Here is a 140,862-nt window from a genome sequence, read left to right as displayed (position 1 = left end):
GGCGATCCGCGCCGCGTCCGGCGGGACTCGGCTCCGGGACGCGGCGGCCGGGGCGGCGGAGCCGGGCGGGCCTGAGGGGCCGTCGTCTCCTCAGAGCGGCGGGTCCGCTCGGGGCAGGGCGCGCGCGCGACCCCAACGTACGCGCCCCTCACGCGCGCGGCCGCCTCGAGCGCTAACGGGACGCGCGCACCGCGCGGCCGGGGGCACCGGACACACCGCGAGCGGCGGCACCGGCACCAGCCCGGCCAGACCCGCCGCCCGCCCCGTCAGCGAGGAACCCCGCGGCCCACCGATGGCGCCGGCTGCGCCCACGCGCGACCAGCCGCAGGCGCCAAGCCTGTAACCCCATGTTTCCCGGGACCCTCCCCGTGTCGGGCCGGGAGCGGCGGCTCTGGGATGCGCGGAGCCGCCGGAGTCGCGCGGAGCTCCTGGAGCCGGTGGCCGCGGTCCTGGCTGGACCCCCCGCGCCCCCGTCCGTCCGTCCGTCCGTCCGTCCCGGTCGGTCGGTCCGTCCCGCCCGCCACGTGGGCCGCCGCGGCGCCCGGCCCTACCTGCGCGTGCCGCCGCCGGCCGAGTGCCGCCGCCCCCGCCCCCGCCGCTATAAGGGCGGAGGGACCGCGCCGGGGAGGGCGGAGAAGGGGGTTGGGCCGCCGCCGAGCACCGCCCCCCCCGCCGCGCCACGTGCGCGCCGGCCCGCGCCGCCACCCCGCTCCGTGGGCACCCCCCCCCATCCCACCCCATCCCACCCCGCTCCGTGGGCACCCCCCCATCCCACCCCATCCCACCCCGCTCCGTGGGCACCCCCCCATCCCACCCCATCCCACCCCGCTCCGTGGACACCCCCCCCATCCCACCCCATCCCACCCCGCTCCGTGGGCACCCCCCCATCCCACCCCGCTCCGCCGCCCCGGCCCCCGAGCCGTGCGCCCCGGCACGTACGGCCCCGCCGGGCCGCCCAGGGGGAAAACGCGGCGGCGAGCGGGAGCGCAGCCCGGCCCGGCGGCCACCGCTGCCCCCGGCCGCTCCGTCCCGCAAATCGCGGGTCCCGGTCCCCTCGGCGGCGGCGCGGAGCGGGGTTTGCGGCTCGTTCTGCGGGCGGAAGGCCGGGCCGGATGCGGCCGGGGCTCGGCACCGCACAGCATCATCTCGGGGACTTCTCCTAACTTGTCCCGCGAGAGTGAGTCCGCACGCGTGTCTCACCCGTGGGGGCCGTGGGGCAGGACGGGGGTGTCTCCCTGGCGTCCAGCCCTCAGCTGGGCCGGGGTCACCCCCTCACGCCCCCAGACCAAACGCACTCCCGCTCTTATGGGGTCCTCGTCCTGCCCGGGAGGACTCACTTGTGGTGGAGGATCAATATTAAAACCCATCAGCTCTTCTGTTGCCTGACTATGGTGTTCACATCTTCACCACCAAATTTCTGACTGTTGCTAGCCTGAGCTGGCAGCCTGCTTTTCCACCAAGGCGGTGACGTGCGCTGCCTGTGGGGGATGTTTCTGGTGTATCTGCGATTATTTCAGGCAGAGCAAGCCCCGAGCGGCCTCTGCTAGAGACGGCCACTGCTTGGTGCCCCAAGCAGCCAAGGGCTGGGGATGAGCTGGATGCCCTTGGCGTTCCCCTCACCATTTTTTTTTGGCTGGGCTCAGTGTGCCCAAAGCGTCAGCATGCGGAGGGGCCCGTGCTGGAAGCTTGTCCGCATCCCAAGCAGAGCTCGTCACCCTCTAGGTGCAAAACAGCCTGTGGCACCGATGCATCGGGTTCTCTTCATTCCCCACACGTACCAAACACTGCACAAAAGGACGGCTACATTCGGTTACCTGCGAATGTTTTTCTTGAGCAGCCATCTCCCGCAGCCTAACGACACTAATTGTCTTCTAGGTCGCATGTCTAATGCTCTAATTTGTTTTAGAGCTGAAAGAAGCGCGGTGTAGTTCAGCTCAGAGCCAAGAGAGGGGAAAAGCAGTGACACTGCGCAGATGGAACCGGCAGCAGCTGCAGAGGAGGTGCGAGCCCTTTCATATCAAAGGAAACCACCGCTCCTCGCAGTCCCAGCGAGCGTGTTTACGGGTGTGCTCTGTGCATGTCAAGGCACTTAATGGGCCAGGTGCACTCGATAAAAGAGCAGGGACTACAACAAACTCATTCACCCACTTCTGAGGCAAGGCAGCGTAAACCAAAGAGCGAGTGGGTGGGAGGTTTTCTTGATACGTCTACTTCTGTGTGACTTAGAAAGGAGAGGTCTGCTCTCTGTTTTGCTTTGGCAACAAGATGAATAATCATTTAAAAGGGCAATTTTGGATCAAACTCAAAGTGCCACTTAGCTTTGCCATGCTTTGACACTCTAACTAGGATCAAGTGCTCCGCACTGCTTGGGCTCAAGCTTCCAGTGTCCTTTGAGGAGCCCCAGCGCTGCTGGGATGAATGGAGCCATACAGCAGCCGGAGAGTGTGTCCTTTCCCTGGCTCTGCTGCACGATGCCATGAGCATGGCCATGTTTTAGAAAAATGCAGAAAACAAGAGGCCAGGGATGGCAAAAAACAAGTGAGCAAAGAGTTACCAGAGCAGCAATGGACTGGGATGGCCGCGAGAAGCCGTAGGACAGCACTGCTGCTGCTGCTCCTGCTTCTCCATCTTGTAGGAGGTGGAAAGGAGCTCTTCCTGTTCTGTGCTGCTGCATTTGTTTCCTTTAAAAGTCGGATTTAATATTAATCCCATTAGGAATTTTTTTCTTGTGATGAAAACAGGATATTGTTTCAGGATATTGGGCAACAAAGCTGTCCTTGAGCAGCAACTCTAAGCAGCCTTGCACTCTTGCTACTGACTGCATTTCTTGTGAACACTAATAGAGTTTAAAGTCTTCCAGAGTGCGAGAGAGGCCACGGCAGAGCAATTCGAGTTCAGGCTTTCTGTGTCCCGTTGTAAACACCAACAACCTGTAGTAATCTTAATATATAATCACGAGCTCTTCCTTCTATTGGAACTAATGTCTTTAGCAGGTGTAAAAGTCTAGCCCTCTCATCTGCGATGAATACGCGTGTCCTGCTTGATAAGAAAGGTAACAACGTGAGTCCAAATCCAGGAATTATTGGAAATCTCTTGGGAAAGTCTGTTCTTTCTGAGATATTCATTCTAGTTTCCTGACTAGGCTTTGGGAAAAGGTTTTCTGAACTTTTGGATTCACATTTCACTTCAACTGAGCTTCCAGGCTTTGAGTTTACCCATCATAGCAACGCCGTGACAATGGATGGGGAAGAGAAGGCGTTGGAGTGTTGTCCTCCGGGAACACTCAGGTTCTGCCTCCATGCGCTGATAAAGGCACTGACATTCTTCAGGGGTGTGTTGGTGTAACACCCTCTGTCATTGTTTAGAAAATAATCTGGTTTAGGAAGAAAGCGTCTGCTGATAAGGTCTTCAAAATGGCCACTAATACACCACAGAATACCTTTGCAGTTGTGGTTATCTTTAGGCTCATTTAGCTCCACACTTCTCACTCATTTGGGCTCTTTTCACTGCTCTGTGTTCCGCCTGCCCTCGGGCTCATACACATGTCCCCCTGGAGACACAGACCATCCCTTAGCAAGGTTGTGTCCCCACAAAGAGGTCCCAAGTCCTCTGGGTCCAGACACTAGTGACCATGTCAGAGAAACCCACATCCGCTCACATAAAGAGGAGCTGAGGTTTTTCTTACACTCTCTCAGCGCAGTAATTGCACCCAACACATGTTACCCAGTGGTAGGAGAGGTAATTTCTTATCAAAATCAGTTGTAGGGGCACGGTGTGTAACTTTGCCTGCTTTATTTGCTTGGGCTCAGCTTTTCTGCGTCCCGCCTAGGAAAGACCAGGCTGCACCGTGCTGCCTGCCTGGCTCCTGCCTGCATCCCCGCAGCTGTCGCTCCTGATCTTCGCTGCCAGGAGAAGGATCCTCTCCTTGGCGAGCCTGCCTAGAAATAAGGAACCCTTGACCACGTGGAGACCACATAGCAGATGTTGAGAGACACCACATGTACGCTGTGGTCCTCCCTTGGCCCTTGCACTGTGCCTCTTCTCCATCGTCTGGGATGAGCGGTCTCCGGCTCCTTTCCATGGGCCCCTCATGCTGCAGTGTACACCAGCCTGTCGCCTTTTGCCAAGGAGCTTATCTGGCACAAGAAACAGTATCTCTGTTCCTCATCCCTTGCTGTCCCTGGAGCCAGAGGAAAGTGATGCTGTTCAATGTTCTTTCCAATGCTAATGTGAGCACTCCGGAGGGTCTCTGCTCGCTTTTCAGGGAGCGTGGGGGCTGCCGTCCTTCCCCGCAGATTGCCATCCCATATGTTCCCAGCACACTGACTCGTTCCTTCCACACTCCCTTTCCTCGTTTCTCAAGTGCTGGCTGCCTGACAAACACATCTTGGCAGCACTGGTCCCCCGCTCAAGTAAGCAGCCCATCCTAGAGGATCTATAGCAGGTGCTGTCAGGAGGGGTTCAGTCCTCTGGATGGAGGCGAATCTCACGCCAGGGAGTGACTGCGCCATCGCAAGCGTGCAGACTGCCAGGATGGGACATCGCCATGTGCTGTAGGTGACGCGGAGGCCCCGTCCTCAGGACGATGCTGGTGGATGAACACCCAGCTGCACTCTTCGAGCTGGGGTCACCCAAACCAGTCTGACCAGCACGAGATCCTGTTCTGCTACATACACCAAATGCTGGGATCATCTTCTTCAAAAAGCTTTCTGGCAGACCTGGGGACCCCTGAGGAAGAGGCAGGGGGACAGGGTCAGGCCGTGGGGGTGGGCGTATTTCCCACTGCCTCCAGCCCTCCCGTGGGATCCCCGCTGTCCCAGAACATGCCGTTTTAATGACTCTATTCCTGTTCTTGGGGTGGGAAGGAAAAGGTGGGGGCTCTGCAAAAAATTTAACCATATCCTGCACCAAATAACTTCATGTGTCAATAACACTGCCTCACCTGCATCTTACCCTCCCTTGTATCCCTGCCCAGAGAACCTGTTTCCACCTTGGTTTGTAGCCTGCTCTGTGCGATACCCGGCTGTCAGAGGCTGGTGGCATCCATGGCCAAGTCTCTTGACCTTCCGACAGGCTGCAGCACCCCTCCCTCTCCACATGACGCATCTTTAGGATCAGTTTCCACTGCTGGTGGGTTTGGTGACTGGGCTGCTTCTGGGAGGATGGCACCTTCAGTGATCTCAGGGTAGCATCACCACGGGGATAAGCTGGAGCTCCAAGCTGCTCTCCAGCTCTGGTCCTGCTTTGCAGCGCTGGGAGGTCACTGGGGAGGCCCAGAGCACTCGGTGCTTTGGCACATGGGTGTTGTGGAGGCCGGCGAGCCGTGGGGCAGGGCAGCGGGGCCAGCAGAACCCCAGACTCTGCCATGCACGGCTTACAGAGGAGGAGGCTGGAGCACAGGGTGAGCTCTGGCCAGGGCAAGCGCCATGGACCTGGGCAAGTGCCATGGACCTGGGCATGAACCGCTGCACTCCCAAACCTCGTGGACCCCTCAGCTGCCATCAGGCCACTCCTGGCTGATAAGCAGGGCTGAGCACTCCCATAGCGATGTCTTGCCTGGCACGGTCCCCTCCCGAACCGCGACGTGGCCGAGGACTGACGCCAAGACGTCACGGCTGCGCGAGTCCCCGGGGAGGCAGCAAGTGCTGAGCCAAGCGCCTGCCGAGAACAGACAAAACACAACCCCCAGTATTTGTTCTGAAACCTGCCCAGAATTACTTTGGCCTCGGTGAGACTGGAGGATTATTTTCCTTAAGTATTTTTAAACCTGGAGCCTGGCAAGTGCCAGAGGGCTGGGATTTCCTGGCTTGAGCGCACGGGTCGCGGACGGCAAGGAGAACAAGGAGCCCGCTCCTGCCGCTCCACCTGGGAAGCCCTGAGAGCCAGCGCGGAGCGGAACCGGGATAATGGAGCTGGCAGGAGCTTGGGGAGGAACCCACGGGCAGAGCAGACCCTCTGCCAGACCAGCACCAGAGCAGAGCCCGAGCCACAGGCACTGCCCAGCCTGGGCTGCTCCGTGTCTGGGTCACCATCAGGAAGGAGGGGCAGAAGCCCCTTGTGCTCGGTGCTGGTGAGGCCGCATCTCAAATCCTGTGTTTAGTTTTGGGCGCCTCACGCCAACAAAGCCCTTGAGGTGCTGGAGCGAGTTGAGAGAAGGGAACGGAGCTGGTGAGGGGCTGGAGCACAAGGGTGATGGGAGCGGCTGAGGGAGCTGGGGGTTCAGCTGGAGAACAGGAGCTGAGGGGAGACCTTCTGATCTCTGACCTGCCTGAAAGGAGCTTGGAGCCAGGGGGGGTCGGGCTCTGCTCCCCAGGAACAAGCGCCAGGAGCAGAGGAAACGGCCTCAAGTTGCACCAAGGGAGGCTGAGGTTGGATATTAGGAAAAATTTCTTCCTGGAAAGGGTGGCGAAAAGGAAGAGAAAAGCAGCAACTGCAGCAAGAAGTGCCAGCACCACCCCAGCCAGAGCTGCTGCCTGTCCCCCTCTCTGCAGCACTGTCCCCTTCTCTGCAGCACTGTCCCCTTCTCTGCAGCGCTGTCCCCCTCTCTGCAGCGCTGTCCCCCTCTCTGCAGCACTGTCCCCTTCTCTGCAGCACTGTCCCCTTCTCTGCAGCGCTGTCCCCCTCTCTGCAGCGCTGTCCCCCTCTCTGCAGCACTGTCCCCTTCTCTGCAGCGCTGTCCCCCTCTCTGCAGCGCTGTCCCCCTCTCTGCAGCACCGTCCCCCTCTTTGCAGGCACTGCTTCCCTGGCAGTGAGCCCCAGGGCACGCTGGTGCTGAGTGCTGCTGTGATCCGTGTCCCCAAGTTTATCGGGCACAGAGGACAGTAAAGCACAGCTCACAGTAGCAGTGAGGCTGCTGAAATGCAGGTGCATTTTTTAAACACGCTGCCGTTTGTGCACAGCCCTGCAGGCTGCATGGAGGTGAGCACGGGTGAAAGGAAAGTGAACAGTGCTCTGCACGCCGGCAGTTTGTTCGTGGCTGAGTTTGTTGGTGCCGCTGTCTCAGTCTCTGTTCCTGGCAGGATCCAGCAGCAGGACAGCCACAGTTTGCTCCCATGCAGCACTGGTGAGCACACAACCTATTGTGTCCACACGTAGATACACATTTGTGCCGCTTGTTCCAAAACCCTACTTGTTCCGTCCCCAGCACTGACAATGTCAGGAAAGCCTCCATCTCCCCCCGGCTTTGTTCAACTGTGCTTCTTTGGAGGAAAGATCCCCAGCAAAGCATCCGTCAAAACCAGCTCTCACTGGCGAATTCAGTTCTGCTTTCTTCATGTGCTTTTTGTGTTTGCCTCACACAAACTCTGGTGGCTGAGCTGTACAGGCAGGACAAGTTGCTTAAAGCAATTTAATGAGTCTTATGTACAAGCCAGAACTGCTTCCTCATCCAGGCAGGTGCCCTGTGAATTGTCTTTTGCCCTACCTACCCACCACGGCGGCACAACAGCCCGTGGCGTAAATGCCGGCACAGGGTGCGTGCATGTTCTGTCTCCAAAGAGCCTCAGAAAAAACCCCTTATAACAACCACAGTTACCATCTAAACAAATCCCAGGTCTTCCATAAACAGAGAACGGGGTTAAATGTGCCTAATAAGCTCCTCATTCTAAATTATCATCTCTGCTCTAATAATAGCTGATAAGTTAGTCTTTTGTGGGACAATAAACATTTCTGTTATTCCCCAAGCCCAGCTTTGGGATAAATAAGGCCAGCCCTTGTTTTTAAGCAGGAGGTCGTGCACCATCTTAGGATAAAGTCACTGCTACCCTTTCCCTGCTTTGCAGACTTAAAAGAGCAAAATGTATAAAGCCAGAGAAAATTAGAGTGGGAGCAGCTAAAGACAAGTCAAACATGCTGGCATTAAGCTCCCTTCACATGTGTGTTTAGCAGATAATTCGTTATCATCCCAGTCCAAAGTTAACCTGCTGGAAAGCCGCCGTGGGAGAGTTGGCTGCATCTGCAATGTTTCAGATTTCACCACTTCAGCTGGGCACAAACAAACCCCAAAAACACTATAAAAGCTTGTTTTTGATTAAACTTGTTGCTGCCAGGTACAAATACTGATTTTCTGGGTGGAAGTCCGTTGGGGCACAAGCACCAAAGATCACTAATCCCTGGTAAAACACAGACTTTGTGCCCAGTGCCACGGCTCAGCTGGCAGCAGCTTTTGTGGGGCTGGGCAGCACTGCCTCCAGTTTCCACTTCCCCATCCCAAACCGGAGGGAGGAAGGAGGAGGAGGAGGATGCCGAGGTTTCCTACCGCCCTCCGGCAGCCCCGGGCTGGGGGATCCGGGCACTGGCCGCGGTGGGACGGGGTCTCTCACTCCCAGGAGCGCTGCCGAGCACCCGCGTGGCTCTGGGCACCCGTCTCCATCATCTCCATCACCTCCATCTCCTTGTGGCTGTGAGACCGTGGCAGGAAGCTGCGGTCACAGCTGTTTTTCTGCCCTGGCTCGTCTGCTATTCTTACACACTTTGTGGGGGTGAGCCGTATTTACTCTGTCTCAGAGACAGGAGTTGCCTCCGTTACGCCTCAGAAAAGCACCTGACTGCGTTGCAGGGAGCAGAGGGGGACGCATGTGGTCTGGTCTCACGGGGGACATTCGTTATGGGGTCAGCAGCAGCTGCAGACCCCCCTTCCGGGTCCCATGCAGCATCCCAGTCCCCAGCACCCCTTGTCTCTGTGGGACACCCTGGTTGTGCTCCCCTGGGAAACCTGGGGCTCAGGTCTCCAAGGACAGGCACTCCTGGGTCTGGGCTCTGCTAAAACCCCCATCCCTGGGGCGAGACCCCACTCCCAGTGCCACCGGGGCAGGAATGGCCACACTGCCAAGGCCACTCGCAGCCCTGGAGTCTGCGCCCTGCCGCAAAGCTCCCCAAAAGGTCCCAGCCCCTTGTGTACCCCAGACAGCCCCAAGTCCCAAACGGCACCAACTGCCCTTGGGTAACCAACCCCCCACCTGCCATCTGTTCTCAGACCAAGCCTCAGCAAAGGGACGTCCCAGGCAGGTCCTCGTGTGTCACCAGCCATGGGCACGCTGGGGCTGTGCGCGCACGTGGCTGCGTAATGCCGTAACGAGATTACCCTGTGACATGATGGCTGTGAAATAATCCACGGTATCATTCAGTAAATCCCGGGATCCAATTACCCTACCACATGACACCCCTTCCCGGGCGTGGGGAGGCCGGGGGGCTGCAGCCGCATGTCCTGCCCCTCCGCCAGCCGCGCGCTCGGCTCCTCCACTCCCCTGTACCTCTTTGCCTCTGTGTCATTTAAGATTAGCAAAGTTTGCGTTACCCTGCGGGAGCCCCGACCCTCTGCCAGGCTCTGTTGTGTTTTCTCGCCTGGCTGCGTGCTCGCCAGCACCGCGCTGACCTCCCTGCCCCGCCGGCCTCGCGCTACCTCACCGTCCCCACAGCACCGGACCCCGTTGGGCTGGTGTTCAGGTGGCATTGACAACATCCCTGGGACGGGGACAGAGCCAACCTGGCCACCCGGAATGTCCGCGGGACACAGGAGAACCGTGTGATGCCGCCCTGTTAACCCGGCTGCGCAGAGAGCCCGGCGCGCACCCTGCCTCCCGCAGCAGCACAGTTGTTTGCAAACAGTTTTCCAAGGCATTTTCCTTGTCCCAGCAGCTGCTCCCTGCAGCCAGCATATCCCCTTCTGTGAGAATAAAGCCCGGGGCACGGGTACACCAGCAGTCCCCGGCCCCGGCAGCGGTGCCAGGGCACGCACGATGCCCCGCGGCCGGCTCGGCGCGCTCCGCTGCCGGCACCGCAGTCGCTCCCAGCCCTGGCAGGTGTTCAGACACCAGCGCTGCTGCCAAACCAGCCAGGGAGCGTGGCCAGCTGCAAATTTCGGCTTCATTTTTGGAGCCTTTGAATCGCTGGCCGGCTGCCAGGTTTGTTATTTGTTAGTCTAAGTTGGGGGTTTTTTTTCTTTTTTTTTTTTTTTTTTTTCCCAAGCGAATTTCAAACTGTCGAGAGGAGCTGGGCAGAGGGAACTTGGCAGGGGGCCCTCAGCATCCTCAGCGCGGGGGGAGCGGGGCCGAGGGCAGGACGCTGCGGCATGGTCTGCCCTGCCCAGGAGACACCAGGCAGCAGAACAGAGCCCTCACGTCAGGAAACTTTGAGTTTCACCTCAGCTGCAGATGGAATACAGCCAAAACTTCCACGCACGGAGCAGAGTTCATGGACCTGCGTCTCTGGAGCAGAGCTCTGCAGAGCCCCGATGCTGTGCAGGAGTCCGCTCTGCAGCTTTGTGCTGGCCCAGTTTGCACTCGCCGAGCCCAGGGCAGCTCCCCTGGAAAGGCATCTGGCTCCTGCACCCAGCTGTGCGGCCACGGACCCGCGGGCAGAGCCCCCAGGGGACTCACCGGCCACCAGGTCCCCAGCCTGTGCCAGCAGAGTCAGTGGGGATCAGGAAACAGGGCAATTTGCAAGGGAAGAAATTACTTTTCCACCTTGGAAACCTGAGCCTCAGATCCATTTGCCTCCAGAGAAGGGAAACAAAAGCTTTGGGAGGGGAGGACAGGGTCTAGGATGGAGGATGGCAGGGAGCCGTGGGGCAGGGAGCCGTGGGACCAGGGATGGAGCCGGAGCCGGGAGACAAGCGCCAGCAGGAGGGAGGCTGCTGGGGGCTGGCAGGAGCAGGGCGCAGGCGACCGGAGCGTGTCCTGTTGTTGTCCCCACGCTTCCCAGCTCCCCACCGCTTTCCCTGCCATTGTTCAGCAGCTCCGGGGGCGAGGCGCAGCATGGAGACCGGCTGCCCTTCCTCCCTGCCTCCCGCCTGCCCTTCCGCCCCGGCTCCCTCCCCACCACCCGTGCCCAGCTGCTGTGGCATGTGCCACTGGCTACCCAGAGCCACGGGGCTGGGGCACCATCCCCTCCTGCCTGCCCTGACCCCAAGCCGCGGTGGGGAACGGCAACCGGCTCATCCCCAGCCGGCGCGGAGCAACCAGCATCTCCCCAGGAGCCAGTCTGGGGCTGGGAACGGGGCTGGGGTCTAGCCCTGCACAGACAGGGACGGTGACAGCAGTCGGAGGCAAAGGGCTCTGGCCACCTCCTGCTGCCCCATCGCCTCCCTGCTTAGATGGATAAAGCCTCCCTGGTCCCATCTGCAGGCAAAGCCATTTCTGTCACATCGCTTCATTCCCCTGCCATTAATGTGGTGGGTTTTGTAAGGAGACCTTCCCACCGAGTCCTCTGAGCTTTTTTCCCGTGGCTCAGCAGCTGCTGCTCACCGGCCACCGCAGCCACGTCAGTGTGTCTCTCAAAAAAGCCAATCAAGCCCATCTGATGGCTGCGCCTCGCAGGCTGTGAGGTTGCTCCTGCCGATGGAGCAGGAAAGATGTCGGTATCCCAATGCATGGCGCAGCTCTCTGCTGGGGGACAGTCCAGATCACTGGAGGTGACTCCCTGTGCGGGGACCCCACCAGCACCCCCAGTGCAGAGCTCACGGGGTGGACAGTGACACACAGCACAGGTACCAGGCAGAGGGGTACGCGGGAGCCCCCAGTGCCACGGCTCCAAGTCCCAGAGGAGCCTGAAAGATTAATGGCCTTTTTTTCAGTGTTTGCTGTAGGCAGAGCCATTACTGCAAAGCAGAGGGCTCGTGCTCCAGGGCTTCATTCAGATAACAGCCTTGGTATGAGAATGAGCTCCCCTGGTGAGGTGCAATTTGGAGAACTTGAATGGGAGCTCCAAAACAGGTTGCAAAGAAAGAGATTAAGATCACTATTTGTCCTTTTTTTTTTTTCCTTTTTCCTTCCTACTAGAGCAAAAATACTGCTGTTTATTGCTATAAACCCCTGGGGGCTGTATGGTAAACTCCCAGTGGGAATTACTGTCTCAGGAGATCAGAGATCTCGAGAACATCCCCTTGCCAAATTTACAGTTACTGGTGGCTCTAATCAGCCTTGTTTATCTCTCCCTGTGGTGATATTTGGGAAACCAGCACAGGTCAAACACGGGCCAGTTCTCTCATTGTTACCCGATACCCGAAATCTCCCTTCAGGCCGCACCGTCCTGACGTGGACACCTTCCCGCGCCTTGTCCCGCAGCCCGGCGCTCACGGGGAGCAAATCTGCTGCTCCAGGGATGCTGCCGGGAAAGGACCAGGTGACAAGAGCCCCTGGCACAGCCTGCTGTGCTCAGACCCATCGTCCCACCCACGGCACAGCTCCCGCAGCCCCCAGCTGCCCATTGCCTGCCCACTCCCGAGCGGGGACGGCTGCGACGCCTGCGCGCTCCCACCCTCCCTACCGTATATCCTTCCGAAAAAAAGAAAGCATCACTGTCCTATTAATTATGTGAGTTATGGAGCAATATTTTTCCCAGAGTCACCTACTGGTTCACATATTCGTTTTCCAGGCAGCTTAGCCAGTAGCCTGGCAACAGAGTGACCTTATGCTCTGCTCAGCTTTGAGCGTTTTATTAGCCACACTGGAGTCTCTCCACCGCTCCATATTGCTGAGCCCCTCATTAGTACAATTAATAAGCCGCTTCTGTCAATTCAATCAAATGCCAGGCTCGACAGCAGGAGAAAGCTTTGGCAGATCAAGTAGAGGAGATTCTGGGTAGCACTGGGAAATTGCAGGAAACCTTTCATCTCCCTCAAGGAGCCGAACAAGAATGGAATTGTGGGATTGGGATTCTCTCAGGTCATGTTTATTTATCGCCAGCTCATTAGTATAATAAATCAGGCCCCCTGTCAGTTTGAATGAAGTCACAGGTTTACTGGAAAGAACTTGGCAGAACACCTTGATATTATTAATGATGGCGTGGACAAAGCCCCATGAAAGGCGATGCCCTGGCCGGGGTGTGCAGCACCCTCACACGCACCCGCTCGTCCCTGCGCCCGCCGGCAGAAGGCCACCACGACGAGAAGGCCACCATGAGCAGAAGGCCACCAGCCCAGGCTGGTGTGGTGACCCCAGGGCAGTGCCTGGGGACTGGGATGGTCTGGGGACGCACTGTCCGGTGCAGCTGCAGCACAGCCCATCCAAGGTACCTGGCAGCCGCGGGAAGGGATGCTTATCCCTGCTCCGGGTGACACGCACAGTGGGACACATCCCTGTCCTGGCCTTGCTCTCGTCCTGCTGCCTGTGCCGGGATGCAGCTGGGGCAGAGCAGAGCGCCAGGCAGGCAGCGCGGGCGCTGGTGCCCCACCGGCCGTCACGTGTATTGGGCACATGTGACGGCGCTTTGCCTTTCACATCTCTCTGCGTCCTGCCAGACTTTGCCCCGGCTCTGATGTCAGCCTGCTCTTTGGATCCCGTGCTGGCTGCGGGAGCTCCCGTGGCCGTGGTGCCAGTGGCGCTGGGCAGGACACGGCTGCATGACGACCGGTGAAGTGTCGGTGCTCGCACGGCTGCACAACTGCGGCTCCTGAGCGGGATCGGTCCCTGCATCCTCTGAGCAGGACCTGCCAGCAGCATGGGGTCTGGAGCATCTTTGTGCCGAGGAAAGGCTGAGAGAGCTGGGGCTGTTCAGCTGGAGAAGAGAAGCCAAGAGGGATCTGATCAATGGGATCAATATCTCAGGGTGGGTGTCAGAGGATGGAGCAGACTCTCTCAAGTGGTGCCCAACGCCAGGGTGAGGGGCAACGGGCACAGACTGAAACGCAGGAGGCTCCATCTGAACACGAGGAGGAACTTCTTTGCTGGGAGGTGCTGGAGCCTGGCCCAGGCTGCCCAGAGCGGGTGTGGAGTCTCCTGCTCTGAGACATTCAAACCCGCCTGGACCGACCTGTGTGATCTGCTCTGGGGACCCTGTGTGAGCTGGGCTGGGCTGGGGGATCTACAGAGGTCTCTGCAATCCCAACCAGGCTGTGATTCTGTGGAGGGACCAGGAGGTGGCTTTGCAGAGCCGTGACACCTCCCCCTGAACCGGGCACCCCTGCCGGGGTGAGTGGGATGTGGTGGTCAGCCGGAGATGCTGGAATGTCGTCAGTCTCCTTTCCTGGATCCGGCACTTTACAACCCCAGACAGCAGATCGCGGGTTGATTCCTATTCTGTCACTGGAAATAATGCTGGGTGGCAACAAGGAAAAGCTGTGGCTGGTCTGTTGTAGTCTGAGTGCCCCAAATACAGCAACATCACAGGTGTACGTCCCAAAAAGGTTCCTAAAATAAACTTCCCCAGGAAACCTTTTGATCTAGTCTGACGATGAAAAGGTAAATCTGAGTAAAATCAGACTTTTAAAAAGATTAATTTCCATTTAGTTTAAATATAGCTTAAAGGTTGTAAAATAACAGCTTTATTTTATTGTAGAGTTTATCACAGTATTTGGTCTCCACACTGTCCTACATAAATCACTGCCTGACCACCCCATGGATCCCCAGTCACTGTCTGATGCCTGTGTGACAGCATGGCAGGCTGGCTGGGGACACAACACCCTCCTGTCCTGTGCTACAGGGGACCCTGCTGCATCCGCCACCCCTGGAAAGCCAGTAAATGCCCTCTCCCTCCTTATTTTCCCTTTAGCAGTGGGTGTCTTGGCATGTCTCTAGCCCCCATTTCCTCTCCCAACTGTTGTTACCCTGGCCACCCACCCACCTTCCCGGCCACAGCCGGGGCACCCAGGGACCCGGGGCACCCAGGGACCTGTGGCACAGCCGACGAGGTGGCAGCACCGGGGTGAAGCCGCGGCAGCCTGACCGCAGCCGGGAGCCGCAGCCTGGGCAGCGCGGTGCCGCCCCGTCCCAGCAGCGCAGCGCCGCCCCGTCCCAGCAGCGCAGCATCGGGCATCCCGCAGCGCGGGGCCGCCCTGCATGGCCTGGGTGCTGCTGGGAGCCATCCCGGTGAGGGGAGGGATGCAGAGGTACCTCTGTGCTGGTGAGGAGCCCCTGGAGCCAGAGGAATGGGGCTGGGCAGAGGACAAGGGCAGATGTGGGAGAAAGGGCTGGTCAGGGAGTCAAGGGAGAGAGAGGTTTTTATTGTCAGTTATCGGCCAGACCGACACCCTCTGCCTTCCGCCGCAGTCGTTGGCAAGAAGGATAATATTAAATAAAGAGCTCGTTTCAGCCTGTGCTTGCCAAGGCCAGCAGGTGTAAAGACCTCTCTGATTTTCCAGCCTGCGAGGAATAAGTGAGGTGAGCTTGCTCTTATTTGGACGGAGTGCTGAGCGGGAAGAGCCCTGTGTGCTCCCGAGGAGCGGCGGGCACCCAGCCAGAGGTGCAGCAGTGGTACCCAGCCAAGGGCAAAGTCCCGCTCCGACCGAGCACCGATGCTCCCAAGGCTGCGAGGAGGGAGCGAAGCTACAGGGCTGGGAGCCCAGCACCTCCTGGGACACCGTGGCACCTCTTGGGACGCCCTGGCATCCCCCAGCACCTCCCAGGACCCCCCAGCATCCTCCAGCACCTGCTGCAAAGCCCCGGCACCGCCCAGCACCTCCCGGGATGCCCCGGCATCCCCTGGCACCTCGTGGGACCCCCCGACAACTCCTAATATCTCCCAGCACCTCCTGGCACTTCCCGACACCCCCCGGCATCTTCCAGTACCTCCCAATACCTCCCAGCACCCCCCGGCATCCCCAGCATCCCCCAGCACCTCCCAACACCTCCCAGCACCCCCCAGCATCCCCAGCATCCCTCAGCACCGCCCAGCACCCCCCGGCATCCTCCAGCACCTCCCAACACCTCCCACCACCCCCCAGCATCCCCCAGCACCTCCCAACACCTCCCAGCATCCCCCAGCACCGCCCAGCACCCCCCGGCATCCTCCAGCACCTCCGAACACCACCCAGCACCCCCCAGCATCCCCCAGCATCCCTCAGCACCGCTCAGCACCTCCCAGCACCCCCCAGCATCCCCAGCATCCCCCAGCACCTCCCAGCACCCCCCAGCATCCCCCAGCACCTCCCAGCACCCCCCAGCATCCCCCAGCATCCCTCAGCACCCCCCAGCATCCCCCAGCACCGCCCAGCACCCCCCAGCATCCCTCAGCACCGCCCAGGACCCCCCGGCATCCCCCAGCACCCCCCAGCATCCCCCAGCACCTCCCAACACCTCCCAGCACCCCCCAGCACCCCCCAGCATCCCCCAGCACCTCCCAGCACCCCCCAGCATCCCCCAGCACCTCCCAACACCTCCCAACACCTCCCAACACCTCCCAGCACCCCCCAGCATCCCCCAGCACCTCCCAGCACCCCCCAGCATCCCCCAGCATCCCTCAGCACCGCCCAGGACCCCCCGGCATCCCCCAGCACCCCCCAGCATCCCCCAGCACCTCCCAACACCTCCCAGCACCCCCCAGCATCCCCCAGCACCCCCCAGCATCCCCCAGCACCTCCCAACACCTCCCAGCACTCCCCAGCATCCCCCAGCATCCCCCAGCACCTCCCAACACCTCCCAGCACCCCCCAGCATCCCCCAGCACCCCCCAGCATCCCCCAGCACCTCCCAACACCTCCCAGCACTCCCCAGCATCCCCCAGCACCTCGCATCACCTCCCGGAATCCCCCAGCACCTCCCCGGGGCAGCCGGGGTTTGCGCAGCACCCCGGGACCACCCGGGCTCCTCCGCCGGGGTTCGTGTGCCATCCAGTGGCGAAGGCCCGGCCGCAGCTCAGCGCCGGGAGGGAGGGAGCCAGGTGCGCTGGAGCCTGCGGAGCATCTCCCCGGGGAGATGCCTTTGCAGAGGCTGCGGGACAAGGGGACGCGCTGAGCCCCCAGCACCGCCCGGGCTGCACCTGGCAGAGCTGGGGGCTCCGGCAGATGCTGCTCCAGGAGCCCAGGTCTCCCCCCGGGGCGCTCAGTGGAGTCTCCTGCCCTTGCCAGGAGGGTCCAGGAGCAACCTGTGCGGAGGAGGCGGGAGACTCCACACCTCAGGAACGGACAGCCATGCAAGTCTTTCCCTGGTGAGCCCCTGGACCGTTTTGGTTGGTACCAGCCGTGCCACTTCTGCCCATTCTGCAAGGGCTTGTACCCACTTCAGCACAGTCAGCGGAGGCTGGGCTTTGGGGTGCCCAGAGGGAAACGCAGGTGATCCTGGGCATGCAGGAGGTGTGTACAGCATCAGCCATGCATATGCAGATGGGTCCCAGCAGGCAGGACAGGAGCCCGGGCTTTGACTCCTAAACTGATGCTGTGGGCAACTGCAGATCTCATGGGAGCCATGCGGGACTGGGGCTGGCAGAGCGAGGAGCAGGGAGAGCTTTGAGGAACTTGGCTGGGAAGGCAGGGCCCCTGGCAGCGGCAGTTGCAGCTTGGTAAAACACAGCAGGCTCCTTTCTGCTCCGAGACATTAGGAGCAGCTCAACAATTAGGACTGGCTTCTATTAATATGCAAATTTCTGCTACCATGGCAATATTCTTATACATGCAAATTACAGTGGGAACCATTGTTGAAGAGACCTGTGCTGGGCCCTGGACTTTGTCTGAGCAGATGCTCCTAACTGACCTCCCCTGGAGCTTTCAGCCCTGGGTAGCCAGGGCCAGCATTGCCGGAGGCCACCATCACACGGGCAGCAGCTTCCCCAAGTGCCAGCACCACTGCGCTGCCCCTGGCCCTGCACGGAGCTCGGGCCTGTTTGCACAGATGCCAACGTGACGTGCCAGAAGCAACAGGCAGGGCGGTCCAGCCTCGCTCTTCCGTGGGAACCTCCTTCCACCTGCCACTGGTATCTGATTCCAGTTTCTGCAGCTGAAGCCGTGCCCTGAGCTGCTCCCTTGGCCGGGGGGCTGGGGAGAGCGCGTCTTCCCCAGGCAGCCAGACTCGCCTGCAGCAGGACCTGGCTGCTGCCCAGCCTCGCTGCGGGCCACCCAGAGAAGCTGGGGCTGGCCCAGGACCGCAGGCACTGCAAGCGCCAGCACTGGCTTGTCCTGCTCACAGGCACTGCTGAGCCGCAGATCCCGACTCGAGGGGAGGGAGTATGTTTTCTCCTGAGCCAGCTTGGAACGGCGCTTTCAGCAGCTCCATAACAACAGGGCAGGCTGGGTTTGCCACCAGCTACCAGCCCGCTGTCCGCTGTAGCACCAGAGGCTGCAGTGGGAGCGTGGTGCCCATGCCTGGCTCACCCAAAACCTGCTGCAAGTGGGCAGCAGGACCCTCGGAGAGCAAGGCCACCCTGCACACGTGTCCCTTCTCGGCCGGGGCCAGGACCACGAGGTGGCAGCGTGTGAACAGCATCAACCCGGGCACAGGGACCCCCTCAGACCTCCTGGGAGTAGTCACATGGCTTCCCACCAGATCTCGGGGTGCACCCACTTAATGCCTGAGGTTCTGCTCCCTGGAGCCCTCGGCCATCCTCAGGGGGATGGCATGGAACCGTGGCCATGGCACTGAGCTGCCATCTTCAGCAGTGGGGCTCGGGGTAGCCCAAGCTCCTCAGTGGGATGTGAAAAGGACAGACGGATTGCAGAGGGGACGCAGCGTCAGGCTGCAGGTACCTGGCGGTTTGGCTGCTGCAGGTTCCCAGCAGGTGTTGGTACGCGGTGCTGGGCACTGGTGTTGGCTGCACACCAGCAACCACTGGTACCGTGGGGGCTGCTGCTGCCGGGGAGACCTTCTGATCTCTGCAACTGCCTGAAAGGAGCTTGGAGCCAGGGGGGGTCGGGCTCTGCTCCCCAGGAACAAGCGCCAGGACCAGAGGAAACGGCCTCAAGTTGCACCAGGGGAGGCTGAGGTTGGATCTGGGGAACAATTTCTTCCCCAAAGGGCTGTGGGGCATTGGAACAGGCTGCCCAGGGCAGTGCTGGAGTCACCATCCCTGGAGGGGTTGGACAGACAGAGATGAGGTTCTCAGGGACATGGGTCAGTGCCAGGGGTGGGGGAATGGTTGGACTCGATGATCTTGAGGGTCTCTTCCAACCAAAATGATCCTATGATTCTATGACAACACTTGGCTCGCAGGGCACCGCAAGCCCCAGGGCTCCCAGAGAAGCCAACGGTTGCTGGCGCTGCCTGGGAGCTGGGTGACGGCACCGCCTGGAGCACAGAGCAGACCCAGGGCGGGGCTGGGGGCCGGCGGGACACGCAACGACCCAGCAGCGACGAAACCGCAACCGGCGACACCGCAGCGGCTCTGCGGCGGCCAGGGGGCGGGGCTCCCGTATGCCCCGCCCCCGCGCGACCACGCCCTTCACAGCCACGCCTCTCAAGCGGCCGCGCCCTTCATAGCCCCGCCCCTCGCCGCCTGCGCGCTGACGTAGCGGGGCGGGGCGGGGCGCGGCGGCCGGGCCGGGCGGGCGGCGCGGGGCCGGGCAGGGCCGCGCTGGGCCGGGGGATGCGGGGAGCGGGGCCGGGCGTGCGGGCCGCCCGCGGAGCGCTGCCGCGGACCCTGCTGCTGCTGGCGGCGGCGGCGCTGTGGGCGCGGGCGGCCGCCGAGCCCTGCGGCGCGCCCTGCTCCTGCCGCCGCGGCCTGCTGGACTGCAGCCGGCACCGCCTGCCCGGCGGGCCGGGCCCGCGGAGGATCCCGCCGCTGCCCGCCGGCACCACGGGCCTGTGAGTGAGCGCGGCGGGCGGGGAGGCCGCGGGGCCTAACGGGCGGCGGGCTGTGCGGAGGCCGCGGCCTAACGGGCGGCGGCGGGGGGTGTGTGGGGCCGGGGCCTGGACGGGCTCTGGGGCGGGCGCTGCTCGGTGGGCCGCGGGTTCTCAGGGCCCGGGGCGCTCGGCCGGGTGCGGCACAGCCCGGGGAGGTGCGGGGGGAACGGCCGCCGGTTCGGAGCCCGGCTCCCGGGAGCGGGGGGGCTGGCAGCGCTGCACACGCAGCCGCCCGGAGGAGGCTCCGTCTTTGGGTCACAAAAATGAGAAAACGTTTGAAATGAGTGCGAAGCAGCAGCGGGTTGTGGCTACAGTAAGATTTTGATGATGCCACTCAAGCCAGGACTTAATGTTTTTTGCAGGTTAGGCTGTAGGACACAGTCCCTTATGTTTGTGCTTGGAAATACCCTTTCCAGCCCCTGACTCCAGCTGTGTGGTGTGGCAGTTTCTCCGGCTGCTGATTCCCCTGCATCCCTTTGCTGCCCAGTGACTCCTTTTCCCTCAGGAAAACCATCGTGGGCTCCTCTTGACATTTGCTGCCATTGTTTTTTCCAGAAACACCCCACAACACAATTAAGAGCCACCCTCAGTCTCTGCTCCCAAGAGTTCAATTAGACAGTGTGCTGAATAGCATTCACACGGGGTTGAGCCCTGTTTGCCTTTATCCTTCCTTGGTCGTTACTGTCACAGTCACCATTGCGTGTGTCACCTTTGGCTGCAGGGGACTGGGCTGGAAGAGATGCTGAAATACGAAGGACATCAAACCCCACCCTTGCGTACAGAGGAGTTCTTAGGATCTCTTGGAGTGATCATGTTTCTTGGTTGATAGAAACAACAGTATTCCAGATCAAGAAAATAAAGCCTGTTTGGGAGACAGTATAAACATACAAACCGATGTCCAGTTAAGGCCAGGAATTCTTCTAGAAGGGCTCGAGCCTGATCTATATTAAAAACTGGGCACATGTAAGGAAGCTTGTCACCTTCTTGCCCCTTTGTGGTTCTGTAGTTCTCTTCCTATTGGAAACGATTCAGAGAAAACGTGTATTTCAGCACAGAAATACAACTAACCAGTCTGTGAAACCTTTCCCGTTTAGAAAGCTATGAGGGTATCTTAACATTGGCACTTGTCAGGAAGGGTGTCAGTGTCTGGAAAAGTGAGTTGGAGGTTCATCAGGTGGCTAACAAGCAGAATGATACTCATGCTGTTTGGGGAGCAAGTTTTCAAGCTTCAACAAACACTCATGTCTGTCCCCAAGCTGACACAGGGTGCGTTTTCAACTGCTTGGCACAAACTGCGATGGGAAGGAGCGGTGCTGGCGCTGCGTTGCGCAATCGGACATATGCTGCAAACAACAATTAAGTGTATTTTCTCTGTTGTGGCTTTCAGGATTTTGGCACACAAAGCGTGTGTGTGGGGGGGTGACATTTTTTCTTCCCTAGGACTACTCTAGCTGTTCTGAATCTAAATGAGCTGTAATGTACGCAAGCTGTTTAAAATTAATCAAAGCTTAATATTTCTCACATGAAAAAGTCCTTGATGTGCTTTTTCCTCTCAGTTCACCTGATTTTGAGGAGTAAACATTCTTGTTTTCCCTAATTCTTTCAAACTACTTGCAGGTGATGCTGCCAGTGCGTGTGTGGGCTTGGGTGGGTTTTTTGTGGGTGGTTTTTGTGTTTGTTTTGTGTTTGGTTTGGGTTTTTGTTGTTGTTGGGTTTATTTCTTGGGGTTTTTTTGGTGGTTGTTGGTTTTTTGCTGTTTTTAATAAGGCCAGGAGAGCACCTTCTGAACTCTTTCATGACGGAAGTATTCAGGCAACTGTAACTTCATGTTTCCTGCTAAACTACATATGTTTTGTGGATTACTTGGCAGGTGATGAAAAGGGTAGGGAAGTCAAAGAGATGGTTTTTGATAAGTCTGCATCTTAACATCGCGTTCTTCAGGACAAGGAACACAAACCCTGCTCGTAGCGCGAGGGGGAAAAGGTAGCACGATGCTGGTGGTCGCTGCCTTCCAGTCCTGAAAGTGTTTGTATTTCCTGGTAACTAGGGACATGATGAGTAAAAGGAGATTAGGTCAGTTAATTAGTTCAGCTAGTTCCATTCACAACAGGTGTTTTGGGTGAGCTGGTGTATTTGCAGCTGGAATGGCTGTTGCTGCATCACCAGCTGTACCGGCAGAGCCCCGGGGAGGCAGCGGGTGTGCTCACTTGGGCTGGATTACAATAATTTTCCAGGAATAAGTGTATGGTAATCAATTTGGTGTGTGCATTCTGTTTTATTTCCTCGAGGGATGAATACCACTTCAGCTCAACATGAGTGTTTATATGATTTTATACACAATACCAGATGAATCTCTAAAATACAAATTTTGCGTGTTTGCGCTGTATCTTGCATAATATGGGCCTCACAGTAAAAATGTGTTTCTGAAACGATGGGTTCTTTGGTTTTGGCTTTTCCAGAGCAATGGAATGATATCTGGTTCTGCGTGAGGGCAGAAATCTTTGCTGTGTGATTGAATGATCTCAGTGTTGGAAACGGAGCGAGAAGCGCGATGTCTCGCTGCCGGGCAGGCACAACCAGCTAGCAGAGACAGACTTTCTGATTTCATGGGCAGTTTTCGGTTATATATGCACCTATAGATATGTTTGATTTCACAGGCAGCGTTCAGTGCTATCTGCCCCTGTTTCTGGCTGTGCTGAGGGTATCAGTCGCGTTTCAGCAGCTCGGTCGCGGTGTCAGGCTTGTCAAACACACAGCGGCTCAGGCTGTCGGCGCGAAGTTCGGGGATTTGTTTCTGTTCTGGACTCGTGCCAGAAAGGCGTCAAAAAGATGAGGTGGTTTCCCAGTTTGGAGCGATGTCTGTCTGTCCTCGGTATGGGTAGAACCAGGTTTCCGTCACAAACTTGATTTTTCTTGGTCATGCTTTGGCTCGTGTCACAAAACAGAGATAGTCTGTGCCCAAAGAGCTCTCAGAAGTGGACCCATTTGGTGTGGGTTTGGGTTTTTTTTCCATGTAACATTTTATACACCAAGTCTTAAGCAAAAGTGAAGCGCTGCTTGAAGGTTAAAGCAATAGAAATAGCATCAACATCCAGTACGGGCATTAAAAAAATTGAACAACTCTCTTGCCCATTGAAACAATCCAACTCCTGTGGTTGTTCCCTATAAGCAAAACCAGCCGGCACTGAAGCACTCACCTTCTATAAGCTTTTTTTCTCTTTGTTTTCTAGGGATTTAAGTCATAATCATTTATTGTCGTCCAACTGGAGCATTGATTTGTCTGTTCATACACTACAAGAAGTGTAAGTTGCTTTTTTGTGAGGATAAACTAAAGTTTTTCTAAATAATTCTAATTACTGCATTTCATTGCATGTCCAGATATCTGATCCAATTTGTAGAAGTATTCAGTGCCAGTTAATTAAAAATAGATGCTCTGTGTTGGCAGCACATTTTATGTATAAAACTGATGCTTTGTGAGCAAAAAACATTTTAATAAAAGATTAGAAAACAAATATTTTAAAAAAGAAACGAGACATGCTTGTGTTGACTATAGTTGATTATAAGTTAAAGAGAAGTAGCAGTATCCATGAAAATGGTAATAACGGGTGTGCTTCACTATTAAATTGTTCAAATTATTAGTATTTAAGCTTCGGGGGATTTTTTTTGTCAACTACAATTATTAACATAATTGTTAAATGCGTTCTATGATATGAATTATTTCTGCTGTGTACAGAAGGGTATTTTTTCTCTTTGAAGTGCCAGTAATCTTGTTGTTTTGTTTTGTTTTGAAGGAAAATGAATTACAATGAACTAAGTGAGATTCCATATTTTGGAGAAACAACTTCTAACATAACTCTTCTCTCCTTGTAAGTAATAGCTTGTCTGCCTTTTTCTCCTTTAACAAATGGGAGAATTGTGTTAGAGTTCTGCTATCAAGTTGTAGGAAAACAGCTTCTTTTGTCTTGAAATACTGCTCCTCTAAAGTGCTTTAGGGAATATGTAAGCACTCTTTAAAGAAATACAAATCAGTTAGACAATCAAGTCACCCTAAATTACCAATAAAATGCAGTCAACCAAGGCAGGCAGCTCTGAAGGGGAGGGATTCAGGCCAGGAATGACGGTTCCCACAAGGAACAGCCCAACTACAGGCCCCGGAGTTGGAATCTTTTCATATGTCAGGGGGGCAAATAGCTCTTGGATTTTCAATATTGCTTTAGGAATTCACACTCTGAAGTGTGTGCTACATGTTCCATTTGAGAGGTGTGCTAATAACGGTGTACAGAATCCTGTAGCTGTTTCAGCTGTGCAACTTGAAAGGATGGCGTGTTTCACCAATCATATTTGTTGCCGGTATTTTTCAGGGTACACAATACCATCCCAGAAATAAATGCTGAGCAACTCCAAGTTTACCTTTCATTGGAAAATCTAGATCTCAGTTCTAATCTTATCTCGGAAATTAAAGCTTCTTCTTTTCCACGGATGCAGCTCAAGTACCTGTAAGTATGAGTGACCTGTTCTGTCTGGGATCCCATATTTTTCATACCAGTCTGTATTGCATTTTCTCAAATGGTATGGAAAACAGGAACTGCTGTTGTCAGAGTGCAGGTGCTTCAGCCAGCAGGGACGTGGAATGATTTCTGCCCGTTTTGAATAGCTCGCTGTTGACATTGTCTTGACCATGTCTAACTGAAGCATGGGCATGCAGTAAAAATCAGCTCCTAGCACTGATTCCTTTGGGAAAAGTGATTGAGTTTGGTAGACCAGAATTCAGATTTCTGATGTGATTTCACAAGGAATTTGAGTTCTAATAATAAGTGGTCGCTCTGAAGTGCTTGTGCGGTTTTGTTCGTAAAACTCTTCATGATCTGAAAGGCTTCTTTTTTCTTTCCCTAGGAATCTGAGTAACAACAGAATAACTACTCTAGAAGCAGGCTGTCTTGATAACTTATCTAGCTCACTAATGGTGGTAAAGCTGAACAGAAATAGGATTAGTGTGATTCCACCAAAGATCTTCAAATTGCCTCACGTGCAGTTTCTGTAAGTAGCAGCCTTGAAAGCTTAAAAACATGATGTCATCTCAGTATGAGTTCTTGACTTTCACAAAGTGGTGCTTATCGAAAGGTGTCTTAATATTTGAATGTCATCTTTATAAAAGGGAACTGAAAAGGAACCGGATTAAAATAGTGGAAAGTCTTACATTCCAAGGACTGGAATCCTTAAAATCCTTGAAAATGCAGCGCAATGGGATTAGCAGACTGATGGACGGAGCATTCTTTGGCCTGGGTAATATAGAAGAATTGTGAGTATGCCTAGTTGTGGAATTTATTTTAAGGACTCTAGCTGTGGGGGGTTGTGTCCTTTGTGGTTTCCCTTACATCGAGGCTGTGCTGAGATATTGATGAGCATCACAGGGAATTAGTTTCCAGATCTGTATTTTCCTGTTGTTTTGATATTGTGTTTGGTTACTTCGGAGGTGGAAAGATATTGGCTCTCTCCCCAACTTCTTCTCTTGTGCTGATCAAGAATGCTCTGACTCTGTAGGTTGCTTTTTGCTGGTTTTCATTTGCACTCTCCCTAACATGGGACAGTTCTTTGTGGTGTGACTGTTTTGACACAGATAGCGCAGGGGTGTGCCATGCAGTGTTAGCAAAAGATTTTTTTAAAAAAGAAATAGTCTTTGAGAACAGAGATTAGAGTTTTGCTTCTGCCACTGCATCACTACAGCTGTTTTGTTACTCAGTTCTTCATGTACTTCAGCTGGCTCTTTTGGTTTCAGTGGGATGAATATAACTGTACATTTCAGGCTGCCTAAGGTTTAATGTTCATAAATAATTTTGAGATCCACAAGGTGAAATTTTGTAAATATGTTTTGTTGATTATCTATTTGGCAAATGCTTTTTTCCTTCTAATTCCTTAGAGAACTGGAACATAATAACTTAACAGAAGTAAACAAGGGCTGGCTGTATGGTCTGCGGACATTGCAACAACTCTATGTTAGCCAGAATGCCATTAACAGGATCAGTCCAGATGCGTGGGAGTTCTGCCAAAGACTTTCTGAGCTGTAAGTCGTGGGCTGCTCTTCACTGGGGATTTTGGAGTGTTGCAGTAACAGATCGGATCACACATACGTAGCAAGAGTGAATTACCAAAGCAAGCTCTCAGTTGCGTTGTTAGGCCAATGGTAATGCTGTGTATTTAACTAATTTTTATAAGTGTTCTGTTAGAGAAATCAAACAAAGTGCAATAGTTAATCAAGTTCGATATTATCTTCATAATTAATCCCCCTACTTGCCTTTTAAAGTGCATGTTCAATGTTTCTAGAGACTTGTCGTACAACCAGCTAACTCGCCTCAAGGAGTCTGCCTTTGTGGGACTCGGTTTATTGGAGAAACTCAACCTGGGTGACAATCGCATTAGTCACATTGCTGATGGTGTGTTCAGGGGCCTGACAAACCTTCGAACCTTGTAAGTACAGAAACCTTCTAGTTGAAATCTCAGTTTAACGCAGCGAAGCTTTTGGGGGAGTAAAGACGATGAATATTGCACCGTGCAAGCCTGAGATCAGTGTTTTGTTGTTGTCGTGTGCTGTCCTGCCTGCAGTTGTGATGGGGCTGATAATCTTTTTGATCTGCAGAGATAACAGGATTCTGGCCCAGCTAACCCAAACCAACCACTTAATTTTAGTGATGACAAGAAACAGTGACTTGGTGACCTTGGACGCCCAGTTGCCCATCACAGCGGTTCTGGGAAGGGCTGGGTAGTCAGCTTGTGTAGATGCGCTTTGTGGAGGGAATGGTCGGCCTGGACCTCTCTTTATTCCAGTGTTCCAGGTGCTTTAGTTGGGGTTGGAACCTCAGAAACCGAGCAGCGAGCCCTTTTGGTTGCGGCAGGTCGGGTTTAGCCCACCCTGCTCTGTGCTGAGGTCGGAGTGTGTGGGATCAGTTCTTGCTGTCGTTCTGCTCTTGCCAGGACCTTTCCTAGGAGCTGCAGCTGTTGGATATTCCTGACAAGAAAAGACTCAATCCTGGCTCTTTAAACAACAACAAAAAAAAAGGGGTCCCAAGCAGATCTGAACAGTTGTAATCATCCTAAACAATGGCAGTTGAGAAAGGAGTGAAAGTTTATAACCCCTCTGTCAGTTCATTAAATAAATGCTTAAATAAGCAAACTCACCAGAGAGATTTATGTAAGCAGTCATATTCTGTTAACCTTAATGCAACCTTTTAATGAAATAATTAAAACTAATTTCTTAGATTTAGAGTAGCATGAAAAAGAACAAGAGCAGATTAATTAGTCGGTTTTCCTGGGCTCCTCAGAGGCAGGGACGGCGCAAAGACTGGACGTTCGCTCGGGGTTGGAATGTGCGACCGAGGGCCAGGGTGATTAACAGGCTCCAAGCATTCGAGCGCAGGCAAGCGTGAGGAGCCAACTCCTCAGCTCACACAATGAGGGACTTTTCTTTTGGGCTGCTCACTCATTTTGCTAAGTGGTCTGAGTAGTGGAGTGGAAAAATACTTCAAACAACAGGAGACACCGTGTTGCTGTCGGATTAGTTCCATTGTTGCTTGTGTACTGGTTGTTTCGGTGTGAAGGCTGACATAAATATGTCTCTGTACGTTCAGCTCCTGCCGCTATTCTGCAATGTAGCTTTAATTAACGAGGATAAACTACAGAAACTGTATATTAACTGCAAGGTAGGATTAAAGGTGTGTCTAAGAATAGCAGTGAAGTTTTGAAGTTTTACATCTGATTGCATTATTTACTTCATAAATACTGTGAGTAGCTTGGCGTTGGTACCGCTCCAGCATTTGCAGTCTAAAATTCTGCAGCAGATGTGGAGATGATTCTGGAAACAAGTCTCAAATTGCAAGAATTAGCAATTTGGGAAAAAAATGGCATATTATTCATCTAGTCATTCTTCTCATTAGATCACATCCATGTCCAGTACCTTAATTTTCAAAGAGGAAAATACTTATTATGACCAAGTGTCAAGGCCATATTTGTTAAGACCTTGTGATGCATGAATCATGGAATTCTTTTCTCCTCTTTGTCCTAAACTTTAAAGTGTATACATATTAATTGTGGAAATGACTGCTGCATGGTGTTAAGAGCAAGACTTCCATATTTTAAAGTAAGAAAAATAAGAAAACATGTCGTCTGCTTCCTGTGTCAGTTGACTTATTTGGAAGCTTCATCAAGCTAATGCATATAATATCTGGTAAAATGCAGCAGAAACTATTTTTCATTGTTGTATCTTCCTTTAAACACACTCTGGTCTGCAGGGACTTCTGTGCAACGTGGTATCAAAACAGACAAAAACTGTGGTTTTGACAGGAACTCCTGGCTCAGTCCATTCCATTCAGGCTAAAAACACAACTGAATTTATTTCACCTTTTTGCTAAAAAGCATTTAATGCTCGCCAAACCATATTGCTGTGTTGCTTTTGCTGTTGAGTCTGCTCTTCTACGTGAGGGGCCGAAGTGCTGTGCAGAGGTCAAACAGAAATCCCATTAGCTGGTAACAAGATCTGTGAGCAGAATATCAACTTCATTCTGAAAATCTACTGCTTTGTACCTGGCAGCCTTACACTATAACCTGTGTGTAATCTCTTAATATGCTAATGCTGTTATAAGCCTGTTACTCAGGAAGATTAATGCTGCTAGTCTATTGTTTAATTCACTGACATGAACCAACTTGCTTCGGGAGCGTCTCCCAGCTTCTGGTAAATAATCCATCACATGAGAAGTGCTCGTCAGACTGGGTCTTCCCTTCCATACCACATCAAGAAGTTGCACTGCAGAATTTGTTTGTGGTTCTCTCTGCAGCACTGATCTTGAACAAGTCGTATTTTCCCTGAAAAATTAATCTTCTGACAAGCTTAGTGGTATAAAAGATTTGAGCCTTTCCGGGTGATGCTGTGCCAGACACCCCAGCAGGTCCCACAGTCAGGTCTCCTCCCCAGCTCACCGCTAGCAGGGGTCGTGATGATGTTATATGTCTTCTTTATAAGAAATCTCCTCTCCTGCAGGGATTTGCGGAACAACGAGATCTCCTGGGCCATAGAAGACGCAAATGAAGCGTTTGTGGGACTCAGCAGGCTGGATAAACTGTACGTATTACAAACCATTGCAATGACGGTACTTCCCAGGCACGCAGAGTAGAGTGCAAAATATTAAGTAATTATAAATCAATGACATGAGGCAGAAAGCCTTTCCAGCTGGCAGCTGTATTCATTTTATCTGCGCTTGTGCTGCAACCTCTTGGTATAGGCTTGGGTTCCATGTTCGGGAGTGTTTGGGTCTGTGTAACACTGGATCACCTTGCAGCACCAGTTTGAAGAAATTAAGCATAAGTATTTGGTGGCATTTATTATTGAATAGCCCAGTCCCGCTGTGTGATGATTGTAACATTTTGTGCTACTTTAGTGTGGGTAGAAGTTGTTGCTTATCAAAAGCAACCAACTAACAAACCACAAAGTATTTTGAAGCAAACATGAAACACTATTGAATTATCAGCTTTTCAGTACTTAGACTATGCACTTTTCATCCAGTGCCATGTGCTTTGTAGGAAGCTCCATCCTGTGGAGCTACAGACTTTACTTTTAACGAATAGCTTGGCGTGAGGATGCAATCTGAGGAGCTAGTGTGTTTGCAGCAGCTTGGTATTAGGAAGTTATTGCTCTGCTCCCAAGTTGTACTTATCCCTGTTTCATCCTACTGACTTAAATTATCTGCTGACACATCTCTAACCTAAATCTATGAGTCAGAATGGAAAAGAAAGTCTTCTTGGGAAAATGAGTTGAGTTTTTAAGCTCTAAAAACAGTATTCGATCTTCTAGCTCAGCTACAATTAGAAAAAGCCTTATTTAAACATCATAGGGAATTTCTTTTGGGTCTTATTTTTGAACTCATATTGACATTCAAGCTGGTTTCTGGGTTTGGGGGGTTTTGTCTTTCAGAATCTTGCAAGGAAACCAGATTAAGTCAATTACCAAAAAAGCATTCTCTGGTCTTGAAGGACTTGAACACCTGTAAGTACTTTGTCTTGTAGAGCTTTTAGTTATTTGCCAACTTCAGTCTCATATTCTCTCTCAAATTCTCAAGAATTTAGCTGAAGGTAGCATATGAAATCACACTTACCCATTATTGTTTTCTTTGCTTAACTTACAGAGATTTAAGCAACAATGCAGTAATGTCCATCCAAGAAAATGCTTTTTTTGCCCAGGCTCACCTGAAGGAGCTGTAAGTACATGACAGTTATTTTACAGTTTCTCTACGAGTCCTACCGTGTAAAGAATCCTTTGGCCACCATAGGATTGGCTGAAGTTGACCGAAGTGTGTCTGCTTTCATTATGAAATATTTAAAGCAATACTGTTAAGTTGTCGACTCAAAGTCGGTAGTATTAAGGTTTGATAAAATCTGCACCTCTATTTCATTAGTCACAACTCCTTGAAAGTATTTTTTCTTGCAGTGCTGAGCCATTAAATTTTTCACATCTTATGGTTTTGTAGCAAACTCAGCACATGCTGGCATGTGGACAGTGAACAAGAGATATCATTCATCAGGAATCTGTCAGGGGGCTTAGCAAATGCTACATTTTGTCTTCCTTTTTTTGGAGCTAGGGAAAGACTTCAAAATTCACAGCTAGATGAGAATTTTTACTTGCTCAGCAGATGCTTAAGCTGCTGGAGCCTCTTGTGATCTTCAGACATTTAAAGTATAACGTGAAGTGACCTTCTCACCCAAGACTAATCCTACTGTAAGTCAGTCATCTCCAAGTTAAAGTCTCTGAATATTGTGTAATCTGTTTTAAAACTGTTATTCAATTAGTTAATCTTGGCCAGATGGACTGTTAGTCCACAAGATCTGCCAGTTTGAGGAGACACATTTTAGGTGTTAAAGACTTTTGTCGCCTTGTCTAATGTATATTCAAAGTGAGGAGTTGTTGGTATGTACAGCAAACAGCGTGCCGGAATTCTGGTTTCCTTGTGTGTCTCTTTGGCTGCTGGGTTTATCTGGTGGCAGATCACTTCTTGCTAAAATGCTGGATTTTCTCCAGTCAGTCATACTCATACATAATATTTAGGAAACTCTGAAAGCAGATGGTGGGGGAAAAGTGACCCATTGTTGTTTCCTGTTCACAGTTTTTCTGTGGAGCAGAGAAAACAATCTGCAACAGATACCTGTATGAAACAAATTGCTTTCATTCTCAAATATTTATTAGGTGGCATGAAAATGAATATTGAGGCTTACACTAATTTCATAATGGCAAGCGTGTTTAGTTTGAGACATAGAGCTGCTCTACAGTGTTATGTTCCTTTTAATTACTTTAAAGAGGGATGGGATAATTGTAAATACAAGCTCAATTTTTTTTTTTTTTAAAGAAGTCAAGAGTCCAAGGTTATTTTCTTCAGAAATAAAAAAAATTTAAGGTTTTAATGCTGACATAGAGGGAAGGTTTTTCTGGGTTGTTTATAGCATACATAGCTAACACTTTATAATAAATACCTATAGGCATAAAAGAATACTGTAAATCTTGGACATTTCTGAACATATGCACTTCAAGTTGTTGCGTGAAATCACCTGTGGGAATGTGAAATACGAAACTTTGATTTTCGCCTTGTGTCTGCAGCATTTTGAACACCAGCAGCTTGCTCTGTGACTGCCAGCTGAAGTGGCTGCCGCAGTGGCTCAGCGACAGCCGCCTGCAGACCCTCAACGTCAGCTGTGCCCACCCCGAGTGGCTGGCAGGACACAGCCTGCTCAGCGTGGACCCCGATGACTTTGTCTGTGGTTGGTATTGTTAAGGACTTTTGCTCTAAAAACCCGGTGACACAAACCTGCGCAGGCACCTCTCTGAAATGGGGCTGCAGCACTGCTGGTGGTCTTGGCCGTGATGCGCGTGTGGGCCTGTCTACATCACCGGGTCTGCTTTGGAGCTTGGGATTTAATTCTATTTCTTTTTGCTCACTGAAGCTAACCTGAGGGAATAATTCTGTGAGAGTACATTGTTTTTCATTTAGGTTATTGTTAAAAACTGATGATGCTTCCATTGTCCCTTTAGCTTTGCAAGGGCTGTTTGACACATCCTTATTGGTTCTTGTCCATACCAGCAAGATCAGAGTAGTTAATACTCTGCTGCATTTTCTGATGCTCCATAATGTTTATCTGGTTCTGCCACCACAGTTGCAGACTTAAGCCTGTTTATTTTTGTAACTGTGAGATGGAAAGCTGAGAGACTCTGCCCAGAGTCACGTGCGAAGTCTGTGGCAGGCTTGGAAATAGCCTGTTGTTTCATTTTGTGGGTGAGCAGTCTGATAAGTGTTACTCGTGTGTACACAATTCTTTCATTTGGTGGTAAAGGCTACAATAATCATCATGTGGGTGCAAGCACCTGCTTCTCCATTCTAATATCACCACCGTGGTGCCTGACACTGAACGCTGTGTGCGTCTCTGAGAATGTCTCTGCTGAAATAATAGGTATTGAAATAACTCTCATCAAGTGGAATGAGAGAGAGTGAACTGCCAGCTTGCTATGCTTTGTATTCGTAGAACTTAAAGGCTCTTGAAGATATTTGAACTATTTGAGAACAAGTCTCAGTCCTTTGTAAAATAGCCTAGCTCTTCAGCTGAGCACGACTTTTGTGTGTGGTCTAAATATAGCAAGTTCCAGACAGTTGTACAAAATACAGGGCACTGCTCAGGACCACACTTCTACGCTGGCTGTTCTCAGTGCTTACTGTGTGCCTACGGGCAGTTTTAATCCTCTTTCACAGCTTTCTTTCCAACTGGAAACAGCTGAATATGTGCACCTCAAGAAGGACATGTGTTCCCAAAGCTCTCTGCTTTTGTCTTTTGAGTGAGTACTAATTGCAAGTCGAAGAGGAAAATAACTAATCTCGACGCTTTTATTTTCAGATAATTTCCCTAAACCGCAGATCAGAGTGCATCCTGAGACCACAGTTGCCCTGCGAGGCATGAACGTGACTCTGACGTGCAGCGCTGTGAGCAGCAGCGATTCGCCCATGTCCACTGCCTGGCGTAAGGACAGCGAAGTGTTGTACGACGCCGAGGTCGAGAATTTTGCCAGATACCAGCAGCAAAGTGGTGAGGTGGTCGAGTATACCACTGTCCTGCACCTTTTCAATGTGAACTTCACCGATGAAGGAAAGTATCAGTGCATTGTCACCAATCACTTCGGCTCCAATTATTCCAACAAAGCCAAGCTGACTGTCAATGGTAAGCAATCGTGGTAGCAAAGGAGAAACACTTTTACCCTAAAGCTGTATTTAAATAGCTACAAGTCTGTTTTTCAGTAGAGCTGGACCAAAATAGTCTTTCAAAACTGTCTCAGTGGTATTTAGAAGTATCCAACATCTTTTTATACAGGAGGAAATAAGTGATTTTTTTTTTCTGTGGGTGAGAAGCCTTCTGTTCACTTTTCAAAAGGGCAGATATGTCCCATGCCTTCATTATAACACAATTAGTTGTTCATATAGTTAAGTGGAGGTAGAATCTTTTAAACTAAAAGCTCCCTCTGCTGTCTCTTCAGAACTAAGCACCTTTCCCATGCATTTGTAAAGCTGGAGAAGATTCAGCTAAAAACAACTGGTGGGACTCAAAACAGACTCTGAAAAATCAATTGGTTTTAGCCATAGTGATTCTATTTATTTTGACTGGAGGGAAGAGAGGTAAGAAGACGTTGTTCACATCAGTCAGTGGAGCACTGATCCCCATTGCGTCCGAGAGCAGAGGTGCCCGTGTTGCTTTGCTTGTCTGGGACAGGTAATGCAGACTTGAACGAATGAGATGGAAATTCACCTTCACCATAACCAGGGAAGAAAAAGTGATGAAGGGCTTATGAAGAAAGCTAAACCTTTTTTTCTGCCTCTTCTCCATGAGAAATGTCCTTCAGTTCATCTTAAATGAACATTGTAGATAGCGTATTTAAATTTGGAGGACAGGCTTATTAGAAGTGACTGCTGAAGACTTGTGCAGTTCTTCAGCAGAATCTGCCCCTCTCTCTCAGGGAGAGCTACAGGTGTCTTTCAGATTTGTTTGTTTTCAGACATTCTCTGTGCTGTGGAGCTTCTGTTGCTTTTTTCCCCGGTACTGAAAATACTGAAACTACGTCTCCTTTGATCCAGAATTACCTTCTTTCCTGAAAACCCCCATGGATCTCACCATCCGCACCGGGGCCATGGCCCGGCTGGAGTGCGCTGCAGAGGGTCACCCCCCGCCACAGATCTCCTGGCAGAAAGACGGCGGTACAGACTTCCCTGCGGCCAGAGAGAGGAGGATGCATGTCATGCCCGAGGACGATGTCTTCTTCATTGCAAATGTGAAAATCGAAGACATGGGAATCTATAGCTGCATGGCACAAAACATTGCGGGTGGTTTGTCAGCGAACGCCACACTGACAGTGTTGGGTAAGCGGTGGGTTAATCTGTGCTTGCGTGTGGGTCACTTCACTTCTTCAGCGGTGGTGTAGCTTATCTGTGAGTAAAGTGCTAAAGAATGAAGTTAAAATACAAAGAATATAATTTTCCTTTTCCTCTATCTGCAGACAGTATTCTGCAATAAGGAACAAGAGAGGAGTTTATTTTCCCCATGGTTGCCCCACCTCTTCTCCTCCAAACTTTACATTTAAGGATGCTGCTTCTGGAGCAGCATCTCTAACTGCTTTGTGTGGTTTTGGGGCATTTGAATGCAGACGTTATTTCTAAACAGTGAAGCTTTAAAAGCCAAGCTACAGTGCTGACTGGTGAAGTTAGTCTTTGCAGAAGAGAACTGAGAGGTGTATCAATCCAGCAGTATAAACTAGATAGATAATTCGTATTGTCTTAGAACAAATTTAGTTGCAGGTAACGTAAGTAATAATGGAAGGGCAGTTCCCTCTAGAGTGCATTATTTATTGAAGACACTGACTCTTAATATTCTGATCGTATGCCAGTTTAGAATTGGAATACACAAAGCAGCAGGCTGTGGCCGCTGGGGATGTTTGCTATACCTGCATTAGCTGCAGTGATCCGTGGAAGAGCTGAACTCATAGGATTTCCTGAATCCTGTGTTTCATTGCTCAGCTTTACATTCAGATTGTAAGATCAGATTTTTAAATATCTGGGGGTATTATATAAATATCATGTGGTAAACATGGGTGTTGCACAATAAAGTTATCTTATTATTTTTATGGTTTTTTTCCCTCTGCTGTCGCAGAAACTCCTTCCTTCGTTCGGCCCCTGGAAGACAGAACGGTAACGCGTGGTGAAACCGCCGTCCTGCAGTGCATCGCGGGTGGCAGCCCTGCCCCTCGCCTCAACTGGACCAAAGACGATGGCCCTTTGACTGTCACAGAACGGCATTTTTTTGCTGCCGCAAATCAACTCCTTATCATTGTAGACGCCGGCCTAGAAGATGCTGGGAAGTACACGTGCATCATGTCCAACACGCTGGGCACTGAGCGTGGCCATATTTACCTAAACGTCCTGGCTTCCCCAAATTGTGATTCTTCCCAGAGCGGCATTGTCCACGAGGAGGACGGCTGGACGACAGTGGGAATTGTGATTATTGTCGTGGTGTGCTGCGTTGTGGGAACCTCCCTGGTGTGGGTTATCGTCATCTACCACATGCGAAGGAAGAATGAAGATTACAGCATCACTAACACAGGTAAAGCGCAAAAGCAGCCATCTTCAGCACTGGTTTTGATCCAAAACAGTTGTTGAGCAGCGGTGAAATTTCTGGATTTGTTACAGATGGATAGGATTGAAGAACTGAAGATTTCTTTCTAAAATATCCTCAGGGATTTGCTCAAATTCCTTCATTCTGGAGGTTCCTTTAAGTATCAAAAGTGTGTTCATTTTATTCCTTATACACTAAATTTGTTCTGCACTGAGGAAAAACAGTAAAGTTTGGAAACAAATATTTGAAAAAACTTACAAATGTTGTCAGGACCTGGAATAACGTGGGTAAATTCCCCTCCTGGCCCTGTTAGTTTGGAACTAGCTGTACGGATTTATAATCACTGAGGCAGAAAAAAATCTAACTATATGTGAGTTGAAATTCTGGATGACATTGTCAATGTAATAGTGTTGGTACTACCTTGAAATCTTCACGCTTAGCTGTTAATTTTGCCTTGCAGAGGAGATGAACCTACCTGCGGACATTCCCAGCTACCTCTCGTCCCAAGGAACGCTGTCGGAGCCCCAGGAAGGCTACAGTAACTCGGAGGCCGGGAGCCACCAGCAGCTCATGCCTCCAGCCGGCAGCTATGTGCATAAAGGTGCAGATGGTAAGCAAAGCCCTCACCTGTGTTCCTGGCATTTCAGCAGACGCCGATGCACTGTTTAGTCCTCACAGCTGGCAGCAATATTGTGCAACGCAGGGTAGTTCTGCACAGTAACATCAAAAGTGGCTTTTTCTAGAGGAAAAAATTGAGGCTGGTCATAAAATTTCCATCGATCGTTCTTCATTTGAGGCATCTCCTCCTCTCCGGCTTTTCTTCTAGTGGGTTTATATTCTACTATCAAGGCTTCTGCGTTCTGTGTGCGTCGTTTAATCCTTGGTCCAGCAAACGTCTGGGCTCACATCTGCTACAAGTGCCTTTGCACGGGGATGTCGTGACTGCTGTCCTTCAGGTGCCAGAGCAGCACAGTTCCCTCCAGAGGCTCTTGGCTTCAGGGTTTGTGCTCTGTTCAGCATGGCAGGGATGTCTTTAGAGAATTCCTGGGTTAAATGTCAAGGTAGATTTTTATGCAGGGTCTTTTCTTTGGCATCTCAAGAGCCCAGGCACTAGAGGTGGAAATAAAGTTAGCTTGGAAGACGGCTTGCTGTACCTTTTGTCCTTAGCGTAAAATTACTGCCTCTGTCGGACGTATAGTCTGCTTCCTACAGTCATAACTAAAGCTTTTCAGGATATTTGTGTCGTTGAGTCTGTAGAGGTGCTATTTTTACCATCCAAATGCTGAGAAGCCATCCAGTCCTTATTTAGGCTGGCTTTCAGAAGCGATCCTTCAGTTCTTCCCATCTCTCCCATTCTCCATTCCCTCTCATCTGTAGTCCCGCTGCACTAGAGTCTGAATTAGGATCCCCTTTGACGATATTTTATTTTCCCGCTGTGTTTGTCAGGTGCCGCAGCGCCGTTGGTGATCTGCTCAGACTGTTATGACAATGCAAACATCTACTCCAGGACACGAGAATACTGTCCCTACGCCTACATCACGGAAGAGGACCCTCTGGATCCAACACTCCCTAATTTCATGGTGCAGATGCCCAAGGAAACATATCCAGCACGCACCCAGCATGAAACCAGTGCTCTTGATAATCTCCTAGCAGACAGAGACATGTCTGTCTTCCTTACAAACCATGACAAAATAAGCGAAAAGAAAATCTCCACCCAGCAGATTAATGGTGAGTGTCGCCTTTTCCCTTTTGTTGATTTGTATTCCCTGTTTCTTCTGGCCTTCCGTGTGCTGCCCTTGGCTATTGGGATGGCTAATTCTTGGAGTCACCACGGTTTGTGGAGTAACTCGTCTGCTTTTAACCACCTGTCCTCAGAACTAGCCCTCAGTTTGCATCCAGTACCCAAGAGTTGAAGAGGGTGATGTTAAAAAGATGGTATTTCTTAATCCGCAGTTCATCGCTTAAAGCTTGTGGAATGTGATCCTTTGCATGTATTCAAGGACATTTATTAGCCAAGAGTTGAAGCTTCACAGAGGGAATTCAAGTAGCCATTCTGTTTGAGCTGGCCTGAGTTTCAAAGCACTCAAGGATTATTTTTCTGTAAATTGATGGGTTTTACGTTGACTTTCTTCCAGGTAGCCTTTTTAAAAACTCACACTGAAACGGTGGGTGTTTTTTCTGGTTACTGTAGCAAATTGCTGAAACAGGAATCCAGTAAAATATGCTCTCAAAAACAGAGAAAATGACCTCATAAAAACTGCTATTACTGAGTTGCACAACTCAGATCTGTCTAGTGTGTTTATCGTGGAGTCACTCCGATTCATTTTCTAATTTTTCTTCCGCAGAACCGTTTCAGCTTCCTTTATGGGGAGTCAGCAAAGACCTCGCGTGCTCTCACTCCCACTTTGTGCATCAGCAGCCAGCCCGTGAGACCCCGCGGGCTCTGCGCAACGAGGGCGTTATCGACAGCGACCGCGAACAAGCCGCTTCACCCCGGCCTTGCCACAGGTTACGTGACCATAACTTTGATTTTAATAGGACACGGAACATTCATGACTATAGCGAAACCACGTAAGATGCTAAAACGAAGCCTTGAAAGCAAATCTGTATCAAGTGACTTTTTGTATTTACTACCTCAGGACTAACCCCAAGGCCAAAGATGCTTGTGTACGTGTGTCTGTAATCCCAGGCTGACCAAACAGGGTCAAACTCCCTAGGAGGAGGCGCCACGTGCCCTTTTTCCTTGGATTTCTGTGTATTGGAACATGGGAATGTGCAACAGAACACATGGATGACATATCCACAAGAATAGCATTAAAAGGTGGATTTTTCTGATGTTGGAAGGAGCCTTTGTGTTGGTGCATGCTTTGAAAATCTCTCCAGAATGCATAGCTGTTTCACACCGCGTTGTCTGCTCGCAGACAAATGTTCAGGGCCTCCTCGTGGAATTCCCCAGTAACTGTAAGCATAAAACTCTTGGCCAGCTTTTTGTTCTTAGAGTGTTTGCAGACGTCTGTTAGCAGTCTAACTCTGGGGCTTGTTTTCTCCTATGAATAATGGACTCTAGTTGTAAATACATTTGCATTTATAAATATTTTGTATACACTAAGCGTATAAATGTGTTGGCTGTAATGTAAATATATTTTTTATCATGCCAAAGTATGTATCATACTGTTAGCCTTGACAGCTGCGTATCAAGCCATATGTTTTTGTTGATTGTTTGGGTTTTTTTGGTGGGACTGAAAGCTTGTTTCTGAGGGGATAGAGCTGTCTTTTGGTTTGGAAAGAAGTGAATTTACTCTCGGTATGTGGTGAAACTGTGATATTGATGAATTTTGTTGTTCCGTACAACTCTGTGTGTGTTAAGCCCGGCTGACCTGACTGCAAGCTGATCCATTCCATGGTGTGAGCAGAATTCCCAGTTTGACCCATGTTGAGAGAGTCCTTCAATCTCTGTATTTAATTCCCATTTTGTCCAGAGGAGCATAGGCCCAACAAACCTGCGTTAACCCGTATTCCAGGCTGGGGTATCCAGCTTCCCAGAGGTTCTCGTAAATAGCAAACAAAAGGAACAGCACACAGAATGTTTCCTTCTGCTCATCTGGTAAAATAGCTGCAAGATGGGAGTTCTGAGTGCTTTGTTTCAGAAGGTTATCTGAGCTTTCGTCTTTAAAAAAAGCCTCTATATTGTGTGTGTTGCAAGGAGGTGTCCGTGTATTTCTCCTAGCTGAGAGTTAAGTGAACTTTCAAAAAGAATGTTGTGATGAGGAAGTGTCAGATAAATTGGGAGATCATTTGATAAATGCTCTGTGAATTTTGTTTCCTCTGCACAGCCTATGTAGTTTAAAACACTTGTGTTCTTTTCTATCGTAAAATATCAGGCAAAATTGTTACCCTGTCGAACTCTAATAGTTCCCTAAACCTCAGCATGGCGAAAATGTTTAAATATTTGACAGGTGAGAAATGAAACAATAAGCAGGGAGCCACTCAATAGTGAAAATCCAGCATTTGCTGAGACAGAGGAAGCGCAAACTTCACTAGTTAGTGGAATGTGCCTGACAGAATTGAAAGAAAGAACATGATAAGACTTCCTGAAAAGATCTTTCTTCTGGGAAGACACACCTTTGTGTAGAAGGGCTTAAAGACTCAGCGATGGGTTTTTAGCCACTAGTTGTGCTCAGCGCTGGAGTGTTCTGACATTATGCTGAATGCTCACGCCAAAGAGCAAGGGGCTTTCTTACTAGTCATTGTTGCATTTTTTCCAAGCTGTAGGATGTGGACTAAAACAAAAACAGCTGCGTGGTATATTTTTATAAAGACAGGAAGACCTTTTTGGACCAACCCAAGGGAGGTATGTGAGAGTTCCCGTTGAGCCGTTCCTGGACAGAAGGGTGTGTGTCTGAAGTATCAGATGCAGTTGTGCGGAATCACAGCTGAAACTTTGGAGGCTGTGGATTGAGTAAATGAGTGAGGAAGTGGTGGGAATAATGATGATTTTCCCACAGCTCTTTGGGCATGAACAATAGGCATATCTATGCAAATGAGCAAATATTATCAAGGGCTCTTCCCATGCTCTCGAAGCGACTGTGATTGCTTTGGTAGCCAGAAGCTTTAGTAGGGAGAGGATCCAGTTGTCCCTGGATAAAGCAGAGAGAGACACAGGTGTGTTAAACTCTCTTTGGGCTCTGACATCTGAAATGTTTTAATAACAGACATGCCAAAAGAAGAATCTCAAGTTCATTCCTTTCTTTTTTTTATTTCCTCCAGGCTTAGATGGCATTTAAGACATGGTGCTTATTTTCAATCCAAAGTTCTCTCTGTTGCAGGAACCCAGTCTTGTCAGTTTAAATCCAGATGAGAAAGGTCAAGACATGAAACTACAGCAGCAAAGTCTCATCCTTGTTTCCCAATATTCACCCAGGCTGCTGTGGCTGAGTGTTGCTTGGCATGTGCAGGGCAGGAAGATGCTGCTGCTCCACCTCCTGTCTCCATTTTGGCAAGTGCTGGTGACTTTTTCCTTCATCTCTCTTCTGTGGAGTTGAGCTCACACAGCTCTGTCCCGGTACAGCTTTGATGTCCAGACCTCAGGTGTACTCTGGGCACAACTCCCTGATGAGATTCAATTCCCCGTAGGTAGGTGAGATGTACCAGAACCAAGGCTTTAAAAGTAACGCTGTCTGCACCAGAACAAACTGAAGCACTTGCTCTTGAAGCCATTGGAGAGCTAAAGATGCGTTTGTTTCTGGCAGATATTGGCCTGTAAAGCTGCCATTATGAATTAGGACACTTGCATCCTTCCATGAGCAGTGGTATTTTTCAAGGCCTTAAACTGGTGGTAAATAGCTGGAGCCTGTGAGCAGGTGAACACCTTGCCGTGCAAAAAAATTCCGCGGCGGACTGGCAGAAAAAATGGGGTGTCTCTGCTTCCCCCTTCCCTCCAGGAGGGGCAGGTAGGACGGAGGGGCTGTTCTGTTCTCAGTAACACAAACAGTTTCTTCAATCAATGCCAAAGTACTCACAGTACAGGAACTCCGTGGGTTCATAACCAAAGCTGCTCATGTTCCCCGTTGCTATTTCCTAGTGTCTATTTATATTTTTTTCACATACGAATGTATATTTTGTATAGCATGTGTAATATATTTGTCTATTGTAATATACCTTCATTCAATAAAATGCTATATACATTGAGCATCCTGTGTAATTTTGTTAGTTTCCAGATTAAATAATTCATTTTTTTGTTCTATTATATTTAATTTTCATAGGGGAAAAAATACAGTAAACTTTCCCGTCTGGACACGTTCCTGGGCAACTGGCTCCAGGTGCCCCTGCCTGAGCAGAGGCTTGGACGAGGTGGCCTCCAGAGGTGCCTCCCAGCCTCACCCCTTCTCTGATTTTGTGATTCTTATTTCAGTTTTCCAGTAGGAAACGCCCTTTTCTGGAAATGTGGGGGTACATCTCCCTCGGTGCCGGTGACTCAGGGCCAGAAGACTCGCACAGCGCTGTACTCCCAGCGCTCTCCTCCTGCTACTCGCATCCTCTGAAGTACCAAAGGCACTTTTTTCTTTCTGGCAACAGTCTCAGCACAGGTGAGTTGGTGAGAGCGTGTGCCTGCGTCCCTGCTGAGGGAGGGAGAGCCCTGGACCTCCCACCCGCCAGCTGCCGTTGTTCCTAAAAGCGTGTTTTATTCCTTTGAATAACTTCCTCCGTTTTTATCACTGTACTCTCGTGCTGGTTCGTGTTCTGATAATTAATCACCTTTGCTCTCCTGTGCTCCGTTTTGTTCACCTCACCGTTTTACCTGTTCACAGCTCTCAGCGCCGTGCAGCTTTTCTCAAGTTAACCCGAGCTCCTGTAGCTGCCTCGTCCTCTGTTCTTGCTGACGGGGACGTTTGCATGTGGTTCCTGAGCGCTGGGGGAACGCGCAGCCTGAGCGGTGAGGCTGGGCAGCCGCTGGCAGCCTCACCGTGGGTCCCTGCCCGGATTTCTGCAGCAAGAGGCGACGTGTTTGGCAGCGCTGCCCGATTCCTCGTGGCCCGTGTCGCCTCCGTGTCCATAGGACCTTTGCTGAAACATCCAAAAAGCAGAAGGCGGGCTGTAAGCAGATGGTGTTGCTTCTGTTTTCCCCCCTCGTAGCAAGAGCGAAAGGGCTGCCCTTTCTCTGCGTGCAAGCTCCTGGTCTCTGTATTTATCAGCTCATGTGCCTGATAACCAGAGATTCTTCCAGTGCTGGTACCAGGCTGTACCTGGCTGGACAGAGCCACCTCCAGCCAGCTCGGGAGGCTCCTCGTACCTACAGACTGGTGGGTTTTCCCAGGGAGCTTGAGCTGAAGCACTTGGAGTGTCCACAGCATCCCCAAATCCCAGCTTTTTTGTGTGTGTTCTTACATATTCTTAAGCCACCGCAATTGCAGGGGGTTGGCCTCGATGAGACGAGCCTGCCCCACAAGCCTTGGTTTACCCAGGAGCACGAGGGTTGTGAAACCCCACCCCGTCCTGGGATCGTTTCAACAAGACGCGCAGGAAAAACCAGCTCTCGCCTTCCCTGGTAAGGTCAGCTCTCCCTGGTTCATGATGTACATCTCAACCCTGGCACGGTGTCAGAGAACCAGCAGCTATTGAAGATAAGATCATGAATAGTTAATGTTCTCAGTTACCCAAGCATATTTAAAAATTAACACTGAAGCCTGGTGCTGATGAGATTAAAAAACTGGGTCATCAAAGGGAGGAAAAAACAGAAAACAATTGCATCTACCCTCGGGCTTCACTAATGACTGAGTTTTCACAGAAGTTCCTATCCCTTCCTTGCTTTAATCCTTCGGTGGTTTGAGATACTGGATACTTCATTAAACCACCTTCCCTCCTGCCAAATCGAGCCTGGCGTTTCGAGTCCTTCAGGGTATGTGCTTAGCGAGGGAATAAGCAAACAGCTGAGATGGAAGGAGACGACGGTCACTGGGTCTGCGGGAGCCGCAGCCTTGGTGGGGCTTCGGCTCCGGTGCCCAGGCAGCCGCGCTGAGCCCTCCCCGAGCTCCGTAGGAAACTGGAAGAGACACGAGACCCTTTTTCAGAATGAAACTAGCCATTTGTGGGCAGGCATGATAGGGACCAAATAAACTCTAAATCCTAATTTGTATGGGTTTTGCGCTGAAGTAGCCAATGGAAAAGCAGCGGAGGGTGCTGGGTCACCTCACCCACGGCCAGATGTCGGTGACGAGGGATCGCCAGGTCCCGAGGGCAGGGACGGGCAGCGCTGAGCACGTGAACATGCTGTGATTCTTGTCTGTGGGTCGCCAGGTGAGCAGAGGTGGTGTTCGGGTCCTGTTGTGTGTCCTCCTGCATGATGGAGATGTGGAGGGGCAGCTGGTACCCGCTGGGTACCGGAGGAGGAGGAGAACAGCCCCTGAGAGACGGGCCCTGGGCTCCCACCACCCGTTCTCACTGCACCAAGCCGGTCTGGATGGGAAACGGGATGAAACAGAAAAATGGCAGAGAAGGGACAACCTGGGAGCATGTCCTTAACCAAGGGCCTTTTCTCCCTGTGCCTGGGCGGCCGGCCTGCGTTGGGGTTCCTATTTGCAGGGAAATGGAGCGCTATTAAGGCTGCTGTTTATCTCATTTTCTCCCAATGAGGTGCAATCGATTTGCTCTCCAGAGGGACATACGCTGATTAAACTGCGAGTGTTTATTGACAGGCCCCGGCAGCTGCTGCGCTCGGCCGTGTGCTGGGGGACCCGCCGCTGCTGCAGCGTCCATCGCGCTCCGCGTCCGCTTTGTGCTGGTCATGTTTCAATCAGGGTTTATCTTGTGAGCTGACAGCTGCTTCATCCTGCAGAGGGGAATCGTAGAATCACAGGATGGTTTGGGTCGAAGGGACCTTCCCAGCTCCCCCAGTGCCCCCCTGCCATGAGCAGGGGCATCTGCACCAGCTCAGGTTGCTCAGAGCCCCGTCCAGCCTGGCCTGGGATGTCTCCAGGGATGGTTCAGCCACCACCTCTCTGGCCAACCTGGGCCAGGCTCTCACCACCCTCAGGGCCAACGATTTCTTCTTTGTGTCTACCCCGAATCTCCCTCCTTTAATTTAAAACCATCACCCGTTGTCCTATCGCAACAGCCCCTGCTCAAAAGTCTGTCCCCATCTTTCTTCTCAGCCTCTTTTAAGTACAGAAAGGCCGCACTAAGGTCTCCCTGGAGCTGAACGCCCCAACTCTCTCACCCTGCAAACAGGGTGGAAGAGCCTTCCTGTCCCCGAGCGGGATCCTGGATCCTGGTGCTGCGCCGGGCCAGGGGCTGCTCCTGTTTGGTGCACGTGGGCAGCGCCGCGGCCACCGGGCTGGCGCTGTCCCCCCATTCCCACCTCCCGCATGTCCCACCGTTCACATCTCCCAGATGTGGTTCAGCACCAGCAGCATTTTGGGTCCCGCTCCGTGGCCAGGGTCCGCGTGCGGTGGGCGGCAGCGGCACAAGGCAGAGCTGGACCAAGGGAAGGGTTAAAGCTCCGTCCCCGGAGCGCTGACGCACAGATCGCTGCTCTCGATTGCAGCTCATCTCTCTTGGCAAAGGCAGATTTTCTCTAAATGAGATCCTCTTGCGCGTAACTTGCGTGTAACACCGGGGATAACTGCTCCGCTCATCACTTTGAAGGTTCAATTTCACATTAGGTTTAGTGTCTCTTCTGAAGACTTATATATGTAATTCACCCCGGCGTTTAGAAAAATCTCCCACGTCCTTGCTCAGATTTATTGTTGATACCTTTTTGCCTGATGCTGGATGTTGCAGGCGCATCTATCAAACGGTGGGGCTGTGATTTGTGACTCGCCAAAGGGGATTTCGGGATGCAGAAATAAATGTGCCCTACTCGATTAATAGCTAATAGCCTGCTGAGAGCGTCCCTGGCTTAGGAAAGGGCTGGCTGAGCAGAGAGGAGCTGTTCTGCAGAGCAGGACGGATCCTTTTCCAAAAAAATTTTAATTAACTTAAAACAAATGCCCAGGAAAGGGCCAGCCATTAGCTGCCTTTCCTTCCTGAGTCTCATCCCTGCTAATTAAGCAGTGTGTCAGTGCAAGTGACCTGCAGATAACACAGCACCCAATTTGCATTTAAATTAAAAAACATATTTTCAAAATAAAGGTTTCATTAAGCCCTGTTTGTTTGTCTTTCCAGGCATACACATGATCAAACCCTTCGGTGATTTTTACTGACCGGCTTTTGGGTGGGGGGCAGGTCCAGGCCCTCGGATGCTCTGACACCGCTGGATCTGGAGCAGCTTTTGGCAGAGCCCGTCGGGGCTGCTCATCCTCGGGACGCTGCTCCTGACGGTGAGAGGCTCTCTGTGTCCCGAGTGGGGACGTTGCTTTTCCACTTGGTGTTTTTCCTCCCCGCGTTATCATTACCTGCGGGAGCAGCACCAGCCGCAGAGGTCTGCGGTTCCCTCGCCGTGTTCAGGCTGTGGCCCTGATTTTATGAGGCAGTTTTCAACCCTCCGCTGCTCCCAAAATGCAGCACCTGCCTGGCCAGTCTGGCTGCCCAACGCCCGACCTTGCTGGCTGCTGCAATATTAATGAGCAGGTTGTGTAACGAGTGTCGTGACCCTGCGGTGACTTATGCTAAACTGCAGCTGGAGGAAGCAGGAGCATCCAGCCTGCGAGAGAGGAGCGTCCGTCTGTCCCGCAGAGCAGAGTCACCTCTGCAGGGACCTGGCTCCAGCGGGGACAGGGGTTTTGCAGGTTTTTTTGCACAGAGAACAAGAGTTGAGAGGAGACCTCCTGGTCTCTGACCTGCCTGAAAGGAGCTTGGAGCCAGGGGGGGTTGGGCTCTGCTCCCCAGGAACAAGCGCCAGGACCAGAGGAAACGGCCTCAAGTTGCGCCAGGGGAGGTTGAGGTTGGATGTGGGGAACAATTTCTTCCCCAAAGGGCTGTGGGGCATTGGAACAGGCTGCCCAGGGCAGTGCTGGAGTCACCATCCCTGGAGGGGTTGGACAGAGGGACATGAGGTTCTCAGGGACAGGGGGCAGTGCCAGGGGTGGGGAACGGTTGGACTCAATGATCTCGAGGGTCTTTTCCAACCAAAGTGATGCTGTGATTTGTACCACAGAAGCTGGTTGCTGGGAATCTTTCACTTGGCAGAGGCCAACAGCGCATGAAAAGTGCAGCCCATATTCAAAAGGGGACCTGGTCTTCACTGGGGCATCTCTCTCACGATTGTTTTTTTTTTGTCATACGTACTGAGGCACGACAGACTCTCAATGAGCTCTCGCCTGCCCTGAGCTGCATCAGCATCCCCCTGGCCGGCAGCGATGCCGCTCGGCTCCTGCGGTGAGGAGCTGGGAGCTCTGGCTCTGCTGGGCAGGTTCCTCCCCAGCAGCGGCACCGACGGGATTTGAACTTTTGTGAGCAAAATTGAATTACTGAGCACAGGCTCAAATTACGCATGGGGGACGTGTGAGCGTCTGTAAATCCATTGACCTCGTTAAAGGGAAGATCGTGCTGCCAGCCTCACCTGGGCAGGTGAAACTGGCTTGAGCTGCGCTCGGATGTTATTAACAGTGATGTATCTGCCATGGCCGGGGGGAGAGGGGGCTCTGGAATCGCTGCTGTGTCCCATTTGGCTCTTGCGGCCTCGCCAAGGTCCAGGTGCTGCTGCTGGGACATGTCCCTTCTTCCCCCGGTGTCAGCAGTGCCGTCCCTATGGGGTCAGCGGTGCCCCCAGGACCGCTGCCCTGTGCCCAAATCCTTGTGCGAGCTCCTGGCCCCAGACCTCCGGAGCCCAGCTCCTCTGGATCCCTTTCATCAGATGCCCTCTGGCTCATCTGCATGGAGGCTGACGCAAAAGCAGCTGGCCCATCTCCATCCCGCTCCACAGCCAGCCTGGGCCATGGGGTTGCGGTCGCGGCCGCCCCGTGCGCGGTGCAGCCCGGGGGGGACGCGGCACCGCATCCTGCTGCCCCCGCACCTGCTGCTCGTGGTGCTTCTCCTCCCCGGGAGCTGGCGCGTTGCTGACCCCGCTGTGGCGACGCTGGGGTCTCCGCTGGGCTGGTGCCGCGGTGGTTCCCGTGTCCTCCCCGGCGCAAAGCTGAGCTCCCGCGGTACCTGGCTGCCCATCACGGCCCTGCCCTCCCTTCCCGCTGCCCTTCCCTCCTCTGCCGGGACCTGACAGCTTTGATTTCTTTCTCCTGGTTAGAGAACATGAGGTTTTTGACAGCTGCCTTTGCCATTATTCTTCCCTTAATGCTGTTGTTGTTTTGTGTTACTGTCAAACCGCGTCTTATTAAAGTTCTTCCCATCCTGTCAGCGGCAGATGAGGAGCGCGAAGGGCTGTGTAATCTCCCGGCTCTGTCTGGGGAAATTGCCTTTTATTATTGATAAGGCAGCGCTGCCTTTGGAGGACGTGACTCTGCTGCGTGCGGAGCAGGAGAGCAGCACCCTTGGTCCTGCCGGTGCTGCGGTGCCGGTGGGTGCTCCCGGGGTTGGACAGACGGACGTGAGGTTCTCAGGGACAGGGGGCAGTGCCGGGGGTGGGGGAACGGTTGGACTCGATGATCTTGAGGGTCTCTCCCAACCAAAATGATTCTGTGATTCTATGGCTCCTGGGGAGCTGCCTGAGAGGGGAGCCCTGAGAGGACGGGGCATCAGGCAGGGGAAATGTGCCGTCCTGGCTTATTTGGGTTGGGGGCTGCTCTGAGCACTGGGGGGGTCACAGACGTCCGTGGCCGCGCTCCTGCCCCGCTCAGTCCCTTTGGGCCCAGTGGGGCGTCTGGGGGAAAGAAATCTGGGTCATCACAAACTCTCTCTTTCTGAACATTAAATATTTATCTTTGTTTACAGCCCGCTCCTGCTCCGGCTGCAGAGGAGGGGCAGCGGTGCCAGGAGCAGCGTGTGCGGGGCCACGTGTCCGGGACGGCAGCGGGACCCTCGGCTCTTTTCTCAGCCAGGCGCAGGCGTCCTCCAGCCGCGTGCCCGTGGCTCTGCCGCCGCGTTCGGAAGGTCCCGGCCACGCTGAGGCTTGTGCTTGGGGTTGCAGGACCTCTGCAGATCCCCAGCCCAGCCCTGCTCACACAGGGTCCCCAGAGCAGATCACACAGGTCGGTCCAGGCGGGTTTGAATGTCTCAGAGCAGGAGACTCCACACCCGCTCTGGGCAGCCTGGCCCAGGCTCTGGCACCTCCCAGCAAAGAAGTTTCTCCTCGTGTTCCGATGGACCCTCCTGTGTTTCAGTCTGTGCCCGTTGCCCCTCACCCTGGCGTTGGGCACCACTGAACAGAGTCTGCTCCATCCTCTGACACCCACCCTGCAGACACGCTGATTAACAGCCCGACGGGTCCCAGGAATGGGATGGGGGACACCGGCCAGGAAGGGAACGCGTTGGGAGCGGACGCTGGTCCTCCGAGAGCCGATATCCCGTTTCCAGGGTGGGCATTGATCTGCTGATGAGCTCCGGTCACGCTTGGCTCTGAGAACAGTTGCGCCTTTGCGAAGCGACTGACACTTCCCACGGCTCGGCTAAAGTTCCCCTGGCGCCCGTGTGGCTCCTCGGGCATTGTTTGCCTGGAGGGAGCTGTTCGTACCCACAAAGCGCCGTGCGAAGGACGGGCCGCCGTGGGGCTGGCAGGCAGAGCAGTGGGGCAGCCCCAGCTCCCGGCTGTGGGGAGCAGCAGCTTGGAGATCCGGGAGGTCGGGGTGCAGGGCAGGGGGGTGCAGCAGGCAGGGGCTACTGCTGGGGTGCGGGATTTGTGCCCGTGTCGTCCCGTAACACCCTCCCGTGCCAGGTAGCAGTATGGCGAACGCTCAGCGCTTTCCTTGGCTTCTCCTCGAGGCGGCCACGCAGCGCCCACCCCGCGCTGCCCCCCGAATTCCCCGCGGGAGCCCCAGGACCTGCGATGCTGCAGCTCCGGTGCGTGACGAGCTGCTCCCCTGCTTTGGAGCAGGACGGGCTGATGTTCCCTTGGGCTCATCCTCCCTCCGCCCCAGGAGGGTTTGATTGTGCGATCCAGGCTCTTTGCTGGCTCGGAACTTGCTGTGATGCTGGGAAGGTCATTCCCTTGGCGTGGGCCTCCTTGTTCGGCTGTTGGAATCGTGAGTCCGACATGGGCCGTGTCCCGGTGGCACGGTGAGCGGAGCCCCCCGGGCTGGAAGGGGCCGAGAAGCGCCGAGCCCGGGGGGCTGTGGGGCCAGGGCCGCCCTTGGCTGATGGATGGCGCAGGGATCTGCGGACTCAGCACGAGCCCAGCAAAGCACTTCACTGCGCTCGTTGGAAGCCGCCATAGCAAGTGCTACTTTTTTTTTGCTGATAAATCTTGTTTTTAAATTAGCTGCATGTCAAGCTGGTAAATAATGCATCTTGTAAATGGAAAGAGTGTTCAAATCCGGGCTGGAACAACCAGCCTGTGCTGCAGGTACAGCGAGTCCTGCGCAGCAGGGAGAACATGCGGCAGCGGTACCTGGAAGCCTCCTGGACTGCTTTTCAAATTGCCTTTTAAAATCTTTATTTCCCACAACATATTCCATGAGATTTTCCCATAAGCATAAACCTGGGAGTAGCTTTGATGGGAGCATAAAGGTTTTATATCTATGAACTGGAGCAGGAGGTGTCAGCCGGCCCCCTCGCTGCTCTTGGGAGCGTTTGCAGCCGTGTCAGAGCCGTCCCGGTGGGTGCCTCGGTCCAGAGCCCGGCAGTCGGCTTCCCCGAGTCCTCACCACCGAAATTTGAGCAGAACAAACTGTTAATTACTATTAAAAGTCCCAGGAGCTACATGCTCCCACGTGCTGCCTGCCTGCATGAAACAGATGGGGTTGAAGCTCCTTGAGGTCTCGGATGCAGGTGGTTTTGCGATGGACGAAACCCCCCATGACCCCCAGCTTTTTCTTGGGGAGACCCAGTCCTGAATGGGATGAACTGGGGAGGTGTGGGCTGAGCACTGGAGCCCCGGCAGCGCTGGGTGCAGGCGGGAGCCCCGCTGCTGCGATCCGAAGGGCATGAGCATCGCCTCACCTTGGCCGCTCAGCCCTGAAAGCCACATCGAGCACCTGCGCAGAGGGCTGGCACCGGGCTGTTTGCGGCACATCGCTGCTGCGCGTGTCGCTCACACGAAGCCCTGCGGCCGTCCTGTTTGGGTTCCAGCCCTCGGTTGCTTTGGGCACACGCAGCCGCAGAGCAAACCTCAGGGTTTAAAGTCAGAAAGTGGCTCGGACTCGAGCGGCTGGCACGCTGCCCTGCGGACAGAATTCCTCGTGGCTGCAGGAGAGTGAAGCTGGGGCAGAGCCCGGTTTGCTGTGTGAGTGCTGTCACCACCATGTGCGCGGGGGACCCGGGGCCCTTTGCACAGCAGGAGCACCCAATGGCACAGGGCAGCACCTTGGCAAACCTCCCGGGCACGGGGATGGGGCTTTTGGGAGTTTGGCGCGATGCTCTGGAGGAACTGCAGCTTTGCAGGAAGGCAAATAACGGGGGGGTTGGCCCATGCGCAGAGCTGCTGCCCATCTCAGAGCAGGCTGCGAGAAGCAGAGTTTGTCGGTGATGAATTATTCGCTGTTATCGGAAGCAATTACCGATCAGCAAAGTGCCGCGGGGCAGCACGGAGGAGCCCGCGGGATGGATGTGGAAATAGCACGATAGATTTCTTGAATACTGCTAAATGGGAAGGGCTAATTAAAAACCTGGATGGTTTCCAGGGATAAACATAATGGGATAGCCAAGGTTCTTGTGAGCTGGTGTTAAAAGACAAGTTCTTCGCCGTGGGGGTTGAGCTGACGCAGCAGCAGCTGCAGAGCTTCGTCCATCCTTGTGCCAGGGCAGCGCCAGCGGGTGCTCATGGTCCAGCCGGTGGCCGCAGGGTGACATGGTGGGATGCAGACCCCAGCCAATGGACGTAGGGTGGCGTGGTGGGATGCAGACCCAGCCGATGGACGTAGGGTGACAAGGGTGGGATGCAGACCCAGCCGATGGACGTAGGGTGACAAGGGTGGGATGCAGACCCAGCCGATGGACGTAGGGTGACAAGGGTGGGATGCAGACCCAGCCGATGGACGTAGGGTGACAAGGGTGGGATGCAGACCCAGCCAATGGACATAGGGTGACACAGTGGGATGCAGACCCAGCCGATGGACATAGGGTGGCGTGGTGGGATGCAGACCCAGCCAATGGATGTAGGGTGACGTGGTGGGATGCAGACCCCAGCCAATGGACGTAGGGTGACGTGGTGGGATGAAGACCCCAGCCAATGGACGTAGGGTGACGCGGTGGGATGCACACCCAGCTGATGGACATAAGGTGATGTGGTGGGATGCAGACCCAGCCGATGGACATAGGGTGACAAGGGTGGGATGCACACCCAGCTGATGGACATAGGGTGACAAGGGTGGGATGCAGACCCGGCCCATGGCCGCAGGGTGACGTGGTGGGATGCAGACCCTGCTGTGGTACCTGGGGTCCTGCCCGGCTGGCACGGGGGCTCATGGCACGGCTGGAACCAGGGAGGAGGAGGAGAAGTGGCGCTGAACCTCATGGTGCCCATCCAGCCACTGCCGCTGGTTCCATCTAAACTCTGAAGCTGTTTTCCCACAAAGGTAATTTTCTGCTTCTCTGACTCAATTCTATTCATCTTTTAAAGGGTAATTAGCATCACTTCAGTGTTCTTTTATGCCCAACTAATTGCACCTTGTTTCAGGAGCGAAAGTTAATGCCTCTCCATTTAGGTTAGAGCAGAAATTTATGATTAGGGATGAGGCCAGGCAGAAACATGTACCAGGAGTACCGCTGCCTGCCTGCCTGCCTTGAGAATTGCTGCCTGCACGGCTGGAAAGATTTTCCCATTTTACGTTTGAGCTGCTTGTGGCTGCTACAGCTGCGTAGTAACGAGCTAAAGCCGCATGCAGCAGCCTCGGTGACTGCGGGTGACAGCGGTGACGGCGGGAGAGGGGAGTCAAGGGCACACGCAGAGTCAACCGGAACCAACAGCCGTATGGGACACGGTGACGGGGCTCAGGACCCGCTCTGGTGCCACCAGAGAAGCAGATGGGGCTGGATGTCACTGCTGGGTGGGGTCAGCGCAGGGGGACCCCTCTGGGCCAGCTCACTGCGTGGTGAGCGGCGCTGGCCAAGTCTCCCGCTATGGCTGCGTTTCTCTAACGTATGGCTGGTGTTCTTTACTTTTGGTCAGTTTGACCAAGCTGATTGTACCTGTGCCTCAGCGTTTGGCTATCACAGAATCATTTTGGTTGGAAGAGACCCTCAAGATCATTGAGTCCAACCGTTCTCCCAGCCCTGGCACTGCCCCATGTCCTGAGAACCTCATCTCTGTCTGTCCAACCCCTCCAGGGATGGTGACTCCAGCACTGCCCTGGGCACCCTGTTCCAATGCCCCACAGCCCTTGGGGGAAGAAATTGTTCCCCACATCCAACCTCAGCCTCCCCTGGCGCAACTTGAGGCCGTTTCCTCTGGTCCTGGCACTTGTTCCTGGGGAGCAGAGCCCGACCCCCCTGGCTCCAAGCTCCTTTCAGGCAGGTCAGAGATCAGAAGGTCTCCCCTCAGCTCCTGTTCTCCAGCTGAACCCCCAGCTCCCTCAGCCGCTCCATCACCCTTGTGCTCCAGCCCCTCACCAGCTCCGTTCCCTTCTCCGTCATCCCTCTGCAACTCTTGCTATGATCAGGATGGCCGATCAACCTCTTTTTCCTGCACCAGCAAAGGCATTTTGTGCCGTTCACCTGCTGCTCACGAGCACCGAAATCGCAGCCTGGCCAAACCCAGCACCAAAGCCTCGTTCCCGGCTCTGTCGGGGCTGCCGCCTGCAAACGATGCCGGGCAAACGGTGCCGGGCAAACGGTGCCGGGCAAACGCCAACCGGACCATGCGAGTCCGGACCCTCGTTTGAGGGGCTGCTGATCGGGCATCGGCGACTTTGATAGCGCCCAGGACTAGAAAGTAAATACCTCCACTGTAAATCTTGTCTGCTTTAAAGTAGGTTATATTTTCAAAGCGCTTTAGTTCTCGGGAATTTAATATTGCGATGTCAATTGTAAGACAAGTAATTGGATGGGGGGAAGGTTGTTACTGGAACCCGAGATTAAAGGCAGGATTTGAAACGCCGTGTTGCGTGCGGGTGGGGGGTTTTGTTCGCTGCAAATGTGACTCTGGAGGTTTCGCAGGCAGCGTTTCTGTTTGAAGTCGGCTCCGCGAGGTTCGCTGTCCTGCCGCGGCTTGAACGCGAGATGAATCGCGGAGCCGAAGGTCGGAAGAGAACGCGTCTTCTCACGGAAGCGGCCGTGCAGCAAAGCACTGGCACGAGGCTTCTCCAGCGCCTCCTGCCCGCCGGGACCCCAGACCTGCGTTTAATCCTCCCCGGGAGTGGGTTGCTTTAATCTCACCGAGCAGTTTATATTTTAGGTTATTAAAAGCGCTTTGCGCCCACGCTGGGAGAGACCCAGCTGCTCCCAGGGAAGGCTCTGCCTCCCCACCGCCCTCCCTCTGCTGCTCCTGCCCGAGGACGGAGCTTCTGCTGTCCCGTGAACGACGTTTTCCTGCTCTGTCCCTTTCCAAATCACGAGCGGCACCAGCGTGAGCCAGCAAGACGTTTTGGAGCTGAGCAGGAGCTGCGGGCTTTGTCAGAGAGACCCTTCCTCAAAGCCGGACCCCGCAGCCCTGGCACCTCCAATGCCCCTTTGCCCGACCTAGCTGAGCTGAGAAGAAAACCTGCTTGGCTTAAGGACACGACTTTGATATTTCCAGTCCTAACCTGTCTGTAAAAGAGCGACTGTCAGACAGGTGAGCTGGTCAGCCGTGCCTAATGTAGATTGATAGCGGATCGGCTTTTCTGTCTTAATTTGCTTATGACCTAGAGAATTAGCGGAGAGGATCTGTTATCCTGCCAGTGCACTAATGACTCCTGCAAGAGAAGGGCTCCCCAGGGAAGGAGTGGTATTTGCTAACCTTTCCCTGCCTTGCTTTATGTAATAGCACACTCCTCCAAATGTCCTCAGCGTGACTGGCTGCTCCCCTTCTCCTCCGTTCTGCACGGTATTTTACTTTTTAAATTTCGAGAATGCTGCACAGTAAGAAAAGGTGCTGAACTCATGTCGCTCATCATCCCTCCCCCTTCGGAGTCTATTCTTAGAGATGCTGCTGGTTTAGGAATTCAAAGGGATGCACTTTCCATCTTCAGGGTCTCCAAAAATGTCCTGTATCCATATGTCCAGATAGATAGAAAAGAAAAACAAAGCCCAGAGAGCTCCTCCTTGCTGGCACCAGCACATGGTCCATCCTCAGCCGGGCACGATGGCCCAACGCAGGCAGGTACCGAGAGAGAGCTGGAGGAAAAGTGCTGAGAAGCTCTTTCCTAGGATGTGATGTTGATAAATGACCTGTAGGAACCTCCTGAAAGGTTTGTAATATTCATCTCGAGGACAAAATCTGTGGCTCCCTAGGCCGTGAGTGTCATTGCTGCATTTGTTTCAACACAGTGGGGTTTGGGTTTGTTATTTGTTTGGTTGGTTGGTTTTGGTTTTAATAACAGAGGTAACCTTTTGCATGTTTGATTTCAGGTGCTGCTCAAATACCTCGCCGAGAAAAATAACGTCCCTCTTCAGTTGAGCGTAAACAGGTAGCGCTGAGATTTTCTGAATTATTTTAAGTACCTTTGGCAATTCCAGACTAAACCTAAACTGGGCCAGGACAGCAGGCTACACAGCAAAGCGCTGGAAAAGAAGATCCCTGTGCAGTGAATGTCACGACTCTCCCACCCGCCCATGGTGTCCTGGTACGGGAGCCCCGAGGATGGAGCAGCTGAGGATGAGGATGCAGCTGAGGATGAGGATGCAGCTGAGGAAGAGGATGCAGCGAGGAAGGCCAGCAGGCACCAGCCCTCCATTGCCAGGGCTTTTTCTACCCTCTAATCAGCCAGGTATTATTCCTCAGTGAGTTCAATCCCATCTCTCTGAGAGGGCTGCGTGGCATCCAGCAATAGGACGAAGCGGGTGAATTACTTTTTGTGCTCTCAGAGATGATAAGGAGCCTGAGAGGCAGCACAGCCTCACTTAGAGAGGATGAAGCCATTCACAGGCTGAAGTTAAGAGAGTGTGAAGAAAGATAAGGAGCTAAAATGAGAATAAAATGAAGGTAGCAGGCACAGCTCAGACAAGTAATCAAAGGAAATTCATTAGTCTGTCAGGCACAGGCAATGGGAGTGGAGCCGGGAGCCCAAAAGGCTGAATGCAATTGCTGGTGCTGAACCAGAGCAAATGGAAATTAATTCTTCTCTGTTTCTTTGCAGAAGGGGGAACTGCTGCCCATCCGCCGGGAAGCAGAGACCTGCACCGGTCCCTCTGCTCAGCGATGGCCCTGCCCAGCATCCCAGCGCCCGGGGACCGAGCTCCGTGTCCCTGCGGGGAGGTGACAGGTTGGAACCCGTGGCTGGGGACGCCTCTGCCTCATCGAGCCGCTGGCAGAGCAGGGACCGCGGACAGGACTCCCTGCAAGCCGCTCCGTGGCAAACCCCACCCCGGGGCTGCAGCGCTGGCCTCAGCGCTCCTGCCAGGTAGGACAAAACGGTGAGAAATGAATTAACTAATTACGCCGCAGCACTGACCTGGCCTGTCTTGCTCGGGGTCGGTGGGCGCCAGATCTGCCACCGTCCGAGGGGTTTGCGTGGGGGGCGGCGGCAGAAATACCAGGGGGAGCACCGGCTGATGAAGACACCGATGTTTGATAGGATGAGAGGAAACGGCCTCAAGTTGCGCCAGGGGAGGTTGAGGTTGGATCTGGGGAACAATTTCTTCCCCAAAGGGCTGTGGGGCATTGGAACAGGCTGCCCAGGGCAGTGCTGGAGTCACCATCCCTGGAGGGGTTGGACAGACGGACATGAGGTTCTCAGGACATGGGGCAGTGCCAGGGCTGGGGGAACGGGTGGATTCCATGACCTAGAAGATCTCTTCCCACAGAAATGATTCTGTGCCTCCATGTGCCGCGGTGCCCAGCAGATCACACCAGCACGCGGTCCCGTCCCCTCCCTCCAAAGCAGCTGCTCGCTGCAGCAAATCCCCAGGTCTTGCACCCACGGGTGGGCGCTGTATAAACAGGGATGCTGAGCTGAGTTGCGCCAAGCTGCCACCATCACTTCCCGTGACAGCCGTGTACATACGCGTTCCTTGGCCAGCCTGCCTGCAAAGCCACCGCTCTCCTCGCCTTCAACAGGAATCAGTGCATTAATTACCCTGACAACACAGCAGAAGTGCTAGCAGGTGCGGCTATCACCATTATAAGCTGTCATTTACGTCTGTTTTTATTTCTACAACTTCTTGCCATTAAAAGCCTGTAATTAAGATAATTAGAACAAAGATGTTTGCCTTGTAATCAGCATATATTTCAATAAGATTTTAATTTACAGGCAGAAGTTAACTTATTATTTAAATAATGTTAGATATATTGACAGTGCGCTAGTGGTACCAGGGAAGCGGTTATAGATCCAACTCATTTAGGGTATTTATGATTCATTTGGTTTTTAATCCCTTTCACTTAGATGAACACATACCAAACCTCCAGGAAATGACAGAGAAGATCCCCAGGTAAGCCAGGACTGAGCTGTGGGGAGCTGAGCTGTGCCATGGCAAAGCACTGCATTTAAATCGGATTAGGTTTAGATGGGAAATTAGGAAAAACTTCTTCCTGGAAAGAGTTGTTGGCCATTGGAACAGGCTGCCCAGGGCAGTGCTGGAGTCACCATCCCTGGAGGGGTTGGACAGACGGACATGAGGTTCTCAGGACGTGGGGCAGTGCCAGGGCTGGGGGAACGGGTGGACTCGATGAGCTTGAAGATCTCTTCCAACAGAAATGACTCTGTGATTTTTGGTGGCGGGGATCGCGCTTGCAGGGGCCATGGGAGGCTCTTTGCAGAGGTACAGCTTGGTCAAGGCACCACGGGCATGCCCTACAGCATGAGCTTGGGTGGCCTCAAACCTCTTTGTAACACTAGAGAGAGAAATTCTGGCTCTGGAAATTGATTTCTCACTTTCCCCATGTCACACGCTGTTCAAAACAGCTGCTGGCAGCATCCCAGCGTTAATGAGCACCGGCGATGGGGTGGGAGGTGGGCAGGGGCTGGCTGCCTGTCCTGCCCACCCTCACCTGCGGAAGGAGCCCGAGCATCTCCACGTTTCCCATTTCCCACAAGCTCCCCATCCCCAGGTCCCAGGGCCAGCCCTTCTTTAGACCCAGCAACTGCTTTTTTCCCCGAGCAGTGTCTCTGGGAAGGGTTTTTGCAGTGATGTTGTCCCCGCGAAGGTTGGGGTCACCCCAACAGCTCCTGCTGGGGAAGGGGAGGGATGGAGTCGTGATGTCCCCGTGCCGGGTACCGCGTGTCCGCTCCTGTTCGCCTGACAGTGAAATATAACACAAAGCACCTACCCTCAAGGGCTCTCTGCAGCTTGCAGCCTTTCGTTTCCCAGGTTTAAAAATAGCTACAGGCATTATAAACAACCTTGCACAAAGCATGACTTAAAAAACTTGTTTTTCATCCCATCCGTGCTCCTCGTGGGAATGAACACTCTTATCTCCTCCTTTCTGTGCTTGGTTTACTGCTCTGTGCAGGAGTGGAACACGAACAATACGGCACATCCAGCCCAGCCTCACGTAAAGGAAATGATCTATTTATTTACTTCTGCTTCTACGGTGCTCCAAGTTCTTCAGGGGTCCTGAGATGAAGCAGCAGACACCAGAGAATCGCATGGAGCCTGTTACCGACCAGGCAATCGCTTTAAAAAAAAATAAATCTGCTCACAGAGGAGGGACTTTGGCTCTTTCTCAAGAGCTCCTTCCAAATCCAAGCTCTGTCTGGCAGCCTCCGCGTTAATACACACTTGCACGTTAGCGGTGGTGAAGTTTTTATCTTCTGCTTAAAAAAAAAAAAAGGTACGAATTATGCAGCAGAGAAGTATAATATGTGAGTTAGCGGTGCATAAATTGTTGGGCGCAGAAACGCTGTGCGGGGCTGGGATGGAGCCTGGGGTGCTCCTGCCTCTGCCAGCCCCGCTCCGGCGGCTGCGAGTCGGTGTATGGGGCTCCCGCTCCGGTTTGGGGGCTGTCACTCCGGTTTGGGGGATTCTGCTCCAGTTTGGGGGCTCCTGCTCCAGTTTGGGGGCTCCTGCTCTGGTTTGGGGGCTGCCTCTCTGGTTTGGGGGCTCCCACTCCGGTTTGGGGGCTGCCGCTCTGGTTTGGGGGCTCCCACTCCAGTTTGGTGCCTCCCACTCCGGTTTGGTGCACAGGTGTTTCCCGCTCTGGTTTGGGGGCTCCTGCTCTGGTTTGGGGGCTGCCGCTCCAGTTTGGGGGCTCCCACTCCGGTTTGGTGCCTCCCACTCCGGTTTGGTGCACGGGTGCCTCCCACTCCGGTTTGGGGGCTGCCGCTCCGGTTTGGGGGCTCCCACTCCGGTTTGGGGGCTCCCACTCCGGTTTGGTGCACGGGTGCCTCCCGCTCCGGTTTGGAGGCTCCCACTCCGGTTTGGGGGCTCCCACTCCGGTTTGGTGCACGGGTGCCTCCCACTCCGGTTTGGGGGCTCCCACTCCGGTTTGGGGGCTCCCGCTCCGGTTTGGTGCCTCCCACTCCGGTTTGGGGGCTCCCACTCCGGTTTGGGGGCTCCCGCTCCGGTTTGGTGCCTCCCACTCCGGTTTGGGGGCTCCCACTCCGGTTTGGTGCACGGGTGCCTCCCGCTCCGGTTTGGGCGCTCCCGGTTCCCAGGCACTGGGCTGTGAAGTCCGTGGGCACGTCTGGCTCTGACCCCCCCGGGAAGGGCTGGGTGCCCCACGGCTCCGCCACGGGACGTGGCTCTGCCCTCGCCGAGCCCGCCGGCCTCGCTGCGGGGTCTGCCCCGTCTGAGGGAGGCGACGAAATCCCGAGGTGCGTGGGTTTGCTGCAACGAGGCATTTTTCTGTGACGCTTCAGATGCCTTCATTTCATCACCGCGCGTGAAGGCTCTCCAGAGATGGCTTTGAGCCGGGAAAAAGAGGGTTTGTGTTGGAGGACCTGCCTGTGCGCTGCTCGCTGACATGACCAGATGTCCCACGGAGTGTCCCCCTCCCAGCTCTCTGTGCCAGCCCGACGGGGGCTTTGGTCCCACAGACCTCATCCCATGTCACAGGAGCCCTGGTCAGCCTGGTGCATGTTGGAAACCCCTCAAGATTCAGGCGGGACACGAAGAAGAAATCGTTGGCCCTGAGGGTGGTGAGAGCCTGGCCCAGGTTGGCCAGAGAGGTGGTGGCTGAACCATCCCTGGAGACATCCCAGGCCAGGCTGGACGGGGCTCTGAGCAACCTGAGCTGGTGCAGATGTCCCTGCCCATGGCAGGGGGGGCACTGGGGGAATTTTGAAGGTCCCTCCAACCCAAACCGTTCTGTGATTCCTGCACGTGCTGCAGCCATCGGCCGTGCTGCCATCCCAACCGTGGGTCTGAAATCAGCTGCTTTTCAGGCTTTGTTTCAAGCTCTCCGCAATAACCTGAATGCTGCAGTGTAAATACTTCTTACTTATTATTTGGCGGACAACACGAGTCTGTTAAAAGTCCAGTTGCAAATGGGAAGGTTGGACTCTTTGCAGAAGCCTTCACGCCGAGCAGATGAGACAGGAGGACTCCCAAGGCACTGCCCTGGGGCTGAGGGACGGACAATTAACCAAATTAACTTCGGTAACTCACAGGATTGTGCCACATCTCCCAGGTCCTGTTACACTGCTCACGCCCACGCTACTCTCCTGTTTTATGCGCCCAGTAAATCCTGAAATATTTGCTTTCCTTTTTTCCTGCCTCTTTTCACATACAGTCCCTACACAGCCACCTGCTTGGCTACTGCTCTGTAAGGGATTTTTTTTATTTGCATGATGTATATTTTTGAATTTTCCACTCATTGTTAGAAGAAAACTTCCCATGAAATAAATCACGAGTGGAAGAGATGATGAGGAAACTGCTTCTACACAACAGCCCTGGCCACTATTTTCAGGCTCCTGTGAGCTGAGTGAGAGTTACAAACGAGCAAAAGGCAAATATTCTATGTAGTTTTATTTTCTTCTAGTGCCATTATGCTCTATGGGCTGTAACAGGCAGATCTTTCCAAAACACTGCTGTGTTTTTCTGCGCAAGCCAATCCTCCAAACCTGATGCACGGCACCAGGCAGCGTTTGACGTGAACCTGCAGTTAATTACATGTTCTTGCTAAAAATAATTGAGTAGCCTGGGTTCCGATCGCTGTAATTGCATCCTAATGAATTTATGTGTCAACTCGTTACGTGCAACTTTGGTGTGTTCGGTAAATACCAAATTAAGCTCATGGTTCAGTACAGGTGCTCTGCGAAGGATGCGGGGCAGTCACTGTCCTGCTGCTCGGTGGCTCCAGCCCTGGCCGGGAGTGACAACTGAGCAAGATCAGAACTCCAACCTGTGCTCTGCGAAGGAAAAAGAAGCTTTGGCAAAAGTTACAGAAGTGACGCGGCGCTCCATAGCAGCTCATTATAGGACATTGCTTATTGTCATTGTTTTTCACGCTCGCTACCAAAATGCCAGCAACAGCTCCCCTGCAAAGCTGTGCGCGTTAGTTAACCTCATTAAATCCTAAAGGATTAGTCAGCTGTTCCTCAACCGCAGAACTGTTAGGAAACATCTAAAGCTGAAAGTTATGTGGCTCGGAAAGTGATTTTCTAATATGCGAACTTCAAAGGCATTTTGAAATCCTGCAGCGTAAGGGAGACAGACTAACGTTAATCCACTGGAGTGCTGCTTAATGGCCTGTTTAATTTTTTGTCTTGATAGGTCTCTATAAGCAGCTGAGCACGAAGGCGGCCTTGTGACGAGGCGGGGTTATCGCAGAACAGAATCACAGCGTTTCTGCTCCTGGGCACGCGGTGCGCTCCTTCTCTTTGCACCTTTGGTGAGGTTTTTGAGGTGCTTCTGCGTGGTTTTGCTCCGTTTTACGACAAAATGCACCATATCGTGCTGTGGAGACCAGCAAAAGACCCTGGCAGTGATAACAAATAGTGTCCGAGCCTACGGGGTCCGTAACTCCTTTTTTTTTTTCTTTCTTTTTTTTTTTTTTCTTTCTTAGTGAAACTGGTTTTGAGGGCTGACACCGAAAAATGAAGACCCGCGTGCTCCACCACACTGTCCTTCGCAGCGAGGTCGAGCCAAACTGCGGGAAGCCGAGAACTGATACCCGTGAAACAGATCCATCTGCAAAGAAAGGACAGTCCCTGCTTGCTGAGAGGGAAATTAATTTTGACGTATTAATTATAAGTCAGAGGAGAGGTTGGTGCTGGAATGGTGAGCTTCGGAGATTATTATGTTGTCGTTATTCATTAATGACTGCAAAAGAAACTAGGTCTACATGGTAATGGTAAAGTATAATGGCAAATCTATGAAGCCTCTATTATATCACATTTACTCCAAAAGAGTCCTTTGCTATTAATTTGATTTAAAAAAACAGAAGGTACTAATCAGGTTTTGGTCTACAGTGACACATATTACTGTAAAAATACTGCCAGGGAAAAAATAATTTACAAAATCTTTCAGTGTGTTTAGAGCAATAATTTAAAAATGGAATTAAAATAGAAGAAGACTTCCAGAATCATGGATGTTATAAGGTAGCGGTGCTATTTTAGTCTGGTCGATATGACTGGGCACAGGGAGGGAGAAAAGAAATAACTTTGGGAAAGGTGCCTCAGCAGGGCTCCCCGGGGCCAGGGACGTTTGCAAACGGGCTCTTCGTCTCGTAGCGATACCTGGTGACCCTCCCTTGAGGTGAAGTCTGTTCCGTCAGAGCACATTACTCCGTTTCTTGTACTAAAATGGAAATTAACTTAAGCCCACACTAAGAAGCTTATTTCAATATGAGCTCTAATTACTGCCGGGGCTGTATAAAAAAGCTTTCCTTAAAACTTTTATCAAAGTTATTTCATGTTATTATTGCTTTCGGTGATGTGTCTGGATTTTCCAAACAGCAAATAATTCTACGTTTATCTTGGTTCCTTTGATAATATATTTTATGACAGATCTACTGAGACTCTAACTACATTATTAACATTAAAAAAGGAAGAATGGGGACAATCTTTTCTAAATAAGTCTGCAGAAACCCTTGCATGCCATTGCTGCTGCTTAAACACTAATCATGGAAAGACAAGAAATGTATTAATCATATAACTTTCAACAGAGTAATGTAACCAGATATGAATGATCATGTTGCTAGGAATAAAGAACGCAGGCATCCTCCTCCAGCCGGGCAAGGTTGATTTGCTCGGGTGAGGCTTTCCGAAACATTAGTGTCGTCGGAAGATCCTCGGAGTGACAAAAGCAGCGACGTGTGCGACAGCAGCAAAACGAGAGGCCGGTTGTGTTGGACTGAAATCGCCCGAAAGACAAGGGCAGACTGTAGCAAGACAGTGCGCTACAGATTGGATACCAGGAACAATTTCTTCCCCCAAGGGCTGTGGGGCATTGGAACAGGCTGCCCAGGGCAGTGCTGGAGTCACCATCCCTGGAGGGGCTGGACAGACGGACATGAGGTTCTCAGGACAGGGGGCAGTGCCAGGGCTGGGGGAACGGTTGGACTCCATGATCTTGGGGGTCTCTTCCAACCAAAATGATTCTGTGATTCTATGACTCTCAGGGTGAGGGAAGGCAATGATGGCAGGAGTGGGCATCTGCTCTCAAGAAACCGAATTTTCCTTCTGCGTTCTCCAGGGAAATCTGACCGTGCACGGACAGAGCGGGGTTGCAATCCCTGCCCTGAGCTGCGTCTGCTGTTTCCCCAGCTGGTCCTGCAGCCGATACCCAGTTAGACGACAGAAAGCGACTGGTGAAAAGGAGCAGGAATCGGAGAGGAGCTGGGGATTACACTTTTCAGGCAGAGACTGGGATAGGACCATGTCAGCTATCCCAAATCCCTGCGAACGGGGCTATAAAACTTGACAAGGCTGCTAGAGATGTTTCAGATCCCATTAAGGATGTAAAACCACTGACAGAGCTGAACTGCTTACAGATGCTAACTCAGCTTCTGGAGGGGTAGGCTGACACCAGGGAGAAGGCTCAAGCAAGGAATTCTAGCGGGTAATAAATCAGAAACACACCCAAATGGGGAGAAATGGCTGAACTGAAGAACACGGTAAAACATCATCAAACCAATAGCTCCACTGTTTCTGATAAATAGTCTAAATAGTGTCCCAGAAGCAGTAGTTGAATGGGATTTGTTTTAGGTAAGCTCTCTAGAGGAAATATTTGCAATGGGTAATTCTGTTCCTACAAATTATTACCCCAGAGCCAGCGGCTGAGGGGTATTTGCATAGGCTGCTGCTTTATTCACTTTGACAATTCCTCTTAGTTCATCTGGTTAATTCTCATGCAGAAACCTACAGCAGCAAGCAGCCGCACTTGCAGCAGGTGTATGTGGAGCAATCCCTGTAGTTACTTATTTTTTTATTATTCTGCAAGTTTTGATTCTTGAGGGTGAGCTACACAGGCAACAGCAAAGTGGATGAAAAGTGTTTGAGATCTGCATTACGACTGCTGATGGAAATCATTTCCTCTCTTTCAGCGGTGCCTTGTTTGTTCTTCTCTCCCCAATCATTTTCTTATTTTCTTTTTTTTTTTTTTTTTTTTTTCCAGCTTGAGGATAACTAACCATTGTGCAAACCATGTACAACACAGGCCAGGAGCCGATTCATCAGTTGTCCAACTTTAAACTTGTTGGCAGATGCTCGTGTCAAGCAAGTAAACTATTTGGTGTCTTTTATTTTTACATATTCTCCATCGCAGGGATCTGACTATACACAGCCTCCTTCCATGGAGGTTTATTTCGTTTTATGAGCCTTAGTTTAAAGGAATTTGTGGTGCTTCAGGTATGAAATATTCTTGAATGTGTAGCTGGGAGGTTGAGGCATACAGAGGATCTGGCTTGAATTAATTTACTGTGAAGTCTTGGTCAAAACATAGTAAATTCCCAGACCAACACTGCTGTTGTTTGAAAACCTGACATGATTATTTATGAGACATTCAATGCCTATGGTATGTAATGATCACTAGTTAATATCCACATTGCTCAGGGATGTTTTTTTATTTGTGGAAGCGGGGCAGAGAGGGGAGGGAAGGACATAACGCTGATATTTGCCTTTCGTTTGCAGGCTGTGGCAACACGTGTATTAAATACACCCAGATTTACGGAGCAGCTTTGTATCAGTGAAGCATTCATCGACAACGATGTACAACCTGCTGGGGCTGATACATTTTCCATTCCCAGGTGAGGAGTCCAGGCACCAGGGCTTAGTCAGCCCAGGCTGACACAGATCTCCCTTAAGACTTGGGTTTATTCTCTAAGCTCTTCCGGAGCTTGACAAAATTTCCTGGTAAGATCTGCTTGCACGGCAGCTTTTGCTCCTGTACAGGTTAATTTATTACGTGTTTAAAAGTTTGCTTCCAGATAACTGTATCTTAGGGTCACGCAGTTTTCAAACAGACAGCCCTGGATATGTCTGTCCGCAGAATAACAAGTGCCTGCCTTTGAACCACTCTTACCCAGCCGTGATTTGTTTGTGCTTCCTCGGAGGCACGTAGCTCACTGAATAATTTGTTACCCCGTGCTTGAGACGAGCGCGGCTGCTGGAGAGGAACGCTGCGCCTTCTGCTCCTCCCCGGCAACTATTTTTGTTTTCAGTTCGTGCGGTGCAGTGAGCCCTCCCCGCTGGTTCCCCCAAAAGCTTTAACAGCATCGTGCTCAGGCCGTGTCGTTGCGAGACCCTCGGAGCTGCTCAGTGTCCACTCCCCGGGTGGGGAGATAGCGACACACTTGCACACACACAGATATCCGCACGTTGCTCTGTACCAGTGCGACTGGCTGTCACGCCGTCCTTGCTGAGCTGGAATTGTTCTTGGTTTGGATGTGTAGGTGTCGCGTGAGTATTTTGCCTCTGTCTGGGTCTCTTCCCTTTAAGCACAGGACAGACAAACTGCATGTGGCACAGAAGGTGGCATCGCAAGCGCCGGGCACCAGCAGAAGGACTTTGGAGGAGTCCAAACGTGATGCCGCAATTCCCTTTCTGTCTTCTGCAAGAAAGTGCATCTTCACGCTCTAATTAAACAGCAGCCTGACATGTTTGTGCCGTTTTGATCGCCTTTGAACTTTGGCAGCGTGATAAACAAACTTTGCTTCCCCCGCCTGCCGAGGAGCCGCGCGGCCTCGACGCGGTTTGCTCCCCGGGTTCCGCTGCGGCGGAGCTCAGCGCCCCGTTGTCGTGGAATCGGTTTGTGCGCCGACGCCACGAGCAGAGCAGAACGGTGGCTGCCGTGGCGGTGATGATGCTGCAGCCTCCCTTCGACGGTCCCTTTTATCTCGCTGAGACTCCAAGTGCTCAGTAAACACGGTTCTTCGCACCTCGGCTGGGGCTGGTGGTGGTGCAGAGCACGTTCCTTCGTTTTGTTTTGTGAGATGAAGGGTGGATAAGCCTTCTGTTTAGGGCGACGGATAAACTGGAGCTCAAAGGACACTCATCTCCTCCCTGAGATGTCCACACGATTGCACGTGTTCTCTGGAACGTCTGGCACGGGCCACTGTCAGCAGCTTATAAATCACAGGTCATGCCCGGTGTCACGATTCCTGCGGAAAATACTGAAGCTTGGTTTTAAGCAATGCGACAGCGTCCATTTTAATGTCCAGATCGTGAACGCCACAAAGCTTTCAGCCTTCTTGCTCCCATTCTCCAGGCGTGAAAGGAAATTTATGGCTGGCAGTTTTTTCCGTGGCTGTTGGCAGAGAGCCCAATGTACCTCAAATAGCACCGAACACAAGGAGCCGAACCCGCGCTGGGTGCAACTCCATAAATGCCAGAGGCATCGTACCTTCGATGTATCAGGAACATTAGGTTAATGTCCCCAAACAAGCTTAGATTACATTGTTTTACCCCAGCAAGTGTGGCTTTATTATAAGATTGGCGTTTTTCGGACTTCTTTGGAAGCATTCTTGCTTTTTTGGTGATCACTGCTGTATAAGCCATAGACTAACAAGCCTGTAAAGGCAGAGGAACCTGTAAGAACTGGAAAATATCTGCTAGCAGAAGTTACTGGTATCTGCTGTGAGCAGGTTTCTTAGTGGTTTCTGTGCTGTGCAGCCATTAACCACTTGCTGCTATTTACCATTGCAAACCATTTTGTGTTGAAATGTGATACTTCCAATGCGCTGTGTTGTACAAATGGAGGTGAACACCGGTCTGCAGTGATGGAAACAAAAATCCATTGTTTCACAACTCAGCAAACATTCCTTGGACTCTGCAGATACCAGCGTCTCCATTTCCTCCTGTGCAAAGGAAATATTTGAGTTACGCAAAGTCACACCTCCCTGTTTGCAAACAACGGCAATGCTCCACCTGCTCCGGACCCCACTGCCCAGCAAGGGCCTTCGAGATGCTCTTAAAACGTCCATGGCAAAAAGGATTTACAGGGGAAATTCCAACTCTGACTAAGGGAAGAACAATTTAAGAGGACTGGGTAGAGAAACTTGCAATTTGAACCATAAAGCTTTCGAAGGATTAATTTTCAGCTTTTACAGTGGTGACGTTGATTTTGAATGAACTCTCCTGTGGTTTGTAGTTTCTAAGAGTTTCAGTTGTTAAACCGCTGTGCTACGCTCCCAAACGCTGTGACCGTCATAGTGCGTTCCTGCGTGTAATCTGTCCCTGGTGTGGGCTAATTGCCAGAATGGAATGGAACGGAATGGAATGGAACGGAATGGAGGAGGGGAGAGGGAAGGGAAGGGAAAAGAAAATAGAATATGAAACCGAATTAGAATAGAGTAGAATAGAATAAAGCAGAATAGAGTAGAGTAGAATAGAATGGAATGGAGTGGAATGGAATGGAGTGGAATGGAATGGAATATAATAGAATGGAATAGAATTAGAATAGAATAGAAATAGAATAGAATAGAGTAGAATAGAATAGAATAGAATAGAATAGAATAGAATAGAATAGAATAGAATAGAATAGAATAGAATAGAATAGAATAGAATAGAATGGAATGGAACGGAATGGAATAGAATGGAATAGAACTGAATGTCCTGAGTGGGAAGGGACCCACACGGACCACCGAGCCCAGCTCCTGTCCCTGCAGATTTCAGTACGAGCCCAGTTCCTGCCCCTGCAGATTTCGCTACCGCGCTCCCGGGAAGGGCGAACGCGCCGGATTCGTGTTTTCCTTTGGGAAAAAATGTCGTCACGGAAGCCGTATCCGGCGGCTCGAGCCCTGCCCGGCCCGCCGTGCTCAGCCCAGCCGAGAAGCACCGCGCTCCAGCCGGGACAGCCCCGGCGCTCCCCCGTCCCGGTCCCGAGGGGCGGGTCCCGGCGGCCGCGCTGCCCGTCACGGCACCAGCCCCGCCCCGCGGGGCCGGCGGCGCGGCGGCCGGAGGGGGCGTGGCCAGCGCCGGCCGCCTGGGCGTGGCGGGACCGGGGGCGCGCGGCGGGGGGCGTGGCCGGGCGGCGCGCGGCGGGGCGGGGCGGGGCGGCGCCGCGGCGGGGCGGCAGTCGGGCGGCAGCCGCGGCCGGGGAGGGAGCGGCGGTGGCGCGGGGCGGGCAGCGGCGCCCCGTGGTGCGGCATGTCCAAGACGCTGCGGAAGAAGCGGCACTGGCTGAGCAAGGTGCAGGAGTGCGTGGTGTCCTGGGGCGGCCCGGCGGGCCCCGACCCCGAGCTCCTGCGCGGCGGCGCCGAGCGCGGCGAGTTCCCCTACCTGGCGGGCCGCCTGCTGCCGGGCGGCGAGGGCGCGCCGGGCCCCGCGCTGCTCTCGGGGAAAGCGCCGGCGCCGGGCGACGTGCTCCTGGAGGTGAACGGCACCCCCGTCAGCGGCCTCACGCACCGCGACACGCTGGCCGTGGTCCGGCACTTCAGGGAACCCGTGCGCCTCAAGACCGTGCGCCCAGGTGAGCCGGCCGCCGCAGGCCCCGCCGGACCCGCGGCCCGCCCCGCCGCCGAGCTCGGCCGCGGGTAGGCCCCGCCGCGCCGGCGCCCTGCGGGGCGGCGGGAGGGCCGCGGAGGGGGGTGCGGGAGCGCCCGCCCGCAGGCGGCGGGACGCGGGGAAGCGGCGGGCGGGTGCCGGGCTGGGAAAGTTTCCTCGGCTCCCGGAGGGCGCCTCCGCCGAACGGGGCGGCCCCGCTGCCGCGTGGGGCCCCCGGAGTCCCGCTGCGGCCCCGGGGCGGCGCTGGCGGGCGGCGCTCGCTCCCCCGGCCCGTCGGGGCCGCCGGCAGCGGGCTGGCCTCCGGTGAGCCGCCGGTGCCGCCGCTGGAGCCCGGGGGCGCCGCTGTCCCGAGGGTCGAGGGTTCGGTTCCCGGCTGCTGCCCCCGGTGGCCGCGGCACCCGCGTAGCCGGGGGCGGAGGGGGCCGGTGGTGTCGCGCCGTTGTTTCGGGTGTTCCGTGGGTGCGACACCCGCGTGGGGCTCGGCGGTCGCCCCACGGGGCCGAGCGGAGATCCCGGGTGACTCGTCCCCCGTGGAGGGTCCCGGTCCCGGTCCCCGCCGGTGGGGCAGCGGCTGCCCGGGGAGTGCGGGGTCCACAACCTGGTGTTTTACATGGATTTTACATGGTATTTGTGTTAGGAACTCCTCAGAGCGGGGTGAGGGCAGGTGTTGGGTGGTCAGGACCAGGGAGGGTGGGAGCGCGGCTGGCGGGAGCCCCATCGCTCGTCCCCTTGGCTTCTAATTTGCGGAAGAGAAACACCGAGAACAAACTCCGGGTGATTTTGTTCCATAGATTTGGATTAATTTTGTGTAAACTTCAATTAACTAATGATATCAGATCGCTGTGGTAAAATCTTCTTTATCAACATGCCTGTCAAATGTCAAGTTAATGCTAAATAGTGGTACCTGCAGTCGCAGGAGCTAATGATTCACAGTGTAACGAGCTTCAGATTTACCGCTTTCCTGGTCAGACAATCCAGGTGTGAGCTTGGTGTGTTATAAAGAAACTGCCTTGCGTAAAACTGCTTTTCTCTGAATCTCAACTGATACCAGTATTTCCATGACTGAAGTCTGTGATATTTCCTATATGGCTTCTTTAACACCTGTCTTGTATTTCTTTCGTAACTGCAGGGTTACTGTTTGGCTTTAGGTGATACATACATATTTTAAATCAGGTTTTCCTACTGATGAAAAGTCATTTTTATATAGAAACTGAGCAGCTGGTCCTGATGCATATCACCTGTTACCAAATTACAAAAAAAAAAAGCCCCAACAAAAAAATCCCAACCAAAACAAAACCCAAAACCAAACCCACACCTCACAGAAGCACTCACAGAAGCCGGGTAGGCTTTGAAAGATGTCTGTTCTTCATTCAGACAGGGTTTCCAATTTTGGAAATAAACAGAAAAGAACAAACTGCTACCAGTTAGGTGTGAAATAAGAGGATAAAAAAAGTTGAGGGACAAATTGTTTAAGATAGAAGACAATAATAAATTTATCTTAGAAAGAGAAAGCTCGTGGAAGATGAAAGTTTAGTTAGAAGATCAAAGGGATTTCTTGTGCTTACCATGGAGGGAAATAGGGGTATTCCTGTACTGGGACTTTCCATAACAGAGAGGTTGATCCAACTGTTGAGCTAAAGCTGGCAGGAAAGATTTTAGAAAAAAATGATACAATGAGTAGTAGAAAATAGTCAGAGCCAGATGATGCTCTTGAGGAGTTCCAAATATGAAGTGGGAAAAGGGTCCAGGAGATTGACAGGACTGATTCCAGCAAGTTGGTTAAAGCTGCTGTTAAGAATTAAAATATTGGGTGCGTGAATAAATGCCATTTAGTTCCTTTTTAGAAGAAAGTCTGTTAATTTTTGACGGTTCGCTGGTTGGTTTAATCAATGCAAGTGTTTTGGTGTAGTGGATTTTCAGGTAGACTTTCAGCCAAGGTGTCAATCGACTGGAAAAGGCTCTTGCCAAGTGAGTGCTGTATAGCTGCCAAAAGAGAAGGGCAGGATTCTCCTGGGGGTTCGTAACAGTTCAAATATGGGAATGGTTTTCTCAACAGAAGGAAACCGCTGCTGGAATTTTGCAGAGACCTGTGCTGTTTAGCGCAGTCATCCTGAGCTTGTAAACTGCACGCTGGGTTGAGCTGTAAAAAGAGAACTAGTGTTTTTATGCTGATTTTTATATCACTTTTAGAACATATCACATTGAAGCTTCAGATCCAGCAATTTTTCCCGTACTGGAACATACTGCCAGCTTATCATCAGATGATTATTACATTAATTTTCTGTGTCAGTATCCTTAAATACAGTATTTTAAAACATACTTTAAGAGTGACTTTGTTGTTTAGGAGCTGGATCTGTCTTGCAGGTGTCCCCGTGGCTTGGAGCAGCGTTTTGGGGACCGAACTGCTTTATTTCACATAGTTTTGTAGTCCTTCATTAGAGGCAGCAACAGCTTTAGTTGACAGCAGTAAAATCTGTCTGTGATACTTCTAGCAAGCTCACAGAAAATGTAAAATGGGAATTTCAAGATGCTGTTTAGTCTTGTTTGATAAGACACTTGAAAGATATGAATGTTAATTTGAACGCCATCTGTTAACTGCACATCACAAGTGATGGACCATTTTGTTGGAGAGATTTGTTGTTCGCTGTGTTTCTCCGTCCTGGCTCGCTGAGGAGGGGGGACAAGACCCGTGTGCCACAGGCTGCGGGTGCGTCGTGGGTGTCGCAGTTATACCCCGGGTGAGGAAAATCTGGAAAATCTTCCTTTCTGGTATTGATAGGGACGGATGCAGCGGAGTCTGTAGAAGGGCGACCTCAAGCTCTCTGCTGGTACCCCTGGATTGATGCTGGGATCTGAGTTATCTGAATAAAAGATGTCCCTTCATTCCAGTTGATGTTCGAGATTATAACCATACCTTTATTTTTGTGTAACTAGTCATCATCTTGATCAGATGGGCAAACGGCAGTTTAGAGAAGTAAGGCTTTTTGTGCGATGTGATATTTGTATGGATGTGCACGCCTGCTAATGTGGGCTGGCTCGTCGTAATGAGTGCATTTGTATTTTAGCCACACGTTGGTAAGTGCTGGTTTTGAGCTAATCGCATGCTTACATGCATCGGAACGATGGCTGCACTGTGGCTCGAGAACCTTCCCTGGCCGCTGGTACTTGGATTAGAACATTAACCTTGCAACCAGCTGGCACTGCTGCAGGTTCTTTGATTTCTGTTAAGGAAAAAATAAAGCGTTTTGTTTTAGTCATACCCATTGTCTTTGAGTTCTAAGTTCATCCTCTGCCGGTACCTACCCGTTGGCATATGGCATTCAGATTGAGCTGGAAAGACGTTTGGATGTGCAGGCGAGCCTGCTTGCTAAAATACTCGTAAATATAACTTTGAATGCCTTCTTCCTTCATAGCAGCATGGTAGCCAAAATACATCAAAACCAGGCTGCAGACTTACTAAGAAAAATTACTGATTGTCTGCATGTTCTTCTTTCTGCAGCCTGAGTTGCCAGATACTGTGTAGGAAGGAATGTGTTTTCCTTCCAAACTAAGGAGCTTTGATGAATACAGCTACTCTGTGGCAATTATTGTGGTTTCATGGCCACTATAAGTAGCATCTGGGAAGAAACGGGCAGAGCCTTGTAGCTCAGCCGCTTGAGAGACACGTCCAGAGCACATGGTTTTGTCCCTTGAGAGAATGTACGTTGGCTCTATTGCATCAAAACTGATTTTAGTAAAAAACGCAGCAAGATTTAAAATGATGAAAGGTCCCCTTCAGAGTAAATTTTATTTTAATAGTCTCAGTGCTGCTGAAACTGTTAAACCCTGGGTTTGTGTGTGTTTGTTTCATAGGTGACTCTACAGTCGTGGCTGGAGCTTTTCCTGCGGCTGGGGCATTTATTTATTACTCCAGCTCGGGTTCCTTGCCCTGCCGAAGGGTTTCAGCTTGTCCTTGGGTGGTTTTCTCCCAGCTGGGGCTCGTGGAGGACTTCCCAGCTCGTGTCCATTTGAAAATACATAAAATAGGTCCCAGTCCAAAGCTGATGCACGTTTGCCGCTCCGTTGTGTGCTCATCCGTAGTCTGCAACCTTTTGACATGGCATCTCTTAACTACTTCACATCTATTGCTTTATTTGAATTACGGTGTGTTAATACAGAGAATGAGATGACTGACAGGTGGATGTAGTGCTCTGAAGTTCTTGGTACCAAGTGAATTTTTTTTGAGTCGATATCTTTCACTAAATCACATCATGCTCTTTTGGGACTTGAGGATCTTGAAGCTACTGAGGCCTTATCTTGCCAAATGCTCTCCTGATCAAAATGTAGTCCAAGCTTACAAGAAGACAGCTTATTGCTGGATGCATTTTCTCACGTGTTTGTAAAGTTGCACGGTGATCGATCCCTGATATCTCCATTACCGACAGGAATTAATGGAAATGTTTAGAACTCGACTTGTGCGCGGGGCTCCCTTTTCTGAAACCGAATGAATGAAAACGGTGCTGACAAATACAGTGACTCAGATCACGATTCGGCGCTCGAGACACAATACTCCAAGCGGAGTATATAAGATTAATTTCCATTTTCTCTTGTGCTCGAGGTAGGCACGAAGCCTCCGTGCGGGGGTCAACATTTGCATGTTTGGCAATTAAGGCAGAGAGGAGGGCGCCCCACACTCCGAGGCTGGTTTTGCAAAGTCAGACGCAATTCTAAATGTGCCGTGGTAAAGCAGAGGTCGGAGTACACGCTAGGGTAGTTTTGCCTCTTGCAGGAAGGGCATTCCTCTAATTCTGTGTGCCTGTGGCGTTGGTCCAGCTCGCTGGTGGAACTGGTATTTGCTGGGTGAGGAACTGGGGCTTCTTCATGTGCCTTAGGTGGGGGCTGCTGGTGTGGAAAGTGCCCTCCCTGCTCCAGAGGGTGTGGGGAACCGCTCCGTTTTTACACCAAAGAGGGAAAGTTTGATTCCTTTTAGCACACCAAGAAAAGCCCAAAACGCGTCGAGTTGCTATAATGAATGTGGAGGGTATCCCAGTTTCACGGAGCTGGGCAGAAGACAGATGTGCCGTCTTGAAAGAGAAAATTGAATGTGAAATGCTTTCTGCTGGAGGCTGTTATTTCTCTAAAGCACTGGCAGTAGCAACCGTGTGTCCTGCAGCGGTTTGAGAGCCACCCTGCGCAAAAAGCTGTTCGCTTGCACCCCAGATGTGCGGATGCAGAGGAATATCAAGCTCTTGCAAGCGATGGGTATTAGGGCATGCATGTAACTTATAATCTTCTTTCTCATATTAATCTTACATAAACATTATTCTTGGCATAAAGCGTATCGCCTTTCCCTTTCACGTACTTCATTGTTTAAATTTGACTGCGATGAGTGCTGCGTTAATGATTTCACCATCAAGGCGCTCTAATTATTCTATTCTTTCTTGGCGTGTTCGTTTCAAATGATAACGAGGCCTCGTGTGGGTTTTGCTGCTGCGCTGTTTAACACCGTGGTTTTAATTTGTGCTGTTTTGTTCCTTCAGGAGAGCCATTCTCTTCCCTGTGCCGGTCCTTAATGTCTCAGGAGGGACCTGTAGGATAGCGCAGAGTAAGGGCAGTGTCACTTGGAGCTGGTGGCAAAGTGGGTGGCACGGCTGGTGTCCCCTGTGCCCATGTCCCCACTTCAAGTCAACGACGCATTCACTAGGACTGAGCAATCAAGCACTTGTATTCCAGTTATTCCTGTTTCTCCTTCAGGTAGACAGTTTTATTTGAAATTCTTGCATATCTGTTTGTTACTTTTCTATTTAAAAAAAAAAAAAGCGCGTAGGTTTACATGCCACCGTAGAACTTGTTTAAAATCCTTGAACCTGTAATTTTGCCGCTACTCCGCGATGGCAGGAGGCTTTCTTGCTATGTGAATGGAGCCAAGAATAAAATAAACATGAACCTTGATTAAAAGCCACGATTTCAACAATAGATTTTGTCTTTGTAATTGTTGTCTAGGTGGTGTTCTTGAATTCTTGGCTGGCTTTAGTCACAGGCTAGTCCATTGTTGAAAATGGCTGGATTTTATCACTCTCAGAAGATACAATTTCCTTAATTAAAAAAAAAATTTACTCTTGTAAAACAAAGACACTTTAAAGTTTTAAGCTGTCTTTTTTAGAAAATTCCTGAAGTAAACAAGATGTGCTTGTATAACTTGCTGTGCACTATGCTCGTTTATTGTTGGAACATCTGCTTCAAGGTATTTTTCAGCTGATAATTCTTTAAAAAAATCTTAAAATATAACAAAGATTGTGCATTCAAATCGACAGCTGAAAAAATTACTCTAGTTTTGATTGTCGCTCTGTTTTAAGGTCTTTTGAGTCCCTTCTGGTTGTTCTTTTTAATTCATGATGCTTCCTTTTAAGAAATGTCTTGTTGCGTTCATGGGCTGTTAGTTAAACCACATCTTGTTCCCTGAATGAGAACAATTTTCTTCTTCAAAGCAATAGTATTCCTGAGAGTACTAGGTTTGGATTAAGAAAAATATGAGCTCTTTGTATTTGAGAGTAAATTCTTTATTTAGGTCTGCTGAACAGAAGGTGAGGGGAAAATACAGACTGTATTGATTGGTTACACCGTCACCAAAACCAGAATCCTGAGGAACTCATCTTCTCGGTTGCTAATTGGTATTTGAACCAGTGTTAAATTAATCTTTTTCAGGCCCTCTGCGGGTCACAGTGGGAACGGGAGCTGCTCCCGGGTGACGCACCAGCAGGAGTTGAATACAATGGGCTGCCTTCCAACTTCAGCAGTTTTTTTAAAAGCAGGAGCGTACATTTTTGATGAAAAAGGGGTATTCTAGGCAGGGCGTTTGCCTGTGCGGTATCAAGGAGAGTGCAAAGAAGAAGAGGGAATTGCCCTGTTGGTGCAGCAGGTCAAGGGATGCTGGGTTTATGTTAATTTTTCCATACCGGCTGTTAAAAAACCCTTGCACAGGCTCAGTGCAGCTGTTTGAGATGCAGATACGGGTGATTGCACGTAGGCACGTTGTGAGGTTTGGTTAGGTGTAGCTTTTGCTATGAAATACAATCACAGTAATCTTTTGCTCAGGTGTGTGTCGCTGTGCTTTTTTTTTGTCACATGCAAATGTGGCGTGTTTAATGTTCTTCCGTGGAAATGTAATTTCATTTGCAAAGCACACTGAGGTGGTTGGACATAACTGTGGGCTTTGACAGTGAGCTTTAAAGCCTACTTTCATAGCTACCTTTAAAAACCCTTGCTTAAAGCTACTTTTCAGTATGTATGTTTCTCAGGCCTGTAATTTTTTATGAATTGTTGATTGCTGTCAATTGAGTGTAACTTCTTCAAATTGAAAATCACTAGTGTGTTTACTCCCCATGCTGTGTCACTCTTCGCTTGCTGAACAGTAGTCTAGTTCGTATAGCTTGAGCCATTGTCAGGTATTTTCCTGACATACAAGTAAAAAGTTAACTTCTTTAAGTTGTGGCTCACTGTATCTCTTCAGTGACCTGTATAAAAAATGTAAAGCTTGAATTCCAGCTCTACCAGAACACGGTACACTTGAATATTGATTGTTATTGTGTTCTACTTCAGTGCTGTTTCATTACTGACTTTTGGTAATAAATACAATCAGACTAACAGCTGGTGTCTTATGAATATGGATTGTGGATCCTATACAAACATGAGAAGTATTCTGGTTTTTGGTGTCTAGAAATGCATCACTTCCATCTGCATGATAATGAAGTGTTATTTCAAATAGGTGGCGAAGGCAATCAACGAGGTTAATGTGATGGTGTGAATTATCCATTACTGAAGTTCTCTCAAATCCACTGCAGTTGAAATGAAGAACGTGCTTTCTTACAAACCCAGCCTAGTATCGCCCTAACGTGAGACCCTAGCCCGAAATCGCCAGCCCGGAAAAACTCTCGTGCGACGTGATGGAGAAAGGTGGATTTATAATACAGCGCAAAGGAAATAAGGGAATACGCAATAAAAACTGGACCGAAGAGAAGGATTAGGAGTTTGTTCCTTCTGTCACAGCACAAGTACGAGGCCGTAACCCGCAGCAGATAATCCCGGTAGCAGGGACGTGTCTTCAGGCATGTAATGTGCCTGGGGCTGGCCCTGGCCTGGGCTCCAACCAGACTGCGTAGCAGACTCTGCCTTGTAATGCTTAATATTCTACTGATTGTACGTGCTAATTAATAACTGCCTGTGGAGATGCACAGATGTTTAGATTTTTTTCTAATTTGCTCCCTGTGTACCTCTAACCGAAGACATGGGAACGCTTCCCTCATGTGCTGGATGTTATTTAAAACTTCGCTTTATCGGCCAGGCAGGAGCTGCGGGAGCCTGTGGAAGTGAAGCTCGTTTGCACGTCTGCTTTTGACTCTTAAATATCGTGGGGGAGCTACAGAAATTCCCATCAAAGTCGCCCAGAACGCCCCGCAGCCCCGAGTGTTCATAGACCGCTGGATGCGCCCCGGGTGAAGTGGGGCCATGGCAGGCCTCCCATCCTGCGTCAGACTATAAATATATATATATATTTGTACATCTGTTCAGGGCCAAAGAGCGTGTCAGACAGGGGAGGTGAAACTTGGCCTTCCCAAGAGCTCCTGGCCCGGTCGCAGCCGCCGGGCGCCGGCCTGGGGAGGGCTGGGCCTGCTCGGAGAACTCTGACCCCGCGGAGCCCAAAATGTTTATTTTTCGGGGTGTGTTTGTCACTTCTGGGTTGAGCCGTGCCTGCCAGCTGCTCAGCCGTGACACTTCACACGGGTGCCACCAGCTCTGCTCCTGGGCAGGTGTGAGACACAACCTGGGTGTTTCCAGACCTGGGTGCTTCCAGGGTTGATTTAGGAAGCTTATTAACAATAGGAAATAAAGAATTGGAAACTGGATTTTTTTTTTTTTTTTTAAGTAAACCACTTATCTGGAAAACAGTCAAGCACCTGGAAGATGTGATGTTTACTCCATCTTGAATTCTTGGCTTGCAGATTTATGATGTTCAGTAGCTGTCTCCAGACCATCACAGGTTTACATAAAAACACTTTCAGAAGTTTTCAACTCAAGATGCATCGTAGACTAAACACCATAGTCATTTAAATGAAAAACCGAGCTCCCTTCTTCACCCACCTCACTATAAACCCATACATTTTTAGGCCTGGCCATTAGACATTTCACTTCTTTGTAGTGCAAATATGAATAAAGATTTCATGTCTTTGAAATAAAAAAATGGATGGCTGGGATGTTCTGGTGTTGTTTGCCTCCTGGTAATCAAATGCTCTTTGAGGTACACATCATCGGCCAGTTTTGCTGTGAAGAATGCTGAAGGCCATTTTGAATTTTAAAAATACAAGCTGGGTGATCTGTGCAGTCATCTGCCAGCAATTGCTCTGAAAAACAACCATCGATACTCGGTGGTTTAGCCTGTACATCAAGCTTTGAATGTGAAGAACATAAAGGAATGTGTTTAGTGTTGAGTTTCTACTGAAATGTCCCTGTTGCCTTTGCCAGAGGTGGTTTTTTTTTTTTTTTCATAAAACATTTAGCGAGAAATAAATTTCCCTTGGACTGGGATTGTCTCACAGTTGTACTTTGAGAGCAATTCAATGTTCGCAATTATGTTTTGGGATTTGAATTGTGTCTCTCCTATTAAGGGCTGTTTTAACATGCGGGCGAGGATGCAGCGTGTGGTTTGGGACCCGTTTGGCCGGGATCCATCTGTTTGCCCTTTCAAAGGGTTCATCGGCTCTTCGTGCTCTGTGGGCAAAACGGGACGTGCTGGTCTGGGGGTGACGCTGTGACCAGCCTGGGGCTGGGCCTTTGGTGGCCTTGGCTGGTGTCCTCTCCATCCACAGCATCAGGACATCTTCTCGGGTCCCTCTTGGATGTGGAGATGCTGTGGTGGGGTCCAAGGTGGACCCAAGGGGGAGCGGTGCACGGTGCTATGTGCACCGGTTCTGTGCTTAGCTAAAGAAAAATAAATTAAAAAAAATAATAATCTCCTTTCATCTTGATGAAAGAACAGATGAGAGAAAAAATTCCATCTGAAGTGGCTGCTTAATTACTGTTTGATACAGTGATGTAGTTTATCAAATTAAGTTCCTAGTGGAAATAACATTAGGGTAGAAAGCGGTTTTTTTGCTCTAGAGCAGTAACTTTCAACTTGTTTGTCTGAATTTTCCGGTGTCACCAAGGCTGTGTGGCAAAGTTAAGCTCGTTTTTAATCTGGCTGCTCCTCTTCAATGTTTTGTGAACACCGTGGGAGTCATTGGGGGCATCTCATGTCTGACAGCGCTGGTGACCGACCACAGAGGTTCCCAGAAAGAAATTGAAAATACAGCCTGAGGTGTTTGATCTGCAATTGAGTACATCTTAAAATATCTGCAAATATCTCTTTCTTAACTTATCAAATCAGTTGGCTGGGCGAATCTAAATAATTAAACCAGTTTTAATTCTCGTTGTTCAAAGGAAAAAAATGACCTGATTTGGTGTTAAGCATAAAGAAATTATTCTTGTCATCGAAAATTCCTATGGTGGTGAAGACGGTAGTAAAAATTAAAAAGAAATAGACAAAGCAACTGATGTGCAACTGTGCTTTTGTTTTGTGGGATGTTTTTAACAAAGTTAGAGATAACCAAATGAAGTAAATATAATCTTAGATTACTAGGTGGTTTGGTGTCTGATTTAGTAAAGAAAACCTCTTTAAGAAGCGTCGTATCGCTTAAATAGTTGGTGTAGTTGTAGCCAATCTTTAGGAAAATGTAATGGGCATAGTGTCTTGGACATGCAGTTTGGATTCTGAAAAAAGCAGCACATAGGGGAGCGGTGTCTGACTTAAAACTTAGGGAGTTTGGGCAGGAAAATCACTGTATTGAATTGAAACAAAAAGCAGAAGTGCCTGTCGTGATTTAAGATTTCCTTTTCCTTGGAAGACTTTTTGGAAGACCACAACAAAATTATAACTGGTGTAAAAATCAGGGCTGTTTTATTCTGTTTGGCACATTTCTTGTGTTTGCGCAGCCGGTGGCCCACGAGCTTTATCCCGCAGCTGAGCACGGGGATGCACGTGTGTAGGCTATTTCTTCTTTTCCTGACATCGTTAAGAAACAAAACATAAAACCATTGACACATAATTTGAACTCCCTGTAAGACAACATGCCGATAAGTATTTCCCTCCTGCGCTAAGTGGTTTGTATGAAAAAGCTAGGGACGTGGGAGGATTTTTATATCATTTTACACAGATTTTACTCAGACAGAAACAAGAACATCCAAACCCCAAACTGCTTAAACGTTCCCCCTCTTTTTAAGGTTTCGTTGGCAGTATAACAACTCTGCTTTGGTTATACGCCAGGTTCACCCTGATGTTCTTGCGGTGGGCAGCGGCAGAGTTTGCTGGCACTGCTCGTTAAATGCAAGAGGATTAACATCCAGTTTATTTCCTCTAAAATCACTGAACTATCAGGAAATAACTAAGCCCTGAAGTTTTAGGTTTGTGGAAATGATTTCCTCCTAATGCATGGGGGGAATGTCGGAATCCTCTTATGTAAGAGCGGCAGAGCCCCGTGTTAATCCCGGGAAATGACGTTTAATGGCTTGTTTTGTCCTTTGTTGGTATAAAGAATTCCTCGGAAATCAGCTGACCAGAAGTACCAGGGAAGTATTTTTACCTCTGTTGCTGAAACTATTATCGCTCGGTAATTTCGCTAATCTGCTTTGCGGCGAGATTAGATTGGAAATGCCGCGGTGCAGGGAGAGCGTGTTTGTGAAAACCACTCGGTGCCGCAGGCACCGTCGGTGGAAGGACCAGTCGGTCGTCAAATCTGGTGTCCCCTTGCTGAGCAGTACTCAGAAATATTTATTGCCTTGGCTTGGCTTCAAGTTGACAGCGTTTCCTTGGGAGACAGTGTTTGTAATGTGAACTCGAACGCGTTGCATTCGGTGTGTGGCAAAAAAAATGCTAATGGCGTAAGTTTGAAGACAAAATTGCTGTGGTTTTATTTGGTATTGAGAGTTGGTCCCTGTTGTATGAAAGTTTTGTATGAGGAAATAAAAACGGTCCGCTCTAGATCTTTGACACCTTCAGCTGCCACTACATATATTTTTTTAAATGGATTATTAGAGAAGCATTAATATGTCGTATTTATGAATAAAACTATTTTTAAAATGCATTCACTGATAGATAAGCTGTGAAATATCGACGGGTATATGCAGCTGGTGGTTAAACTATACAGAATAGCTGAGGTAACACTTTACTGGTTATACTGGGTCCCCTTAGGAATTTTGAAAAAGACAAATAGTTGTCAGACCTCTGCACTTTTATTAAACCCTTTTTTTGGCTTATTTACAGGCAGCAGGAAAACAGTTTCACTCAGTGCAAGGCCTGAAGCGTTGCTCATGTCGTGGAATTACCGACTCCAGCCACTCGCCTCTGAATTGCCGGCTTTCCTGGCTGCCCTACTTACTCAGTATAAAAACCCCTAATCCTGTGGATTTTATTTCCCTCTCTGTAGGACAGCAGTGAGTAATTACTTTTCTCTGGTGAAGGTAGAGATGCTGGAAAAGTTTAATTAATACCCATTAGGAGGTACTGCTAGTACTTAAATGAATTCATTAGGGCGAGGGTGCTTAATGTTCATCAAAATAGCAAATAATTGCGGTGGACTGAATGTTGTTTATGCTGTACTGCGTGTTCTTTCTTTTCATTCTGCAGAATATTTCAGGATATGTGGGTGTTCCTCAGCCAGGGACATCTTTTCTAACCCCTGTGTAAAGTGTACGGATTCAAACTGAGGTTTGGGTTTAGAGCATAAATCTCTAAATCTCCTGCTGCGGAAATGAGTAATGTAAGGGGAAAAGGTACATTTGTCTGCTCGGCCCTACCGCACTGGAAATATTTCACTGTCGCTTCATTTTGCCAGCTGAATAGCCTTATTAATATGAATTTTTCAATCCTTGTTGGTGTCAGGGTCTGCCCCAGCTTTGTGGGACCTTCAGTTTGTGATTTGAACCTGGAGTTACGTAAATATTTGTAAATCACAAGTATTTGTATTGTTGAAACAATGTTAGCGCTTTTTTTTTTTTTTTAAACATAAGCACAGATGAGTGATTTGCACGGTTCTTCATTTAAAGCTGTTTTCCAGTATTATCTCTCTGCCTTCAGAATCGTCGGGTGCTTTTTGAAGCATCGGAAGCGTTTGTCCCCTGGTCTTTGCAGAAGGAGGGAACGTGAAATTTGCTTTGTGGACGTGCCGCTGGTTTGTCTGTGTGCGCAACGCTGCTTAAAATGGAATTATTGTCATCAGATTGCGGTGGCGCTTCTGGTGAATCCTGGGGCGTCGTTCACCTTTTATCAACCTCTATTTGTACACAAATGCGTGGAGTGTTTCCACAGGGAAGCTTTAAAGTATTCAGAACCTACCAACAGTTCTCTGCTTTTTCTCCCAGTTAAAAGTCCACTAAAAATAGGTTATTCTTCCATTCAGGCATCAAACTCTGATACGTAATGTGAAGTGTCGTGCTGCAGGAATAGTAAAAGGGTTTTTACCTGAGGAACTTCTTTCCGTGGACTGTTTTTTCTTACACTAGGTGAAATGCAGCGAAGAGAAAAAGGACTTAAATCAGTTTCTGCTTTGTTGAATCACCTTCAGGGGGCATAAAATTTGTTGTCCTGAAATCCTTATTTATTGCCTGTACAAGTACATCTGATGGGTTTTTTTTCCTAACTGAACTCAGTTCTTAAGTGGTCCATTGCTCATCCTGGTTTGTGATGTCGGGTATTAAGGAAATTGAAAGAAAAAAGAAAAACAGTACTTTTTTTTTTAAAAAAAATATTTTTTAAGAAGGATGCTTTGAGAGAACTTTGTATCTTATCTAAGGAATTGGAAATGAGGACAGAAACGGGGCCCTTTCTGCAGGCTGCTCGCAGTGATCTGGAAAGATTTCACATTCTGTGTTACTTGGAAGTGCAGGTTTGAAATGCAAGGCGTGAGGCTTTTCTTCCATTTAACAAATTTGTGGAGATAAAAGTAAAATCTGCTGTTTGAAGTAGCAATATATATCTCATTCAAATGCAGGAAATTCAAGCGATGCCTGCAGGCTGAGCCGGACCTCAGTGCAACTGCAAACACTGCAAAATACGTTTAGAAGTGGAGGATATTTGAAATTTTGCTCTTCAAAATGTGTTCTTAGCCTCCCTGTTGGACATGCATTATTTTTTTTTCAGTGGCAAATGACAATTCAAGTGCTGGCCTTGTAACTACTGCCTGATTCTGACTCGGTATGACCAGTAAAATTAAAAAGGGTCTTCACTGCGATCCAGTCAGAGTTTTGTGAGACGATGGGTATTGCTGGGATAGGTACCTGCTGGCAGAATTGCTTCATGTCATTCTTATAATCATAGATGTGGGGTGATTTTTCATCATCTAGCTCTATGTTTTATTATATTGGCAAATTTATATATATATATATATATATATAAAAATCAACTTATATGGAAGTTCTATTTCAACAAATCCCTGAGACTGGCCGTGTATATGATATTATATATCACATACTTGTATTCAAACAGAAAAAGGGAACCTTTTAAAACTCTTACCTTGAGGTTCATTCGCGTCTTGGAAGCGAGGAGAAAAGTGTTTTGCGTGGAAGTATCGACTGTGGGTAACAAGAATATCTATGCAATGCTGTGCTTTGCAATAGTGAAGCATTTCAAAGAGATTATTGCAGAACCTGTACACTCAGCCAAGGATGACAGAAAAGGGAATGATGCAATAAATACAGGAAAAAAACTCCGGTGCTGTCAGTTTGGCTTTTCCTGTTGGAGTGAACATCCGTAGCTGCCTTCCGATTGATTGTGAATTGAGAACAGAAATGAGATTTGGCTTTGCCTTCAAAGCTGTCTTTTTATTTGAAGTGCTTTCTTACGAGAATTCCGGCTCTGTGTCAGTCCTGAATTTAGTGAGCTCTTTAAGCAGATTTAACTGGGTCCAGCCTTTGGAGGCAGCTGTGAGCATCCTGAGCCCAGCGGCTGTGAAACTTCCATTATTGGAACCGCATCACCCTTTCTGCCTCATAGTCTGCCCTGTTTTCCCGAAAATAAGCCCTACCCCGAAAATAAGCCCTTCCCCAAAAATAAGCCCTAGCATGATTTTTCAGGATTTTCGAGGATGCTCGAAATATAAGCCTTACTCCAAAAATAAGGCCTAGTTACAGTTCATTGAAAAAGTTAATTTGAATAGTGACCAGGCAGCTATACATGTAAAAAAGGCATCTTTTGGAGCAAAAATTAATATAAGACTCTTGTCTTACTTTTTGGGTATGCAAACATTATTTTCCTTATGATATCTACCTTGTGCTGAACTTCTGGGGGCGGAAATTAAAGCAACTGGTGGAATTTCATCACTGAGTTATATTGTCACCGAATTAGATCGTCGTCCAGGCGGTTGTTGTAAACACCTGCTGGAGAGCAGTTACTTTCCGCTCTGTTCTTTTGAGTTCGATTTTTGTTCGCTGCCGATACATCCATTTTGTGCACTTCTTCAAGGAAGATTATCCTGTAAAAACTCTTTCATTGGAAATTTGACCTTTTTGTTTGGTTGGTTTTGCTTCTCTTGATGATAATCAGCAGATAAAAGCACAGAGGAGAGGCAGCAAATAAATCTTTTCAGAGTGAAGTGCATGGCGGGTTCTGGTGGTTTTCCATTCTGCGAGAGACGTGAGTTCATTAGTCATCTGAAGGTGTATTAATAGCTGTTAGTTAATAAACTCATTTACCAGCATCTTTCTCCACGTACTGACTGACATACTCCATTGGGACAGTTTTCTTACAAACTACCGGTAGATAAGAAACGGGAGAAATGCTGAGAAGCAGATGTTGCATGACCAAGTACCCAGCTGTGCGCTAACAAAACGGATCTCATGGTCATTAGTTAACAATTCCTTGGCAGTCAGAGGCATACGTAAAACAGTAAACACAGCACAGGGAAAAAATAATAATATATTTTTTAAAAAAGAAGCATTTTCTGCGCTTAAAGCACTGGCAGCATCAGTCGAACCATCTGTGTTGCTGCAGAGCTGACCGTGGGTAAGTCATAGCAGGTCAGTTGAAATGACCGAGAGTCCTTAACCCTTTATTGGTAAAATATGAAATTTTTTTTCTAAGCATGGGGTGCGTCATAATTTGAATGACATGAGACCCACAGCAGGGATGTCTGAACTTAAACCTGTCAGTAAAGGAAAATAATGGTTAGCGCTGTGGAGTTTTTACCTGCTTGTACGTGCAGATGTTTGGCCAAGGGCAGCAAAGCACAGGAACTAACCAGAAAAAACTGGGCAGCCACTTAAAGTTCACTTTTAAAGTTTAGGTGTGTCACTGGGATGGAGTTGCCATTGCTGTATCTATGGGTGAGCGCATGCGAAGGAGGAAGATGAAATCCTTGTGACCTTCTGGCTGCGTAATTTAGAGCTGCGGCTGCACTTAGAGCAGTCCGCCTTCTGCAATAATTCTCCTCCTCCTCTGCAATGCATTTTTTTCATATTTTTTTTTTTCTCATCAGAGAAATAAATGAGCGTGCAAGGCTTTGAATGCGTCATCCTGCCCGTTTTACCGCCGTCAGTGCCCTCCTTGCCCCCGCTGCCCCACAAAATGGCACAACTTTTCCTGACGAGTTGCTCGGAGCGGGTTCAAATAGTTGGCAGCGTCAATTTGGAGAAAGCGTGGAAGTTGTGAACGCTGCTTTTCAGCACGTGGGTCTAGGGGGAGTTATTAGATCAAAAATGTATTTACAAAATACGGAATGAACGTTCAGATTCCGCAGTAGGTGCGCGGGCGATGGGCGGGTTTTCAACGCGTTTTCATGCACCCTCCATGGGTGCAAGGAATTCCTGACAGGGACGGTTGTGCACTGGGGAAGTTCCTTGGGTTTGGGTTTGTTTTACTCACTGAAAAAAGCTCCTTCCGTGGTTAAACTGGTTCAGTCCTTGTCTACACATGCTGGGTACCATTAGGACGGTGCAGGAACCCACCTAAAGAATAAAAAGATATTTTCTTCAAAGCGTAGGAAACGCTTGTTTGATAATGTAACAATAAGGTTTTTAATTTTTCTTTTTTCTTTTTTAGCTCAGAGATGTGATTATGCATTTGGAAGCTTTGACCAGCTATTTTAAACCACTCTAGCATAGCCGTTTTTTCATTATTAGGACCAAAAGTATCAAGTACTACAGCTTTCTTCTGTATTTCTTCTTCATATATTTATGTCTGCATTGGCTTAGATAATTTACAGTGTCATTAAGGACTTTTAAAATCTAAGTAGGCTTTAAACTTTCTTAAGTAACTTCATGATGCTAGAGCATATGCAAATAATAAAACCGAAAAACATCAATATAAATCTGTCCTGTTAATTTTTACTACAGCTTACAGATAATCTGCTCCTGGATTGGTTTTTATACTTCAAGAATATGCTAGGTTGCCAAATGATTGAGTTCACGTTACGTTTCAAGCAAAAAAGATATTTTTTTAATATAATCCTGGCAGTAAATTCCGTGGCAAACTGTAATCCAGAGCACTGGCATTTCTGCAGATGGTAAGTTTCTGCCCAAGGAAGTAAACTAATTTAATTATATAATGAAAAACCCAGTCGCTCCCTGTGAAAGGCTGTTTCTCGTCAGATGTCAGAAGCACATACATGGTATAGAGCATATGGAAAACAACAATATGTAATTATATTCGATATCTGAGGTTCCTCCAAGTAGCTGTTATTGAAAAAGCTGAGCTGTGTGTCCTGATACCCTTGACCAGCCTGCGGGTTTGCGTCTGTTTTCCTCTTTCTTTGCCACTTGCTAATAAACTAAATTAGTACAGTAAATATTCAGATAATTCCCAGTTTTTGTGGAAAACAAGCAAGCGTTGAATTGTGGACTCACATGCACACAGTGCAACTGAATCTTTAATTTTTTGCTGCTACTAACGTTGCCCTAGAGAGAAAATAAAATCTAACTGGGTTATAGTAATTGTACTTTTGGGGATAAATAGGCCACTTTTATAGGAATCTGGTAGTTGAGCTTCATTCTTAAAATAGAATTGTGTCTATTTTTATGGCTTTCTGTGTGCTTAATCTGTAGGACAACAATTGTTCTACTGTTGGATTTACTAAATCGCTTTCAGTTCACCCACCTTTTTTTTCCCTGAGTCCTCCAGATTCCAAACACTTTTATTTATGGAACATTTTAGAGTGAGAACAAGAATGAAGCAAATTTTTTTAGTGAATTGGAAGTCTTCAGTATCTATATCCTCCTGTAAATCTAAGGCTACTGCATTGTTTTACATCAGCTTATTGCTTCCTACTTCATGTCGCAAATTCTCTGCCCGCATGACCATAAAAATAAGTTATGAACAGTCGGTTAGGGCAGGAGATGTCATCAGTTAAAGCCTAATGAAGCTTATAATCCAGAGTAGGCTCATCTGCTAAAATATCGCGTTGGCTGAACCGCTGCTGCAAATGAGCGGTTTGATAATTGCGTTTCGAGTCGGGTTGATAACAGAGTCTCTTATCTCGATGGTGTCTCGTTAAGCCCATCTGCCCTCGGTCGCCACACTTTGGAAGCTCGTTTGGATGGGATGCGCCCGGACCTGGTCGCGTGCAACGCTCTGGAACGTGTCCGGTGCCTTCGGCTGATGGGCTCCTGTATCGGCACACGGGCAACGACCGCCTCAAAGTTTCAAAACTTCCCCAAACCTCGTGCTGAAGCTGTTGGGTGCCCAGATGCTCAGGGATGAGCTCGGGGTTTGGACCCCCCAGGACCGTCTCACCTCGCTCCTCCTGCAGCATAAGGAACAAGAAGGAGTATGTCAGCCTCAGCTGCCCGAATCTGTTAGAAATTTAAATGAATACACCGAACGGTGGAGGTGAATCGCCGTGTGAACCCGTGCGAGTCAGGCATGGGCATTAGTCATGGCCAGCGCACAGCTGGAGTTCAGCCATTGTGCTGACTGTCCGTATTGTGCAGAGAGCGCTGGGGGGGCTCTTCCCAATTAAACTTGGAGCTGTCTCTAATCGATACCGCTGTGACACGGCACAGCTGTTAATTCCATCAGAGGAGCGCTGACCTGGCACTTGGATGCTGGTGGGTTTAGTTGCTGGGGGTCCTTGGGAGGCTACGGGAGTGTTGTGATTTCCCGAGCTCTGAGAAAACGCGGTTCAAGGAGCTCTAATTCCTTCGTAAAAGCTGCGCGATGGCTCCGTTCCTGGGAGCTGGAATCGCTCCGTTACCTCCGTGTCCGGCGCTCGTTGGGGTCCCTGATCCTGCGGTAAGCGGGACTGAGGAGCCCAGCAGAGCTGGACACCCAAAAAAACCCCTATTGGTGGCATTTCCGCATGTGGGAATGAACCACTCTGTTAGAAAACCGTTGTATTTTCAAGTGATGCAAGGCAGGGGCGCTTGGGGTGGGTCTGGCATTTGAGAGCCCAGTTTGCTGTTGTGCAAACTCGGTTTATAGGTCTGGCCAGGACGGACCTTGCGCTGCCACTCACGGGCACGGCTGAAGGATCTGTGGGGCACCCAAGAGGTTTGTGCCATACGGTGTCTTTAGGAATGGAGTGTCTTTGTCAGGCTCCCGTTTGTGGCATACAGTGTCTTTAGGAATGGAGTGTCTTTGTCAGGCTCCCGTTTGTGGCATACGGTGTCTTTAGGAATGGAGTGTCTTTGTCAGGCTCCTGCTCTGCCAAACTCCAGACTGAAATAGGTTAGTGGGCCTAGAAATTATGCAGAGTGTAATTGCATGTCTTGCTTCCTATGGAAAGCAGGCTAAAAATAAACCTGTCTGTGATTTCCATAAGTTCTATTCTAATCAGAACACTGGAAAAAAAAAAAAAAAATAAAGGTCTTGGCATGTGAACACGTACCCTTCTGCTGGGAAAACACTGCCAAGTCCCAAGCAGATTAAATGGCTTGTGTAACACAGAGCAGCTGCAAGGACATTTTTCTTTGGGGATGTGACTGAAACGTGTCATTCTATAGAACCGCACGCTGCTTAAGCGATAAGATACGGTATGTTATATGTATGCCAGTGTCTGAAATGCGATGCTGTGGTAGCACAAACACCAGGGCAGGCAATTTTTGCGCAATGTTACAGTAAGTGTAACCTGCAAGTGCCCTGGGTGGAATCCCTTGTTGGGGTGGGTATTGAGACAATACTCATTAAATGTCAGTAAGTTTGAATTTACACTTTAGCTGCAGATTATCAAAGGGAAACATTAATATTAGAACAGTTTGGGGACTCGAGTAACATCTCGTTCAGTTGTGTATGTTAATTGTGCTTTCTACAGCAAATTGGTTTGTTTGTCGTCTCAGTAAATCATTTTCTCTAGTGTGAATAAACCAAAACTTCACATTGTAAATTAAGGGAATGAATGGAAGATTGTTTATAAATCAGGAAAAACAAGCCACGCTTACCCGGAGGAAAATCACCTCTATTGTTTGGGTTACTAATCTTTGTTTTGGAGTGTTCCAGCTCTGTGTCTGCCCAATTAAGAGCAGACAAAATGATTTATGGATTATTATAACCTATGACAGCTACAGAGGACTCTGATTTCATGGCTCCAGTGTCTGGATTTGACTTTACGGCAGGAGCGGTGCAGGGACAGATTAACACTCGGTGAGGGATTCGGTGCATAATTAGCCATTGTATTAATAATAGGACCAAAATACAGAACATACAGCATATCTCTGCTCTTAGATACTACCCCACAGTAAATAAAACCAAATTCTCCACGGTGAGTCTTAGTTGCTTCAGAAAGTTGTAAAATGCCCCATCTTTCCCATGAATTCAGGTGGGATCTGTGGTGCCTCCCAGTGAAGTGTGGGGAAGGATCTTGAGAAATAGAGAATTAAAATAGCTCTTGAAAATATGGAAAACCTTTATGAATAGGCAAAAGATTGTTGCCTTTTTTTTTTTTTTTACTTCTCAAGAAAATAAGCAAATCAAAGAGAGGAAAGTCTCCGTATATAATCTAAAAGGTCAAACTCTTCTCTTGCGGAAAGTGCTTTTGCATTTTTCTTCCCCACTGTTAAGTGAAGGAAATGGTTATGTTGGCATTTTATTTGAAACCCATTAATTATTTTAAATCATTCGAGTTTTCCTCATATCTCGTTCAGTGTCTGATCTTCCATCAGAAACAGCTGTACAGTTCTTTGTGCTTTGCCTTTCTCCTGTTTAATAATGGTACATTAAAATACTTGGCTTCATCAGAGAAAAGCCTGCCCGTTGGTGGTTCTCCTGACTGAGCTCCCATGGTTAATGGATTTTTGTGTGCGTGCAAGGTATTGCTATAATCACATCCAATACCAGTGTGCTCGAAGCTGGCATCTGAAAGTCTCAACGTCTTCACTCAAAGGATTTTAGTTTTGAAAAATCCTTAAGGTTGTGGCAAGAAAATGTACCAGGCTCTGCAAGCTTTTTTGCTACCAATGCATCACATAAAACCAACTTAAAATGACGTCTGCTGTCATTCCACAGAAATCACGCAGAGGCTGAGAGTGTCTGGAGATGTAACAAGACAAAGAAAAGTAGCGTTCAGTGGAAAATAATGGACTGTGTGATCCAGCAATATTGCTAACGTTTCTCGTTGTTTCTCAGTGTACTGGTCTTCTCGTGGTGGAAGGTGCTGCTTTCCTCTGGTACAAACCTCCTGGTTTCCCAGCAGCGGGTCCGTACTCTTTGCTGCCAAGATTCAGCCAACTCTGATGCATCTATTTGCAAACGGAGGCAATTATTAGTTGGGTGACAAGTGTTATTTTCAAATACCAACCAAATGGCACCGAAAGGCTCTATCTAAATGCCATCTACATTCTGCAAATATTGTCTGTCTTCTTCCTTCTGCACTAAACAATAGATTTTTTCTTTTTCCATGGAGGGCGAGGAACCCAGCCATGGATATTCACCATCTAGAGCCTTCTGTTACAGTTGATTTTGCTGTTTCTCTGCTGCCAAAAGTAAAAACCTGGAGGATCGCGTCCAGGCTCCCACCGCTCACATTTCAGCTCTTGTTCTGAGCTCCAAGTGTGTTTCAGAGTAAACAACACTTTATTTGCCAATGCCTTCTGTATTTCCTAAGGATTGTTTGGGATGCCCCTTCCAAAGCATATTTTAGTTATCTTCAAAACCTGAAATGCTTTAGTGATGAAGTTCAGAGGCAAACACAAAGCCAAGTTATTTTTGCATAGGTTTACCGACAGTGGGCTGGTTTATTGGTAGAACATTTGCAGCCCTGTAAGATTTCAAGGGAACAGTACAACACAGTGTGCTCTGGTGTTCAAGAATGAGGATTGAGAAATTTAATTTCCCAAAATCAGTCACCGCCTTGACTGCAGATCTTAAGGCATTATCCTGTAAAGGCTTGTGTTGATCACCCCTTGGATCGTTCTTACCGATGAGTGGCCTCCTAAATTTGTAGGCTTAAAAAGTCAAAAACACCCTTTCAGTATTTTGAATGCTATAGTAAATGATTTATTAATACTGTAAGGCTTATCTCTACCGTGATTTCCGTAATAGGAATATGTTACCAAGAATTTATTGGATAGCGTGTAACAAACTACAATTAAACAAGGCTTTTAAAGTAAACCTTTCTCGTATTTGTCAGCTTTCAGCTAGTAAATGAGTCTGGTTTAATGGATTATTGTGGCTATGAAGTGCCTTGAGACTTGTTCTGTACAATAGACCCTATGTAAATTCCTCTATGAATTGTTCTGCGTCTTATCATGTTAATGTAATTAGATGAATCTGACATTCTTAGCCTTTGCTTTTTCTGAATTTGCACAATATCTTTAATGACACAGCCATAGTTCAGCTTCTTGAAAGATCCTTAATTCAATTTTCTTTAAAGAAGATTGACCCTAGCAGCATTTAGCCACTTAACAACCTTTATTTCGCAGCATGGTAATCAGCAAAAGCTCTGCGCCATGATTTCTCTTCAGCACAAGGAAACAAGATTTGCTATTGTAGTTAAAAGTTTACAGATTAGTTGTATTACTCAGAGGAATTAAACTCTCGGGCAGGTCCTGCAGCTCATTCTTGGACGTGTTCACAGGGAAATGATGGGCAGGACACCTGGGAGCAGGGGGAGCAGGTTGGGTTCACCCCCAAAAACCTTCCCTGAATCTGTCTCCGGAGGACACTGGCATGCAGGAGGGTGATGCTTTTCATATGGCTGGTGTTTCCTAAAAATCTTTCTGTGATGCAATTAAAAAATGTGGTAAAATAAAGCAAATGCACAGCAATCTCCTCCAAGCTTTTGAAAAGCTGGGATTTGCTTGGCAGGGCTGTGTACAAAAGCTCATCTCAAAGGAAGGATGTTGTAAAGGACATCTCTCAAATTAGCCTTTGCCTGAAAGTTTTGATAATTTCTCAAATACTCTTTTTTTCTTTGTTATAACATATTTTCTCCAGATGCTGGAATAACTTCCAGAACTGTGTAAACAGCCTGGTTTGTGTTTTCCGCACACAGAAGCCGTGCGAGGCCGCGTCTCTGCCCATCTCTCGGTGTTTGCTCCGCTTGTTCCTGAGCCTCTTGCTCACCCGTGTGGGTTCATCACCCAAACCTGGGCTGTCCCTGCTGTTCCCAGGGTTGTGTCACAGCTGGTGTGAACCCTGTGCCAGTGGCTCCAGTCCGCAGAGTTTCATGTCTTAAGTTTTTTTGGGAGGATGCTCTTGTAGCTTGCTGAGTCCAGCACAGCTTAATGAAAATATCTTTGCCATCCCTGTCTTCAAACAACTTATTCTCTACTGACATTTAGTAGAGGGAAATTGAGAGCCCAGCGGGCTTTAGTGAGATTCTGTTAATGAATATTTGAAAGCTTTTTTAAGACCTCTGACCAAGGAATTTAAAATATATTTTTAAAATACTTTCTCATTGTTCTGAATCATAATACTTCTTTTGGTACCTATCCATATTCCCAAATAGTCCGTCTCAGTTTTGTCCGTGCTCATCAGTTTCTCATCCTCAGGACTTTCCCTCACCAAACAACTTTCCCGAGTCGTTCCCCGATTCTCCCCCTGCTGATAACGGCGTCTGTAATTTCGGAAGAGTTCAGGTCCTGGTGTCCGTTGGTCTTCCCTGAACCTAAAGCTCTACAAGTGATCCTGGGTTGAGGGAGGAGGTGAGAATTCTGTCGGTACGGCCAGATTAAAATATATTTTTGCTCTTATTTAAAGCACTTTAATAATCTGTTGGTGGTGGTCTTTTTTTTTTTAATTGCAAAATACATCATTTGCATTTCACATCCAGAAATAAGCTTCTAATCTATTTGGCTTTTCTCCCACGTTTGTTCTAGGAAATCAAGTTTCATTCTTTACCTCGTCTGTTCTGTTCATCATCAGGGGAAATTCTATCTCCTGTGACAGGTTGCTGTTTTTGGACAAATGTCACTACCTACCAGAGATACAGCAAATCAAGATGCCCTTATGATATCCGAGCCAGAGACCTGCCCACTGTGGCCCTTTGGAGACCCTATGCTGAATTAGTCAACGCTTGGCCTTTTCTGATGTTGGATCTGGCAATCAAAAAACGTGATTAATTCTGACTTTGGGAGCAGAGCAGTGTGGACCTACCGCTGTTTGATTCTCATTAAAAGGCAAAGGAGCAGAAGCATATATGTCACATTCCTGAAATGATTATCTGCTTTTGGTCTTTTGAACATCCTTGCAGAGACTTATCTCCAAAGCAGCTGGTGGTCACGGGCTGGTGTGTGTGGTGCCTATTGAGTCCTGAGAACCAAACGCAGTGATTTTGTTATTCCTTGTCTCTTAGAAAATAGTGCTTCACCTGACAGTGAGCTTGATTGCTCTCTAAAGAAGCAGCAGTTACCCGGTGAATGAGCAGAAATCACCTTGAGTGGAGCTCAGCCCGTAGTGGGACCAGGATCTCTATTCCCAGATGTGGTCCGGGATCTCTGGTCCCAGATGTGGTCATCTTCTCAACTTGCTTATTGCCCTTCATTTTCCTAGGGAGCTCCTAGCTCAGCACCTGCTGAGTTGGACGTTCTCAAAATGTTTCTGTCTCTTTCTTTCTTAACAGAAATAATTTGAACCTCCCATGTGTTTCTTGTACTGGGAATGTAGGTGTGTGTTTTCAGTACTGACGGGTGCTGTTCTGTCTTTTCCATATTCTGTGGATATGGTGATTGTCTTGCATGTTTTTAGAAAGAAGTTATTGTGCTCAGTGAATGCAGGTGTTTGGATGTGTAACTCCTGTTAAATTATCCTATGTGAGTAGTCACTGAGGAATATCATAAACTTAATGTGTTGCACGTTAATTATAACTTTGGTTTCCTAACGCAACGTACCTGGTTTGTGTAGCTGAAGGTTTCTTTAAATGGCTTTTGCTTAGTCACGGCAAAGATCCCTTAATCTTACTTTATGTGTTGATAGCCTAGTTTTAATTGAACAGTAACTGTTTTCCACTTGATCAACCCTGATAATTCTTATTTTAGTTAGCCACTTTTGAGCAAAGCCATTTAGCTCTTTTATTAGCCCTTAATGCGTGTTTCACGTGGAATTTTCATATTCTAGGTTGCCTTTTGCAATCACTGCTTATGTAACACACGGCGCAGCCGCGTGTAACCTTGGACTGTGCGGCATTCTGTTTATATTTATGAAACGCTGAATTTACATTATGCAACTCTGTTTACGTTTCTCCTTGTGCTTTGTTCTCATTGAGAAAAATTGTGTAGCGGTATCTAATCTGCAGGGGTTTTTTTTCATTCTTTAATGCTTAAAGCCCCCAGAGGACAGTAGTGCTGAGGTCAGTGTAGTGAAGGAGGGCTGTGGGGGTTTGGGGAGCGGGGCAGTGAGTGGTAGAAATTGGGAGTTTGGTTCAAAATTCCTGGGCTGATATTGGGCCGGGGCCTGCGCGGCCTGTTCCCCCCAGCCTTGCCCCTGCCCTACTCCAAGGCCGCCCCGGGCAAAGGCCTCGGCTGCGGCCCTGCCCGCCTCTAGCTTTTAGTGCTTTGTTTTGCTTCTTTTTTACCCTTTAATTCATCAGAGGAACACACCGGGACTGCAGACAGGCTTTTTAAAAATGTACTCCAAGAATGAGGGAACGCAGCTCCCTTTTCACATCTGTTCCCTTAAAATACATTTTTGTGCTAAAGGCTACAGTGGAAGTGTGAGCCCTAGTAGTGAACTGTGTGGTTTAATAGGAAAGCCAAATGCTTTAAATAAACCTACTTTGAAAAATGGCTTTTATAATCAACAGCAAAGTATTTTTCAAAAAGTCTGAAAGGAAAAACGCCATCAGCGTTGCAGCTCTGTATTAGTGTATAGATGCCACTGTCTCCAGGAGGTGTTGGCATGGAAACTTCACACTATAGCTCCCCGCAGTCACTGAATACGATGTTCCCTTCCCCTACAAAGTTGTCACCTATGTCTGTCTGCATAAAATGTGCATCAAAACGAAATGGAGAATTTCCACGTGGTTTTCAGAGCGATTTGTGGGGTTGTCGCAGATATTCCGTGTACCAGCATTCGCCAGACGTACTTGTGACATTATTTTGCTGTGACTTACTATTGGGCAGCAACATAAAGTCTACACATACTCTTAGAATTTATTTGCATGTTTCAACTTTGAGCTTTGCTGATTTACCAACAGTGCTAATTTAGAGATGGACTTGTGTTCTAGTAGCTCCACGGCAATACTCATCCGTTTGTAACCGCAACGTGTACGCTTGGGCGTTTCCGTGACAGGTTGGATGTATAAATAGCGGTCTTCGTCCTGCTTAGGTGCAGCAGCGAAGGCAACTTTACCGTTGCGGTTTGTGGTGTGACAAGAGAAATGGAAGCTGCAAAAAACCCCTGTTTTTTGCAATGATTCTGTCACTCTCGCTTGGCTCTGCCCTTCACAGCACTGTATTTAGCTGCAGTGGTACTCAAGCCTTCTTTTCTTTTGCCGTCACTTAGTTTTCCTTAGCAAGCAGCAGTGTGCGTGGCCTTGTTTAAACAGTTCCTTTGTCGTTAATTTAAATTAAAACTGAAGACAAGGGCCTTGTGCCTGTTTGTCTTGTAGAACCTGAATGCTATGAAGTACATGATTCCCCTTGACTGGTCCCTGTGTTGCGTGTGTCATCCTTCAGAGGCAGCTCAGCAGCACAACAAACACCAACCCGACATTTATTAGGTCATTTTGGAGAGTGGGATACATGAGGTTCTCCTAAAAGCCTCCTTGAAACAATGTAAAAGAGCATGTTCAACTCCTGAAGGGGGAAATATCCAGCTTTTGCACAAGAACAAGCTCTGGAGGTTGCCTAAAGCGTCCTTGCTATTACTTTATTTTCCTGCTTTCTAATGCACACCATTCTTTATGTGACTTTCTGTCATTTTCTCTCCGCCTGCTCTTTAGTTTGACTTTCTTCTATTTTCCACAGGCAATCCTTTCAATCTTCAATTCAGTCATCTTGGTCTCAGAGTATAGTCCAATCTTTAAAGTTTTAACGTTAAGATTAACCCTTCATTGTTGGCATATCCCTGGTAGCAGCTTTGCTTTTACTTTTTTTTTTAGACTGAGTCAATATTTATTGAAAAGGGTTTTAAATTTTAAAACGTGAAGAGGGCAAAATCAGTGAATAAATGAAGTCTCTGTAATTCTACATCTAACACAGATTTTCACCCCTTGCCAAGTTTTTCCAACATGAGCATAGCTGACAACCAGCTTCATCTGCCTGAGTGAAATACGTGTGTATTGATCCGCCCAAGTGAAATATGTTTGTATTGTTAAAGTGAAGTTCTATAGATCCGGCTCTGACAGGGAGATGGATGGACCATTTTAGTGGTAAAACATTTTTTAATGTTGAGAAACCATCTTGTCTACAAACAATAAAGCGATTTGTCGTAACAAATGGAAAATATTTTTCTTGCTGGAGATCATACCATTTGTTTTCATTTTCCATGGCATGTTTTGCTCATTATGCTGCAGGAAGCAAATCCAAAGTTTTATGAAGAACAGCTCATGATGGCAAAACAGGGAATTGAGCTGGGGGATCACGGGCCTGGGGGAGCTGCTGAGTTGCTGCGAGTTCCATGTTTGGGAAGGAGTCGGGGAGTTGGTTAATTCATGGGCAGCACAGACCTCTGCAAAGAGAGGGCTGATAGGTGATCTTGGGTTTGCTTTTAAACATTTTGCAGCATGCCATTGTTTTGCTTGGAGGGAAGAGGGTGCAAACTGAAATACGGCTAGCTGGTGGTGAATGGTGGTAGCTGTGGTAATGTCTGAGATGATTATAAGGTGTGTATCTGCCCTTGTCAAAAAGGAAAGTATAAATGTACCAAAATGTGCAACCAACTTTGCAGCAGTGGCACATGGTTGGGAAAACTTGGTTAGTGGTGGAAGGGTTTGTGTGGTTTTGGTTTGTTGGGTTTTTTTTTCCAAATTTGACATTCGATGTAAGTACAGCGATCTTGATTTGAGGCGAAGGTGAGCTTTGCATTCGGACTGACGTGGCTCTGTGCCCTGTTCCATTCTCAGGCCTCTCCAGGTGTTCTCAACAGCAGCTGGTCCCGACAGGCTGCAGAGGCTTCTGCCAGCATCGCTCCTACGGCAGGTTGATGCATTTTGTGACCTGTCGTTGACGTAATTTAAAAAGAGCGGTTGTCTGTTCCAGCTTTTGTTCCCGCTGTTGCAATACACCAGCACACGCCTGCTACTGGCCATCCCCTGGATTGGCTTTGGGAGACAAAGACTGAGTCTTTTTCCCTAAAGCTCCGAGTGTTCTGCTGTAGTACGTAACTTAAATTTATCAAGGTCACTGAACCCTATTTAATGTGCTCTCTGGGAAGATGACAGGGTACAAAACAATCTTTTGTACCCTTCTGTCAGAAGGATGAAGCAGTAATACAAGAGCTCGGTTATTTGTGTGCTGAAGGGGCCGTGGTTATCTCGTGATATGACAGATTTGCTAATGATACCTGACAGAACTATTGCAAAGAATAATTGTAAAAAAACCCTCTTCTATCAAGCAGCGCTTTTAAAAAGAAAATATTTTCTTTCTATAATACCAAGAATGTGGATTCCCATGAGACAAAATATTGAGTTCAGGTACCCAGCCAGTAGGTGTAAATTGAATAGAAAGTATTACCACTGTATTTCGAAGCAGTTTCTTGTCTGTAGAGACTCTTAACTTTTGAAATAGATCCTGTATTTTAATACTTTTTATCGATTTCCGAACAATTCCAGAAGGTAGTCATTGTCTTGCTTGGGAGATGCTGAGGCTGGATGGTTGTTGCTGAGCTGTGCCTAGAATCATGGTGCCAGTTTACACCAGCAGAAAGTCCAGGCTTGGGAAGTGTGGAATGGCTTTTCTGTCTACGTCGTTGCATTTAAAACAACCCAAGTCTTTCTGCTGCTTTCATTTTTTGGAACATTTATAGCATTGAGATGTCATTCTCATTGCGAGATGCTGCTTAATTTTTACCAGTTATTCTTGTTCATTGCTTTTTTAAGGAAAAGTCATCAACAAAGACTTGCGCCACTACTTGAGCCTGCAGTTCCAGAAGGGCTCCATAGACCATAAACTCCAGCAAGTGATCAGAGACAATCTCTACTTGAGAACCATCCCTTGTAAGTATGTAAAGATCAGCCTCATTTGACTAACCGACACGTTTTCGAGAGCTTTAAGTGCCTTCTCTCCTAATCTGGTTTATAGTTCTGCTTTGCAGCAGGAACTTCTGTAAGCGGCTTTGCTAGAGTAGTTTCATATCTTAAGTTGCAATGAAAAGGTACGGCCAATACAGACCGACAAAACAATGAAAACATCAGCATTCGAGCTTAGAGTACTCCAGGAATATCTGTGTTTTACTCATCAAAGGTTTGTCAGTTGTTGCTAGAATAACCAAAGCCACCATGGGAAGCAAGCTTTCCTTGGCGTGATCAAACAGTGCAAACACGACCTGGTATTTGTCAATGCGTTGGGGTTTTTTGCACAAAGAGGAAACCGAGCCCTCGGAGGGTCACACACATCAGACAGCAGCGCAGCTGGAAGGGGAGTTGCAGGAGGGATTGTATCCAAAAAGGGTCCCAATGACAGAAGATAGAGGGAACCGTTGTTGGCTCGTCCTGAGAAGACAGCATAAGGAGGTGGCGGTGAGAGGGAGCGCGAATCCATGGCGCAAGAAGGAGAGGAAGAAACTGCATGGACAAACTTTGGTGTCACCGCAAGAATTAATTAATCAGAGAATCTGGCTGGACCTGTCCCGTTGCTTGTGCCAGCCCTTCTGCTCTGAGCATCTGCTGGCATCTCTTGGTCCAGCCAGCGCAGGTGTTAATTCATTTGCCTTTAGCGAGGTCCCTAAAGGTCACTGCTCCCACCAGTCCCACTTTGTAGAAAGCACCGTTCAAGGTACAGAACACCCTGGCACACCAAATAGCCTGTTGTTGCTTCTCACCCTTCTGTGCCATTTAATTCCTTAATTATCACAAGATCGTCCTTTACTTTGTCTCAAAAGTTCGCTGATTAAAAAGGCTCATCACGGGTTGTATTTAAATATGCATTGCACTAAAAATGTAAAAGTTTGTTGACTAATGTTTCTGTAACTTCAGGAATTCCATTCTCAATTTAGCATCGTTATATTGAGCACACCCAAGAGTTTGCCATTTTCTTAACAGATCATAATAGTGAAAGGCATTTTTTTACTAGCAGCGCTTGTTCATGCTGCTGCCTGAAAAAATTGACATATGCCTTTAAAATGCTATTAGGTCGTAGGCAGTAATGAATCAGTGGAGTCCTTTCCAGGAAAGCTTTAATTAAGCTATTATACCTATGGGAGGCCCGTATTTATAGACGTAACACTTTGAGAATCTTTGCATTAACACAGCAATTTACTGATTACTTAGAAAAAGCTTACCTATAGCTAGGGTTTGGAGTATAGATGAATTACACTTTGAATTATAAGGTTAAAAAATAGGTTTTGTGCCCAGTTATGGATTTAGTGGCCCAAAAATCAAACGTGCTTAGTCACACTGAGCTCATTACAAATTAGTGAGTTGGTGGGAGCAGTGGGGTGAAGCAGCACCCGTACAGCTGTGTTAAAATACAGCAGTTCTTGAACAGCTCCCCGGAATCCCAGACCGCGATTGCCCGACCCAGGCGTCGGCAGCTTCCACAGAACAAGTTTTCAGTTCGCTGCCCGTAAGAAAGAATTCTCTCTAATTACCACCTCACCCAGCTTTTTGTCTTCTCCTTCCTCAGCACCAGAACTGTCATTCCTACGTAATTTATTAGCCTAGTTTTTATACATTATTGTTCACTTCCTCGCCAGTGTTGTAACTCTTCTCTTACTGGAGTGACACCAGCATTGTATAAAGATTCAGAAATACATTGTTTTTACAGAATTATACTGCAAACAGGCAGCACTGAAATATTTTACTATGTTTTCTCTGTCTTCTCAGGCACTACAAGGGCTCCCAGAGATGGGGAGGTCCCTGGCGTAGACTATAATTTCATCCCCGTTGAGCAGTTTAAAGCACTGGAAGAAAGCGGAGCCTTGCTGGAAAGCGGAACGTATGACGGTACGTTGACGACGTTTGATGGAACGGGAATAAGGACCCAGTGCTCACATCCTGTGTCTTGCTTTAAGTGTAGCTCTTTCTACCCAGGAAGTACCACTTTTCCTGGTAGAGCAGCAATGTTAAATCTATTTTTGTAGCACCTGTGAAGAGGAGTAGCAGTCTCATTTTGAATCCCTGTAGTAAATCACAAGTTGTCCTTTCAACCAGTCTTAATGCAATCTGATTATTTCCCCTATCGTGTATTTGAGGAAGCATTCCAAAAATGTTTGTCTGTGCTTGGTAGAATTTTGTTTTAATGGAATTCATAATCCATTTTGCTTAAACCTTTGAGAACAAAGCCGTGTTCTTCTCGGAACTGCGTATTGAAAGGACAGAAGGCCGGGGAAATTCTGATACACCACAGGAAAAAAAAGTATTTTGCGATGAAAAATTGAACAGCACTAGACCGAATTGTCCAAATGTTTAGCAACTTTTTTTTTTTTGCTAAATGTGGAGAAAAATATTTGTGATGAAGGTGGTGAACCCTCAGGAACTGGTTTTCTAGAGGAGTCGTGGAGATGTCATCACACAATGGGCTTTTGCTTCACTTTGGTTTGTTTTGAAGGGTTTGAGGGCAGCCAGAGAGAACTTCAGGGTTCCTCACATCCCTGAATTTACCACATTATAAACATGCCTGATTTTCACGTACATTTAACAAACATTTGATTCAGGCAACTTGAAGCGTGTACCTAGAGGATTTCTTTGGTAAGCAGTGGTTTTACTGACACTTGGATTAATTCAATTGATTCCTCCCACCACAAAAAAACCCTCCAAAGTAGAAAATGCAGTGACAGGCCCTGTACCTCTTGTTTTACATGTCTGATGCCGTCTGTTAACATCCTCCTGTCTGTGGAAATCTCCTAAGCAAATTTAGACTAAAATAGCACTGTCTTTGTTCCTTAGCTCCCCTTTATCTGGCTGTCACCACTTCAGAAGGGTTTCTTATTTATTTTTTTTTTTACGTGGTCAAACCCATATCCAGCCACCAAATGTTACCCCAGCAAGAATTCTGGGCAGCTCTCTTGCTGTGTGCTCAGTTCCCTAATAAAAATCATATGAGCAGTCAGGAGAGAGGTCAATTGCCCAAATTCCTTTCCAGAAAACAACAGATGATTCCTAGTCTTTGTGTTTTAGATTAAAATATTGCAGTAAAAATCTGTTCCTTTTTTTCCAGTACAAATCAGTTTTAGATGAAGCCGTATCAACAGATTTGTTTAGCAAGTGTATTGTCAGTATATTGTAGGACTGTAGTTTTAAAATCGATTACTTGTAACTGGTTTTATGTAAACATACTTTGTTTCTGCAGAAAATTAATTGATGTTTTGACTTTACCTTGTTTCTGTTGCTGCATATTGCTCTGCTAATCAGTTATCAGTATAGAGAGCAAGAACAATTGATTTTCACTGTTCAGCTGCTCTCAGACTGGTTCCCCAAGTGTCTTTATGGAGCATTAGTGAATTCCAGGCTCAGTCTGACTTTTTCTTTGAAAACATGGGGCAGGATAGAAATTTTGAATTAAATGTATTGTTTTCTGATGTCCAATAGCATAATTGGCAAAAAGACAAGGTAGGAATACATAAGTTTTGATTGTCACTTGGGTTTTGATAGTGCCAATGTCTTCTAAAGTTAAGTTACAGTGCAAGTCTTTCACCAAAAACACGTTATGTGGGCAATAAAATATTCACTGCCCCTGCCAGTGCTTTCAGCAAGTATCGGTGCTTTAGAAATCTGGATTTCTGTCTCATCATCAGGTAATTTTTATGGCACGCCGAAGCCTCCAGCAGAGCCCAGCCCCTTCCAGCCCGATCCAGTGGATCAAGTTCTTTTTGACAATGATTTTGATACCGAATCGCAGAGGAAAAGAACCACGTCCGTCAGCAAAATGCAAAGGATGGAGAGTTCTCTCCCCGAGGAGGAGGAAGAGGAGGAGAAGGAAACAGTTAACGGCAGCGGAGGGACAGGTTGGTTGACAAGGGGAGCAATTCCCTGAAGTGTTGCACGAATAGATAACAAGTATACAAAGAACACCCAGGCTTGCTTGACCCGCTTCCTTTTTTTTTTCTTTAAGTTTTCTTAAAGTTTGAAGGCAGTTTTCTATTCAGAATGGTGTTTTTACTCAATTTTGAAATGATCTTTTAAAAAGAAACAGCTGTTTTCCCAGCCAGATGTGCAATTGCATCATAAAACGCACTGCTCAGTAGAGAACATGTAGTGCTGGGTCTTGGCCAGCTACATGAGGAGGAAGGAAAAATTTATCCACTCTTCAAATAACAGAATCTTTTGCGGAGTATAATTCATACCCTGTAAATGGTATTGTTTAGTTTTGAGGAGATTACTGAATTTGCGTGGGGGAGATTTTAGCAAAACGATTGGTTTAAGAGGCCATGCTAGCTCATACTGTGAAATTTTCAGATGATTTTGCTTAAGGGAACTATCACACAACCTGAAACTGCCCGAAGGGGAGTTTGTGGAGAGAAATAAATCAGAATATGTTGCGACTGGACCTAATCTTGCAAACTTTGAGGCTGGCAACACCACAGCACAGTTGGGTGCGGGTCACGGGCGTCACGGTGTGATGGACGATACTGAGTTAACCTTGGGATGGAAGGGCGGAGTTCTTGCATTTAAAGTTTTCTGCAGGGAATTTTTTGGGCATTTTCCTTTTTGTGGCTGGCGGGAGGGTGTTGTTTAGTTTATTGGCAGTTTGCTTCTCCTCTACATTTCATTCTTTGAGGAATATTAGTAGGATTTGGTGACATTTCAAACGCTGTTCTCTATGTAGGAACGGCAACAAAGTGTAGTCAACTTGGATTTCTGCCAGTGTTGATTTTTCAGCGTGGGCTCAGACACATAATACGAGGTTAATTCTGTTTGGCAGGGGAAGAGCAGAGTTCAGTGTTTTCATGTCAGCTTTTCAAAGTTCACAGCTGAAAAAAAAAAAGTGGAAAAATGCACATCACATACAGGGACGTGTTTGACATCCACTCGTAGCCAGATTGAGAGGGTGGTTCTTTGTGAGAAACAACATAAACAGCTGACAAATAGTAACACTTTCCCCGAACAACTGCAGAAAACAAAGAAAAACATTCAGATTCTCCTGACTGGATGAAACCTGTTCCCAGCTACAACCAGACAAGCAGCTCCATGGACTTCAGAAATTACTTGTCAAGGGATGAGACCCTGGAACCGCTGCCCAAGAACTGGGAGATGGCTTACACCGACACGGGCATGATCTACTTCATTGAGTGAGTAAATCCACACCACGGAGGGTTCCTGCGCCCTTCCGAGAAGTGCTGCTGGGCTGCAGTCCGAGAACCTGCTTGCTGCTCTTGTATCTCTCGTTCCTCTGCTCCTACTGCTTCTATTTCTCTCTTGAATTTAATATATTCCTACCGTTTCATTCCTTACTGGTAATCATCTATGCTGCATGCTGCCATTGCACAGGAAAACCTTGTGGTTCCACGTGCAAAGTCAGCTTGTATATAATATGAGGCGTTTTTTCATCTCACAAAATACAAAGCTGGGTGGATGTTGCCAGGCGAGGTATAACAAATTTCTCTGAAATTTGAGAGCTTGTTTATTCTTTGCTGCTTGTGTTCCTTGGCTGAGAATGCGCGCTTGAAAATACAGACAGCACAGATTAAAGCCCAGGATTGGGAAGCAGCTCTTATATGCACATGTGAAACAGCCTCATTTATTGATTTCTAAAGGAAACAAAAACCTCACTGTGAGTTAAGCATAAGAGGCTAAAAATGTTTTTTTCCTTTCAGGTAGAAACAGCTGATATTCCCATATGAGCTCTTGGGGGCAGGGGAGCGTGTTTGTGCCTCTAACATTTCCCATCTGTCCTGGAGAGTCTCCAGGGCGCTTGTACCTCTGAGCATCATTGTTGCCTTTTTTTAGCATTTTATGATGTGGCCGAGGCTCAAATAAAGGTTACATTACGTAAAGGCTACGTTTTGCACATGGTGGTAGATATTTAAAAGTTAAGGTAAAGCAAAGCTGGTGCAATCGGAGGGAGTTCCCTCCTCTGATGGGCTGTGTTCTGCTCCACAGTCACAACACCAAGACAACCACGTGGCTTGATCCGCGGCTCTGTAAGAAAGCCAAGGCTCCTGAAGACTGTGAAGATGGAGGTGAGATGTTCCGAATCCATTTGTCACCTGTGACTGGTACATGTCTGAGTTTGTCACAGCTGGGTACGATCCATTACTGCGCCAGTAGAAGCTTCTTCCCGACACACGCAACTGGAGCAGGCAGCGGATTGCGGTGTCCCTGGTTTGGTGGCAGTAGGAGTTTACATCAGACTGGGAAAGTCCGTAGTATATTTTCCCTGGAGTAACAGAATCTGACTGAATTCTGGGTTTATCTGTGTTCCTGAGATGGGAACGAGATTTTTTTTTTTTTTTTTTTTTCCCCAGTAACTGTGATTGCTCAGGAGGGAGCTGCACATGTTAGTGACGATGTCACTGGAAATTGTCACCAGGTGGAATATGGCAGGAGGAAAAGGTCCATAAGTGCTAGAATACAGGAGTAATGAAGAAGACAGAGCATACTGCTAGTTTATTGCATATATTGCTAATGGTACCTATTGCATGTGACATGATATAATATTTAAACGCGTAAGTAGGGGGAACAATCCGACTCCACCTCTTCACGCTGTTGCTTCAAGACTTACAGGTCAGGTTCATGACTGGCCTACAGACAATTCCTGCCACCGTTTCCTACATACTCATGCAGTTTAATCCGCTAGAAAAGAGTACCAAATAGTTCGTGTCTTTGGCAAATGCCTGACATGTTACAAAAGCTGATGCAGATTCAGAATAGCCAGTTGTCTTCCTAAATAGCGCAGCCTAACAATTAAGAATTCATAATGAATCCAGCTGGAGCAATGGACGCATACTGCTGCTTGTTAAACATATGTGCAGCTCGCCACAGGATAAAAACAGCACTTTAAACAGAGAGATGCAGGATATCCAAATGATCAACATTTAAATGAATAGACCCACTGGGTCTTTTGTCAAACCCTGTGGAGCGGTGCTGGTATTAATAATTGGTAACATGCTGTCATACACTAGAAAAATTCCTGTTGCCATCGAACTTAGGGCAGCCTCAAACGAGATTACGTAGCAATTTTATCCTTCAAATGTCTACCTACCTGACTGTATCCATTATTCTAATATTTAAGTTTCCATGGTCAGCATAACTAGAACAGTAAAGCTAAATTCTGATATTTGCAGATAGTTTTTCACCGTCATGGAGAATTTTGTTCTTTTTGCTTGCAGAACTTCCTTACGGATGGGAAAAAATAGAAGACCCTCAGTACGGAACATATTATGTTGAGTAAGTGCTAATTATTAATTTGACATAGTTATAAATTGAGCAGAAAATAATGAAGCTCTTGACATGCAGTATGTATATGTGCTGACTCACTGGAATATGTTTCTTTTCTTTTGGGGAGGGAAAGCAAGTAGCAAACAAAGTCATTTATTAATGGCAATGAGCTGGTGTCATTTTTCTCAGCTTTAACAAAAATGGGGTCACTTGATTTAAGAGTGGCACCTGATAACTGCAAAAGAGCAAAAGTAACTTATTGCTGTCTCTGAAGAGCCAAGTAAATAACTACTGAACTGCTGCAAGAGCTCTCCTGAATCTTCTTCGGGTCAGAGTCAATGAAATCTTTCTCTAACCATGGAGAAGGAAATTAGGAGAGTTGAAAATGTTACCTTCAGAGAACAAGCTAACAGTTTTTGACTTTGCAAAGCCAACACAAGCATTTAAATTATGCTCAAATGGATTGTTTTTTTCCACTCTGCTGTACCACTCCAGCATCTGCTAGTAAAAAGGTGATGTCTGAGTTCGTAAGCATTATAGGTAGATGGAAGCAACACACAGGGTCAAGAGAAAAAGCAGCTTTTCTCAGTTCTAAACTATTACAACCTTTTTAAAATTTGCAGAGTGGAGTGAAGGTATGGTCTACCTAATTATTACAGGAAGGAAAATTGTATTGGCTCTTAAAGTAAATCGAGTTGTGGAAAGAACAAAAATGTTTTCAGTGTTGGTTATGATAGTTTGGCGTTCATTCTTCCAGAGCATTAATTTGCGATAGTAAATAATAGCATTTGTAGATGGCTCTTTTGTGGTTGTCTTTTCTGTGAAATAGGCAGAACGCTTTCTGCTGAAATCCTGATCTACCTTTTGTATGTCTACAGTCATATTAACCAGAAAACTCAGTTTGAAAACCCAGTATTGGAAGCCAAAAGGAAAAAACAGCTGGGACAGACTGATGGTGGCTCCTCAAAGTCAGGTATCACTGGATATTGTGTTCTTCATCACTAACATCTTTATCTGTGAGACTGCGTCATAAGTAACAGATTTTGGAATTCATCGAGGCATTAACCTCGTCTTTTTGCTGCCCATTGTGGTGTTGCCCTCCCAAATCTGTAGGCTTTTTTGAATGATCTTTTAATGTTAAAATTGAACTGAGACCTTAAGACTGCTTTAAAATAATTTTGATCGTTTGAAGCTGGTTGTCATAAGCAGCTTTTGAATATATGGAGAGTTAGAAGAGCCAGCTGGAAGATGCAGATAAAACCACACCTTGAATTTTATGCTTTTGATCTACTTTAAGCTTGGTATTCAAGGGTTAGAGTGTAAAACTGGGAACTGGAGGTGGGAGCTTTAATTCCAGCTCTGTCAAAATCTGTACTACAACACTCCTGGTGTTTCCAATTCACTTAACTCAGCTGTAAAATGAGTGTAACAGTGTCTTGTTTGCTTCACTCCATAACAGCGTTGCAGAGGTTAACCAGACAAATCATTAACCTTTATGACACCTTAAAACCAAACAAAAACCTTACCAAAACTAATTCTGGTTTCCTACCTTCATGTCTCTGTATTCCATAATTCAAAAGGACTGGAGAAGTCTGTCTTCACTAGAGATCCGTCCCAGCTCACAGGAGCCCTTATACGGACGTCGCTGAAAAAAAGTACGATGGGATTTGGCTTTACAATCATTGGAGGGGACAGACCTGATGAGTTTCTCCAGGTGAAGAATGTGTTAAAAGATGGACCTGCTGCACAAGATGGGAGAATCGCACCAGGTCAAGTATTATTTCTCTAAACTTCCATTTCCTGTGGTGCTCTTAGAGGCACGGGAGGCTCGATGGCTCCGTCCGCTGACTCTGAATAGAAGCACCTCACTAAATGAAATAATTTTCGTATTTGTGGAAGACCTATGCAGAGCAGTGGCTGAAAAGGAAAAGCAGCAATGTTCTAGGTGCAGATCTACTGTTTTGCAAAAAACCTGCAGCAGGAATGAGCGAGCAAAGCTGCGTGAACTGGCCAAGTGAGGAAAGGAGGGATGAAAGTACCTGCAATCCATGAAGAATTGCACACTTTTTCGTTGTTATTATACATTTATTTAAGTCAACTATAAGCTTACTGTAACATGTAGCTTACATACTAGAAAAGGCAAAATGCTTCTTTACATATCATGTAGGCTCTCTCACTCTTCAGATAAGAAGAGTTCATGCTTTTGATGATTTAATGCTATTTAGTTGTGAAATGAAACAATTTCCTGCTTTGTTGTTGGCCTATTGTTTGAACTCGTTTGTATGTGGTTCATTTTCCTCCTGTGTAAACATGGAGATGGTCCTGCCGCATTGTATTGTGGCGCACACACGCTGGAATGAAAAGATGCGTATCTGTTCCTGTTATTCTTGTAACAAGAGAATTCCCGGTTTACTGATGCCCCGGCATTTAAGTGATAAGACCGTTTGCTTGCTGGGAGTGTTGTATTGTAGATGCAAAGTTTCATGATCAAAATAATGCAAATTATGAAACGAGGTTTCAGGATCTGAAGCCTACTGCCACTTCATTTTGAAAATAGATCCTTAGCCATGTGTGGCAAGAGTGCAGAACGTGTGTGGGTGCAATCCTATCTTAAGTTCAGCCAGTCCTAAAATAAACGTAGGACCCCCCCCCAAAAAAAAAATCCGATTTATTCTGGATTGAGTTTAGGATGCTTACAATATGAATTAAAGTAGAAGACATCTGCTCGCAGTGTTGTGCGTGCACTGCTTCATCTCCTGTGGCTCTACAGTATCGTTTTTAAAATCTGCTGCAGATTAAACTTTATATATTTAGCACACTGTGTTCTGAGATGAAATAGAATCAATGCAACGAGGAAATCCTTTATGCTTTTTGGCAACAGATAGCCAAGAGGTAATAGCCCAGCCACCCTGTGGTGTTAGTTTTGAAGACTGGACGGCGATTCCCTCCAGTTGGGCTTTTGTTCTGAGGCTCAGAGCAACACCAGACAGGTGTGGGTGGTTTCATTCCTGTTTTTGACGCTGTTGAACTTTCTTTTGCAACAGGTGATGTCATTGTAGACATAAACGGAAGCTGCGTCCTTGGCCATACCCATGCGGATGTTGTCCAGATGTTTCAGCTCGTTCCCGTCAACCAGTACGTGAGCATGACTTTGTGTCGTGGTTATCCTCTTCCCGAGGACAACGAAGACCCCGTGGTGGATATAGTGACAGCCACACCTCTTATCAACGGACCGCCTGTGACCAAAGGAGACGTTTGTGTCACCAGCCAAGATCTAATAGCAGGAACAGTTGTGTTGGACCAGAATGGAAAAATGGGCCCTATGTTGGTCAACGGTCGCCTGAACGGCCCTTCCATGGACATGACTGAGCAGAGGATCTCCCTTGCGTCTTCCGGAGGCTCCCAGCCCGAGCTGGTCACCATTCCCCTGGTCAAAGGCCCTAAAGGCTTTGGGTTTGCCATTGCAGACAGTCCCACGGGACAGAAGGTGAAGATGATTTTAGACAGCCAGTGGTGCCAAGGCCTTCAGAAGGGGGACGTGATCAAGGAGATTTGCCATCAGAACGTACAGAGCTTGACACACCTGCAGGTGGTGGAGGTGCTGAAGCAGTTTCCAGTAGGAGCAGAGGTGCCGCTGCTCATTGTAAGAGGAGGTACATACGTAAATTTACAGTTGTCGTACACGGTTATGTGCTTTTTAAAATTCCCTTTTAAGTGTGGTATCTAAATCGTGTCCAGTCTTGGCAGCTAAGTAGCCGTTTATTATGTCTCTGAGCCATTATGTTCTATGTTTAATTTATACCCCTGAGTATTTTGGGTGAGAACATGTTGCTAGGGTTTGTTTTTTTTTTTTTCCAAAATTTTATGATGATATGTTTATGGACTGTCTCTTCCAAGTGCCTGGGGAGTGCTAGAGCAGAAATGTGGTCTCTAGCATAATACAAAGCGTATGATGGATGGGGTTTGCTGAGGCTCTTTAAATGTGTTCCAGTAAGTGCAGCTGCAGTGGACGGGTGGTTACAGGAGCTGGGAAGAAGCATCAGCAGTGAAGGCGGAGCTGATCCCTGGAAATACCTGAAAAATTCTCATTTTTGCATTTGCCTATTTATACCTCTTCATTGACCGTCAGTCACAGACCAGGACGCATCTTCTCCTCAAAAACTGACTGGTAGATCGTGTGCATTTGCCAGACAGAGCTGAATGAATTGCGAAGCGACACGTGGCTGCTTAGTGTCCCTTTAAGCTTCTATTGTAGCCCTGAGTGTCACTTCAAGCAGTCACTGACATGTGCAAAAATCTCCAGGTCTTTTTCTGTATAAATGCTACTATTCCTTAATCAGTGAAGGAGATAATTAGTTTTCTTTGGTAGCAAGTGAAATTCCTCTACAGAAATTCACAAAGTCTCCATATCCAATGAACTGATGTGTGTTTTGGTTGACCGGTGTCTAACAAAAAGAGAAATAGATGGTTTTTCGTTGTTGCACAGCTGGCAATTCTAATCGGAGACCTCTCTGAAGTGCTGGTTTTGGTCAAGTGAACATTCACTTTGCCATTTAAAAGAAGATTGAATGAGCAGTTATTATTTTCAACCTAGGAGGCGCTGATTGTGTTGCCTTAATGCTGTTTAAACTTTTGGTGATCAAGTACTGAAATTGCTTTCTACATTGTGTTTCCTTCAGGTCCACCTTCACCTACTAAAACTACCAAAGGGGTGAGTATCAGCCATGTGTTTAGATGTGTTTCTATGGAGAATATTCAGGGATTTTTGGTTGCAAAACAGCCTCATTAATATGGTGTACTTAACACAAAAGATTCCTTTGAGTTTTTTGAGTTGTTTAATGGAGGTGATGGATCTCTCTCTTCTTACCACTGAAGAATCAAGAACGTGGCAAAGATCTTGTATGACAAGAGGTGTAGTATTGTTGATTTGTCATGATTTTAAATACGACGTTGCTGCTTAAGTGCTATCATTATTTCCTTTCTTTACACTATACTTAAAACCACTGTGTGCCCACTTTGACCTGCCTTTGTAATCTCATCTCTGGATTTTAGTCCCTCTGGTCATCTGCAAGATGATTTAGCAAAACCACGTCTACTTAGCTGGCCCAAATTCATTGTCTTGAGTAACTGCTGTCAGAGTACCCACTAAAGGGAAAACAAATACAGTATGTATTTTTTTTTTCATTGCCGATTACCCGCATTAGTGAAATGGGATTTCTAAAGGAAGTTTATGATACTTCGATACTTCTCAGTCCTGGCATAGAATTAATGAACAGGTTAGTACTCCCAGTGCTTGCTTATCTTTAAATCCATATTTTCAGGTAGTCTCTGTGTAGCTGTACATTTCCAGCTTGATACTCAATATTCTTGGAAATTCGATCTTTTGGAGTATCTTTAATATATATTAGCTCAGTAAAGAATCCTGGGCTTAATCAAATACGCTCTGGCTTGCTAATGCTGATAGTAACGCATCTTTTTGTCATGAGCGCTTCTCTTACGAATTCGGCTAGTCAGTGAACAGAGCTGTTTCTTTAAAAATGTTTCTTGTACAGAACGAATTATTTCATTTTAGGAAAACCCCGTTACCAAATGTAGACGTGGCTTCTTTTTCTGTCCTTGTCTTGCTGTTTGAGTACTGAAGCCATGTTCCAGCAGGATACCCTGAGCACGCAAGTTCAGCGTGCTTGAAACCGCACGCCGTAAGATCTGCGGATTCCACTCCTTGCAAGCGTCCAGCTGCCAACGCTAAATAAATCTGCGTAAATCTCAGTGGTTTGAGGACAGGAGCCTGGTCAGCGCAGCTCCCGTGTCACTGTGCTCTGTGCAGGCTAAAAATACTTTGGACTCAGGGACTGGCATTCGAGCACACGTGCAGTAGCGATTTTCCACAGAGCACTCGATGTTCAGTGGCATTAAGCAGCGTGGCAAAATAATTCAGTTAAAAAGGCCAAGTTCTTGTGTTTATAAACATGCAAGAAGTGTCAAACTGCTGAACCCCCTGGGGGTTTTTCTTCTGCTCTTCATAAAAGGCCATCTCTAGGTCTGTTCTGCTTGTGCTTTCGTTTAACGTGCACAGACACATGCAGGCTACCGTGTTCCAGTTTTCTGGATTGGGTTTCAGCCCAGAATAAGTATTTAGAGTTACTTGAGTGCGTAAGCGATTGGAAATCAGGGTGGGAGACCACAAGCACGCTTGGCGTCCTTTGTGAAATACTATTAGGTGTGTTGCAGCTATCGGATCATAAGAGGAAAATGCAAATACTGACATCGGTCACTCCAAACCCCCTATCTAAGCCCAGTCTTCAGTAGAAATCTGTGGCATGTGAGGACGACTTCAGTGCAGTCAGACACGTACCTACCGGAAAAGCTACCTCGAGGTCTAATATTATTCCCCTGTTCCCTCGTTTTGCCCTACGTTTCACCTCCACATGATATTTATTGTCTTTGTGTGCACAAGTACGCAAGTTCAGTTGCGCTTTTGATTGAACTTGGGTTTTGTGGGGTGGGCTGTGTTGCAGAAGGACAAGCAGGACAGTTCGGGGAGTTTGGAAGCTCTTGGTGACCCCATCCCGCAGCCGATGCCGTTCCCACCCACTGCTGTGCGACCAGGCACTCCCAAACTAGACCCTTCCGAAGTCTACCTGAAGTCTAAGACTATGTATGAGGACAAACGTGAGTATTTCAGCTTCAACTTGGAAATATGCAGTTGTGAAGGAATTTTTTTATTTGTTGTGTGTGATAAAACCACTGCAACTACCGAGTCTGCTAAGCTCCTGTAAATAAAACATTTCAAGAAATGCGTAATCCATACAGAAATACTCCTTTAAAAAAAGTACAATATCCTTCAGCCATATTTATGGTAAAACAGTTAATCATAGAAGTGGTCTCAAGGATGATCTAGTTCTGAAGCAAACTGAAGCAGATCTGACCATTTTGGATTTTCCAGAAGGTAGCTCTGATGTGTATTACAGACCAGATTTGATCCTGCCCCACCATACGAATGCAGCCATGGTTTCTCCTCTGGCATTCGTCAATCCATCCTATCCTTTTTCAGCCTTTTCTTGAAAATTTATTTTTCCGTTTTGGAAAGAGGACATCACTGAGTTATTTACTCTGTTTCTAGTGACTGTGTTCCGTCAATAGGAAGAGTTAGACTGTGCCACAAAAACATAATCTTTCAATAATCTAAGATAGCTCCTTACATGTTTTGAAATGTTGCTTTGTCTTAGCTCCAAACACAAGAGATTTGGATGTTTTCCTCCGAAAACAAGAGTCGGGCTTTGGTTTCCGGGTGCTCGGAGGGGATGGACCAGACCAGCCTGTAAGTGAAGCAGTTTATGGTTGCCTACGTGTTATCTTACGGTATTGCTGTTAGAATAATTCCTACTCTGTCGTCCTGATTTCCCTCTCATTCTAAACAGTTCAGCAATGTCAAAATTGATCAGTAACTGCCTGTAAAGGTGAAGAATTGGTTCAGGTTGCCTTTCTTTTCTTCCTCTTCGTGGCTGACTTTAATCTGCAAGGTTCCCGTGCCCTCTCCGTTATCTTGAGTCTGTCTTTGGCAGCGGTTTTCTCTGCCAGGCTGATAACGCTGATGGTGTTTCTGTGCTTGTTGCTGTGTCTCAGGAGCACTTTGCCCATTGCCACTTGATCCCCACTGTGTTCTTGGCACAAAATGCTCGTCCGGGGAGCAGGCGGCTGGAAAGGAGCTGCTGTTCCCTCCCAGAACGTGGTCAGGCCGCTCTTTGGATGCAGCCCAGTGAAACAAGGCAACATTTGGGCTTGTCTTGTACGACTTTTCCCCCATCTCTCCCACCAAATTTTCAAAAATGCGTTTGGTTCTGTGAGTCAGCGCGGTTTCTGGTGGATTCATCTCAAGGAGACAAGCGCAGCCTTTCCAGTGCGCTCTTCCAGGCTTTTATTTGCCTTGTGTTTTTCCCTCTCATCTCAGAAAATACAGAGTATGGCACTTCAGGATTTTCATGAAGGCCTTGAAGCGGAGCCTGTTAAGACTGGCTGCCTTCTGCAAGTGGTATTTTGCATTGTAACTGGTGTCAAAATGTAGCTCTGGTGTTTGCACAGGAGGAGGAATACAGGCAAATGCCAGTGCAGAAACCCCTGGGCAATCAGTTCCTCTGACATCAGGCTTTAGGAGACTCCTCTATTTCCAAAAAGGCAAAAATTTCTCTCTGGGAAGAAGTGCTAAGACTTGTACCATATGTCAGGGGCCATTCCCTCAGCTGCCAACTTAAGAGGAAAAGCTTTTGGAACAGATACAGTTTTCTGATTGCAGTTAAGGAATACGGGATTTTTTCAGCCTTTTTTTTCTATCCTTTTCTGTTTTTTCTCCTTAAAAGAAGAACAAAACCAAAGAATTTTACTTCTGTTGCACTTTCTAGCATTCGTGGTGTTTTGTTTCCATAGCAGCCGTAGCCGGTGGTAAGTCCAAGCTAATGGCAGGAATGCTGCGTGCGGATGATCTGCCCACATGGCTTCACTTCCAAAAACTACCGGCCATAATTATCTTAATCTTCCATTTAACTCGAATGCGATTCTAACACATGAAGGAGTGTGTGGTGTTCTTATCCGTGGTATATTTAGTAGCACTTTATGAGGTGGGGGTAGAGAAAATTGATAAGAGGAGTGCAGCTGTTTAGATTAATTATCGCCAAAAGCTGCACGCTGAAAAAACTTCAAGCGTGGAACTGTCTGAGCAGCTTTTCAGAAGGAAATTTGAGTTCTTTCGAAAGCTTTTACTTCTTCCCCAGTCACTCTGGCCTAGATTTGGTAGGAAAAAAAATAAAGTAAGTAGAATGAATGACAGAGGCTTTCATTTGAATAATGCCTGGGAAATCATATATATGCAATAAGTACACAGTGTATGCTTATATCAAAAGCTGGGCTTTCTAACAAACTGACAAATACGCTCAGGAGATAGTGATACTTCCAGAATCCATGGAAATAAGGATTAAAAAACCCCCAAAACTTTTAAGTATTTACTGAATGCTTTGAGCCCCCAAATTGTATCCACCAAGTCGGCGTGTGCAAAGTGCGCTTGCTGGTTACCTTTCTGCTGGAATTGACATATAATCTTTAAAAATATCTTCCCCAAAGCCCTCGTCTGTTTGGTTTCACCTGGATTCCGCCCCTGGCGAGTTCTGGTGAATCCATGTTCTGCCGAATCCGCGTTCTGCCATCCAACCCCCCTGACTCTGCTCTGCCGACAGATCTACATCGGAGCCATAATCCCGCTGGGAGCGGCAGAAAAGGACGGCAGGCTGCGAGCTGCGGACGAGCTGATGTGTATCGATGGAGTCCCCGTCAAAGGGAAGTCGCACAAGCAAGTTTTGGACTTGATGACCAGCGCTGCTCGCAACGGGCAGGTGCTGCTCACGGTCCGCAGGAAGATCTTCTTTGGCGGTACGTGTCTGTCTGTCCTGAGAGGGTCCTGCGGGGCGCAGGTCTGGCTAAAGGAACACTTGGGGTTTTGTAATCGGGTCAACTAAAGCTGCTCTGAAACTTCTCAGTTATTGCACTCGAGCTGAGCAGCCTGAGGTTGAGGAGGGTCAGCTATAATGCTGAGTGGGTGGACAAAAGCAGAATTTAGTAAGTGATGCTTTGGTGCTTGCACAGCTCACACAGGTAAGGCTCTGAAAGTAATGATGGCAGTGGCGTTTTCTTCAAATCTTTTTGCAGGTATTAGTTAGAACAGCCACTAATGCTATACAAATCAAGTAATAACACAGTCTCTTTTCTGTACAATATACTGTACTCTCAAATCTTTCAGCATCTATGCGCGGCAGGAATAAGTGCATTCAAACCAGAGGTGACTCAGGGCAGCGTCTGGTGATTCTGCAGTTTTAGATCAACGTCCAGATCGGCAGTGGACAGAAGATTATTGTCCTTAACTCAGTGACACTGATCGTGTGAATGATAGAGCTGGAAAGGGGGTTCAGAACTGGGAACGGTCCCCTGTTCCAATCAGCAACCAATGTTGTTTTTCCATTGCGTTATTCAACCATTAATTCTGAGTATATACAAGAAAAAGGAAAAAGTACTTTTGAGATTAATTCTCCATTTCTTTAAGGTGCCTTCCGGTAGATGGACTACTTTGGGACCAAAATTTTATGGGTTTCCTAAAAGAAAACCTGGCTTAAGTCTTCAAACTGCCTTTTGAAAAACATTTCCGTTGTTCCAAGCAAACAGTTGTTCCTCACTTAACATTGCAATAGTTGCAGTGTGTAGCTGGATCTCTGCTGTAGATCTTGTAGTATGCAGAAAAGCCCTGAATTTTTTTTCTTTTTTTTCTTTTTTTACTATAAAAAGGTATCAGATCGCTCTGACAAAGTCTGTGTACACGCTGCCAAGTCTGTCAAGCTGTGTGCAACGGGCTTTCCTTGCATAAATACGCACACCTGTGTGGGACCCTGGGCCTTTGAAGGCTTTATCCTCCATCTGATTTCCATTTGATCCAAACTGTATTGTTAATAAACTGACCCCTTACTGTCCCAGGCAGCCAGTGCTCCCTTATGCTGGCGCCGATACTGAGATGCAGGTTTTGCTGTAGTTGCTTGATAAATCAGCAGTGTTGTTTTTGCCTTATTTGTTGTTTGTCTCTTACCTGCAAGGGGAAAAGCAAACGGAGGAGGAGGAGTCGCAGCCTGTCCTGACGCAGAACGGTTCTCCCCGACCGAATCGAGCAGATCTTGCAAACCAGCAATCCCCGGAGGTCTATGACGTCCGTCTGCAGCGGAAGGAGAACGAAGGATTTGGCTTCGTCATCCTCACCTCAAAGAACAAACCTCCTCCTGGTGGTAAGTGCCATGTTCTGGCATCATGGTCACCGCCACTCGCTGTTCGGTGCTTGTACCACGGTGTCGGTGTGAGAGCAGGGCTGGGGCTTGCCCGAACAGGTAGAATTTCTTATTTTGGGGGTCTGAGAAAACAGAGACCGCAGCACTTGGAAGAAAACAATGAAGTTGTTACTGTCAGGCAGGGCGTTTGTCTGGAAGGATCATCAAAATGAAAAAGTAGCACGCTCTGATGTTATAGCTCTGATATATGGACATGGCTTCAGGCATAGTTGTAAAGATAAACGGCAAAATAACCGAGGCTAAAAGGGAAAATAAAAAGAAGTAGTGTGAGCAGAAGCTGTTTGCAGGAAGCCCTGGAGTCCAGCTCAGCCGATGGGAAGATCCCGCGCGGGACCAGGTCCGCTCGGCGCAAGCGGGTGCGTTTCTGTTCCTTGTGCTGGCGGCGGCTGCTCCCCTGCAGTGCCAGGAAAGGCAACTGAACGGTTTTGTGCATGAGGTGGCGAGTAGGATCATCTTTCTGAGATTCATTCCCTTGGGCCGTCAGGTTTGGGTTATCTGTGTCAGGCCTCGAAACACAAACCAGCTCAGAGTGTTCACCCACAGACTCAATTCTCTGACACTGAAACACACGTAACTCCTGAGATCCTTACTCAATTCCTTTAGTTCTTAGTGTAAATCACTCTTCTGAAACTTTCTCAGCTGGTTCCAGACAGACGTAATGAAGCGTTGCAAGTTCATCTCTTTTTTATTGAGCCTCAGACACTTCCTTCTGTTTTCCACTTCATTTTACTGCACAATAAAAAACCAGCAGGAGCACAGAAAAAAAAAATCTGTTTCTAAATAGCATCGTGCTGAATTCATATGATATATATTTAGAGTGTGATGCAGTCTTGGCTCAGATGGCACCTTTTCAGGAATGTTAAAGCCAGCTGCTCTGGGATGCGCAGTGGTGGGATGTGCAGCGGCCGTGGTCCATGCACGAAGCTGCTGTCACGTTTCCATGGCAACGACAGAGCAAGATGTCACCCCCCATGCGTGATGCTGCGCAGATGATCGTGTCCCACGTCAGAGTGGCCACGGGTTGACGGTGTGTCGTCTGGTCAGTCAGATATTAAGAAAAAATATTATAAACAGAATTATTCTAGAACATATTGGTGTTCTGCTACAATATAACTATTACACACAACATTTTGTGTGAGGAGCTGCTGCAAATCCCTGTTTATTTGATACTAGAACTGAAAGTGGAAGGCAACTGAAAGCAATTCAAGTGCTGGAAACATAAGCCCTGTGGTCTGGGCTGTTTCTGACACGCAGGAAAAGAGACGCTGGTGCATCCGCAGGCTCTGTTGTGCAGAACTTTTCCGTGCCGCGGTTTAACATGAAGCTCCTGTGTTCTTGTAAAGCCAGGATATTTTAAAACAAGTAATCAGCAATTGAGGCTGCAGCCCTGCAGTGCTGTACTCTTCACAGTTGGCTCTTAGGTTTATGTAATACTTAAAAACCCAGTCTATTAAGGGAAGTGTAATTAAAATTTAAACTCATGGTGAATACTAGGAGGCATCAATGTCTGTTACTTCACAGTAACTTCTGCTCATTAAAACAATCCATGATCGCTTTTCAATCTTGGGTGGCTGAGGATGCTGTGAAAGGGTTTCAGATGTGCTGTCGTGGATTTGAAAAGCCAGCTGATAATCCTGAGAAGCGCATGATGTTCCTCACCTCTGCGATCCCTCAGAGGAGAGCGTGTTTGGGGGAGCAGCCGCTACAGCAAACAGGGATTCATCAAACCATTGGAGATGCAAACAGGCTTGTACATGAAGTACCAGGAGGAACGTTTATGGAACGTGTGGAGGTCAGTCTGGAGAGGTGTTTGGGAACGAGGTACCAAGGAGCGGTGCAGTGGTTCCTGCACAGAAGAGCCCCGATGAGTGATCTGGGAAGGACAGGAGCCAATTTCGCTATGCTTTCAGGCATCCAGCTGAACGAAAGGCTGTTTTAGATGCATGGGAAAGCACGCTGACTGATGCGCTTTGACGTAACGTGGATCCGCTCTGGCAAAGCCACGTCAGCACGCAGGCAGCTCCGCGAGCCGCTCTCTTGCCCCAGGTTTTGATCGGCTCCTGCCGTCACGATGGCATCTCGCTGGCTGCCGAGTGCCATCTGCCGTGCTGACGTCCGGCTCAGCAAACCGTAAAACCAGATCTCTCCCCGAGCACCAGCACAGGGCTGGGAGAGGTGCTGGAGCGGAGCATCCCTCCCTCCTTCTGCCTTTTAACTTCTGCTCATTCCTGCATCCATGTTCACCTCCGGGAAAGTAACTCAGAAGAGTCTGGATACAGAGCAGAGTGTCACCATGGGCTGAAATGACGAAAACAAGCCAGGAGAGCTCGCTAAAGTTCAAGACGATGATTCCAGGTGCACGTTCATCTCAGCAGGAACAGGGGCCGTGTCTGTGCGGAGCTGATCTGCACAACTTGCTGTGCTGAGGTCGCTGCTGGGGTGCTCACCAGGTTACTAAGACAGTCCCTGGTAGGAGAAGTTTCATTTCCTTTTGAAGTGTGTTTAGGGCTTATTTTTTTGGTTGTAAGGAGGAAGAATTAACCCGTGCGTCCAGATTTCGCACGACTGTGTTAAACCGAGTGTCCATAACTGTCTCTGAGTCCACGCGGTGCCCCAGGGAATGGAAAACAACACGTTAGGAGCGAGAAAACAAACTGCTTCAAAGCGCTCCTGGGAGACGTGGTCTTATTCATCCCTTTGCAGATGTGACCCATTTCCTTCCCATGTTTTGCTTTAGGCACAACACCTTGTATGTGACAAGGCCGTGCTGTCAGGGGTTGCTGTTCTCGTTCATTCAGTAGAATGAAGGGGTTTTTTGTTATTTGGTTATTTGCAGGTTTTTCTTGTGCTACCAGTGCCGTGCTTCGGAGCAGGAGCGGTCTGTGGGCCGACTGTGGCAGTTCTGGGCCTGGGTGGTGCTTATACGGATATTAATTGTGTTGCCATGTCTGTTCTTGATTTCCTAGTGATTCCTCACAAGATCGGACGAGTTATAGAGGGGAGCCCAGCCGACCAGTGCGGGAAGCTCAAAGTGGGGGACCGCATCTCGGCGGTGAACGGCCAGTCCATCGTGGAGCTCTCGCACGACAGCATCGTGCAGCTCATCAAGGACGCGGGCAATGTGGTGACCCTGACGGTGGTGGCCGAGGAAGGTGAGGAGGGAGCGCGGCCTCAGCGGGTGGATGTGCCCCGCCACGCTGCCAGAGCCTGACGTTTGTAACTTTGGGAGTTAATTCACGTAAAGTGGAGGATTTTAAGGTGTTTGGAGATGAGAGTGAAGCTCAGCCGTTTGCTCTGGAAGAGCTGAAGGCAGGTGGGGCAGAGAAAGGCAGCTGCTGAGGTGGTTGTACTGGAAAATGAAGTACAAGTAACCTGGGGTAGTGGAAGGTGTCCCTGCCCATGGCAGCGGGGTTGGAATGATGTGGCCTTTGAGGTCCCTTCCAACCCAAACCATTTTATGACTCCGGTAACAATACAGCACAGGGTAAGAGAAGTTCTCATGGTTTCTAACATGAGAGAGGATCATGCTCCCGGGGAAACATGGTCTGTCCAGACCTTGTATTCCTCAACCAAAGAGAAATGGCCTCTCCTGGGGGACCTACAGCTGACATAGGATGATGGTCAAACAGAAAATCTTCCTGCCCTCGTACATGGATGATCCCTCGCTGCTGCGGTGGCTGCCAGGAGCAATGTCCCAGGTGAGGGATGTGCCCTCGGATGCTCTGAGGCCACAGGGACACCACCTCCCCAGGTCCTCCCCATTTAGCTACCGAGTTTTTCCTTCCCGCCATGTTAAAACACACAAATTCCCTCATGCCGCATCCCTGGGGTAAGGGAGAAAGATGCTGTAGTTCTGTCTGCTAAAACTACCCTTTGAAAAACGGTGACATCCCACCATGAAAACCGCGCACGGGGTTTTGCTGCGGAACCTGGAGGCTGCTGGCGAATTCCCCACGCGTAAGTGCCGCGTCAATATTTGTGACTATTTGTGAGTATTTGTGACTGCGACGTCCCCTCTTTGGAGAGGCCGTATTTTTAATGAAAGCTCCCATGCAACATTGTGCTCAGTGTGATATTGTTCCTACACAGGCAGTTCACTATAAATATGTAAAATCCAGTCATTTGAAGAGAAAAGCTGTTTCCTGACCCTGCTCACCACTGCGTTTTTCTGGATTGTTGCTTGTGGGTTTAATTAAACTCACTATCGTTATTTTGTCAGAAAGTTGGTTTTCTTCACCTTTTAAATAATAAACACCTAAAACCAGAATGTGAATAAAGCCAACAGATCATTCTCTAATTTCACATTCATTGCAAATATTTAACATGCTCTCTCAGCCTATAATACAGAATTTCAAAGACTTTATTTTCCTTTTAATGCTTGAAGCAGAGAGACTTCCATTTTTCTGTTAAGATTTTCTTTTTTATCAAATCTAATTCATTCTGCTTTGAAGGGACATTCCCCAAAGCAGTTGCCCAGAGCAATGCTTATAATGCAACTGAAGTCTGAGTTTGTTGCATTAAATCCGTTTCTCTGCAGCTCTTAATCAGCTTTGTTTTCAAAATAAGCTTTCTGAATCCAACATTTTTGTCCCTTATTTATGCATGAGCTGGACTCTGGGTAAGAATTTAGCTTTTCCCACTTCCACATTTACAGATTGGGAGCCAAAATGTAGAAATAAAACAAGAAACTGAGGAGAATCAACAAAGAGAGGGAGGGGGAAAAGTCCGATGTGAAGGATTTTGTGATGCAGGATTCACCTCCAAAGACAAAAATGCCCGTTTTACCAGAAGCTGTTCAGCATCACGAAGCATAAACCTTGGCAGCGTTTTCTGTTCCCCGATGCATCATCCTCAGCGCTGTCCCCCGAGATCCTTGTTGTGCCCCTTCCCGCTCCCTCCAGCTCCCGCAGACGTGTGATCTTTGCTTTTCATACGAATAAATGAATTCCACTTCACGCGCCAGCAGCCATTCTTTAGCATTTTTCACAAAAGCAGGAGCCCTGTCAGCTTCTGTCACGTATTAGCTGGAAACACAGGAGAGCAGGCTGGAGAAACTGTACAAACAGATGGCATTTTTCTTGCCTGTGCTTCTAAATTAAAACTCCGAGTATAAAGCGGGAGTAAAAGTTGACATTTCGTTTCTAGAGAAAAACCTCTTTAAGGCACGTTGTAGTAACAGCACCAAGCGGTGCTGTGAAGGCCTTCTGAGATTTTGCATTCCTGAGAAATTCAGTGTTATAATATGCATTGTGTTTTCCTTCCCTTAAGATGCTGAAGCGTTTTGTATATTTTACGTGGGTTGGTTTGTTCTGAAGTGAGAAATGCAGTAAAGTGATGTGCCTGGGAGAGGACTGGGACATCTCTAGTGGGGGTTCTTGGTCTAAAACCCCTCTGTTTCTGCCTCATTTTGTTAAAATTGTGGTGTTTTTCTAAGGAAAAGGAGCATAGGTAAGAATAAAATTTATTCCTTGGGTTCCTGGCGTTAGACCCGGGAAAATCCCCTTCACGCTGTGGCGAGCCTGGGATGCTGCAGTGGTGGCATCCGCAGGACGCTGATGGTGACTGTGCCTGGCTTGATATTTGGGAAGAAAAATGTATTTATGGAAAAGGCTGTGGGGCATTGGAACAGGCTGCCCAGGGCAGTGCTGGAGTCACCATCCCTGGAGGGGTTGGACAGGCGGAGATGAGGTCCTCAGGACGTGGGGCAGTGCCAGGGGTGGGTTGTGGTTGGACTCGATGATCTTGAGGGGCTTTTCCAACCCAAATGATTCTGTGGAGCTCTCTCTGACTGTTGGTTTTGTTTGAATTTATTAGAACACCGTGGTCCTCCATCGGGAACGAACTCGGCCAGGCAGAGCCCAGCTCCGCAGCACCGGCCGCTGGGACCAGCACAGCCCAGCGCTCCCAGCACAGACAGGTACTGGGTTTGGCGAAAGGAACTGGGAGCAGCTAGAAAAGCTTGACCAGAGGGATGGCGAATTCCCAGGTAACATCCGCATCCTTTTACCTCCTTGCAGGGGAACTACGGAAGGTGAAGCTGGAAAAGAAGGTTCCAATAGTTACAGACTCTCCTGGCCTGAGCACAAGCACTTGACACAACCCGATGGTGGCGTTGCTGCAGCTGTTGGGAGCCGACATTCCCAGGTACGGGTGACCAGCCAGAGGCTGCAGAGACGTCCAAAATACTCCTCCATCAAGACACTGCACAGCGGCATTGCCACAGTGTTCACAAGCAGAACAATAAAACATTTCCCTGGCAGATGTGGGTAGAAAAGCTGTGTATAAAAATGCACCAAAGTGTTTTTGCTAATGTCTTGAATTCTATTATCTCCTTAGTATAGTTGAATACTCATAATTAGAAAAGAAACACTCATGAGTAGTGACAATTTCAGTTTAAATCATGGATTGCATGTTTTTCAAAATACAGAAGTGTGTGAAGAATTTTTCCGGAAAAAGACACGTTTAAATCTGCCTGCGAGTCCTCATCTCTTTTTTCTCTGATTCCCGCACAGAATCCTGGCTGTTTCCCAGTGGAGCTGGAAAGGGGCCCTCGCGGGTTTGGATTCAGCCTCCGAGGAGGGAAGGAATACAACATGGGCTTATTCATCCTGCGGCTCGCTGAGGATGGGCCGGCTGTCAAAGACGGGAGAGTCCACGTGAGTTTGGCCGCTCTCATCAGTTTGTTGATCAAGTCGGCTTTTTGACGCATTAATTTACCTATAGGGGCAACAAACTGTGTGTGGTCCCGGGGGGCAGAGCAGTTACTCGAGATACTTTTGGACAAATTGCCCAGCGGAGCAGGAAGGAGAATCACTGTCCAAGTCAGCGGATTTGTAGGGAATGTTTGTGTGTATATTGAGCTGTTGCTGTGCAGCGTTTGAAGGTATAAGCCTAACTTTTTTCAAATATTATTCTGCTAATTCCTATGCTTGTTTAAGGAATTCGCTTTCAAATGTTGTAGTAAAAGCAAAATAGGTGGGTACAATGCCCCGCGGTGTGCTGGTGGCCGAGGAGCAGGGTCCCCAGCCCTGTGCCGTGTCCCCGGCAGCTCGGGGCGCAGAGCTGCTCGGGGCGCAGAGCTGCTGGCCCAGCCTCGGCTTATTCGCAGTTTTCACATCGTTCACTGTCCCGCCCCTGAGCTGGAGAACGGTGTCATTTTCTGGACGTGTTCTGGAACAGGACAGAGGAATTTCTCACCCAGTTAGCGGCAGCTGAGCGTGCCGGGCGGCACGTCACTGCGTCCTGTCCCGTCCGATGAGCAGCCAGCCCGTGACCTCCTTTGGCAGAGACACTTTATTTGACAGAGCCCAGACGGTCTTTAAACTGCTAATTTTATGCACTAGTGACATCCATTGGCTGATCCATGTATTGCCAAATAGGGTCCACGACTCTTTTTCTGGATGTTTTTGTTCAACCCCCGTCCAGCCGCCTGCAGTGTGACCTGTAATTATCTGCCCCAGACCTCTGTAAGTGGCTAATTAGCCTCAGGCCCTGGTACTGATAACTGCACGGTGGCGATCTCTCCTACCTGGAATAAAAAACCCCTTTCCTTACATAAAACGGTTTCTTCCACGGCAGCGTTTGCCTCTGCGTTTGGTGTAGAGAAGCCACTGTGTTACCTGGTTATCGTGACTTTATCAGGCGCCAGGTTTGCCGTGGTTCATCCACAACCTCCCTCCATACAGTGATCTGGAATTAAAATACATTCAGGCCTCTTATTTTTTTTTTTCCCTTTCTAAATGAAAAACTAGTTCGCAGCGTTGGAGATGCATAAAGACTCACCCGCTTGTGCTGTTTTCTCCTCAGGTTGGAGACCAAATCGTTGAGATCAATGGAGAGCCCACCCAAGGAATCACTCACACACGAGCCATCGAGCTGATCCAGGCTGGAGGGAACAAAGTTTTGCTGCTGCTGAGACCAGGGACCGGCCTGATCCCCGATCACGGTACGTCCCAGTGCGCTCTGATCACTTTGCTTCTCTGTTGAGACAGTTCCCGGTTCCCTTTTTGGCAGCTGGGCAGGTGTTCGTGTTTGTTTTAAAATATGAGGAATCTTTTTTGGTAAAATTAACACATGACGAGGAATATTACCCATTGTATATTTGTCATTGTCATAAGTTTCACAGCTCTGTCCAAGCTAATCAAGCTTTCCTGCACAAATATGATAATTAGCACTGATTGCTTTTAAAATCAAAATTCTGAGACAGTACTCCGTTCAAAATGCCTATATTAAGAATACTATTTCTGTACAGATTTACTTTACTGCTTTTAGCCTTCTAAATTATGAAACGCTTCGTTTTCAAAGCCAAGACTTGAGAAAGCAGGGAGAGAGGCAGCTTTGCTCTCCAAATTAATTCTTTTTGTTTAAAGGTGCGAATTCTGCATCTGCAACAGGAAAGCACAACTTTGTAGGGAGGAAAAAGAAAAATGAGCTGAGCTGAGATCGGCAGCTGTGCAGAAGGGAAGGGGTTTGGTGCCCCTTGCTGTTAATCACACATTTCTCATTGAAATCTTGCTCGCTGTACTCTGTGATTTTGGTATCTAGTTCTGGGCTTTTTCTCTTCCTCCTTCAGGTTTGGCTCCTCCCAGCCTGTGTCCCTATGTGAAACCTGAGCAGCATTAAGGGCTTTCAGTGCTTTTCTTGGTTTTTCCTTAAAGACTTGGTAAATCTGCATGTCTTGTGTTCTATCCCTTCCTATTATTAAAGTGCAAAGCTATGAATAACCTTGACTTTTCACTGGTTTGAGTTTTCTTCTAGCGTAACAGTTTCAGTTCATTTGGTTTCCTTATGTTAAACGATGTAGATCAGGGACTTTGCAGTTTGCAGTTTTGCTCTGGAGGCTGTAAAGTCGTGCTGATCTGAGACTGTGTCGGTCCCGCAGAGATCACACCAGCTTTCTGAGCACCAGTTTTTTCCTAAATCACGTCTTTATGGTGGTTGTAGGCTGTAGAACAATGCAATATAGAAAACTGACTAAATATGACTTTGAGATTATGCTACTACATAATCTTTCTTAAATCAAAGATTTCATATAACATCCTGCAACCCCAGTAGTATGTAGATTTGTAGAATGCTTTTTTTCTTTTGGTAATCATTTAGTCAAATCTCTCACTGTTCACTTGCAGGTGATTGGGATAGTTCTAATCCATCTTCGTCAAATGTAATATATGAAGAACAGTCACCATTATCTTCATCTTCACATTCCCCATCCGAAGTGTGTAATGTACCAGTACCAGGAGAAGCTTTAACGAGAGTTCAGCTGTCTGAGAAACTGGAACAAGCAAAGAACACTGTGCCTGAAAAGAAAAGCACTTTAACTGAGCACCAGTTTGAGATGAAGGCTCAGGCTTCTCCCCGGAGAACAAAGAGCAGGTGGGAATGTCCCTCCAGCCCTGGGTTTGAAACCACAAAAGGCCGTTTGGAAGCCAGAAGAGACAGATCTGCGAGTCCGGAGACGTTGGTGGCTGCCGAGGGACACGTGGGATTCCACAGCCCCAGGAAAGGGGAGCCTGAAAAAGCTTTCGGAAATCTCTCACAGAAACCCGACAGGTCCAGAAAGAGCGAGAGTAAAGCCACAGAAATAGGGGTGAACGGTAGTAACAGAAAAGAGCATTCCGGTGGAGATGGAGGAAGGTCCGTCAGTCCCCAAAAGCATCTCGGGAGCGCAGAAGCGGCAGCCAGGTCACAGGAACATCCAGACAGAACAACTGGTGGTGCTAAGACGACCGTTGAGCAGTTGAGAGGTGGAAACGGTAAAACAGGAGTTTCCAGGAAAGACACGAAGCAGAAAACTTGTGGAAAGACGGAAGGGTGGTCTCCGGAGCGACAACGCGCAGCGGCTGATGAGAGGAATCTTCCGTTCAGTGACTCAAGGAGAAACGCGTCTGAAGAGGAAAAAACAAAGAAAAACTCTGGAGAGCTGAGTTCCAGCAGATTCAAAACTTCCAGTCTTTCCAATATTCCGCTGCTTTCCATGGAGAGGCAAAGGAGGCTGGAAACCCAGGAGAGCGTCACGCTGAACAGACACGGCCCGAGAGCCGCGGAGCCGCCCGACGGAACCAGAGACGACGGGATTTCCAAATCTGCCAGTAGTTCTCCAGTCAAGAAAACACCGATAACTCCTGGACCTTGGAGGGTACCGAGCGCGTGTAAAGTCACCCAAACAGCAGGTGTGGCTGAAAAACGGGTTTGACTGACACTTTTTTTTTCCTGAGAACGAGTTTTAATCGAGTTTCTAACAATGGTCATTTAAAAGCATTGTTTCTTTTCGCGAAGTCGTCGGGGTTTTTTTCAGAAACTGATTAGAGGGTGGGAAAGTATTTGATGCGTTCTTAAATTATCTAAGTGCATGAAGGACCTTTTGGATGCTTGACCGAAACCTCGTCGCTGCTGCCCCGGCCCTCGAGGCGCGTTCTGCTGCTCCCCACGTCGCGCTGCTCCGGCTTTCCCAGATAGTCGTGTGAGTTTCTGAACAAAATTATTTAACACCTGTATTGCCAATGTGATCATGACTCACTTCTTGTTCTTGTGCCAAGTTGTCTGCTGTATCCAGTCGGTCTCATCCTTCTCCTACGTACTCCGGGCCCAGAAAAGGTGAAGTTTTGTTGGAAATGGGTGTTTTCTCGAGCATGTTGCATGTTTACATAAGGAAATACACGTGTTCTGTTCTTACTGGGTCAGTAAGAAGATGGGTGAGTTGGTTCTGTCAGTTCTAGGGCAGCAAATGAGCCACTGATGCTGTTCAGTTGATGGTTTTTCTTAGATTTTTATACCCAATACAAAATCACGTAGATAAAAATTATATTTGACATAACAGATGTTTCGTAATTTTGCTTTTTATGAGCACAGCAAGATTGTTTTATTTTCTTGATTCATGAGGAGACTTGGAACAACTGTTTGCCAACATCTGTCTGAAAAGAGGAAATTCTGGGTCCTGCTGAATCACAGAACTCCGTTGGTGTCCCCCCGACGTTCTGTGTGAACACAGCGAGCGCACGTTCCTTTTCAGCCTCGCTGTGCTGCTGTGCACCAAACTCCAATTATTTAATGCCACTTCAAAATTGGGTTTTTTCGCCACTGTAGAGGTAACAACTGACCAGGACAGAACCAGCTTCAGTGAAGTTCTTGCCTGTGTATGTTCGAAATCTCCCAGATTTTACTTTGAACGTGTGACCTGCCCCAAGAGTGCTAAATAGGATGATATACGGGGTACTTAGTATCTGTTGTTTGGGCTATAATAGAGATTTTTAAAAGAGGAATGTTACTACCAGACTCTGCTGCAACATGTCCTACAGCTGTAAGAACAGCAGACAGCGGAAACTGAAGGGGTTTATTTTCTTCCATAGTTTCAGTGATGATTTCCTGACATCTTAGGTTTTTCATGACTGCAGAAGGTGGTACAAGGAGCCCATCGGTCCAGCTTGCAGGAGGGAGGAGTGTGAAAGCTCAGCCTTCACTTACTGTGTTAAAATTCAAATTATACCATTCGCTATTCGAAAGTGAATGGGTGAATAGCTCATTTTGGCTTCGAAACTGTTAATGATTTTAAAGCTTAATGAAGCACAGAGCAGTCCAGGTGACGACTTGAACAGCTTTTTAAACCGAGACTTGGAAAATTCAACAGGCTTTAAAGCAGATCTGACCTATGCTCTGCTGCTTGACTTGGGGTGATCCGTTGAGATTTGCCGTGTAGCATAATACGTACAAATACTCCGTGCGTGGAGTATGACTGTGAAAATATTTAATACTTTGAAGTAGCCTGTGTAGATATTAACCACGTATTCTTAACAAGAGATTGTTTTATGTCAACTGTCTGCACTTGCCCTCACCACTGAGTACAGTGACAAATTCAGACGTTTATACAAAGATTAATTAGCACCACTGCAATTACTTCCCAGCTCTCTTTTTTCTGTATGTTCACGTGACCTGATGTAGTGTCTGACCTGTGTGCGATTTCCCCTTCCATAGAACGTGTTTCTGTACTTTCTGTATCAGAGGACTTGGCAACGTGGCCTTGGAATGCTGAGCAATGTATGGATGTCCTGGGTGTAAATGTTTATATACTGTACAGCACCTTTATACATAACTTCTGAGGTTCTGACTAGAGAGAGACCTGTAAATCGCTCATTATTTTTTATATAGATATTAAAAAGAAACTCCAGTTGCTGGCCTGTTGGTTTTGCACTGTATAAAGTAGATTCTTTGTTGACTTTGTGGTGTGGTACTTCAAACAGCTGGACCCGTGACCCAGGTCTTAGCCACAAACATAATGCTCTTCTGGAAAACAAATGCAATTTATTATTGGAAGCGTCCTTGACTCCCTGTTCAAATAACAAATAGTCAACAAAGGTATTACAGAAATCATCGAGTCATGTAGAAACAGTTGTTAATGATGAAATACTTGTACTGTAGGTTTATTTGTACATTTTGATATATAAAATTGTCATCTCCTTTTACATCTTACAACTTTTCCGTGTACAGAAAATAGCTGTAAACAATCGACTACCAAAAAATTCTTATGCCATCTTACCCCTTCTGTGAACGAATGAAGCTATGAAAAGTTCCTCAGTTTTTTGCCTTTTTCATTACTCATAAATAGAAGACAGTAGAGTCAGTTCAGGAGGATGTAAGTTTAAGAGATGTCTGGAAAACATTTTGTTTCTCTCCAGCGCCCTTTCTAAACGCTCATCTGAGGTGTTACAGAGAACAAACAAAGCAAAATATTCCAGAGTTGCTAAATGCTTCACTTGTGAGGTTGTTCTCATGTAACTGATGTGTTTACTTGCAGAAGACCCAATGTAACCAACCAGCAGCAATCTTACATTGCTTAACTCGCAACACGCAGGCAGAATTTACCTTGTGCAGACTGAGTTTCGCTGCATCCTCCAGCAGTTCAGGTTAAAGAGGCGAAGCCTCAAGCACATGGAGCCTTTAGGGAAAGAAGACGCTCTCCCACACATCCAGATAAACGCAGGCGCGCGGTGCCGGTCTGAGCGGAGCGCTGATGGACGCTCAATGGGAACGTTTCGGTGCCTCTCCAGGGCTCTCGGTGACACAGGAGGGCCGACCCTTCACTCCTCGCATGCACACGACTCAGATTTTAGCGAACCGAGGCCCCTGTCGCTGCTGTCCCGCAGGTTTTCGTGGGCGATGCCCCAACCGGGCGCACACAGTTCAGCCAGTTCCAGTGCGGCCACCAGCACTCAGCCCCGTTAATTCTGTTAATTCTGCGTGGCCATGCCAGGGCCCGGCTTCACCCATTGACCAGTTCAGCCCATTTGTCGTAGAACAGTGAAGCAGAGGGAAAACTGCTGAAACATACACTGAGAATCTGTTTTAAAAAAAATAATAATTACAGATTTCCATAGTTTGAGAGCACCTCTGCTTTTTGCCCAAGGTATCGGTTGTCTTCTCTGGTCTGTCCTGGGGGGGAGGGCTGAGCGCCAGTGTTTGGTCAGGTCACGGTTTGATTTTCCATAGCTGAAAAGAGATACTGAGAGTAAGCACAGGTCTGAAAGCTTTTCAGCGACAGGTAAGACTCAGTGTCCTGGGCCCATCCTGCGCCGAACGCTCCACTCAGTGAGCTCTGGTTTAAAAGCGTGAGCCGCAGGATGGCTGCGTCTTCATTCTGAAAGGAAAGAGCCCAGGATTCTGACTAACGGCTTTAAGTGGACACCAAAGACCTGAGCGGGGCTGAAATTTAAGTCAGCCCTGTCCTTCCCTCCCAGACTGGCTCAAGGAGATGGAGATTCCTTCAGCGGGGTCTGTTCTCTGAATTCCCATCTCCAGGAGCCTCAGGCAAAGCCAAGACCCGTCTGCTGGGGTGGGAGGAATTTGGCAATGGCACAAAAGTGACCCCAATGCGATGGTTCCCATTAGTTTGCGTGGGAGTTGTACTTACTCTGATGTTGAATCCTAGAAGATCACTTACAACGCCTGAGACAGCAGAGAGTATTACAACACGTGTTATATTGTAGATTAATGGATTCATGGTCAGTCCGTACAGCCTGAACGGAGTGTCTAATTCCTGCAGTGAAAGGGGGGAAAAACCAAACTCCATGAGCGTTAGTCCATACCAGAATGAATCTTCTGACTTTTAGCTTAATACTGGTGCTCTGGCAGACTTTGCTAGCCATGCACTGCCTCTGTGTCCATACTGACATGTAGGTAAGAGAAATCCCCACTCTATTTCAGGCCTCCCAGCCCAAAGCTGTCTTCTAGCAGCCCCAAAGCTGTTTTCTAACAGCTGTGCTGAATCTGAAAAGTCTCCTTCATAGCAACAGCCGCTGGCTGCGTAAGAAGAACTTGACACAACCGGCTGTAGGATTTGTCTGGACTAATTTCTGTGGCTCTTAGACTGTGCCCGCTCTTTTCCAAGTACCTGCTCTGCCGCCACCAAAAAGCTTCAATATCAAAGCTGCTGAAGGAAAATGAGATTCACGCAGTAAGACGACACTGTGTCTCCTCTCTTATCTCAATCCCAGTGAGCTGCTGCTAATCAAGTGTTTGCAGCACTAATTAACTACAGCAGTCTTGTGTTGCTTGATATGGCACAGCTACAGGAGCACAGAAGGACCTTTGTGAGAACCTAGTTACCTCACTGAGAGACAACCCAGTGGGAAGAGCAAAACCACCGTTGTCATTAGTGCTCACTGAAAATGTAGCACCTGTGTGTTTTTAGGGAGAGCAGCTTTTACCTTCAGGAGCTTTGTGGACAGTTTCAAAACATTGTTCACTAGAGAGAGCTGCTCTTTCTTGTTTGGCTTCTTCTCCATCTTCAGGTATAAGTTGATCTGTGACAGACATTACAGACCACATATTGATATTCCAGCACTGGCCCCCGACTCATTTCTAACTGTGGGAAATTAGAGCCATTTTTTTCCATCTGCTGTCACTCCTGAAGAAGTGATGCAGCCACAGACAGAGCAGTTTTGCAGTGAGATCATCATTCTTTTCTCGATTGACATGGCTAATGTGCTAACCCAAAGACAAAAATAATCTACAGTTTCAGAATTTGAGTCTGTCCAAATGTTTAACAGCTTGTCCCTTCCCAGCTGTACAGTGGTTTAGTGCCTTTTGTCCAGCACAAGGGTTTCTTTCTAAATTTTAAAATTTGCAGTATTTTTTAAACTGGTTTCAAATGCAATAATTATATATAAACAAGCTACAAAGCCGAAGGGAGAGTACGCTAAATGGAGATACCTGCTCGGTGAGCAAGATGGAAATGTTACTGTACTTCTTGTTGGTCTCGGAGCCCAAAGATGCCAGACGTAGTAAAAAGAGAAGAAGTGCTGCCTCCCAGATGAGGAACTCCCAGTTGTAAGCTGCCTTCAGAAATGTTTTGTGACCCTTAAGTACCTGTATTGAAAAGAAAAATTGAAAAAAAAGCCAGCGTCAATAACAAGTTACATGCCTGTTTTTGGAGAAGAGCAAAAGCCTTGTCCTCCCTCCTCTCCTGCACAGCCGCCCGTGCTCTCGAGCTGCTGCCAGCTTTGCATTTCAAGTGTGATTCACTCATATTTAAAGTAAAAGGTCTTGTTTCTAACCTGGCTTTAGCTTGGAATTTGATTTTTTTTTTCTTTCTGCCTTGAAAAGTGCACTTGTTCTTTCTCTTTCCAATTAACTGGTAATAAAGTGTCTCTCTTTTCACGTGTGCTCATCCCACCGGCAGCCTCTGATCGCCACAGCCAAACTGACGCTGCCTTTCCCAGTACGTGCTCAGCGGGTCCAGTACTGCAGGACTGGTGCTGTCACTGCTCCCTCCGGCCACCACAGTGTGTCACTGTCCCCTGATCAGCGATCTCGCTGCTACTGCATCTTCACGGTATCAAAAACTTGCCTAAAAAACACTAACGAATCTCTTGCCAAAACCAAACCCCAAGAAAACGGCTCCAGCGTTAACACTTCTTACTAAACAGAAGGTTTAGTGAGGGATTAAAAGGTGCAAGTAATAATTATGGACTTGCTTTTCAACAAGAGTGGTTAAAGAGGGTGCTGCAATCAGCCCTCTGAAATAAAATGTCCTGTGAACACTGGAGGTGTTTGTGCACAAAAGCCTGTGTTCTGAAATTTCCCTAATGATTATAAAAACCTGCTCTCCTCTGGCAACACAGACAATGAACATTGTCACCAACTAAACATGACAAAGCTTTTAAAAAACGCAAACCCCTCCATATTACTTAGGAGACAAAAGCTACAGTTCAAGCACCCTGTAGGCTGGCAACAGAAAAACCTTCAGTACTTTTGGGTTTTCCCCCTAGTTCTTAAAAAGTTAAAATCTCACCTGGGCGCAGCATATAAAAGCAATTGAAAGAGCCAGTAAGAAGACCGACGATACGACAACATCCACAGATCGCTGGGGGCCTCGGCGCTGCGGAAACAAAGACACTGAATCAGGGGAAGGTCCGAATGCAGATCTGAATGTCAGGGCTCACCCCAGAGAGCTGGAGTTGTGCAATGGCTCCAGTGCTGCCATCCCTGTACAGAGAACAGTCCGTGTCCCCAGAGACCTGGTGACACCCGCTGTAATAACCAAACGCACCCAGCACGGATCAGAACTCACCTTTAGATAGGAACGAAGGGATAACCAGATCTTAATGTTTTCTACTTTCTTCAGTCTGAAGTGAGGAATTTCATATTTCCTGGCTTTCCGAGCAGATGTAATGTGACTAAAAAGCTTGGCAAACAAAAACCTCTGCAAATTAAAAACAAAAAACATACACACACAAACAGAACTTAGTCTAAACCAAAAAAGATTGCTCAGGATTGCTCGAAGGTAACGGGGAGCGGTGCTCAGCCTCATGATGCACCAGGGAAGCCCAGCGGGACCTCGACCCAACCTCTCCGGTAAATCCCGGTGGTCCATTAAACGGTCCATTAAACCCACCTGTTTGTACGTTCTCTCAGCAACACACATCATGAAGAAAAACATCCAGGTTAAGCAAAGTCTTTCCAGGAAGTTGATGACAGATAAAACAACAACGGCGGTGCTGGCAGGCGCCCCACAAAAGATGTGCAAAAGCTCCTTCAGAGAAATGGAGCACAGCTGCTCCAGGTTGTCTGTGCAGAAGAGTCTGTAGAGGAACGGCAGGAACGCTAATCCAATGGTGATGACGTTCCCCAGCATCTGATACCCCACTCCTTGCTGGTAGGCATTAACCTGACAAGCAGGAACAAAAATAGAATCATTACCTGGGGTTTTGCATCAAGGAAAAGGCATTAATTCAATGTGGCAGCATTAAGTCAATCAAGCATTCAGTTCCCCTTCCCTTCAAAGGACAGAGCCTAAAATAATTCCACTCATTTCAGTCCAAAACCAACAACAATCAGTCAGTCAATAATAAACCCACCACCTTCAGCACACTGCACACAGCCAACAATAATCAGCACTCATCAACCTCCTAAATTTTGGTTTATGCAATTTTTAATTAACATGTATGGGACAACTGTACCAGCAGTTGAGGAGGGAGCAGTTTTACACTGCACTTGATATTTGCAACTGCACTTGATATTTGCATGTATAACTATTTTCAGGTTTTTTGGTGGCTGTTTTTTAGAGCATGAGGGAGAGAGGTGGTGCCGCCTTACAGCCCCCTTACCCTGCTCATGATAATCCCGCTGATCTCCAGCACGGACATATCCACCTTCTTACAGTCGTTCCCTTCCCAGATCAGTGCACTCACTTTTGCAGATGCTGGGCTTGTATTCTGCAGCCAAAGCAAATGGTTCTACAGAAGAGAAAAGAACGCAAAAGGCGTATAATGCCTTTCTGTCCCGCTATTAAATCATGCTTTTTCCTATAAAGTATTTAGATTGAGAGGGGGATTCTAAATTTGTCTTTGGGTGAAATAGTCTGGTTTAGGATTATCAGTGGTCCAGATAATACCGGGGGGAGGAGGGAGTTGATAATTGATGCAATTTAGATCATTCCAGACTCTTGTGTGATTAGCACGGTTGACAGAATGGGCTCATCCAGCATAAGGTCGCTCACGTTATACCAACAGCATTCAGACATGTCTTTGATATCATTTGGGCAGACGGGGAGAAGAGGGGCACCTGAAACTGGGGGAAAAAAGATGGGGGGGAAGAGAAATCTTTCATAGTATTCTCAGCTACTGGATACAAACGGACAAACCTGCTGGAAAACGTCTTCTTTCAGGTCCCGCCTGGTTCCTCGCACCGTCGTGTCCTCGCTGTCGCTGGTGCAGGACGAGCGGCACTCAGGGCCGTGCAGCAGGTCGTCCCACAGCATGTCCTCTGTCTCCGAGTCGTGGCGGGTGCTCTCTGAGTCCCGCCGGCTCCCAGCACAGCTCCGGGCTCCCACGCTCACGCAGGACCTCGAGTCCTTCGAAAATGAACAAAATGTCCACAGTCCATTTGCAAAACCACCCCAAATTGGCTTCCTGGGACAGCGGGGAACTCCCCAGCACACCCGTCTGCTGCAAACTGGGAAAGAAAATGGAACTCGCTGGTAGTTTTTGCACCCGCTGTTTCTGCACGGGAAGTCACACAGGCAGCATTAGTTCCCCGCTTCTATTCCCAACTTTACAAAATAAAAGTTGACTTATTCTAATGCAAAAGTTTTCCGGCTTCTACATAATCTAGTTTAAGATATAATTGATTTTTAAATTTATTTATAGGTTTTTATATTTATAATTTTATATTCCTATCTTTTACTTATATTTCTATTTTATTTTCAGGTGGGGGGAGTGGCAAAGGGGACGACAAACCAAGTAATGAAGTTAATTAGTATATATCACAGAATAATTTATTTCTTCATTTTAAAATTGAAAGTTGTTTGCATAAAAGCTACAATACAGTGATGCCTCCCAAACCACAAGAGCAATTGTAGCAATTCAACGGGAGCAATTAGAGGCAGCTTGGACCATACTATGCTGCCAAGAGAGTGATTTTTTTTGGTTGGTTGGTTTGTTTTTGTTAAACAAAGGAGTAAACTCACAATTGTGAGCAAAGTTTACGAAGCTGCAAACGAGCAGGGAGCGAGGCCACACCTGATTCTGAAGATGCTGAGGTGCTGTGATTTAATCAGAGTCTGTTCTGATGGGGAGGACGTCCCTGCACTGGCCAGGCCCAGTAAACACCGTCTCGAGTTTGTGACCGTACCTGACTGTATAACGCGGATTCCAGTTCTGATTCCACGACGCTGTCGGAGTCTCTGGCACCTTTCAGGACTTGCTTGACCTGCCAAAACCAAAGGAAAACCAGCTCATTATCCACAGCAAAGAACTGCGTGGAAAACAGCACAAATTCCACATGAGTACCTGTGAGACAGCGTAGTTCAGGGAAACAAGAGGCCGCTTTTTCTTCTCTTCATAGCTATTGTCACTGGAAGCCCCTTCTACATTCTGGTGTAACAAGATCCTTTGTGCCGTCGCTTCAGCATCCTCCTCGCTCGAAAGCTCGTCAGAAATGGCACCTCTGTTGGCGCTGCCATCCTGGAAATGCAGCAGTCCAGTAAATGCCCAGTAAGACGAGGGCACCAATAAAGGACTGGCCCGAATCGCATCAAACCAAAGGTTCAAAGCCACCGTTTAACACCTTCCCAATCCAGAGGGGCCTCACAAGTAACTCCACAAAGCTTCACGTTTTAAAGATCTCAACAGAGGCCACGATGCTTTAACTCTTCTCTCTCCCCAAGGGGTGTTTCAGTCTTTACTTTCCTGCCTCCCCTCTGAGAGGATATTGTGGGGAACCGCTTGCAAGGCAAATTATTTTACAGAACCGCTTTTGAAAATTGCTCATTTATTTATTTTTAATCAGCAGCCTTCCTTGACTGAACATCTTGTGATCAAGAGTCTGTACAATTAAATGAGCACTTTGATAAATGTTCAGTTGAGAAGTAAAAAAGGATTTTAGGTTACCCATAAGCAGGCAAAGATTAGTAGAAAAAGGAGTATCTTGTATTAGATCAAATCATACAGTTAAGCATCAACAAACTTTTGGACACATAGAGAACACAATGAAATTTGAGACTTCAAATGGGTCTTTCCTGCCGGTACCTGATGGCTCTTTTCCCCATCAGAAAGTTTATTTTTCTCTTTGAAGTGCAACGGTCTGTATTCAGATCTGGCGTGTCTGTGCTTAATTCCGTTATTCACAGCATTCACTCCATTTTCTGTCTCGGTCCCTTTCTCAGCTACCAACTTTACTCTTCTAATCCTATGAGAGAAAATACAATTAAAGGCTTTTATGTCAGAGAAAGGCTCTTTGAGGAAAATATCACAGTCTCTTTCACTTGCCGCACAGGCACAACATTGAACAATATAGCTAAGGGAATATATAATTGTCTTCTCCTGACAGGCTCTTTGTGTCCTGATTCTGTTGAAGAGACTTATCTCTGCTTCACTCTCACTGGATAGTTCTTTTGTAACTCTAATAGTACCTTAAAACTTCTAAAATTTTTTCTTAGTATTATTTGGAAGAAAAAAAAATAGAGCAATTCAGAAGGCAAAAACTCCTCATCAAGAGAAAGGACCTGCCAGTTGAAAACTCGTCAAAAAACTCACCTGAGAAAACAGAAGACACTGAAATATTATCCCAAACGATCTATCCTGCTTTGCCTCAAGTTACTTTTAGAAAAAATCAGGTGGTAAAGTGAGATGACTATCCAAGCAACTCAAACTAGGAGGCACGATTGCTTCCGGAACTCAGGTGAAAGAGCAATGTAATTCCAGCACACACATTCAAGGAATGTCGCTTATCTGATTAATAAAAATAAGCTCGGCCACTTTCTGCAGCTCATCTAACGCTCAGTTTTAGCTGTAGTGTGGGACATGGAATCACCTCTGTATAAGGACACACTAAAAATTCATGAGGAATCAGCCTCCTTCAATACCAAGAGTGGTTTTAGTTCAAAATAAACTAACTGGCAGACTTTGGGGATGTCAGTGACCACATAACATTCTGTCTTCATTTTCCAGATATCAAATTGTTCACAGTGTCATCACAAATACAAAAAGCCCATGAAGATCACGTACCTCCTTCGGAAAAGCACACTAAATACATTGCTAAGAGGGGATGCAGATTCAGACTGCTCTTCTTTACTATTTTTGTCAGGAGAAGACCAACTGTTCCCATCGACACCCACAGATTTGCGTAACTTCCTGATTTTTAAAGAGAAGATAATTAAATTTGCATAGCAAGCCACTTTTAGGTCTTTTGAGAAAGACCTGAATCAGATTTGAACAGCCTTTTAGATGCTGTTTTTCTTAAGGCATGCAGACAGAATGCTTTTTTCCAAATAAAAGAAATTTTATTTGGACTAACAGAAGTTATGCAATGAATATATCTCTAGTACAGGATGCAAACGCCGAAATCTGGACAAAACTCTACACACATCCACCATCCTGTGTTATAATATATCAGTGTTTAAACTGTTCGGGGTCCAACCAGACTGGTTTGCAAAAGCCTGAAGTTGCCTTTCCGCATGGAACGGCCTTCTCCGGCCACAGAAAGAAACTCTATTAAAAGCTACATTAGAAAAAGGCCCAACTGACAACTAAACCACACCTAGCAGAGCCTGATAAATTTGCTGCTTTTGTCTTGGTTACGAGAAGGTTACAAGACAGAAAATACTCATTTTCCAATTTATGGTTAAATAACATTTACACAAAACCAGAAGATATCTACCCATTCACTTCTACCATCATATGCTTTGATGCGGACAAAGGAACCCACTCCGCACTCACCTCCTCCGCCTGCTCAGCCCGTTGTTTCCCGAAGGTTTGTTGATCTGGGTGGACACGATTTGACAGTGAACGGTTCCCATCAGTAACATAAGGCACATGGGTCCCATGACTTCACTTGCGTTCACCACAGGCATGGTGAAATACAACACAACAGCTACAACTGAAAAGGAGAAAATTGTACCAAATGCAAAAACTAAGAGCACGGCCCAGTTCTTCTATTTTAACTATTTTAGTCTGTTTTATAATTTTGGCAAATACTAGTGCCACACATCTTGCAATCTACATTAAGTTTCAGATAGGGTCCTTATGCTTCAGAATATGGACTACAAAATTACGTCGCATTCCTTGCAGAAAAAGGATTGTGGCACAGACTGCCACCAGCCCTTACCTTGCATAACGTAGAGCACCAGGAGCCACATAAAAATACGCTGGGAAGTAACCTGTATCCACCACTGGCTGAATAACGGAAAAAACACAACTCGCACAATTCCCTTCCGAGTCAGCGACGTCCAGGGAATTTCAGGCTTGGCTTTGGCAAATGTAGAGCCTTGGGATTAAAGGAAACATGAGTCGTTAATGGCAAATTACAAGAATTTCTTTACTCGTGGCCAAACCAGACCCTGCCAGAAGGCTGCGGTTCTGAAGGGCGACAAAAATCTTTTAGAAACCCCTAGGCACAATGTAGCAAGACTAAGCCTGATGTAGCAAGACTGGGCATAACATAACAGAAACCTAACAGAAAAACAATAGCTCTATAGAGACTGGACGTGAGACAAAGCGGGATGGCCTTGGCTTGCAAGCTGGGAAAGTGGAATGTTCCACTAAATGAAGAAAGAGCTACATGACATTTGCTGAGTAGCAGCTCAAAATTACAATGTGCATGCTCAAGAAATTAGGTCAAGAAGCCGATACTGGGGACCACTAGAGACCCCTGATGAAGACTCCCAAATACCAAAGAAGGACTTCTGGCAAAGGGCAGGGTTCTGGAAATAATTTACATTTAATGCATTAACTAAGCAGTAGAAACAAATGAATATGCAATAGATGTATGCGATAAATACCAAGAAGTGCAAATCATGCACACGCTCAATTAGAGGAGCGATCCTCCGAGCATCCGGCGCGCTGTAATAAAAGTGCTGCTTTTTAACAGCGTTAAAAAGTCTTTTTGCCAACTTTTTGGTAATGCTACCCGACCGCTCAGTTCTGCTTTTGCTGAGCCACCCCGAGTTCCTCCTGCCTCTGCCTTGAGGTTTGCAATGTTATTTTTGCACCAACGCTCCGAGCACGGGCGTCCTGCCCGGGTATGGCCTGAGCCAACAGCGTTCGTTATCCTGCCTCCAAAAGCAGCCAAGAGCGGGTGTCAAGGAAGATAAACACAAGAACAAACATATGGATTCTTTACCCAAGCATGATACGGGTATGATCAGTATTTGTAATCAATACTGGTTATGAGCATTGGTATTTAAAATTTTCATTAAGAATTTAATTTTCCTCATTGTCCTCAACAACACAAAACTAAAGCACGCTAAAAATACGTTCAAGCAGATGCTTTTGCAGACCAGGTCTGATCTAGAGAACAGACACAGAGCTTTGTAGAACATTCAAATTTGGGACTTCTTGAAGAGGCAGCAAAATACTGGAACGTTTTCCAGTTTGAACACATCTACTATAGAAATGCTCTGTGCATTGAGCTTCATTTTAAATTAGAATTTACTGATATTTTGCATGTGATATTCTGCTCCTTGTGTTTTTAATTTATCCTTTCAGATGCCACAAATCCAGCCGGGAACCGCTCACCTCTGATCAAATCCACGTCGATCAGGTCCGGCTGGATGTGGCCCTTCTTCTTAGGCTTGGTTTTAAGGCCCTGCAAAACCAATCCCAAAGGCCCGTTAGCTGCAAAAGGCACCGAGCCCAGGCCGCCCGGGTGGCTGAGCCCCGGCCGCCGCCGTTACCTTCATCTCGGTCTGCTCGATGGATTTCTCCCATATCTGCTGGTCGTAGGCCCCGATCTGCAAGGGGAGGAGGAGGCTGAGGGTCCGGCCGGGCCCGCGCCCGCCCGCCCCGCGCCGCACTCACCTTCTTCTGGTACCAGGAAATGGCATCTCTGTCGCGACAGGCCATGGGGGGCCCGGGGAGCAGCGGCGGGATCGGGGCGGCCCGGGGGGATCGGGGCGGCCCGGGCCCGGTACCGACCCCAGCACCGGCCGGGCCGCTGTTACCCTGGAGACCGCCGAGAGCGCGGCACTCGATTGGCTCCGCCTGCTCCCCCCCGCCCCGCCCAGGCAGCACTAGGAGAGCGCCGAGCCCCGCTCCGCCCCCGCAGAAAGAAGCAGCCAAAGGCAGGTAAAGGACAAAAAAATCAGACTTTTTGTTTATTAAAAAAATACTTTACAGGAAAAAAATTCTATGCATTCCGTTGGACTATTTTACAAAGAAGTCGCGTAACAGTTGGACACTGGTGTACAGCTACTGCCGTTCGAGCATTCACAGCGAGGCTCAGCCACGACCATGGGAAAACCTCTTCCAACACTTGCTAATGTCAATAAATATATACTAAGGCCGAACAAAGCAAACAGTCTTCCAGGCAATTGTACACGTCCTCTGTAGGCAGAGACCTTAGATAAATTAAAACCACAGAAAAAAAAAAAATCGTAGCTGCCAATCAAAATGAAATTAAAAAAAAAATTCACAAAACCAGCAATACAGAAGTCTCTTTACATGTTGTACAAAGGAACCAGAAGCGTGTGTGTTTCTCTAGACACGGAGTGTCCTGCAGACACCTCCCCACGCCGTGGGGATCACTCTCCAGCCAGCACAGAGTATACAGGATGAGATTTGGGGGAAGAGAGGCCACTTTTCTGGGGGGAGAACCAAACCTTCCCCTTTGCCTCGCTCCCCTCGCGCGGAGTTGCCAACACTCAGCACCCCTCAGAACCTCTAACTGGAAGTTTATTACTCAGTTGACTCAGGCCTGAAGCCGCCCCACGCCAGACTAAGGAATTGAGCTCAGCCCATGAGAAAAGCTCAGCCCATCAGCCTCATCCAGGGGAACTAAACCGCAACACGCAGAGCACAGCACAGAGCCCTTTTTCTCTATGGCAACATCTATACCTGTGGAAAATGTTGATTATAAATCCCCTGAGAACACCTGGCTGAGTGTCCCACCCTCCTGGAAGAGAATGTGTCAGCTATCTGTACAAAATGACTTGTAGCACATCTGAAGGAGAGAGGAGACTGAAGCTAACTGGTATTTCTTCTTTAAACTGCATTTTGCTAATCCGCTCCTAGCACAACTGAGCTGCTCACCTTTATCCCAAGTGACATTTTTAATCAACAGCACTTTATTTAAAATAGAAGCCTAAGCCCAAGTTCCATATCTCAAAGCTGATCATTTGACGGAAAGATCATTTGGCCAATTAGCAGCTGTCTCCGGTATAAAGCAGGAGTGTTTGCTCGTTATCACAGGGCAGATCCACCTAAACAGGGAACTGAAAATCAGAGGAACTGACCAGTGCATTTCTATTTATGAGCTGTTCAGTATCTATCTGGGCAATAGTGAGAACTGTTGGAACAACCCATGAAATTTCCCAAAGTTTGATTGTCTCATTATGGAGGCTGTTTGATGAAACCTTACAGAGAAGTTCAATCAGCCAGCTACTTAATAGGAGAGACAGAAATATTTACTTGGACTTCACCAGAAATTTTTTTTGCTCAGCAAACACTAAGTAACTTGAAGTCAATTCATTTCCAAAGAGCCATAGGTC

General features: G+C 48.1%; 4 protein-coding genes across 7 annotated transcripts in view; 2 read left to right on the top strand and 2 right to left on the bottom strand.

Annotated features, from left to right (window-relative positions):
* SLC16A1 (solute carrier family 16 member 1) overlaps window positions 1-1,400 on the bottom strand; it is a 15,561-nt gene extending 14,161 nt beyond the window's left edge. The window contains exon 1 of one of the 2 annotated variants that reach the window (XM_065649205.1): window positions 1,338-1,400. The gene's annotated coding sequence lies outside the window, so the exon portion shown is untranslated. Of the gene's footprint in view, window positions 1-551; window positions 613-1,337 lie in introns of those variants that run through there. The other variant, XM_065649204.1, reaches the window with a different exon arrangement.
* Window positions 1,401-19,236: 17,836 nt separating this feature from the next.
* Window positions 19,237-40,851, top strand: LRIG2 (leucine rich repeats and immunoglobulin like domains 2). The gene is made up of 18 exons (XM_065649477.1): window positions 19,237-19,445; window positions 22,715-22,786; window positions 23,276-23,350; window positions 23,846-23,980; window positions 24,378-24,521; window positions 24,640-24,783; window positions 25,402-25,545; window positions 25,806-25,949; window positions 28,513-28,593; window positions 29,443-29,514; window positions 29,654-29,725; window positions 31,117-31,277; window positions 32,403-32,723; window positions 33,632-33,913; window positions 34,701-35,150; window positions 35,623-35,772; window positions 36,609-36,890; window positions 37,508-40,851. The coding sequence occupies exons 3-18, from the start codon at window positions 23,280-23,282 to the stop codon at window positions 37,735-37,737; spliced, it is 2,883 nt and encodes a 960-aa protein (XP_065505549.1). The 5' UTR covers window positions 19,237-19,445; window positions 22,715-22,786; window positions 23,276-23,279; the 3' UTR covers window positions 37,738-40,851.
* A 26,341-nt stretch (window positions 40,852-67,192) lies between these two features.
* MAGI3 (membrane associated guanylate kinase, WW and PDZ domain containing 3) lies at window positions 67,193-128,001 on the top strand. Of its 2 annotated transcripts, XM_065649706.1 has the most exons (22): window positions 67,193-67,571; window positions 97,078-97,194; window positions 99,022-99,141; window positions 100,932-101,141; window positions 102,251-102,425; window positions 103,237-103,316; window positions 104,466-104,523; window positions 105,393-105,487; window positions 106,095-106,283; window positions 107,559-108,167; window positions 109,194-109,225; window positions 111,033-111,186; window positions 111,744-111,835; window positions 113,742-113,934; window positions 115,143-115,328; window positions 118,355-118,540; window positions 121,203-121,305; window positions 121,406-121,532; window positions 121,901-122,044; window positions 123,195-123,333; window positions 123,961-124,050; window positions 124,514-124,601. In XM_065649706.1, exons 1-21 carry the CDS (start codon window positions 67,250-67,252, stop codon window positions 124,008-124,010), a joined length of 3,381 nt encoding a protein of 1,126 aa, XP_065505778.1. In that variant the 5' UTR covers window positions 67,193-67,249; the 3' UTR covers window positions 124,011-124,050; window positions 124,514-124,601. The 2 variants fall into 2 exon arrangements, with proteins under 2 accessions (XP_065505778.1, XP_065505777.1); XM_065649705.1 differs by lacking the exon at window positions 123,961-124,050 and having other exon boundaries at window positions 124,514-128,001.
* On the bottom strand, window positions 127,684-139,332 carry PHTF1 (putative homeodomain transcription factor 1). Of its 2 annotated transcripts, XM_065649711.1 has the most exons (18): window positions 139,175-139,332; window positions 139,051-139,107; window positions 138,893-138,962; window positions 137,484-137,642; window positions 137,096-137,255; window positions 136,385-136,510; window positions 135,407-135,566; window positions 134,669-134,842; window positions 134,511-134,588; window positions 133,522-133,731; window positions 132,986-133,114; window positions 132,274-132,546; window positions 131,950-132,081; window positions 131,671-131,757; window positions 130,590-130,745; window positions 130,085-130,180; window positions 129,289-129,414; window positions 127,684-128,867 (listed from the first exon to the last, which is right to left on the bottom strand). In XM_065649711.1, exons 1-18 carry the CDS (start codon window positions 139,217-139,219, stop codon window positions 128,847-128,849), a joined length of 2,259 nt encoding a protein of 752 aa, XP_065505783.1. In that variant the 5' UTR covers window positions 139,220-139,332; the 3' UTR covers window positions 127,684-128,846. The 2 variants fall into 2 exon arrangements, with proteins under 2 accessions (XP_065505783.1, XP_065505784.1); XM_065649712.1 differs by lacking the exon at window positions 136,385-136,510.
* Window positions 139,333-140,862: the final 1,530 nt, after the last annotated feature.

The sequence above is a fragment of the Caloenas nicobarica genome, chromosome 21 (genome assembly GCF_036013445.1).
Source record: "Caloenas nicobarica isolate bCalNic1 chromosome 21, bCalNic1.hap1, whole genome shotgun sequence".
Taxonomy (NCBI): Eukaryota; Metazoa; Chordata; class Aves; order Columbiformes; family Columbidae; genus Caloenas; species Caloenas nicobarica.
This window is presented reverse-complemented; position numbering and strand designations above follow the sequence as displayed.

Excerpts from the sequence above, each read along its gene's own strand:
- LRIG2 (XM_065649477.1), top strand. The coding sequence starts at position 23,280 with ATGAATTACAATGAACTAAGTGAGATTCCATATTTTGGAGAAACAACT. Across the intron at positions 28,594-29,442 it reads CTCAGCAGGCTGGATAAACT|AATCTTGCAAGGAAACCAGA; the intron begins GTACGTATTACA and ends TTTGTCTTTCAG. Across the intron at positions 32,724-33,631 it reads AGCCAAGCTGACTGTCAATG|AATTACCTTCTTTCCTGAAA; the intron begins GTAAGCAATCGT and ends CCTTTGATCCAG.
- MAGI3 (XM_065649705.1), top strand. The coding sequence starts at position 67,250 with ATGTCCAAGACGCTGCGGAAGAAGCGGCACTGGCTGAGCAAGGTGCAG. Across the intron at positions 108,168-109,193 it reads GCTGCTCATTGTAAGAGGAG|GTCCACCTTCACCTACTAAA; the intron begins GTACATACGTAA and ends TGTTTCCTTCAG. Across the intron at positions 115,329-118,354 it reads GAACAAACCTCCTCCTGGTG|TGATTCCTCACAAGATCGGA; the intron begins GTAAGTGCCATG and ends TTGATTTCCTAG.
- PHTF1 (XM_065649711.1), bottom strand. The coding sequence starts at position 139,219 with ATGGCCTGTCGCGACAGAGATGCCATTTCCTGGTACCAGAAGAAG. Across the intron at positions 132,547-132,985 it reads GCGGGATTATCATGAGCAGG|GTTAATGCCTACCAGCAAGG; the intron begins GTAAGGGGGCTG and ends CCTGCTTGTCAG. Across the intron at positions 130,181-130,589 it reads CCATCTTGCTCACCGAGCAG|ATCAACTTATACCTGAAGAT; the intron begins GTATCTCCATTT and ends TGTCTGTCACAG.